General features: G+C 34.2%; 1 protein-coding gene and 1 long non-coding RNA gene across 2 annotated transcripts; both read right to left on the minus strand.

Annotated features, from left to right (window-relative positions):
* Positions 1–15,931: 15,931 nt before the first annotated feature.
* LOC128243011 (uncharacterized) lies at positions 15,932–21,200 on the minus strand. The gene is made up of 3 exons (XR_008262752.1): positions 21,098–21,200; positions 18,683–18,811; positions 15,932–15,987 (listed from the first exon to the last, which is right to left on the minus strand). It is a non-coding gene; the product is annotated as an uncharacterized LOC128243011 (long non-coding RNA).
* A 30,799-nt stretch (positions 21,201–51,999) lies between these two features.
* LOC128244329 (fibroin heavy chain-like) lies at positions 52,000–104,443 on the minus strand. The gene is made up of 54 exons (XM_052962344.1): positions 104,335–104,443; positions 103,803–103,826; positions 103,363–103,474; positions 102,754–102,896; positions 102,325–102,444; positions 102,022–102,039; positions 101,138–101,188; positions 99,439–99,558; positions 98,806–98,814; positions 98,177–98,251; positions 97,307–97,366; positions 96,410–96,445; positions 95,491–95,613; positions 94,808–94,816; positions 94,173–94,247; positions 93,529–93,579; positions 92,351–92,470; positions 91,931–91,939; positions 91,324–91,380; positions 90,823–90,882; positions 89,914–89,949; positions 89,023–89,148; positions 88,388–88,396; positions 87,748–87,822; positions 85,566–85,616; positions 84,443–84,562; positions 84,019–84,027; positions 83,412–83,468; positions 82,916–82,975; positions 82,010–82,045; positions 81,122–81,247; positions 80,513–80,521; positions 79,876–79,950; positions 79,311–79,370; positions 77,852–77,899; positions 74,882–74,941; positions 73,636–73,752; positions 72,692–72,709; positions 72,303–72,416; positions 71,724–71,837; positions 71,210–71,263; positions 69,916–69,963; positions 68,301–68,348; positions 64,638–64,667; positions 64,103–64,216; positions 63,214–63,243; positions 62,389–62,415; positions 61,949–62,074; positions 58,922–59,077; positions 57,067–57,252; positions 56,034–56,153; positions 54,823–54,918; positions 53,293–53,404; positions 52,000–52,182 (listed from the first exon to the last, which is right to left on the minus strand). Exons 1-54 carry the CDS (start codon positions 104,390–104,392, stop codon positions 52,056–52,058), a joined length of 3,924 nt encoding a protein of 1,307 aa, XP_052818304.1. The 5' UTR covers positions 104,393–104,443; the 3' UTR covers positions 52,000–52,055.
* Positions 104,444–105,373: the final 930 nt, after the last annotated feature.

A 105,373-nucleotide genomic window follows, 5' to 3' on the forward strand; every position in this document is an offset into this window, starting at 1 on the left:
ATGTGTATTTTGTTTTAAGTACGTATTTTTCTCCATGTTACATATATATACAAACATGTACCAAATGTCTTTAATTCATCAAATTTTGTCACGAATTAAGTGTATTTTATATGTTGGATAATTTCATATTAGTACATTCATATTCCATCATTTATATATCGTATCTACGAGCTTTGACTAAACTGTAGTGATTCAAGCAACAAATAACCTTTTTTATGTTTGGGGAAATAACTTTTCCTTGTAAATGATTAATAGCACATTATTAATTATCACGAAACAGTCTGCCCACATCAAAGTTGCTATTGGTTATTGTTACGTATAGAATAGATTAAAAAAGCATGTATCTATGTATTAGTTGCCGACCAGTATTGTTATATATCTTTAGAACTGTAGTGTTAATATGTGCTAAACATGATACATAAACTATACTAAAATGTATTGCCAAGTCCTCTTGTTTATAAATTTGTATATGCTACTATATTGTTCTTTAACTGTTTATTTTAATTTGAATATCAACTCGATTTTTATATACACAGTGAAAACACAACGTACATACATCTTCATCATATTTTTAAAAACCTTAGTCTTACCATTAGAAAAACAACCGTGTCATTCCATTTCTTAAATGATTAAAAATGTTTTTCTTCAACATAATAAATTATTGAATGTTTTACCCCCAACGCCCCGCATATAGTGCGTAGGAAATAACGCATAGGAAGTACAAGTTGGCGTGTGTGCGTGCATCAAGGCAATCTTGTACGAAGCATTGCTTACAAAGTCTTTGAGGTACTGACATCAAACTCACATATATCTCATTGAGGAGAAGTGCATTGCACTCAAGCTATAAGTCTGGAGCTGACTTTCTATTTGTTATGGCCCTATGTTAATTTTCATCCATCTTGAGCGTAAGTCTTTTAGGTACAGTTTTAATCTTCATATACAGATATATCTCATTAATGTAGAAAGCAGTTCACAGGAACGAATTCAACTTGGGCAGTATTTTTTGTTAATTTTCATACGTTTTTTTCGTGTAACTTAAAAAGCCTTTATGGTATTGGCTTCAAACATCATATACAGATACATTTCATGAAAGAAAAGTGCAGTACACGTGACTAATATCTCTGGGGCAGTAGTTTAGTCATTGTCTTTTGTTAATCTAAATGCATATTTTTGTCCTGAGCAGAACTTAAAAGGCTTTTGAGGTATAGACTTTAAACTCCATATACGGATAAATTTTATTCAGGATGAGTGCAGTTCACATGAACCATGAACTCTGGATGCAGTTTATTTTGAATTATTGCGGGTTTTTTTCAATTTTCGATGTAGATGTAATCCTTTGTAGTTAAGCGGAGTTGACACTGTTCTTTTTTATGTTGGATATGGCGGACTGTGACTGCTTGTATATTCCCATTTTTGTATATAAGTCGGTGCACACCTGATTTTGCTGTTTCACTTCATCACAGTTAAATCATAATGTTACTCAAAAAATGTCTGTTGTCAATAGTGACCGATATATTTTACATTTCTCTTTTGTATGTTTTATCCAAGACTGAGCTAACTGTCGTGCAACTTGAAAACCATTCTAAAATACTAAATGACACTTGTCAAACATGGACAGTCACGATAACTTTATGTAAAGTAAGGCCATGCACCTGTATTAAACATTTCCCTTATATAAAAACATAGCGTTGCTATTCTCGGCCTTTCTCTCTCTCATTAAGAGTGTATGTTTCAGCATTTTTACAAACTTTTGTTTCAATACAATATGATGACTGCTTCTAAAACTACCACCAGTTCCGTACTACAGCACTTTCAGTGCTTGATTTGTCTTCTGTCATTTTGAGTTCAACGGACACGAAGTGCTCAAGGTGAGCTTTTAGGACCGGTCTTCGTCCGGCGCCCATTCGTACATCGGTTGCTTGAAAGATATATCAGGCCAACTTTACAGGAAGCTTCCTAGGTCGACCTTATACAAAAAACTTTGCAATATAACAACAACAAAAACAAGAAAATGTTGCTTTTAACACATCTCTGAAGGCGCCTCGATTGACCTACAATAACAACAAAAATTGGCCGACTATCTCGTTTACATTAACAAATCTATCTTTAATATCCGTTTACTCTAGCTATATATGATATAGCAAAACCATTAATAACTGCTTTACTTAAAATAATTCTGAGCAAATATTCAGAGCGAAAATTCCATATTGTTTACATCTCATTTTCAAGTTATACAGCATATGGAGCAAATCTGGCTACAATTTGTTTCAATGTAATAATTTAAATCTATTGTCGGCTACGTAAATTTGAACCATTGCATAAAAAGATCATATTTGACAACTGTTGTTTTGAAATATCAATTTTATCAGAAAATAAATGTTTAATCAGAAATAAAATGACTCTTCTTTTCATTATGAAAACGTTCCCCCTCTAAAATATTTAAACTGCACTTTTATGATTTGGTAATAGCACTTGATAAAAGACTTAAAATAAAATGTGACCCAAATAATAAATTCAGATGCTGTTGTTGTCCTAAAAAGCTAATACTACCTAACTTATATCACACCATGCATTTTTAAAATGCATATTTATAATGTTATAAAGGAACCTGGTTGCTAGCAAAATTAAAACAAGATAACACACCTCTTTGATTGATTATGGCGATTTAATCAAAATGCCAATAAATAACATCAAAGTCAACAATAATTGATAAGTATTACGTTATGTTTCCCGTAATACAATATCCTGGTAATATGTAAACCGCCCCAGTACATGTAACAATGCCCTGTAAAACTGAGATCAAATGATACAATATAGAATTGTGTGTCACCCTAAACAGTAAATTTCCTTTTCCCAACATGAAAAAGAGATGAAGGAGATGGAAGTGATTGTGAGTTTAAAAAAGTTCTAGACAATTTGCCGAACGTTTCTTTGTTGCCAATGAAAAAAGAAAAGGCATTCGGATTGGTTAACAGAGGTAATATATCAAAAGGGAAATCAAAAGAAGAATATGTTCAATATATTGTATCATCTCCATTATAAGAGCAATAATCACTTATGAAAATGAAAGAAATTAGTCCCATTATTTATTTACTTTCAATATCACCATAAATAGTTTAACAATAATTAGTTCCCTTTTCAAACGAAAACGTAAAAAATGATAAAAACTTCATTCATCAGTTACGGTAAATATATACAACTTCGTTTCTTTAAAAGAAGTTGTTGACATTTAGTTTTCTCCTAAATGAAAAACTGGTGAACACTAAACATGCTACTTTTGACCTGGTGCAGCAAAATCAAACACATATTTTATATTTGTCTTTTGTTTTCTAACTGCAGGTATCTCAATCTATTGAATATAGGCAAACAATGACAGGACGTTTTTCCCGTGTATCCCTGCATACATTGGCAGTGGAAGGTGCTACCGCCCGAATAACATGACCCGTGCCTACACAAATTCGGCTTACATTGATCCGGTTATATTGCAGCTTTAGCAGTTAATGGATATGTGTGCACAAAATGCAATGATGTACACAAGGGAAAAAATCAAATAATCAGCGGAATGAAAGCAACCGTATTTGAAACCTTAAAATCTTGTTAATTTATTTTATTCATGCGATTATTTGAGTACGAAACGATACCTATTCCATAGGTAAATATAGTGATAACACACTTTATTTCGGACGTGAGTATCAGTGGATGGCTGCATACTGCTTTTAAAGAGCGTCAACAGATTATCAAGTCGGAAGAAATGTGTATTTTCCATGTAAACATTATATTGTATGTATACGTTTGCAAAAGGATTATAATTTATTTCAAACACGAAATGTTATCAAAAAGATTCAGGGCTTCTTCAACATCGCAGATAGAGAGTGCAAACCAAAGATAGTTATTATTTTTAGATATGAGTTCAATCAGTTATATGTTCGTTTACATTTACTTCTCATCAAATGCACTGTTTATTCTTGGTAAAAAGTGTTAACAACACTATGAAAGAATCATGCGAACACCACTTTCGGCTTCTTATGAAATTCACAGTGTTAATTGTCTTGCTTTTACAGCAAATGTCAAAGGTAACATTTTGCATGGAATCTGGGTTCGAACTATGCATTTGGTAGGAACACCTGGAAAAATGGAAATAATTGCCAAAAGTAGTGAAACCCCCTTCTTATTTCAAATTGCTGGAAAGTGTAAGTAGATCTTATATAAGACTTGAAAATGAAGAGTTTATGATTAAAACGATGCTAAACGATACGCACACGCGACCTTTACATTGAACATGTGTAGAGAATATTAATTTATTTATGTTGTATTACATTTCTATTTTACTTTTTGTAACCAGGACTTCAATTATGAAAATTGTTAAGACTCTTTCTCATTACACAGATTGGTGTGGGAAGCAAAACACCGTTTTTTATTCTCTGTTGTAAAATTTCACTAATTTTCCTTAGCTACTTTTTAAGCAGCATAAATACGTAATTATCGTCACAATGAACGTACTTATACAGACAAGTCTAGTGGCATAAATGGTATAGTGTGTACTGTATTCTAACTACATGAGGTTACGGTTTCTCGTCAAAACAGTTCGCCAAAACGGCAGCAATTGTTCGTGGGTAAATTAACTTATCCATTATGGATTATGCATTGTCATCGTAAAATGTGATTAACAAACTAATTTTTTTATGATATAATCAATTTCATTTATCATAAGCTCATCGACTATATCAATGTCATCTCAATTTGAGGGCGTAAGGAAGAAAACTTCATAATACTATTTTATTCAACGGTCGCAAGAGTCCTTTTATCTTTATTTTCTAAATACGTATGCGGTATTTAAACCTAAAAAACTCTCAAAGGTTCGATTTTAATTTTTGTTTCTTAAATATAAGTTTAGCTACAACTATACTCTAAAATTTCGCTTGAGATGGTAAAAACACTAGCTTAAATGCACTATTGGCATTATTCCAATGGTAAATGAACAATGTTCCCCATATCACGTTTATTATACGTGGGGAAATAGACTGATATGAATAAAACATCTCAACACTTTTCCACGATCATATCAGGCTGCACTGAATCGTTGTACAATTGCGTATGATGTGCAAATAACCTGTCACATCTTTGTTCATTTATCTTTGTGAAAGTATTTTAGTTTAATAACAAAGTAGCTTTAACATTTAAAAGTTACCATTCCTTATTATGTTGTTGCATCATTTTGAAACTGTGTATATTCGTGTTCGTTAATCTTTTCATCAGTTTATTTACTTCAATACTTATGTGAAAAACTACAGAAAAAAGCTCAGTAGTAAAACGTTTAAACATAAACCCGTTTTGATGGCACTGGGTAAACGCTAAAGACATAGAACACAAAAACATAAAATCACAAACAAGAAACATGGAAGAACAGCTCAAAACTCTACAAACAGCATAGTGCATACATACTATATCTAAAAAGGTATGTTTATCAAGGATTGTTAGGTACCGCCTTGGAACGGTCAGTAAAATGTAAATTTACTGTGGGTTTAAACCAGTTTGTGTGCACCACCTCACTCTTATCCCAACAATCCTGAATAAAGTAAAAACGTAAAAGGTAAATCTGATCAAAATTTGCATAAACTTGAGGAAACATATCATAAAATCCGTTTAATTGCACATGGTAAACGCCAAAGACAAAGAACATTAAAACAAGCAATCACAAACCCGAAACATGGACCAACAGCACAAAACCCCACAAACAACTCAGTACATTTATATACTAGGGGTGTTTACCAAGGATTGTTAGGTACCGCCTTGGAACGGTCAGTAAAATGTATATTTACTGAGGGCTTAAACCAGTTTAAGTGCACAAACCTCACTCTTATCCCAATAATCCTAAATCAAGAAGAAACGTAAAAGGTAAAACTTATCAAAGTATGCATTAACTTGATGAAACTTAATAATAAAACAAATAATGATAAACTTATAGGTAAACCCTAAGTACTTCTATGATTAGAGATCCCAACGCTATCTGCAGACGGAGGAATACAATTCAGAGCATCAAATGCTAACACATTTCAAAGATAAGATGCAGTCATTGTTTGAAACTATGAGCATTACACACAGTCTGCCTTATAAAATAAAAGGTTTAAAACTGTGTGATCATAGAGTTTCATAATAAAAAGCATTATTGTACTAAAACTGAGATCAAATAAAGAAACATTATTAAAAATAAAAGCAACATATATTAGCTAGTCTTTTCTTCCAAATAATTGCCTATGTAAAATATTTGAAGAAAATGACGTCACATGTCAAACCAAATCTACATTATAAACGAGCACATTACGAACCGATGCCAACTACGCCATTTAATACACAAATGCCATGTACTTTATTCATATCCATTTTTAAATGGCATTATTAAAACAACAACCTCATAGGCATTTAAAGTATACGTATATATATATATAGAACAATGTAATTAACAAGACAGGTTAAGTTGTACACTGCGATGTTCTGCCTCTTATCCTAGAAGGTTCAAATCCCTCAATATTTATGTTCTCTAGGCCATATATAATGGACACCATACTGAATTACTTACTTATGTCACAAGTCCCCGTGTATCCTCGTGTACACTGACATAAGAAGTTTGCACCACTTGAAAAACATGAGCCGTGCATACATGGATTTGGCGTACATGGACCTGACACTGAACTTGTGATGTAAAGCCATGTACAAGACATTAAGCATCATACATGTACAACACGTTTTTATGAAATTGAATAGACTATTTCGACGAAATTGTCATAATAATAATTAATGCAGTCTCTTTTTCCAAACGATTTTAAAGCTTAAGATGTTGAGCTGATAAATTCAGATCATGTTGTTTTCTTTAGAAGCTAACTCTGCCTAACTGATATAACTCCATGCATTATCAACCACCACACATACATTCCTGTCCTCAAATATATAATAGCTGTGGTCTTACTTACCACATATTATCAAGCCCTAAAACTCCATCAGAAAGTAATGGATTCGATTCATGTCCAGACTGGTTACAGTCACCATATTATGTATTATTAAGATATATTACAAAGTCATTCGCCTCGTACGATTTCATGTCCAAAAGCTGTTAGTATTTTGCAATGATTGCACTGGTTGTATAGCAACTGTCACTCCTTTAAGACTGATGTATGCAAATTAAGATGAAAAGATAGTCCGACAACACCTGTAATGGACACGTCACTTCGGCGTTCTACCAAAGAAATGTTTATAAGAAGTTTTTTCTTCTTTTGTTTCGGCCATTGCATACCGATTGTAAACTAGATATTTTTCCAGTCAAATTATAGCTTGTTTTTGTAATTTCGGGGAATTATCGACGACAAATAGTATCGATAACCAATCAAATGGAAGCCCATTTGTCTAGTTTAGAGCATTTCACAAATCAATGTCAAACTAGAGAAACAAGCAGAAGAAGTTGATGAAACTATAGAAAACAGCAATGTTACTCATATAAGTATTTTTTGGAAATGTGTTATAACGAACTATTTTAGTTTAACTAAATCCACCCATTCTCATCGGTGTTACCTTCAAACAGACAATAAATACCATTTTATCAAAAGGAAATACTAGAATTATTTTCAATATATGGTATCATCCTCATAATAAGAGCAATAATCACTTATTAAAATGAAAAAGTAGTTAAATTATCTTTAAAAAAAAATAACTATAAATAGTTCACACGATAAACAATAATTAGTTCCCCCTAATAGTATATGAACCTTTTCAAACTATAAAGTGAAAACATGGTAACAAATTTATTCATCAGTTACAGTAAATACGTACAACTTCGTTTCAAAGTAAATTATGGCTTTTATATGAACACTATTTGAATGGAAAAAAAACCATTGTCTCAAGTTCTACCAGGTCGTTTGATTATCGTATAATTTGTCCATTATAAAATAGTTTTCACAAAAAGAAGTTATTCACATTTATTTTGACTTTAAAGGAAAAGCTGGTGAACACTATATATACTGCCAGTTATATTACCTGGTGCATCAAATCAAAGATATAATTTATATTTGTCTTTTGTTTTCTGACTGCAGTAATCTCAATCCTGGCCACCCAGTGTCAGAATTTGACTGAGTAATAAATGTGTTGGGTGTTAATTTGAACTTTATGGTTTTTATCAAAATAGACTACATGTATAACACCACCTTAAGTAGCATGGCGTTAACAAGACAGACCAAACGTTATTTAGTTATCATTTACCACCTCTCATTAAAGAGAGGTTTCGAATACCATAAGCTGAGTGATATTTCATTGCCTCAAAGAATGGACCCCATTACTCATTTACTCACTTATGTCACAATGTGTCCCCGTGTATCCTCGTGTACACTGACATAAGAAACTTGCGCCACTGGAAAAACATGAGCCGTGCAAACATGGATCTGGCTGACATGGGTCTGACACTGAAATTATGATGTACAGATATTTGCAATACCTTTTATTTTGCAGCATACATGTAGAGTCAAATGATAGCTTCTTCATGCAGTTAAGAGCATTCCACATCTATGGCAAACTAGATATATATCCAATCACTTTATAGATGTTCTTGAAGTTGAGAACATTTGAAATCTATGGCAAGAGAAATGGAGAGCATTGAAAATCTATGGCAAGTGAGATCGGTAGTAAATCAAATTAAGGATTTTTTTGTAGTTAAAACGATTTTACATCAATGGCAAATGGAACATATAACAATGTCAGTTTATTCTTGTTTGAAGAGTTGTATTTTAATTGTTTGAGAACAATATCATATTTTTAAGGGAGTGTTATCCTTGATAGCTTTCTTTAACCTAAAACTTGTCCACCGTTTTTTATTCGGCGCTTTGTTGAATCATAATTTATCCTCGTGTTTTGCTTCTATTTTGCTTCATTTTTTTTGCTTTCATATGGCTTATCCAACTTAAAGGTATTGCTGAAACTTGTTTTCGAAAGTGTTCTATCTTTACACTGAGCATGATAGTTGTTTGTTTTTTTCATCTGGACTAATTGTATGTTTGTATTACTTTAATTTCATTGATGGTCCTCACAGTAATGGAGTTGTTTTAAAGCGAAGGATGCTGATTATGTCGTAACATCTTAATGCTTTTTAATATATTCATTGTGTTATAATGTAGTTGCTTTAGCAATACATTTCAACCTATTGTGGGAAATGTTTTGAAGGTGTTGTTGGATTAATATAGTGCTCATATAGTGTGTTCAATATTTAAGGTGGATTTAAATATGTTAGAAATTTAATTCTGAGGTAAACAAACACACCCATTAAGTCCTGACGGAACTTCTTTTAATGGTCACCACATTGTAATTACCTCTTGTTGAAGACTGTCGTCTGTAGCGCATCATGGGAACCTTGTCTTGTGGCAATACTTAGAACGCGAGTTAATTATTTCTCGCTTCAAATGTCACCAGAAAACAGTTTTCACGCACCTTTCAAGAAATAATGCTTCACTCTTCTTAAACTATTTAAAGACCGATCAGACCATTTACATACTCTGAATCACTGCGTGAATATCCATGACAACCACGAATTATTGCATATCCGTACGCAATTATTTTCATTAAGTACAAAAGAGTTCCGGCAAAAAATTACATTATTACTTAATTTTGTTTAACTGAGGTGGGAGAAAAGGCATCTACCATCGCCGCTCGTGTAAGATATGTTCATCCCGACCCTCGCGCAGGGTATTTTGCAGAAACTCGGTAAACCTCGATTCCGCAAAACACCCTACGCTCGGGTCGGAATGAACCTATCTTACACTCTCGGCCATGGAAGATACTTATAATCCTAGATGCATAATTTAATTCACAAGGAATGTAATAACGCAGACAGGCACGTATTAAATATGGCGGTCATCTATTGGCCATACACATAGTTCAGTTCAATGACCTGAGATTGCAACTTTGTTTTGAAAGGGCTTGATGCGAAATTCAAACTTGGCGACAATCCAGTATCCCCGCTAAAAATGTTTGGACCTTAAACCACCAAATTATGGCCCCAAAGTAAGGTTTGCCGGGAAACACTTAGTTAAGGCAATAAACCATCGATGTCATGTCATGTCAGGTTTTAATGAGAGTAATCTTAAGATACTTATTCATTTTCATTGGATTGGCCTCAAAGCAGATGTTTTAAGGTTCTGCAAATCATACAAAACATGTCAGATGGTAGGAAACACTAACCAAACAATGACTAAAGTTTATTTAAAGACTATTTAAAGCCTATTCCTGCATGTAAACCTTTAAATCGGTTCATTTTATACAATGATGTTAATTTGCCATAAACTTATTAAGGTTCTAGTGACCGTTAGACAGTCATGTGTACTTCCCCGAAGTTATTCCTTTAACAAATGTTATGTGTGACATTTTCCAACAGATAATGCACAAGTTACGGAGCAAATAATATTTTTCATCAGCATATCATTTTGAAAGACCAGCTGCACTTAAAATATTTTACCAGACATTGAATACTATGATACGGACATACTGTTTAGTTATTGAATAATACTCAGGCGAATGCTAATATTTATATTTATTTGCAGTACGATAGTCTGTACAAGAGTATCTTGGTTTCAGCCGTTTTTGGCAATACTATACATGTACCATCAATACTGTTTCAATAGACGTTCCTGTCAGACAATTAAACTTCAATAAATTTGCTTAAGAATGTTACTGAATTATAAATGGAGGCATTATATTGTATTCATACGTTAAATAATGTGAGCATATTCTTTGGCAATATTTTTGCATAGTTTTATGCAATGGTTTATTAATAAATTTGATCACAATAAACACTCTCCAATAATATGTCACAATAAAAAGGTATGTACATATCGCCTCTTACATATGATACTGCGATTAATATTTAAAAGAATGTATTCTTGTTTATTTTAACCGGTTTTATGTTTTCATAATCGATATTTATGCTAAAAACTAACTTTTCATACGCAATAGCCCATACCTTGATTGCAGTTAGAACCCGTATAACCGCTTTGACAGGCGCATGTGACATGTGTGCCCTGACTCGTGCACGTGCCATGTAAGCAAGGGTTTGGCAAACAAGGATTGGGAGAAGTCGTTGTTGAAACAGCTGAATAAAAATAAACAAAGGGAAATGCTAACCCAAAGTAGTGATAACCTCTTCTTATTTCAAATAGCTGGAAATATAAGTAGATCTTATATAAGACTTGAAAATGAGTTGATGATTAAAACGATGCTTAGCGATACGCACACGCGACATTTACAACAATCATATGTAGTGAATATAAAATTACTTGTGTTGTCTTACAATTTCTGTTTCACTTTTTGTATCCAGAAACACGACTTTGATTATGAAAATTGTTAAGACTCTTCCTCATTGCACAGATTGGTGTGGGAGGCAAAACTTTGTATTTAATAATCTGTTGTAAAAGTTCACTTATTTTCCTTAGCTACATTTTAAGCAGCATAAATACGTAATTATAGTCAAAATGAACGTTCTAACACAGACATGTCTAGTGACATATAAAGTTTAGTGTGCACTGTATTCCCATTACTTGAGGTAACGGTTTCTCGCCAAAACAGTTCGCCAAAAAAGGCAGCAATTGATCGTAGGTAAACTAGATATTTATCCAGTCAAATGGTAGCTTGTTTTTGTAATTACGGGCATTATCAACGACAAATAGTATCGATAACCTGACAAATGAAAGCTTATTCTTCTAATTTAGAGCATTTCACAAATCAATGTCAACCTAGAGGAACAAGCAGCAGAAGTTGCTGAAACTAGAGAAAACATTCCATGTGATTTATATAAGTATTCCTCGGAAATGTTTTAGGACGAACTATTTTAGTTGAAGTAAATACACATATACTCATCTTTTTTACCTTCAAGCAGACAATAAATACTGTAACGTGCCGGGGCTAACTTTCAAATGGTTATATATAAGATTTTCCTCTTTGGCTACTTTGCCAAATAATTTGCACTAATGATTATTTAAAATGATTGGATCGTGAAAATAATTATCGTTCAATCACTGATAAATCAACAAAGATTGGGATATTTACAGTTTTCATAGACGCACATATTAAATTATCTAACTTTTCCTATATCCCTAGCTTTTCACTTAAAAACTGTACTTAATAGTATTATGTCAATGTATGGTAAGGACTTTTGAGTTTACTGTCATTACTTCTATTGTTAAGGAGGCGCTTTTCTATTTAATACTCTCTGGTTCACAGTTTATACCATACTTATATCTATATTATTATAGATAGTTCGGTATAAACCCCTACGGAATTAACATGTATATTTGCCGCTAGGACAAATAGTGTTTAACCCCTATTAGAGACAATAAATATAGTACACCTTGTCTTATTAAGTTGTTGCTCTCGCAGAAGCCAGCACAAGAATGAATAAAACTCGCTGGTTTGCTGTATTTATACTCACGATATCACGTGACCACATTGTACGGTCCTAACCAGTTGGAATAGTACATTTTCAACGTTAAGTCTTTTTCGCCTTATATTTTCATATTTTCAGAAAAAAACATTATTATTATAAATCGCTGTGCACTTTCATAAAATCAAGTCCTAGTACGACATCAACATCCATGTCTACTACTACAACTGTAATCGGACAACTTTTTTTACCAAGCTGTATTACAAGCTCCGTGCTACCGATTATAACCATGTTACTTCCAGAAGCCGTAATAATTGGAGATTCAAAAGTCGAAAGGATGTGGTAACCTTTAATCATTTCCCATATTTTACTGGAAATTAATGTTAGCGTAGCTCCTGTATCTATAATGCAGGCGACGTCTATACTCCCTATTTTAGCTGACACATATAAACCAGCCAGAGTTTGAATATGAGCTTGTTTTAAGCTTTGCTGTTGTTGTTGCTAATTATTTTCATTCTTTCCATCATATGGTTTACTTTTAATATTTGGACAATCCCACCTTAAATGTTGTTCTGATCCACACTCAAAACATGCTTTCTTTTTGTCAAATTGTCTTCCATTCGACTGTTTACCAAATGGTCTGTTTTCAGTATAAAACTGTTTCTTGTACGGTGTTTGCTGATAACTTCTACTACCACTCTCATTTTTACTGAACGATTTCGATTGTTTTTGAGCGTTCAGCTTTGCTCGAAGATGTCGAATTTCTTCCCTCATTTGAGACATGGACTCCCGTGAGTGTTTGTCTTCATCATGGGTGGTAGCCCGTACCATTACTTTTTGCCGTTTCTCTGCACGGTAAAATGACTCTAGTCCAACAGCATGCCGAACAGCATCATTTAAATCAACAGGCCTAGCCTGTTTTACTTTTAGTCGCATATCTCCATTTATCAATGAATCGATAAATTGCTCTTTTGCGAGCGTTTCTCGCACGTCATTTGGTGCGCTTGGATATGCCAAATTTGTGAGACGGCGAATATCCTGGCCTAGCTCTGACATTGTCTCAGTAGCTCTTTGTTGCCGGTCCCTTAACTGTACCCGGTACAATTCAGTTTGATTTGGAGGTGCAAATCGATCCTCCAAAGCACTCACCAACTTCTTGTAGTCGGTAGTGTTATTTGCAAGGTTTCCGAATACACCTTGCGCCTGTCCCCTCAATGAAACAGACAGATACAGGCCTTTTTGATGGTTATCCCAACCATTCAATGAAGCACATGCTTTAAAATGGGCTTTATAGTCCGCCCAGGCACTAGTCCCATCATAAGTCGCGGGCTTCATAGTTAAACCCCGACCAACTGTGCCCCCACTATTGCATATTTGCTTCGTATCTTCTAATGGCACAGTTTCTGAACAACGTGCATTCTTCCTTCGTGCTGTAACGAATTTATCTGGCCTGTCATTATCCATGCACTCCGTCTGGCATGCTATGTTCGTAAAGGAAACACTTGATTTATTTGGCGTTTCAGGCAACAACCGTCTTGGTCTTGTCAATTTTGAATGAAAAGCTGGGGTTGTTTCTACCAGTTCTCTTTTACCAAATGAACTAGGCATATCCATCCTACCACGCGGTATATTTTCTCTGACTGGTGTAGAAGCATTTATTTTATATGAAGTTATGTCAATCTCTCGTTGCATTGCGTCAATTTCTTGTTGTAACTTCATTATATGGAGCTGTCGCCTTAAATCATCTATCTCTTGCTCCATATGACGTTCACGATCACTTTTTCCGGCCATTGTCGTAGGTTTGTGAATATATATGAAAATTCAAATAGTCCCTCGTTGGGCGCCAAATTTTGTAACGTGCCGGGGCTAACTTTCAAATGATTATATATAAGATTTTCCTCTTTGGCTACTTTGCCAAATAATTTGCACTAATGATTATTTAAAATGATTGGATCGTGAAAATAATTATCGTTCAATCACTGATAAATCAACAAAGATTGGAATATTTACAGTTTTCATAGACGCACATATTAAATTATCTAACTTTTCCTATATCCCTAGCTTTTCACTTAAAAACTGTACTTAATAGTATTATGTCAATGTATGGTAAGGACTTTTGAGTTTACTTTCATTACTTCTATTGTTAAGGAGGCGCTTTTCTATTTAATACTCTCTGGTTCACAGTTTATACCAGACTTATATCTATATTAATATAGATAGTTCGGTATAAACCCCTAGGGAATTAACATGTATATTTGCCGCTAGGACAAATAGTGTTTAATCCCTATTAGAGACAATAAATATAATACACCTTGTCTTATCAAGTTGTTGCTCTCGCAGAAGCCAGCACAAGAATGAATAAAATCCGCTGGTTTGCTGTATTTATACTCACGATATCACGTGACCACATTGGACGGTCCTAACCGGTTGGAATAGTACATTTTCAACGTTAAGTCTTTTTCCGTAGGGGTTTCGCCTTATATTTTCATATTTTCAGAAAACAACATTATTATTATAAATCGCTGTTTGCATCATGATTATTATTATTCAACCATCTTATTTTAATTTACATTCATGTTGTATCATTAACTGTTGTTTTTATTGAGAAATTCACTCTCTACACTAATTTCATACCCCATATTAAAAGTTAAGCATTAAGTGCAGACAACAGTTTAACAACGTATCGCTCGGCCCAAATTTGCTACAATACCATAAGTAAATTTAATACTAGATTTTTTTCAATATATGGTATCATCCTCAAAATAAGAGCTTTAATCACTTATCTTATTAAAATGAAAAAGAAGTAAAATTATTTTTGAAAAACGAAATCACTGTAAATAGCTCTAACGATAAACAATCATTAGTTTCCCCTTATCGTCTATTAACCTGTTGAAACTAAAAAGTGAAAACATAATAACAACTTTATGCATCAGTTACAGTAAATACGTTCAACTTCGTTTCAAAGTAAACTATGGCTTTTATATGAACACTATTTAATTTAAAAAAAAACACTTATTATTTCCAGTTCGACCAAGTCGTTTGATTATCGTAAAATATATACATTATAAATTCGCTTTCTGAAAAAAAGAATTTGTTCACATTTAGTTTTCTCTTAAATGAAAAGCTGGTGAACACTCAATATACTGCCGGTTGACCTGGTGCAGCCAAATCAAACATATCATTTATATTTGTCTTTTGTTTTCTGACTGCAGTAATCTCAATCTAGGCCACCCAGTGTCAGAATTTGACTGAGTAATAAATGTGTTGGGTGTTAATTTGAACTTTATGGGAGGTTTTATAATAAAGTACACGTATAACACCACCTTAAGTATCATGGTGTTAACAAGACAGACCAAACGTTATTTAGTTATCGTTTACCGCCTCTCATTAAAGAGAGGTTTCGAACACCATAAGCTGAATGATATATCTTTGCCTCAAAGAATGGACCCCATTACTCATTTACTCACTTATGTCACAATGTGTCCCCGTGTATCCTCGTGTACACTGACATAAGAAACTTGCGCCACTGGAAAAACATGAGCCGTGCAAACATGGATCTGGCTGACATGGGTCTGACACTGAAATTATGATGTAAAGATATTTGCAGTACCTTTTATTTTGCAGCATACATGTAGAGTCAAATGATAGCTTCTTCTTGTAGTTAAGAGCATTTCACATCTATGGCAAACTAAATATGTATCCAATCACTTTATAGATTGTTCTTGAAGTTGAGAACATTTGAAATCTATAGCAAGAGAAATGGAAAGCATTGACAATCTATGGCAAGTGAGATCTGTAGTAAATCAAATAAAGGCTTTTTGTAGTTAAAATATTTTACATCGATGGCAAATGGAATATCACAATATGTCACTTAATCCTGGTTTGAAGAGTTGTATTTTATAATTTTTGAGAACAATATCATATTTTTTAAGGGAGTGTTATCCTTGATAGCTTTCTTTAACTTTAAAATTGTCTGCCTTCTATTATTCGGCGCTTTGTGGAATCATTATTTAACCTCGTGTTTGGCTTCTATTTTGCTTCATTTTTATTTTGCTTCTTTATGGCTTATCCAACTTATATGTATTGCTGAAACCTGTTTTCGAAAGTGTTCTATCTTTACACTGAGCATGATGGCTGTTTTTTTCATGTTGACTTATTGTATGTTTGTATAACTTTATTTTCATTGATTGGCCTCACAATAATGGAATCTGAATCTCGCGCATGCGCTGTTGTTTTAAAGCGAAATATGCTGATTATGTTGTTAAATGTTAATTCTTTTCGAATTCATATATTCATTGTGTTATAATGTAGTTGCTTTAGCAATACATTTCAACCTATTGTGGGAAATGTTTTAAAGGTGTTGCTGGATTATTATAGTGCTTATATAGTGTGTTCAATATTTAAGGTGAATTTAAATATGTTAGTATTTTTATTCTGAGGTAAACAAACACACCCATTAATTCTTGACTGCCTGACACCCAAACTGACTTATAAACACATTATCCTAGATATATAATTTAAGTCACAAGGAATGTTTTAACGCACACAGGCACGTATTAAACATGGCGGTCATCTATTGACCATGCACATAGTTCAGATCAAATGACCTGAGATTGCAACTTTGTTTGAAAGGGCTTTATACGAAGTTCAAACTTGGCGACAATCCAGTGTCCCCGCTGGAAATGTATGGACCTTAAACCAACAAATTATGGTCCCAAAGTCAGGTTTGCCGGGAAACACTTAGTTAAGGCAATGAAACATCAATGTCATGTCATGTCAGGTTTTGATGAGAGTTATCTTAAGATACTTAATCATTTTCATTGGCCTGGCCTCAAAGCAGATGTTTCTAGGTACTGCAAATCATACCAAACGAGTCAGATGGGTGGAAACACTAACCAAACAATGACAACAGTTTATTTAATATCAAGTTATATTGATAATTTTCCTGAGGACATCTTATTGGATAGTAATACCAACGATATGATTAATATTTTAATTATATATCTATTAAATTTCCTTTTCCATATTCAACAGCAAAAATACAGCTACCCGCATTGAAAAATCCGTATCAGCATACCGTCGTTTTCTGATTCCGTATCATTCTAGTACCATGTGCAGTCTAGGAACTACTTTTGCGTCGCTAAAATAACGTGACAAAAATAACTTGGAAAACCTGTCTTATTTAAAATACATAACATAACCTAATGTTACTCACGCCACCAGCAGCAGTGAAATATCCAGGAACATGATTTCCGATTCATCTATTATCTAGTCAACTGTTTGCAAATTCGAAGATGATGAATTGTAACATTACCGCGCACCAAAACAAAACAATAATGCAAATTCGCATCATATATAGTGATAGCGATTGAACTTCCCCCATTAATGATCGTTAAAATATCCTACGGAAGTTCACTTTCGGCCATGTTGTTAAAATGGCCGCATGTGAACTAGAAAGACGATTTGTTTATACCGAAATACCGTTTATGTTTTCTATTCTTGTGCTGTCACATTTAATTATAAGCCTATTTAAAGCCTATTCCTGCATTTTAACCTTTTAATAGGTTCATTATAAACTGTAAAGTTCCTTTACCATAAACTTATTTAGGTTCTCAATACAGTTAGACAGTCATGTGTACTTCCCCGAAGTTATTCCTTTAACAAATGTTATGTGTGATTTTTTCCAACAAACACTGCACAAGTTACCGATCAACTAATATATTTGATCAGCCAATCATTATGAACGTCAAGCTGCACGAACATAGTTTACCAGACATTGAATAATATGATACGGTCAATCTGTTTAGTTACTGAATAATAAGCGTGTTAATATGTATACAATGTATTTAATTGCAGTACGATAGTCTGTACAAGAGTCTCTAGGTTTCAGCCGTCTTTCGCAATACTAAACATGTACCGTCAATACTGTTTCAATAGACGTTCCTGCCAGACAATAAACTTTTGATAAATTTGCTTAAGAATGTTAGTGCATTATAAACGGAGGCATTTTATTGTATTCATATAAATAATGTGAGCATAATCTTTGGCAATATTTTTGCACAGTTTTATGCAACTGTTTATTAATACATTGGATCAAAGTAAACACTCTCCAATAATATGTCACAATAAAAAAGGTGTGTACATAACGCCTCTTATATATGACCATGCGAATAATATTTAAAAGAAGGTGTTCTTGCTTATTTTAACCGGTTTAATTTTTTTATAATCCATACCTAATCATTGTCTAACTTTTCATACGCAAAAAGCCCATACCTTGATTGCAGTTGGAACCCGTATAACCACTTTGACAGGCGCATGTGACATGGGTGCCCTGACTCGTGCACGTGCCATGTATGCAAGGGTTTGGCAAACAAGGATCGGGAGCAGTCGTTGTTGAGATAGCTGAATAAAACAAACTAAGGTACATTCTTACTCATTCATATTAACGTACTGAAAACCTCTATCGTCTCCTCCAATAACTGGACAGTACATGTTGAAATAATAAAAGACTAATTACAATATTATCTCTATCCAAACTTGATGCTTCTTACTGAAAAGGTGAATTCAATTTGACGAAATGGCTGAATAATACCTATTTTTAACCTGGTACTTGTTGTGTGTTTTAGCAGATTTCAGCAAATTCAATTAGTTTTATTCAAATCTCTCTCAGATATACACGGTTTGAAAGACAACTGGTTCAGAAGTTCTCCATTTGCAGTTAGAACTTCTTAATATGTACCTTTGCTGGTGTAGGTACAGACGGGAAGGTCGTTTCCCATTTTAAGCTTTCATCCTTATAGTGCTCATATACTCTGTTATAATTGCTTGTGGATTTAATTATGTGGATAATTAGATATTATTTTAACAAAATGAAAATGTTTTCACATTACTTATTATCAATGACTTTGATAAAACTATTAGTAAATCCAAGTTCTTTTTGCTTTTGTTTAAATGCGTTGTTGTATTTCTCTGTTGCGTTTGGTGGTCATGCAATATCGATAATGTGAGGTAGACCATGGTTTGTATAAACACTGACCCACACGTATTTCCGGGAGTATCCCGGGGTGCATTGGCAGTAGATGGTGCTACCGCTCGAAAAACATGACCCATGTATATAGCGATCTGGCTTACAGCTGTGGCAGCTGCAGCAGTCAATGATTTTATGTGCACAAAATGTTATTGTGAACACAATGGAAATACAAATAGAAAGCGTGAAAGAAATTATATTTGAAACGTTCCGTTGAGAGTTGGTCGACTTATTTACCACACCCTCAATTAATGTTGAAACGTGCTGAAACAATGTACTGTTTGATTTTAATTTTCTTACAATAGATGTTAAGAGGAACATTTACCATAAAATCGGGGTCCGAAATAAAAAAAATATGCATTTAGATAAAATACCTTACCGTCTGAAACGGCACCAGAAAATTCTTGTTTATACTTTTTGACATCCCGTTTCAGACTTCTTTGTGCATTTTTTGCACCCCTTTATGCAATAAATCATTAATGGGCTTAAATTTGAAAAAAGATAACTCTCTCCAATTCGTCACAATAAACAGGTGTGACCATATCGTCTCTAACATATGATAATGTAATTCATATAAAAAAGGGTTTGTTGCCTTTCAAAATCTTTGTTTGTATAATCTATACGTTATGTCGAAATCAGTCTATATTTTTTGAGGATATGGAAAACAAGGATTGGGAGAACTCGTAGTTGAAACAGCTGTATAAAAAATGTATATTATTTCCCGTTCGCAAACATGTTACAGTTCGCAAGCATGTCGAATAGAGGTGGCGTCCATAATTATTTTAACTCACGACTCATGTTATAATGTATCTTGTACTGCATGCTTTATTTTTAGAAATTCCTAAAGTATAACCGTAGAAAAAGTATGCATACATGTTGCAGATACTAGTATTTGCGTATTTTCAAAAAAGAGTGACTTCGTCAACTGTGATGCCGATGGAGCATTTAAAAAAATAATGGCATTCAATTATTAAACTTTGTTATTGTCATAATCTTATATGGATAAGAAAATCATGTATATTATGGCTATTTTATATGTGTTCGTTTTTCTTATTTGTATCTATCATTACCGTATAAATCGTCAGACAAATTAATTGCACACTCTTGGTCATGCAATCTAATTTGTCTGAAGGATTTAGACCAAGCAGAAAATGAAGATTCAAATAGTTCGAGTTGTTGGGGAAGCAATTACCAGAGTACACGAAATATTACACTTTTATCCATTGGCTGAATTCGAGTTTTTAAATTTGTTTTTTTGTTTATTATTAATAATAAATACCATTGAACAAAGTGAAAAAAACAGGTAAATCTATTCATTATTTTCATGAATATGTTTTAAAAATACATGGTATCAATTCTTCGAAATAATTTGAGATTAAAGTAAACTAAGTTAATTTGAACATTTTGTAATCATAAAAAACAATTTATTCCTTCCCTTCAATAATTCAAATTTTAAATGCCCAAGACCCCAATATCACCAAAAACAATCAATGCTCAGTCTCAACTAGTCTTTGTTTTAGATGTATAGCTTTAATTCAATTTTTACTGAAGGATTTTGCTTATGCTTTATACATTTCATATCAAACTAGTGATGTTGCATTGATGGGAGCAATACTAGTTTAAAAATGGCAAAAGCTGGTGCTGGACGCCTTTAAACATACCGCTTTGATCACAGTCAACACCTGCCCATCCCTGGTTACAGACACACTTGTACAGACCATTAGGGCCCGAATAACATAACCCGTGCAGGCAGGGGCTTGGGCTGCAGGGGTGTGAAAAAGAAAGTGTCTGCACCAATAAGGTAAATAGGGTAGTGAATACATTTCCTCTGAATAAGTCCAGTATTCACTGGAGCGGATATATAATGACAGTTCAATATGGTGTGGCAATAGTGTGTCAAAATTAGTCCGGTAACAATATGCTAGATACAAATAAGTGTCTGAATAATGGGTTTTAGAACAAAGAGGCCTAATTATTCAGGTTATTACGGGTCTTAAAATAGTGTCTAAATAGGCCAGGTAAGCAGAGTGTCTGAACCAGTCAGGTAATCAGGGATGTAACAACACAGACGGGTAATTAGGGTCTGAAAACACAGTGTCTGAACAAGTCAGGTAGTCAGAGGTATAACAACATTGTCAGGTAATACGGGGCTGGAAACAGATTATCTAAACAAGTCGGATAATCAGGGGTGTGACAACACAGACCGATAATCAGGGTCTGTATACAGAGTGTCTAAACCAGTCGTGTAATCAGGGGTGTAATCTTAGTTTAAATACATTATATTCATCGTATAATAATATCAAGCAGCATATTATAAACTTAATCTACTGTACAGGATTTAAAAACACTAGAGGAAAGATCTGGTCATTTCAGTGTGGTTCACGGTCGGATAATGAGGGTCAAACAAGAGAGCCCGAATTGTTTCTACATACCCAATCTGGTTATCAGACGTATGAAACAGAGTGTAGAAAATGGCAGTGTTATCAGATTGATCAGGGCTTGAACACATCAGGAAGGTTATCCGAGGTGTCACAGAAGACTGCATAATTCCGTTCATAAAGTTCAGGTGCATTTGAACAGGGATATTTATATGGGTCAGCCAATTGTATTCAGAAAAACAGAAAAGTATTATCAAGATGGGCCAGGTAATTAGTAATCTACAAATAAGTGCCAAATTTGGACATGTCAATCCTAGAATAAAATCAGACAAGCCATCAAATGTACCGGTTAATATGTCAAACGGGTCAGGTAATCAGGAATCAACAGAATAGTTTTTGTCTTAATAAGTCTGGTATTCAATGTAGTGGACACAGAATGTATGAATCAGTAACAGAGGTAAGTTTGGTGTGAAATTAGTGTGTCAAAAGTAGTCCGGTAGCAATGAGCTGGATTCAAGGAAGTGTCTGAATAATGGGTGTTGGAACAAAGAGGCGAAAAGGGGTCTTATCATAGTGTTTGAATAGACCAGGTAATCAGAGAGTCTAAACAAGTCGGGTACTCTGGGGTGTAAAACACAGTGGGGCAATAAGGGTCTGAAAACAAGGTATGAAATATGTGTAGAAAATGGCATTGTAAACAGATTGACCAGGGCTTGAACACATTAGGAAGGTTATCCGAGGTGTAACAGAAGACTGCATAATTCCGTTCATAATCTGCAGGTGCATTTGATCAGGACTCCATATGTGTCAGGCAATTGTATTCAGAAAAACAGAAAAGTATTATCAAGATTGGCCAGGTAATTAGAAATCTACAAAGGAGTGCCCAATTTTGACATGTCAGCCCAAGAGGAGAATGAGATCACACCAGTTGTCATGTGTTGTCAACATTGACTTTGAAGGAGAAACCTTTTAGAAGACAGTTTCATACCTGCGACTAATGCTGTTGAGGTTGCAGGTGACAATACCGCCAAGGCTGTATACAGAATTACAGGAAAGGAGGCACCTCCCAAAGCCATTCTCACATAAAAGACAACTATAATTCCCTCACTATTTAGCTAACTTGAAGTTTTGGTGATATTGACCTGAAGGCTTATTTTGCCATAATTTGGTCATTGGAATGCACCTTATCTTATCATTCTTCTGTACTTAAATACAATTTGAACGCAGCACATTACACGATTTAACGACAAGTTCAAGGTTCAAGTTAACTAGGGGATCACTATTTATTTTGCTCGTTTAAGTCATAAGCCATTACGAGATAAAGCCTTTCTGTTAATGGAAATTGTATCTAACTGACTTAGAATACAACCTAATTGGCTGACACATAGTCGTAGCAAACTCTGACGCAGGGTGTGTGTATCGGATGAATGACAGTAGGCGGACCTTTAAAAAACCGCGAAACTGATAACATATAACATTCAATTTAGATGATATATGACTATTTACATCACAGAAATCGTATGAGTAATTTGTCTTAACGTACCTCAAAACATTTTATGTACCTTGATTTTTTCTTGATGTAGTAATACTTGAGATTCTATTCATAACATAACTTAATTACGGTCGAAATCAAATTCTCGAGTCTAGTGCGAAGAATTCACCAAAATGTTTCCTAGAAAATAGTGATATTAGATGTGGAATCAGTGACTGTATGAACTGGAACATTGCTGGCAAACTGCATAGACTGAGCATTTTGCTTGGTTCTAAGTAGACGGGGTATTATCACAGAATGTTGGATATGTCCTCGTGTTGATTTGGATTTGGCTAAAGTTGTTTATGTATGTAATGTTTTTGTGTCTTGATACATGTTTTATTGGCTGGCCCCATTAGAGCATTAAGGTTTGGTTCTGAGCCTTTTCGATTCATTATTGATTATTATATTTACATTATACTATTTATACACAAGTGTATACAGTGACAAAGCATTTAGCATTCTACGCATGTATATATCTTACATCGTGTTACATAAACAAAAAAAAGTAATGCACAGTCCCATTCTATACCGTGTTGCCAACTTAATTGTTTCTTGATTAATCAAAAATCAAAATACCATCAATCGCATCTGCTGCGTTTTGTTAATATTTCTCTTGTTTTAGTAAAAAATATATAAGTTTATATAGAGATATCACCATAGCAATTATGCGAAAACATCATTTTTAAAAGGTATATAGTACTCCCACGTATCTTTTTAACCGCCTTCGTAAATATGGAATATTATGATAGCACGTTTCTTTTTCGTTTTGTATGCTGTCGATTTCAGTGAGTAAACACGTAGTAGCAGTTAGGTTTCTTAAGTAATACTGAAAAAGTGTGTCAGAACGGATCAGATTACGAGAATTATACACAAAAGTAACCAATCTGGACAGGAATATAAGGGGTTTTTTACTCAATTTTGTTTTCTCATAATCTAAAGTACACAAAAGTGTGCATATTGCATTATCATACGAACAGAAAACGACAACAGTGGCTTAAGGGTTTTTCAATACAGCGTACTGTATTTATACTGTTGGATATATAGAAAATTAAGTAAAAATTATGTTATTCGACCCACAAATGAACAATTTTTTAATAGCTCTATATAACTTGATGCTTAATTTTGAAGTCTGGTTACCCATATAATGCTTTTGTTTGGAAGAGTAGCTATAGCTATAAATATCAAGCTCACAAATATTTAAATTAAGCGCTATATCTACAAGTCATTGCAGTTTATGTATTGTTCTTTAGTTCAACCAGAATTGGAGGTGAAATGAAGTTTTTGCAATCTTTGAATCAAACTTTTAACACATTCGTTCTCTATATAAAACGCTCTTTTGAATGATACTTAGATAGTATGAGGTCAACAGGTACCAACATTTGACATCATTCGGAACTCCCGGCCATTTTTCTCGAAAACAACCTCGGATGTATGCCGGTACATCAGTACAAGTAGTTCGTAAAAATTTGAATTATATCATTAATTAAATGTAGTGTTTTAGCTTGTTTATGTTGATCTTAGGTTAAATTGATTGCCAGTGAAGTGTATTATTGCAAACATAGTTAAGATTTCCAAGGGTTAAGTCATTAAGTTTAACTGCTTAATTAAATTACTACGCAATCTGCTTGCAGCGGACTTAAAAAGACTCGATTTCTGACATTGTAAAATATATTCGAGGTTGTTTTCAATGAAAATTGCCGAGGAGCTCCGAATGCATTTGACATATTTGTGGGTCGGAAAACTTAAACAGATATTTAGATATCCAATGAAATCTATATTTAGTGAAAAATATATATTATAACTGTATGTTTGAATTTCAAAATTAATTATCAGCTTGGTTATTAAAGTACTATGTGAGTAAAAATATATCACCAGCATGAAATATATAAATAAATCGCTTCAAAAGCGTTTAAAATAGCTCTAAAATTTTGTTTGCATTGACAATGCTTTAAAGATCCAGGAATTGTCGTTGGAGGGGGCATAACTTAGGGGCGCAATCTTTTGACAAGAAACTCTCCATCAGAACTGAAATTTATATTGTTAAAAATGAAAGCAGGAGTGTTCGATTACACCCTATTTTTTTTAAAAAACTTGTTAGTCCGAAATAATTCATTTTCAGCTGTTTCATTACTTCTTCTTCGATAGTGACATAAGAAGTAAGCTATGGCGTTTTTGAGTAATGCCTCAAGAGATCAAAGTGAGTGGGTTGTTGCTAACTTTGTACCAAGAGTACACTCAAGCTGGCAAATGTTGTGAATACTGTAAACACAATTTACAACGTGCTTTGAATTAATCAAGATTGTATTGATTAACAATACTTATCACTGAATTTTGGCCTTATGCTTTAAACCTCAAACTGATGTTTTATACATTTTTAAAATGAAGTGTTTTATGGAGGATTGAAAGGGCCAACATCGGGATAGTTGGTGCGGAAATCATTGGTTTGTCGACAAAGTCATACGCCTGCCGGTCAACGAAATAACAAGCCTTGGAGCCGCCGGAACGTTTCAACATATTGCTGAGCTGGTATCTGCTGGTAGTAGACCCTGACACCGTTACATAAGTTAATTTTTTACCTCAGTATTTTATTGATTGTAAAACAAGAAATCACGTTATCAAAATATTCATTAATCACTCTATTTGTTACAGTCTTAAGTGAGATTGTGGCAATGTGCTAATCGGGAACCTGAAGAACACGAAGGAAAACTCGCATTTCTTGGCGGCCACCTACAAAAACTTTTATGTGCCCAGGCGGGAAATTAAAGCTTAAATTATCTTATTGTTCGGAGCAAGATACAAAGGAAATCCCCCGAATTTTGACACAAGAACACAGACCCACAAGTTGCCATTTTCTAATTAACGACAAAAACGTTTGTACATATCTTGAGGCCGATTCAAAGTTTTAACTAACGCGACATAAGTCCAGACTTTTCGTTAGGTTTTCAGTCTCTTTAAATGAAAATATGTTTTGGCACATGTTATGAGTTTTCATAATAACAATTTTATTGCAATAAGTAAATAAGTATGCCGTAGGCACGTTATTGTTGCGGGTTAAAACTACACTGAAATGTGTTCTATCATAAGAATTCCGAATTTCCACACTTATCGGAACAGCTTCCGGTATAAGTTTGCAAATCCGGTTTACTTGCAAACTTAGTTTTTTTATTGTCTTAGATATCAACTTCAAAAGCGACACATAGAAAGTTTGCCCATTAAATAAGAAATATTTTAAGTAAAATAAAAAAAAAAGTTTTAAGAAATATGAAAATTTTAATTCCAAAATTGATTTCTCCCGTTAGCCACCAATTGGATTTTAGGTCCCCCCGCGGGATTTTGGCAAACTCCAATTGGAAAATTTTCCATATGAGCTGAAACGGGGGAAAAAATCAGCAATTTGAAAAAAAATCAAATATTACAATTTGGAACAGAAAATTACATTTCTATGTATGTCTGTAGTACTAGATTCATAAACATAATTAAAATCTAATAAATAATCAAAAATTATGGTTTTGTAAAAACGGCTCTCCAATTGGGGAAAACTCCAATTGGAGAATTCCACAGTCAATTTCTATTAAGCCACCAATTGGAGATCACAGAAGTTGGTGATCACAGAAGTTGGAGGAATCACCAGTTGGAGATTTCCACCGTATAACATCTGCTGGGGTGAAATAAAGTTGGGATATATACATGTCATGATATTATTGCTCATTATTACATTAATTTAATATTGTACATTATTCAAGAAAATAACATTGCAAGATGTTACCTTATTTCGGGTATTACATCGGTGTTTTCACTTGTGACGTTGTGTGCAATCTAAAACAGTGATCTTATATACAACTGCGTCAGATTTGCGAATTATTTATCCTTTTCTGAAGCCTTGTGGTCCTAGATGCTCGAAAATATTAAATACTTTTAAAAAATACCTTACTAATTTTCATTTCCTGGTGGGCTCAATTTGTGTCTTTCATTTAATCGAATAGGTTAGAGAACACCATCTTATATTGTCAGTAGGTACATTAAACTATGTTGACTTAGTGACAAACTTAATTTGATCACTCCAATTTAAAGAAAAAAACCTTTCGATGTGTATCTTTTATCCTATGCAAAGTGGCTTCTTTTTATTATTTCGTTTCCATCACTCACGGTATGTTATTTTTCTTGCCATATGAAATGGTTACATATATGTATGATAGCACTATCACGAACCTATTATAGGTTAAACAATTATTTATAAGTCAGTGATATTATTTATAAATGTTCTATAATATTGTGTATTGACATAATACTTCGTAAAAAATAAGCTCAACAATAATTCTTTGTTTCAGAATTCATCCTTTTCAAATGATTCTTTGAAAAGGAGCCATTTTCTCGGTTCACTTATTGTCAGGGTTTAGGAGCTGTAGCTAACAGCAGTGACGAAATTCGTTTACACTCTTAAATTGTGCTCAGTTACATTGAACACCTGCCGTAACTGAATGATAGCTTTACATTGATAAATAAGAAGTAAATATATCCAAATACTATTGCAAGGGTTTTTTTTTCTGCAAAAGTGTATAGCCCTTCACGCAATTCATGATAGTTTAAAAACTCATGTCTTGAATGTCATTATCTTTGATCAAGTATACGTTCTAAGCATTAGGAATGATATTGTTCATATTGTTTCATCCTACTACCTGTTTGCATGTTTTTGTTCGTTTATCAAATATACGCATGTACTTTGCTTATCATGTCCACGTGTTTGTGAATGGAGGATAAAGATACTGTAATAATGTTTCAAAGATGAATGCTAGATCGTTAAACACGTTGATTAAATATTAACATATTTTTAAATCACATTTATGAGAGTTAGGCGAAGATTTTGTTATGGATTTTATATTTGCTTGCTACTGTACAATAGGGGAGGTTACTGCGTAGGAGACGAACATTTTCTTAAACCGGTTTAGCATCGATTCAAGTAGGACTTACTCCGGTGACCTCAGACGAACATTCGTGTAAAAAATGGATTGAAATGGACAATCATAAAATTTTGGGCTATGGACTTATTGAAGACAATTGTATGGCAAGTCTAAATGCCGTTTGTTTTCATGATGGTTTAAATGATAAGAATTGTTTGTTATTTTTGATCACGCACAGGTATGCGCCCCCCACTATATATATATCTATATATATTTTATATACAGGCCATTTTTTTAAAAAATCCAAAATATATAGTATTATATATCATTGGAAAGGTATTTTCAAATGTAAAACAATGCTTTTTATTTGAAGTGTCTATCTCTTTTGGTTAAAATTTTACAACCATCTGAATTATCCTTACTTCACAATCACGTGATGCCATAATTTGGACAAAAAAGTTTGTAAAAATGTTTATCATTTACATGACACCATAATTCTGAAAAACAGTATATCTTTATAACATTTATTACACATACCAATCACTGCACCAGAACTTTAAGGTCCCCTGTTCTGTAATCTTCCAGGAGCCTGTAGACATAAACGGACGTGTCACCATCGTATGTGATGTTAAAATACTCCGGGTAACCAGGCACCTGAAATTATGTTAAAACAAATTATTGTTTTGTAATTGTACCCTACTTTGGCACTACATTAAGTTGAATAGGTGAATGTACAGCAAGTAAATTATTTAAAATACTTTCTAAATAATGATTTAATCTGTTACACTTATAGTCTATTATAAAAATATACATTTATCTTTGAAAAAGAGTAAACAATAAGCAGACTGAATGTTAACTTAAAATACATATTAAAATTTAGTCGGCGTACAAGAAGAGTTAGTAATGGAGTTATTAGTTAGTAGTTTTATTTTAGCACTGAGTAAAGGTTTAAGTAAATAGAGAACACCAGTTATTAAAAGAATACACTTGTTTAAATGCCCTTGAATAGTTTTACGCTACACAGATATTGGGGAATATATTGATTACTGTACGCTTCCTGTGTTGTTGACAGCTTTAACACTGAAAATTACCTGTGAGATAACTTTACCCTTCCACCATCTGCTTTCACCATCTTCAATAAAGCGATGGCTAACGGTTTTGCTGGTAAGAATGGGCAGATCAGGGTTGGGATCGTGGCATTTATCAATGGAGAAGGCGTGTCTTACAAGCTTTTTTATATTAGATGCTAATTCATCAACAGTCAACATGCACTTGACGTTATCTACTTTCTTTGAAAGTAGATACAAGTTCTCTTTGTTCTTTGGGTCTTGTTTCAAAACATGCTTTCTAAAGTTTAATTGAGCTTTTAGAGCTTCCATTGTTTCCTTTTTGGTACTTATCTCTTTCAGGGCACTATCAACTTCATCCTCAGTTTGCCACAGACCGTAATAAATCATCTTCTGCGTGTAACCTTCCAGCCGATTCAGTCGCCTATACTCAATTGCCTCTGCCTCACGAATAGACTCTTCAACCTTTCTCCTATGATTCGCTTCAATTTCTTCTTTCCTTCTTTTGTAATTTGCCCTCACTAAAGAAACATTCTTCATTGCATCTTGTATAAGCGAGTTCTTATCAAAGTCGGTTTTTCTTTCCAGCCATTGTTTGGTTTTATTTGCCGAGAACATAACGAAAGCTTCTGAAGCTAATGCTGATACGTTTGGCTTCATCCTAAGTAAAGTGTCCAGATAACCAAATATTGATTCCGCAAATTTGTTGTGTTTGGCAGCTCCAGATGTTCTTTGTCGCATTTCATCAGTAACATTTTCCCAGCAACCACCAGGCAAGTGGTCAGCAAAAATCCTTTTGCTTAACTGACTGAGTGCTGACAGCATGACATTCAAACACACTGCAACCTTGTCATCATATTCCCAATCTGCCAATAGAGATTCCATCAATGGATCTTGTTTTACAACCGTCTTCTCACCAAATGGAAGAATTGTTCCTTTCATGAAGCTAGGTATATCATTCAATGCTTCGTCAAAGAAGTTCACAAGTTCTAGGTAATGTTTGTTCATGTCCAAAATGTGAACAGTTTTATCTTCAAGGAGGCACCACAATGGCACAGTGATGAGTTTACTTATTAACCCAAGAGCTTTCACTTCACTCAAATACCATGGCACTTTGATGTCATGAAGCACTGCTTTCAGCAGCTTGTTAGTCTGATTTCCATTGAGAAATTCCTGAATCTTGTCTTTCATAAAGAACACACCAGTAGCGCTCTCAAATAGGATATTAAAACGGTTCCCGTGAAATTCTTCAAGAGGAATGCTTTTCATGTCATTTTCCTTCAAAACCTGCTTCATATATAGATTAAAGTCATTGAACTTGCCAGATTTTTCATCTGCTCCCCTTGCCAAAGCTTTGCAGGCTGTTCTTATTAATCTTGCTGCACCTGACTCCGATTTTTTAAAAAATGATTTGTCAAATATTGGAGCTTCATTATTAAAGTTTGCATTTTTAAGTTCAATCAAGCTAGCATTACAGGTTTCAGCAAAATGAACAAGGCTGTGGAGCCCACAGAAAAAATTCAGAAGGGTACTAACACTTGTTTGCTCAGCTGGGCTAAGCTCATTCCAGTTTTCCACCAATTCAGGAAGCACCTCTGACCGTAGCTCTTCTAAGAGTTTGTTAAAAAAAAATTCTGTGCTAGCTCGATCACTCATAGTAGCTAAAATCTTCAACAAAATGTTCTTAGCTGTATGGTTTGCCTCTTCACTTCTCTCTTCTATATCCGCTAAAATGTTTTGAAAGACATTCAGGGTATATTGTGCAGACTTAGTCTCCAATTGTCTCATCCCAAGTACAAACATAGTACCTTCCTCATCAGAGACGTGGTATCCCGAGTATTTAACACCAAACTTAGAAGTTTCATCAGTGTATAATGTTAAGTTTGACTTATTTGGAATAACTTCACTCAATTGTTTTTGTGATAGAACAAGCCTCTCTACATTCATGTTTAGAATAGTAGACCTAGCAGACAGTTTTTCACATTTTTTTCCTACTAGCTTAAGCACAGATTCAATGGCAGGTGTAACATTCTGAGCACTAATATTTAAAGAAAGAAGTGTGTAAATACATTCTCGTAGTTCATAATTATACTTGCCCTCAAACTTTCAAAAAAGGTTACAGTGTCCGACTCATTAACAATGTCAGCAAGCCAATCACGTTCTTCAATGGTATTTGACAGCTCTGTTCTACTGGTATCTAGTTCAATCTCCTTTTCAAGTTCTTGGCGTGTAAGCTCACTTCGCAAGTCTTTAATTTGCCCAGACATTTGTGCAACAGCATTATTTAATTTATTATTTTTTTTTCAAGTAGCGAGTATTTTGAAGTCTTATTCTTTTCAATTGCTGATTTTTATTTCTTAATCTGCTTTGAAGAACATTTTTCTCCAATTTCTGTGCTTTAATTGCACTTTTAAGTTTCAAAACAGTTTTCTTAGGTATTTTACTCTTTCTAAGTTCTGTAACTGTTTCGATTAATTCCTGTTTATCCTTTTTTTGTTTCAAGAGCCAAGTCAAAACTAACAGTTCTGTATGAACATTCATGATGATGATCATTTGAGGAGCATGGCAATTCACCTTGTTTTGGATTACCGGTAGGTTCTTGAGCTCTAGTTTGAGGAAATGGTATTTTTGACCTTAAAAAGATTTCAAAGGCGTCTTTACCCTTTTGTGACTTTTTGCTTTTTTCAAGTTTTCTATATGTTTCTTGGCATTTCTTTATACATTTTCTATATGCAGCTTCTGAAGCTTTAAAAGATGTAGGGTGTTGATCACATAACCATTTGGCAATTTCAGTTTGAGTTTTGTTTTTAAGTTTCAATTCATTAATTAAATCAAGGTTTGTCGCTGCCATCTTGAATATTTCTCCTCTTTCGTTTGAAAACTGGTGAGGATGAGGGCTATTAAAGCAAGTTAAAGCGAGTGTTAGTATAAAACCACAACCAGTCAGTAAAACCTCTCTTATTTGATCACTTTTAAATTCCTAAATGAAAACCATTTAATTAACACAATCTCTGTCATACAGGTTATTAAGAAGATAAAAGAAGATATTCGAGTTTGTGATGTACATCATCAGTCAGTTATTGTTTAAACCATGAGAGATTAAGTGAGATGTGCAATATTTGGACAAAAAGTGATTCTAGAGAGGCATTACTTTATCTAGTGTTACAATTTAGTAAGAAGATAGCAAATATATGCAAGCTTTCACCATGATTACAACAATAATATAAGAAAATCAGTTTCAGGCAGGAATATATAGCTATACACTAATAGAAGCTACGTATACTGTATAATATCAGATTAGCACATCCAGTTCATATCAAACAAGCAATTTCATGAATTTTCAGGATCAAGTACTTCCATGCAAATGCAGATTACATGTAATGTAGGCATGCATATATCCTAATGCATACACAACAGGAAATTGTCTGTTATTTAAATGTCAAAGAAGGGTCATAACTAAAACATAAGTTATTTTAGTCTTTGGCAAGCTGTGTACCAAGTTTCAATGAGAACATATATTGGGTTATTTCCAAGGCTGAAATAAAAAATGCTAAGATGATGCCAAATATATCACATGTATTTTTTGAAAAGCAGGTAAGCTAAATATAGGGATGCTAATATAAGTTCACAACATATAATACACTAATGTTAGTGAACTACAAGCTCTGATACACTGTACATGTAAGCAAACACTGACAAACCTTATTGAGTGCAATATTCAAATGGGTGATCTCCTCTTTCAACAGCTGATCTCCTCCCGGAGACGCGTTGCAGTCGGGCAGTTTCCATCGCACTTCCTGGCCTTATCATCTGTGTCCTAAGTTTAATAAAAATATTGTATTGAAAAGACAAGTAACTGGGAATATCATTTCCAGCAACATACTCTAATATATATAGAGCAAAATGCCAAACATTAGATGGAAAATATTTGTTTGAAATCTATTAAATTATATATATAAAGACAGGACAGAGATATTCATTAAGTTTTTATCAAAGATTTGTACCAAATTTTGTAATCATTTATAAATTATTAAAAATTACATTGACTTCCTCAACTAGCGATGGAGGTAGTCTAGAAATACCCCAAGAACTGGTAGAACTGATAGAACTGGTAGTAGATCTAGAATCATCATCTGACTGCAATCATAACAAATGTTCATGCAATATTCATTTTATTTTAAGTTAACAAAATTTTTCCTCAAAAAATCAAATATTAACTTTTGATTTTTTTCAATATCAGCATTCTCATTTTATGTTGTTAACAGTGATGATCTTTTGTAATATTATTATTATTTATGCCAATTATTTCTTTGAAAATTATAATCTGGCTACATACCTGGTTAGGATGGAGGATGTCACTAAATAGTGGGACTGATGTTGTAGGGTTTGGTGGAACACACTGAATTGTGGGCGCCCACTGTTGGCCGTCTGGGTTACCGCAATAACACCACTTGACAATTTCCTGACAACAATGTTAATGCAAAATTTCAATAAAAATGTCAACAAAAGTTTACCTATAATGCACCAGTCAATTGTAACCACGGCCCCCAGGTCCGGGGGTATACCGGGGATAGCCGGGGAAATGGGCGGTGTTTTTACCTTTCACGTGGCCCCGCAGTGCCGGTGAATGCGGTGGTTTTGTCTTCGCTTCAAATAGAGCGGGGAATGGGCCATACCTAGGGTCTCTGGGGTGCAAGGGCATTTGGCCAGGATGTTACCATCTGTTCGTCCCCGCAGGGCGAGGATTTTAGCCGGGCTTGGCTGAACCGAAAGTCAAAGTCCCCGCTATTCCCCGGACCTGGAGGGGGGGGGCGTGGTTACAATTGACTGGTGCATAAGTATAATGTTGGAAAACTTTCAGTTTGTTTTAAAACAGTTTGTTTTTATAGATCAGGAAAGATATTTTAATACTAGAAGTGCATCTTGAAGATTTGTGCTATCATGAACAAAGTTTTTGAATTACTAGGCCACATACCTGGTCGGACTGGTCACTGGCCTGACCCTCTGTTTCTCTTTCAGTTTCAGTTTCAGGTATGGACTGTGACTGTGAGGTCAATTCACTATAAATTAGAATATAAGGTTTAAGCATTGAGACAAAAAGTATCCAGTTAATTCATATTCATATACAGCATAAATATGAAAATAGGGCAAGGCAAGTGATTAAAGTTTAAGTTTAAATCAGTTGGGATTTTTTTTTCTTTCAAGAAAGTCATAAATTGTGAAATCTTTCTCATTTTCAATACTAATTCTATGAAAACAGAATCATTGAATTTTAAAATGTATAATTTATTGCAGTCACCTGTGCAATATGTTTAAACAACTCTAACAATACATTATATCAATGAGATAAATCATATCCGATTCCATGCAGTATCCGAATTACGGCCACTTTCCTTAAAATAATAACTTCCGGTTTATACGATGCACTTTGAATCAATAGCGGCATTTGGCGGCAATGAATACTGCCACAAAAATGGGCTAAATGTGTTTCAAAAGCATTGTTTTATCCACCAAACACTGTGCATATCAGTGCAACGACCTTTAAACATAGATACCTTACCATGATAATAAGCCTTCATTTATTTCGATCGTAAAAAATAATCAGATAAAAAATAATGAAAATCAAAATTCACCTACCGATCATCAGACATATTTTCTTCACGAAAATAATGACGTTTACACATAAATAACTACGTTTTGAGGGTATTTACACAACTTTTTGACACGAGGTTTTCCAAAGCCTCGCTTACATTCCTGCAAAATGACGTACATGTCAAGGCCGATCGTTATTTTCAAGGGACAAATAAGACATCTCAGTTATACTCTCAGAGTAAAAAAACTATTTTCATAAGCACATGAGGTATTTATCTTCCTATTTCAAACATAAAATAATAAAATATTACATTTAAAGTGTTAATTATACCCGAAGAAAATTCATTGTTTACAATGGTGACACATAGGGGGCGCCTCGCTCTAAAACTGTGCTGACGTCGTTTAGTGACATTACTCCGCAAAGCTTTGTTTGCTTTTTCCCCGCAAAATTTCCCCGGGAATGGGCGTAACCTAGGTTCCCTTTGGTGCGAGGACATTTTACCATCAGTTCATCCCTGCAGGGAAGGAATTTAAGTGGGGGTTAGTCCACCTAAATGGCCTTCAACGAGTTTTTTGAAGATTTTTAGACTATGGCTGACTCGAGACAGGGATACATAATGTAGTTAGTGTCGGTTAGAACCAGCCGCCTGGGTAGCCCAGTTGGTTAGAGCGCCGTGCTAGTGTTCCGGCGGTCGTGGGTTTGAGCCCCACACCGGGCTCACTTTTCCTTCCAGCTTTACTTTAATAACAAATTTCAAAATAATAAAAAAGTATCCCTGATCGCTAATTATTGTAGCTTTATAAAGCCGGGGTTGGCTGGACCGAAAATCCCCACTATTCCCCGGACCTGGGGAGGCCATGGTTACAATTGACTGGTGCAATAGTTAGCAATAGACTTGGCGTCAATTGAATTTAGTTTGAAGGATAAACAATAACACTTTTTTACCTTTTTTTTCAAAAAAATGATTGCAGACATAGAAACAGTGATTCGTCACAATCGTGAGCTTATGCAGACATAGAAACAGTGATTCGTCACAATCATGAGCTTATTTGTTTGTCATACTGTACCAAATTATTTGGGAATATTGTAAGCACATGTTTCAATAATACCATTTTACCTCAGGACAATTTTTCAATAAGAACTCAAGTATGAAATATTTCCATTTTGGAAGAATGCTGTAGATCTTTTACATTTGAAGATTTGGAAATTATTATTGGTTATTCTTTAAAAAGTGTCAAAATTTGAGTAGATCTATGGTAATGCAATTATTAGCTCAAAATTTTAATCCTTTAATTGTTTTTTTTACTTAATGATAAAGGAAATTTATTCATTTTATTAAACAGATGTGCACAGGAAGGTATGCAATTCTAATTTTGTTAATTTTATCCAAAATTGAAAACTTATGGCTAAGTATCTGTAGATGTTGATATATATTATATATACAATTGACTGTTTTTATTGCTTATTAGTGTTGGGAATCGGACTGAAATATTACTATAGATAATCGGTTTATGAAAACAATCAATGATCGATTATTAATTGCTTTAATCATTATTTAACTATCTCTGGTCATCATATATAAGGCATATAGATAAACTACATGAACCAGTTTAAGAAAAAATGTTCCCTTACAATATTATTTGTATATTTATTTGTATAAATTACATTATTTATTCAGAACGCAACTATACTTTAGTGTTTACAAGTTACTATTACAGATCATGAGACCGCAGGCTCTAAATTTTGTGTACGGTATTGAATACATGACTTGTGTAAAGTAAACACAAAGAAAAATATCAATTTCATTTTGATAATCAGTCAGTAACAAGTAAAACAAGCAGTTGAATATTCTGTTTGTTTTACAAGAACATTTTCTTTCAGAAAACTGGGAAAACTAAATTCTTACATGATATAAGAAGTAAACAATAACATTTTAAAACCACAAAAGTGTGATGTTGAGAACCAATCCTTTTGCAGTTAAATTACAAAGAAAATTTGTAATAAGGTACTGTAGTGAGCTACTGACATGATAATATGACTAGATAACACAACATAGTACCACATGAACATTTCAACATTAACATGTATTGACCAGAAACAAAATATATTTTCCAGACAATCTTTTAACTGGTAGTCGGTAGTGGTTAATGTCTCTTGTTTCTATAATTGATTGTTCAAATTTCACTATCGATTGTCGCCGATGAAGGCCTTTCCGATCAATTGTCGATTATAACTGATCATCAGCACAACACTATTGCTTATACTTCAGTGTTTTGAGATTTCATTAAGTTTCAAGTAATTTGTTTCATATACACATATCAATATAATTTCCATGTTCTTTTTTTGATAATGATATAGATAGACTATACTAATTAGTGATGTTCTGATGATCAATTATAATGAAAAAATAACTGGTATGTTCCTGAAATCAGTTTTTCTTCTTTCAATTTTGTTCAGTTGTAATCATTAACAATATGGCTAAAGCAACAACAACATTAATAGTGTTTTTGTGTCGCCTGAAAAGACGACATATAGGGGTTACTTTTGTCGGCGGCGTCGGCGGCGGCGGCGTCCGCGTCCCATTTTCGCTTGTCCGGGGTATATCTCCTAATCTATTCGTGGTATCAACTTGAAACTTCATATGTACATAGATCTAATTGAGGGCAAGTGCAGTGCACAAGAACTGTTGCTCTTGCTTCCATATTTTTTAGAGTTATTGCCCTTTGTTATTTTTCATGCTTAAAGTTTTGTCCGGGGCATTTCTTGTACAATATAAGAGTTATCAACTTGAAACTTCATATGTATATAGATCTCATGGAGGGCAAGTGCAGTGCACAATAACAGTAACTCTTGCTTTCTTAGTTTTAAAATTATTGCCCTTTGTTAATTTTCATGCTTAAAGTTTTGTCCGGGGCATATCTTAAAGAATATAAGAGGTATCAACTTGAAACTTCATAGCTAGATAGATCTCATTGAGGGCAAGTGCAGTGCACAATAACAGTAACTCTTGCTTTCTTAGTTTTAAAGTTATTGCCCTTTGTTAATTTTCATGCTTAAAGTTTTGTCCGGGGCATATCTTGAAGAATATAAGAGGTATCAACTTGAAACTTCATAGCTAGATAGATCTCATTGAGGGCATGTGCAGTGCACAATAACAGTAACTCTTGCTTTCTTAGTTTTAAAGTTATTGCCCTTTGTTAATTTTTATGCTTAAAGTTTTGTCTGTGGCATATCTTGAAGAATATAAGAGGTATCAACTTGAAACTTCATAGCTAGATAGATCTCATTGAGGGCAAGTGCAGTGCACAAGAACCGTTACTCTTGCTGCCATATTTTTAGAGTTATTGCCCTTTGTTAATTTTCTTGCTTAGGTTTTGTCCGTGGCATATCTCGTAAACTATAGGAGGTTTCAACCTGAAACTTATTCCGTAGGTATATCTGATTGAGGGTTCAAATGCCACCTACACTTGAAAGTTAAATGGCAACATCATTGTCTATAAATGAATAAAATGCCAATTTAACAGCTATAATGTCGACAGTAAATAATTCGTCAGGCGACACTCGCGGATTTCTAGTTTTTTGGTGAAATTTACTGCCTTCTTCCCTAGTGAAAACTTGTCCATTTTTCACCATATTTTATGTTTTCCAAATTTGATAAGTGGAGATTTCATAACATTAATGAATAAAAAATCTTGACAACACTTACTATAAATTAACAAAATAATATATGCATAAAAATCTTTAAAACATGTAGTATATCGAATTAGCACAAGCCCGCAACCCTGCACAGGTGAAAATTATGTCATCCGGGCTTGTTCTAATTCTGAATTTAATATAGCAGGGCTTGTTAAAAAAAATATGCCAAGCAATAGAGTAATAATTCAGGCTTGTTCATCCCGAACTCTTATTTCGATGATATATTTTGCCATTAAAATCTAAATTAGATATTTAAGCCTGATTTTGTATTTTTCCCAATGTCAACTTTTTTTCCCAAATTGTATTGTACAGGTGATAAAAATAATTCCATAAAATACACTAACTAGATATTTTCAATCCTTTACCTAACATAAGTAGAGTAAAGGATGATGAGTTTTTGTACAAGAATAAAATTACAAGTACGGTACCAGGTATTGTCAAAAAACATTTCTTCTATTGATAAACAGCAACATGAGTGGAACAGATTACCAATAGTCAAACCAGTGTGTGTATACCACGTGATAAATTACGTCATATATGCTACGTCGGAAGGCAACATTTTGCTTAAAATGAACACTTAAATTAAAGATACCTTTTCTTTCACACCACCATTTTAAATGAAACAAAGGGCAGTCTATGCCGCTTAAAGACCCCCGCATTTGTTTTATTACCGACATTTGATAAAGTCATTAGTTTCATCAAACACTTCGACAAACCCGTTTTCAAAATCATGTTTTGACAGTGCTCTGTCAGACGGCCGTATTGTGAAAAGGTTTGTCGAAGTGTTTAAAGAAATTAAACTCGCAATCAAACTCTGGTAAATGGCCGAAAGCAAGGCTCCATAGGTGGCGTAGACTGCGCTTTGTTTCATTTAAAATGGTGAAGAAATAGTAAAGTTATCTTTGTTTAAAGTCTTTTTTCAAATCAAAATATTGCCTTATGACGCAATTTATCACGTGGTATACACACACTGCAAACAGGAACTGATTCCCAACACTTTAGTTCTTTAAGCATTCTGTGCAACTCTCCAAACTTGCCCCATGGTCTGAAGTAAAAAAAAAATGACCTAATAAATATTCTGCTTTGTGGCATGTTATTAAATGCTTGATCAACACATATCCACTGAATATTATATATCTTAAAATGTCTGACCTCATCAAATGCATCAAATGCAAAAGAATCAGTTACTACAATCAAAAAAAGATTTTGGTATTAATTTTCTGTCACATAGCTTAGACTTTAAAATTCTAATTAGCTCTTAAAACATGATTTAACTTAAGTCATATATGCACTTGCCAGTAGACCATTACAAGTTAAAAGGCCATAAATCACTGATTGTGTAAATCACTGATGGTGCAATCAATTGGAAACAAATGGAAATATTACTAGATTTTGATTGGATGCCTCCATTCAGAGTTTATTATATTGGTCAGGATTTTGATCCAATCAGATTGTTTGTTATACCTAATCTGATGACAAAACAATTTTTAGGCGGAGCTAAATTAGTCCCACCCAATCAAGAAAGGAACATTACTTTGAATTTGTGTCATTAAGAAACAAAACTATCTTCCATATTTCTGTCCGCCCGGTTAGTTCAGTCGGTAGAGCGTTGGACTGTTAATCGGACAACCCGGGTTCGATTCCCGGGCGGACCAGGTCACTTCTGTTGTGATTGGTTATGAAATCCTTTCTACGACCATTTGCACTGTACCACTGCTCCTGGCATGTACAGAAGTTGTCAGTTCCTTGCAGAAGTGAAGGCACCTAGTACAGGTTCACCGCCCAGGATAGGTGTGCGGTGGTTGAACTGTCACTCTGGGACCCTTCAATGTGCTCACGCCGGGACCCGGAGTATAAACTACTAACACCACCACCACCACCATATTTCTGTATATTTTCTTAGCATTCTCATTCATTTAGAATGTCAAGTCTCATCTTCGATCCCATTTCTAAATGTAAATACAATCTTGTATTGCTGTTTCTTATTACATCATCATATCATTTTATGTTTAAATAATTGCTTTGCTAAGTTGATTTTTCATTTTGCGAGTTGCTTCAAAAAGCACTCGCAAAATTTTGCGAGTGCTCCTCAAAGTTAAATTCGAACCCTGTATATATGGTACTCTTTATTATAGGAGATTTTACTTAATCATACCCTTATTGAATAATTTGTTATAATATAAGAGAATGGTTTCTGGAGGAAAAATAATTAAAGTAATAGATTTTATAGTATCAAAAAGGCTATTGATTGAAAGTATTAAATTAAATCTTTATCAAACTCTTCACTTTGATAATAATTTAAAAATTGAATGATTCTAAAAATATCGAGCTATATGTAATAATTAAGACAAATTTGAAGAGCTTGAGAACCAGAAACTTACAACTTTTAATATTTAGTGTAGCATCTTTTCTGTACTAGGTAGTGTCAAGGTTTTTCCTGCAGTCCTACTGTGGGGACATTTAAAAGTGTCTGACAAGTTTATGATATACACAGAATGGTGTCACTGTTTCCCACAAGGATCATAAAAACAATGAAAAGGCCTTTTTCAAAGAACGAAGTCATTCAATACATAGGAAAAGTAATGAATAAGGCCATTTCATAGTAACTTAAATTTAGACTTAGAAAAAGAAAACTTACAAGTATGGTGGTGCCTAGAATTATGCTATTTAAATGACTTATTAGTATGTGGAAAATTCAGCTATTATAATTTCAACAACTTTAAGGTTTTAATGACAGTATATTAATTATAAATTATTATTCACAAGTAGTTTTAAGGTCAATATGTTTTAAATTTTATTGGGACTTTCCTTAGTGGCGGTGGAGTGTGAGTGTTCTTCAGGGTTGAAGCTGTGGAGGATGGTATATTAACGTTGACACACTTTAATAATTGTTGACAGTCATAGGATTATCAAATATATATTTTGATATTTAAAATATCCAATCAAGTTCCATTTCTTGAAACATATATATGATATGTAAACGTGAATTAATCGCCAAATAATAATAAATTAAAGCTGCACTCTCACAGATAACTTTTTTATTTTTGTCTTGGAAAAAGCAAATTTTTGGTAAATATCTACAAACCAATGATTGAAGATTGCTGACAAAAGCTAACATCAAAGATTGGCATATTTCGTTTGGAAATTAATGATTCATGGCTTAAGCCTTACTAACGATTTGAGAAAACTGCATAAAACATTAATATATATGTGTGGCATGTTAGTATTAAAAGTTTAGCAACTAATAAAGAACACAAGTCATGCATTCAGTGACATAAAACAATAAAAATTGTATTGTTGAGAATTTAAGATATAAAGAAGAATATAGTAAAATTAATGTACATTTTTATTTATTTTTAATTCAATATACATAAATCACGGACCTATAAACCATAGTTTATAGGTCCATGACATAATATATCATTGAAGGCTACTGACCCTGATCAAATTTTGATAAGAATTTTTTCAGTAGCAACTCTCTGACTGTTATCTTTGCCTTCATCTAAAAGCACCAAGTATTGTCATGGTAACTGTCTTTACTGTGTATAATTAAGATCTTAGTTGGTCATTTTCCCACTGATATTTATTAAATATAGTCAACAAAAGGGTGGTTATTGCCCGCTAATAGTTTAAATGATCGTATTGACAAAATAAATTGGAATGGTTGAAAAAAGCATATCATTATAATTTGCTGTTGGAATATATTTTGTGGAATAAATATTTTAATAATAGAATTATATAGATATATATATAGTTAACTTAAATAAATTTTGTTTTTAACTAAATTACATAAAAAAAATGAATTGAACTGTTGTTTTTTCACACAAAAAATATTTGTTCATTCCTGGATCTTTTGACGAAAAAAATATGTTTTAGATCACCTGCATCATTGACATAAAAAACATTAGCCTATTCAGATCACTAAAACTCAAAACATGTTCAAGAAATGAAAGCCCAAAATTGGCAAATACTGAGACAAATGAACTTGGTTTTGTTATATATATCAGTGTGTGTATACCACATGATATGTGCAGTCACAAATGCTGCAACAGTAGGCAGTATTCCTTTGAATGACTTAAAAGTTAAAACAGAAGACAACTTTTATTTTTCTTCACCATTTTGAATTAACTAAAGGACAGACTATACAGCTGCAAAGAGCCCTGTATTTGTTTTCTTACCGGTGTTGATAAGGTGATTACTTTTCTCAAACACTTTAAAGCTGCACTCTCACAGATTTACCATTTTGACAAATCTTTTTTTTTTTTTTTGAATGAGCCAATTTTTGCCAAAATATCTGCAAAGAAGTGATATAGGACTGCTGACATAAGATCTAAATAAACTAATTTTAATGGCATAAAGCATTACTAACAGTTTAAGAAAAATGCACAAGTATCCATTTTTTAAATTGAAAATTAAAATCAGTGATCTGATTTTTTTGTCAGCACTCTTATATCACTGGTTTCCATTCATTTTCGCATAAATTGGCTCATTCCAAGATAAAAAAAAAATAACATTTTACAAAACGATCAATCTGTGAGAGTGCAGCTTTAATAGACCTGTAAAGACTTGTCATAGTGTGCCAAGAAACTAAACTCTCAATCAAACTTTGGTAAAAGATCAAATGCGGGGCTCTGTGTGTGCGGCATAGACTGTGCTAATTTTTATTTAATATGATGAAGAGCTAGTTAAGTTATCTTCATATGAAGCAAAAAAATGTTTCAATACCCTGTATGAATTTTCTTCACCGGATATTGATTCATGAAAAAACTTGCTGTAGGGTGCGGAGCTACTTTTCCCTATATGTCTAAATGGAAAAATCTTCTCCTCAGATCCTGCTGGCCTGTTTTCAAAATAATGTCACAGAAATGTTCCTAAGGTTACCATCTGTCAAATTCCTTTACCATATGTTGATCCATAAAAAATATGGTTTCAGAAGGGGGGATTAGTGGGTGTGGTAGTGGATCTTCACCAAAAGTGTTCAAATGTCCCTAAAGTGAAAGCCCTGAGTTATTTACACCCCATAAAGCAGTAGTCTTACACATTTATTTGTTCATGTTCTGTCAACAACTATGCCTTGTTATTTCAATTTTTCTATAAATTATATTGTATTATGAAATATCATTGATAATATAATTATGTAGGATTTGAAAAAAAAGCAACAACTGCATACTGTTATAAATAAAATATGTATATTTTACCAATATATTATCGATGTTGGCCTGAATTTGTATTTTTCCGAAAGTCAATTTTGTTCCCCAATGTGCAAGGCACAAGCCGTGAAAATAATTCCAATAAAAGTCACTAATTATTATTATTGTTATTGTTATTAATAAACTTATTACTGTTTCAGGAGATAAACAGAAACACAGAGGTGCTATACATTCTGATGGAAAAGACAACAAAAGCGTCTCCCATCATTTTGGCGTGGCTCAGATCAAGAGGAGAAATTTAAAAAAAGGTAATAACTGAGCAACTAAGAACATGCAAGTTGCACTGGTTAGAGTGTAAGACCCATCTCGCTCATAAGAATTGATAATCATCAATGTATTAAATCAAGAAATTGAAATGTAAGTGTCTTGTCTTTTGCAGTGTTTTTGAAATAGAATTTATTGAAGAAAAAAAAACTAAATTATTTTTTAATATGATTGTGAATGTGTGATGTTTTCTTCTGATCATTCTCTCTCAAAACCAGATATAGCAAACATATTTCAAGTTGCAGATTTTTTTTTGTTTTACTTGTAAATATAGTTTTGAGTATGTATTTAAGGCAAAGCCTTTTTATTCTGCTCAATACAAACTTATTTTGTAAGAATTATGGCCCTTTGTAATTTTTAAACAAATACATTTTTTTTTATGTTTTTGTAAGCCCATTATAAAGGGACATTTAATATTTTCACCAGCTGCATTATAAAGTCAGACCAAAAGTGTCCAGTAAGTGTTCAAACAATAACTAATTTATAATCCTTTCTCAAATCTGGTGAGCAATATATATAGGGCCATCTCTGTGTTTGTCTGACAAAAAAAAACAATAATCAATATTTGTGTTAAATTGACAAATATTGTTGTAAAATGTTTTGTGAAGATATACAATTGGATTACTTTTGGGTTAATAGGATTAAGGTTTCTGCACATAAAAATATTTAGAATAATATTTGGGTCAGTCGGTTCATGTTCAATATTACTGATAGTATAAGTGGAAGCAGTGACTTAAAATAAATTACCAAACAGTTTATGCTCAATTGCTTTGAGTTAACATACAAGATATGACACTTGGAATACTAGATCTTGGTGGCATTAATAAAAGACCAGACAACGCGAAAACTTTTTCTTCTTCACAGGACATTGCGACAGGTAAACACCTTAAGTTTACCTGTCGCAACAAATTTTTACCTGTCGCAATGTTACAAACAGTATTCGGTTACATCAGCCTAAACCTTGATTTTAAGCCTCTTTTTAAAATAAGTTTTGTAAATCCCCATTATAACAGGTTTAGATCTTTTTGGTTAGATTTGTCTTACAGTTCTATAATAAATTACAAAAAAAGCTAAATATCATGTAAAAAAAATCAATATTCGGATCTTATGTCATCTTTTTTTCTTCCCTTTCCTCCAAAAAAACTCATATCTGGTTCGTCTACCCATGGAACAGCTAGATCTTACTCTTTTAATTCATCTTTAAATTATACAGAACGGTTATAAAATGTAACGAATTGTACTACAAGTCAAACTCAGGCACAACATTTATGCAAAAACGAAAGTACATTTCTTGTTTATTGGCAAAGTTAAACAGAGCAGAAAGAAAGTCAGCTGGTATATTAATCATCATATCTAAATTAAAACGATTGCCGAGAACCACTTTGCCAAAAATAAATACATACGGAATTTTGTAATTTCCGAAAATTTCCGTAAAATAAAAAGCTGAAATCGGAACCTTACGCGTTTTATCGGCTTTTACGGAAACATGTCGAAACGGGGTTTACAAATAGTGATACACGGATTAACACGCTGAATAGTCATGATATAATAGTTAAAATAACTGAACATTTATTTAGAAACTCAAAGTAAATTTTCCGAAAATTATACGGTGCTGACTGTAATTTTTCGACGGACATTCGCATTGTCTTTAAGACCTTGTTTTGTCACATTAACTTGTAATCAAGCACTAACTAAATCCTCTAAATTCTCTTCAGGTGATGGTTGGGCACACACAAGAAGACATAGATCACATTCATCTAGCCATATGAGTAGACAGGAGTTTCACACACTGCCAGACTTACTTCCTCAGACGAGCAGATTTAGGCTTCTCAAGATCACGCACTGCACATCAATTCTGTGCTGCGTCATTTCTTCATTCTGGAGGTTGATGGACATGATTTATGGCATCAAGTGTGCAGTTTGTCAACTAACTATCAACACAGCAGTCTTGTTCACCAGCTGTGCAACTTGAGCTTTTAGCTTTATTGCTTGAAGCCACTGCATAAGAGGAGGGAAGGTGCAGGCTCATCAAACAGTCCCAAAGTTGAAACTAGGAAAAGAAGTTTGTCAAGAGTGTGAATATTTGCTTTGAAAACAATTGTTACAATGATTTGGAAGGTGCAGGCTCATCAAAAAGTCTCAAAGTTGAAACTAGGAAAAGAAGTTTGTCAAGAGTGTGAATATTTGCTTTGAAAACAATTGTTACAATGATTTGGTTTCCTTTGAAACTTGATACATACTATGTGTATGTTGAATGAATTGAGATGCTTAAATAAAGAACCGCTATTCAAATATCAGGAAACTGCATTTTTCATACTAAAGGGTAAATGATGTCGCCATTTCCTGTATGTATTTAAATAAGATATGTTTCCACAATTAATATTTTTAGGGACTATTTCTCAACGTAATGAAATAGATTAAATTTGTACAGTGTTATATGAGCTTAAATGTGTTTTCTGTTTCCTTAAAATTGATGAAAAATTGTCAGAAGGTAATGAGACCAGTATCCATTACTGCAATCATACAATAAAAAATACAGGGACAAGCCCACTGCTCATATAATATGATTAAACCTTGTTTAGGGGCATGAGGCAAACAGAGTTACTTTCAAATGTTAAAGATGCACTCTCACACTTTGGATGTTTTGACAACTTTTTTCATTTTTAGCTCTACTGGCCAAAGGCAAGATGAGCTTATGCGATGGTAATGTGTACGTAGTATGTGCGTCTGTAAACAATCCTCGTTAACATGATACAGCCTTCAGTTTTGATTGTATCTTGATGAAACCTGTACAGTATCTACATATCCATTAGAGCTCGGTTCCTTTCGAAAACCAGCCAGATCCGCCCATGCATGCCGAGATTATGGGCATTGATAATAAAACAAAATAGTGTGTCAGTAAACAGTTGCTCGTTAACACGATACAGTCTTCAGTTTTGATTGTATCTTGATGAAACTTGTCCAGTATATCCATTAGAGCTCATTTCTTTTCAAAAACCTGATCTGCTCATGTTTCCTGGATTATTGGCCTTGAAATTATTAGATGATGGGCCTTGATAGTATAAAAAAAATGCTATTTTGTAATAAATGCTTGCAAATATGATACAGTCTTCAGTTTTGAGTATTCAGATACCCATAAGGGGTTGGTTCTTTTCGAAAACAGTGATGTTGACCACACAAACCCAGCCAGTAGAGCATAGGCCCTTTTGGGCCTCTTGTTTGTTTTGGATTGGTACCATCCAATCTTTGCGAAAAATGCATGGAAACCAGTAACATAAGACTACTGACAAAAAATTCAATCGCAGACTTTTCTATTTAAGTTAAAACATTGATATTTTATGCACTTTTCTTAAACCGTTAGTAACATTAATCTTCGAAGGAAATATGAAATCTGGGATTTGATGTTTTGTCAGCAATCTTTTACCATTGGTTTGCTGATATTTACGCAAAAATTTGCTCATTCCGAGACAAAACAAAAGTTGTTAAAATGGTATATCTGTGAGAATGCAGCTCTAAATGTTTTGGCACACATGTTTTTGATTTGGCAGCACAACCAATCTTGAAAATTGCTTGATTTTACTGCTGTATTAGAAATTACAGGGGTAATGGGGATTTTTTTAGTGTTTTTATTGCTTTTTGTGATTCATACAGTCATACTTCATTCCTCAGGGCACAACTTACAAATAGACAGAACAGGAAAATGGTCATTTTAAAAGGTCAAGGACAATGCAAGTTTAACAATCATATTGTTCATGGCTTGTATTTTTGGTATATTTTGTTGCATATATGCTATAAAAAAGTTGAAAGTTAACAATAACTTCATAGTTGAAATGATGGCTTTGAGTTTGTCAGTTGAGAAACAGCACTATTAAGAAATATGTTAATGGTACTTTATTATTTTAATCAATTTTAGATATTTGTATGAAAATTATTATCTTATTTTGTACATGAGACCTTTTAAACAGTTATTGACAATATAACAATGTGAAAATGAAGCTTTAGATCAAAACTTAAAGCTGCACTTTCACAGATTGTCATTTAAGACACTTTAAAAATTTTGTCTCAAAAGCTGATTTGGTTATCATTCCTTTAATTCAGTCATATTAGATAATTCACAATAGAACCAATCAGAAATGTTTGGTAAGACTGCCGAAAAGTTCAGTTACATTAAATTGTTCGTAATGCTACTATACCCATAAATCATCATTTTAGCCATAAATATGACAAAATGCAATCTGATCTTATTTCAGCAGTCTTATATCACTTAAAAGTGGGTCTATGCAAAAAATGGTCTATTTATAGACCAACATTAAAAGAGTGCCGGTAGTCAAAACGATCAATTAGTGAGATTGCAGCTTTAAATACACCTTTTTAAGACCGCTGTAAAATAATTCCAATGGTTTGCCTCAATCTTTAAAGCTAGCATACTGTTTAATTGACAACCATACTTTTTGTTTAAAAGTGTCATGGTATGTTTGTACAATGTGTTTATATAATTCATTAAAGAAGTCAAAACAAATTTGTTTATCATGTAATTTGTTTTCTATCATTTAAATGACCCAGACGAAAATTGGGAACTCAGTGCTCGTTCTTTTACTGCTAATATCCAATGAAGTTTCTATTGGTGTAGCAGCAAGGAGGTGTTACATTAAGGATGCATCATATAAACCAAATTATACATTCATATGCACAACATACAGGCGTGTAGCCGCCTATACGTGAATACGCGGCTGAAAAAACATGATTCTGAAAAAAAAACACCGAAGTAGCAGTATGCGAACTTGACTACATGATCCAAAAACTGGTTATTTTCCAGTACAAAATAATGCACATCGAAACGCCCAGAATGCACTAGATTGCACCATGGTTTTCAAAATTTTCTGAGGGGGGCATGCCCCCGAACCCCCCAGCACATTAATGAATCCACATGAATAGAGGGGTAGCTACGCCCCTGACATTATTGAAACCACAGTGTGGCTAAACAACACTTGAATGTTTATCCTACGCAGTGATCTCCCATGGAAAATGCAATCGTCAAAGAATCTAAAGGGGATGTTTATATGGACTAGATTTGAAATACACCAAGTGTTTAAAAAAGTTGATTTCAGTCACGAAGAGAATCAACCATACTCCTCACTTGTTGGAGTAAGATGAAAATTCCACTTACCGCGGGAAAGAAAGTACATTGAAAATATTCATTTGATTCAATTGACTTTATCTTTTTATAAATATGTTGCAATACATAAAAAACGTTATTTTTTATAATTGTTTACCCATGTTGAATTTTATTTGGCAAATTTATTAGAGATTTATATATTAAGAAACTCAGTTCTTTAGTATGTGAATGGTTTGGGCCGGCTTCCTCAGCCGTTAAAGTGGATATGTTTATGACATACTTTTTTTTAAATCTTTCCAACTTGAGTTTTTGAGTGAATTTAAGCAAAGCGTACAGGATTTTGAAAATGCATCTTTTACTTGGATTTTATAGATTGTTATTATGAAATAAAGTATTGTGAATCAAACTAAGTGTTAAAGCTAAGCTATTGATGGCTGGAACCCTAAATGTTGATATGTGCTAAAATATATAGTCTTTAAAGTCCAAAATTTTGAAATGCGTTACAAACACGATTCAACAAAAGGCTGTTGCACAATCAGTTGATTGACATAATCTTCGAGTATGTGTTATCTGCATCGGCATGGGCTTGCTCCCATCTTTTTTTAAAATGCAATTGAAGTATAAAAGAAAATCAACCTGGTTACTATTATTTCTGCAAATTCAATACCAAGGAGTAAAATAAATATAAGTGTTCAGATGCATTACGAGAAAAAAATATGTCTGGTGTCAAAACATGAGAGAGTTTTGGCAGATACTCAGTCAGTCAGATGATCATTATTCCTGTTCATCAGAGGTCGGATGATAAATATAATGCATAGCATCATCGCACTGGAGTACGAGAACGTTGTATACAGAGTATGTTTAAACTGAACATGCGTCTGTTTATTTCTATGTCCTAAAACGTTTAAACTGTTTAAAGGAACTATAACATTATGAAACAACAATTCTGATTACAGAAACTCATTGGCTCAATCTTTTCACATCCGCCCCTCCTTCGGAACAGAAATTAAATGGCTTAAAATGTTGGGCCGGGGTAGGTGTACTCCTCTAATTTATAGTCCGAAATAGGGCATTTTTATCCTAATATTGTATTTTCCCCGATATTGCCTGAGAATGTATAAACGGACGATTCAAAGGGGTGGAGGGACCGACCCCCCCCCCTGAATCTGCAATTGAGTACATGCATTAATACCGTCTCCGTAGCCTATTGGTTAAGGCGTAGCCTATTGAAGTCGTAGTCGTGGGTTCATTCCATGGTACATTTAGCTCGATCCCTTTGCCGAGTGATGCCTGCCTCTCGGTACTTTAAGGATGAAAGTGGTTTAGTGGTGTAGGTTTCTGCTTCTGACCCACAACTATGTGGGTTCGATCCCAACCAGGGGTACTATCTCATGGATGGCCTCTCAAAAATGACACAGTAACAGTTTCTAGCCAGGAAACGGACTCGAGAGTGATTTTATCAGCTAATCACCTTTAGCAAAATCGAGCTTGTTTATTTTAGTTAGATTTAACCAATGAAAGTTGTACTCCTTCATCGGTGCTTTGAAAAATAATTAAAGGACCCTGTTTGACGCAAGTGCTTGCGCTTTCACGGGTAATCCTTGACCGAGTGGTCTTACGGAATACATTCAGTGTTCTCTAACCTTAAAGTCGATTAAAAGTTCAATATTATAACCAAGTACCACCAGGAAGTAGCTTTGGAAAATGCAAAATTAAGCAAACAGTTTGATTTTTTAGATTTATTAGTGAAATATGCATTTTGATAAAACAGTTTTCTGAAAAGGAATAATAAAACTACACATCTGACGCAGTTGTATGTAATAAAACTGCTTTAGATTGCACACAAGTTGAAAATGCCGATGGTATACGCGAAATCAGGTAACAACTAACATCTTGCATTGTTATTTTCTTGAATATTCTATCAATATTAAATTAATTAGCAATTATATGATGACATATATATATCCCAACTTTTTTTAACCCAGCAGCTGTAATACTGTGGAAATCTCCAACTGGTGATTTCTCCAACTTCTGTGTTCTCCAACTTCTGTATTCTCCAATTGGTGAATTTTATCAATAGAAATTGACTGTGGAATTCTCCAATTGGAAATTTCTCCAATTGGAGAACCGTTTTTTACAAAATCATAATTTTTGATTTTTTTTTAGATTTTAATAAAGTTAATAACTCTAGTACTCAAAACATAAATAGAAATGTAATTTTCTGTTCCAAATTGTAATATTTGATTTTTTTCAAATTGCTGATTTTTTCCCCCGTTTCAGCTCATATGGAAAATTCTCCAATTGGAGTTTGCCAAAATCCCGCGGGGGACCTAAAATCCAATTGGTGGCCAACGGAAGAAATCAATTTTGGAATTAAAATTTTCATATTTCTTAAAACTTTTTTTTAAATTTTACTTAAACTATTTCTTATTTAATGGGCAAACTTTCTATGTGTCGCTTTTGAAGTTGATATCTAAGATAATAAAAAAACTAAGTTTGCAAGTAAACCGGATTTGCAAACTTATACCGGATTCGATGAACAACAGCTATCCCGACCATGCATCATCGAAAAGGCTGTTCTAATGCTTATTACATATGGCGAGATCATTGATTGACAATATCGCTGGTTTCGTTAAAAAACAAGAACAACACGTCTATGTGTTCAACCTCCCTATTCATTACAATTCCCATCAAAATGGTCGGACGTGTCTAACTCTCCACTGATATATATTGTATAGTTGCGAGCTTAAATCAATTGTTATATACAATTGACTAATAATGTGTAATAAGCATAAAAAGACAAAGACTTATCATTTGTTTTTATTGGAATAATAATGTACATATGAAGCAAAATTGTATCTATTTATTGGACAACGTATCCGGCTGGGTACTGGATATTGAAGCCTGCTGGGCAGTTGGGGGTGGGGCAGCACATCCCTGCGGCCGGGGGATTTGTGTGACACTGAGCGGGCAAGTCCCAGTTTACACACCTGGTAATGAAATAGGAAGTGAACGTTGGTATAGTCTAAGAATGTGCTATAATAAAAATAGCCTTCTTTTGATTAGTCATGACACCATCTCTTGTATTGATAACCGGGATAAAGTCATATTAAGAGAGTCGCATTACTAGTCAGCATGTGTTTTATTATATGATAATTTCCTTTCAACCTGCGAATATTTATTAAGATGTCCTCCCTCGTTTTAGCCTGATGTTCTTTGTAGAAATGTTTGTCATCGTTCAACAATTCCCATTTTAAAGAAATAACTTGTTAAGCGTTCAAACCCTTTTCTTCAACAGAAACTGTCAACATATTGGTTCCCATTTTCATTTGCAAAATTATAAGATTGTGAAGAAGAAACTAGTAATCAAAGAAGAAAAATCAATTTAGATAATTGCGAATAATAGTTAAAAATTGTGGTTGATAATGATTCATCGTAGGCAATCAATCTGATTCGTACACGCATCACTGTAATCCTGTTGTGGAGCAATCAGCAATATTCGTATCCATGTTTAAATTCAGCCGTCAGCACTCGTACAGAAAATAAAACTATGCCATGTAGTCCCAATTCATCGCAATTAAGGCTGCACTCTCACATATTGGATGTATTGACATTTCATTTGTCTTGGAACGAACCAATTCATGCGAAGATGCATGGAAACCAGTCAAACAAGACTTCTGACAAAAATAGATCGCAGATTTTCATATTTAAGTTCAAAAATTGATGTCGTATGCATTTTTCTTAAACCGTCTGTAACGCTTTTAGCCATAAAACATTAATTTTCGAACGGAAATATAATAATCTGGGATCTGATCTTTTGTCAGCAGTCTTTTATCACTGGTTTGCAGATATTTACCTAAAAATTGGCTCCGTCCGAAATAAAATAAAATTATTCAAAACGGTGAATCTGTGCGAGTGCAGTTTAATGCCAATAAGATTAGTAAATATGGTGATCGGCGTTGTCATAGTGACTGTCCGAGCCATGCTTTAAAAGTAAAACGTTATAAACTGACGTCCAAAGCATTGTGTTTTCCTAGAATTTGCATGTGTATTTTTACATGTATATCAAAAAGAAAATGACACTAAACGATTATACGTACAGCGCTTCACAACGGTACTGGCCGGTCGATGCATCCACACACGTACAACTGAACTTACAGCCATCTTTCCAGGTATCTCCTTGACGGTAAGTTTGGCCCTGGTACAGGCAGCCTACAAACAGTGTGAAAAGGCCATGTTCAACAATGGGCCGATTGTTTAGAACTTTGTTAAAGTTAACAACGTTGTTAACTGTATCGATATAAACTTTTTAAGGGGAAACATTTTATGATGTGCTGATGTATTTAAGATAAACAAGCATAGCTGAATCAATTGTCTCAATATTTGTGAATTGTATCACAGATCACGTGTGTTTCCTTAAAACTTTACAAGTATTTCAAAGTTAACTTAGATCCAACGTTGCTAAATTTACCAATGTTCTGAACCTATGAACCTATATAGGCTATGTACCTTCCTTATTTTTTTTCTTTTAAAACTTTGTTGTTATGAATTTTGTTTTGATATTTTACAAGGCTCACAGATGTCTGTATATTAGTTTCCATTGTCTTAAAGCGGATTTATTAAAACACCTTCTTTGTGTATGGGTGACTTCCACGGTTTTGTATTATATTTGTTATATTTGCTGTGGTCTTTCGGTAACATTGGATATGACAAAATGGGACACGGCTTCAACCGACGGTAGTGGTCGTTGGCAGTGTTGCACTTTCATATTCAGTCTTAATATAATCCAGTAGCGGACACATGCGGGGCTTACTATAAGACTCGGTGTAGGGTAAGGGTCTAAAAACAAAGTGGCCGCCTTATTTAAAAATTTATATTAGTAGGAGTGCCGTTTTTGCCTTCAACTGGGATTTTGTATGGACACCATACATTTTTTCATTGCTGCCAATAAACAGTTATAATCAAACTGAAACGTTATATTATAACTTGGAATGTATTTTGTTCTTCCGAAGATTCCCCATTCCAAAATGTATTAAACTAAGCAAAACATAGTTATCACAACAATACCATAGAAGCCACAATAATGTATGCTAGAGGAAGTCTTTTAACATTCTGGCCACAAGTACGCCGATTTATATCAATGTAAACTTGTATACATTTTTCGACTCTTAGTTGACGAAAACACTAAACTGTTCAATACACAAACAGAGCATACATATAAACGATATATTGACCTAAACCTTTTGTAAATAAGACTAGTTTTCCTTGGAAAACTGATGTAGTTCGGCTTCTGTCAACTTTGCATCGCCTGTTTTGTTGACCTTTGTGAACATCGGCTAACCACGACTATTTTTAGCAGGTGCGCTATCTTCTCCGTAAGATATTCTCAGCGCTACGACTTTGGCGAGGAAAGGAGAAAGTGGACTATAGACGTGTAGAGTCGCCATAAAAACAACGTCAAAAGACTCTAAAGCAGCTGATGTGACCAAATAGTTTAAGTTGCACGACACGTACATATTTTGTTCTCCGGGATTTCAGTTTCAAATATAAGCTGTAACCACAATGGTTTTATCTTCTTTTAAGTTCAATATGACTTGGTTCTTTCTTTCTTAAACTCTTTACACACTTACCTGAGCTCCCTGACGTTCCACTGACAACTCCAGTTCCGGTAATTGATCCACTGGAGCCGCCACTCGTGTACGTCACAGATCCACCGGAAGTCGATGCTATGAAATGCAAAACATCAATCGCCATGATGGTTAAAACGCATGTTGCTTTACAGGAACTACTTTTGTATCGCTTTGTTCCGTTGTTTTATTATTCAAACTTAATGTTATGTATGTCATTGTCACATGCATATCATATACACTAACTAATTGGAATAAATTCGATATCTTAAGAGTTATCATACATTTTACTAATTCTTTTAATTAAAATTAACCATATAACCAAGGTCAAAAAGTTGTTGTGTTGTAATTGATAATTCCGTATTAAAACTGAAATAAAATATCTTTCACATAACTTTGACGTATTTCATACACTTTGAATATGTATTGAAATATAGTCTAAAATAAGAATAAACGATGATGAAAACCTCAGACTTGTCTCCCTTTCTCACTCAAATTATGAATTCTGTCTAATATGGCGATTGCTAAATCGCCTCTCAGTTTAAAAACTGCAATGTGTCTCAATGTACGGGTATTATGCAAGACAAATTCAAGGAAAATCAAAATCACATGCTATTTTTGTGATGCAGTGACCATTTATTTGTCCATATTTGAAAGCCGCACTCTCAAAGATTCATCATTTTTGCAACCTGTTTATGTTTTTCTTGCATAAATATCTGCAAACCAATGATATAAGATTGCTGAACAAAACATCAGATCGTAGATTATCATACTTCCGTTCGAAAATTAATGTTTTATGGCTTAAACCGTTACCTACGGTTTAAGAAAAATACATTACACATCAATTTTTGAACTTAAATATAAAAGTCTGCGATCCAATGTTTTTTCAGCAGTCTTATTTAACTGGTTTCCATAGTGTTCTCTGCAGAGCATGATTTTATTAAATCCGAATCATTGACTTAACGAGGAAATGCAAAATGATAAACTAACTATATTACAAACTAACGATAAGCGCCTATTATTGTCAAAATCTTAGATTCATTGTACTGTGGCTTTATATTGTAAATAACCTTGTGCTTAATATGTGTCTTTAATGTTTTTTGTATGTCTATACATTTTATGTAATATATTTGTAAAACTATACTTCTCTTCACATATGGAGGATAAACAGAATTAACCTAGTCTATACGTGTAAGCTTAGAAAAGATACTTACAGCACTTGTTGCAGAAGTAGGGGCAGTTTTGGACGGCCCACTGGGCGAAGGACGAGTCTGTGCAGACAGATGCTCCGTAATCCTTACAGTTTGGAATGTGGTCAACACAGCCTGCAAACAAATATATAGAGGATAATTGTTTGTTTCAGTGAAAGATCGTAATTCATTTCTCCGAGTGGGCACCAAAAGGTATATTTCATAAATGACGTAAAATGACACTTAATTGAAGTTTTTCAGAAAACAACGCGCCAAATTGTATGCGAACGTAAAGTCATTTCGGGAATGACGTGTATGTTACGTTTCCCAACCGGGTGCGCGCAGACGTTTGATTTGGAATTAAGAGCGGGCTTAAATTTCAAAACAGAGAAAAATATCGAAATTTTGTTTCACTGTATCAAACTGTGAACTATCATTTTTATTTCACTGATAAATCTCTATAGATCACCGAAAAGCATATGATAGAATAGTTTCATCATCACCTTAATTATTACTAAAATATTTAATTGAAAATTACCTCAAAAAGCTATATTGGACTTATAATGAACTTATTATCATTCGTTGGTAGCCTCTGACAAACTATTGTGAGTTTCAAAATTGGCATTCGGCCCTTTATCATCAAATATTTAAAAAGGAAAATTGGAGGAAAAATGAATTTCTTGATCGCTCAATAGATTCTTAAAAATTGTGTATAACGTTTTCAATCAGATTCTTATTTCATTAAAAAAAGTTAAAACATAAACACCCAACAATTATTACAACTTTAAAACCGAAACTTATTGTAAAATCTTGTCTTCTTGTCAGAACAAATTAGCTTGAGACGTTTTTGAGATTGCTATCCAATTGGAGCATGTATATAGTTCTTATTTTAGAGAGGTTTTGCTAGGAAAAGTAGCGTAAGTTTTTAAACAGTTTAAAAATAATGAATCAATGAATTTAATTACCCTAGCATGAAAAAATGTGTCAACCTTGGTTTTGTATTTTAAGAAGAACAAAAACTGATAAAACACTTAGATTTTATATTTAAGGAACATACTTCCAGTCGTAAAAGTTCCGCCTCCCGTAGCAGTGCCACCGTTCATGGTCCCCCCCGCACCGGCTCCACACAGGTTGCAGCTATAAGCGCAGTTTGTCGTGGCATATGGACGGACGTTCATGTCCATACAGATGTTAGCTGACCTTTGGAGATCGGCACAGTTGGTGATTGCGTCAGCGCATGCAGCTATAAAGCAGATATATTGTTTGCACATCGACTTTAAAGGCGCACAATATAGGTTGATGCAAGCATATATTTTTTTAATTTAATGCATTTCCATATTTAACTCATTTAACTGTAATGATAAAAACCAAAAAAAAACATTTGAATTAGGCACAGATAACACAATATAAGCGATATTTTGTCGCACTTTTAATTAGGGAATTTTAGCCACGTAGATTTATTTTTATTTTTATCTTTTATAAAGGGCATTTTTTATCTGTACCTAAATCATATGCGTTTTTGTTTTGATCCTTATAGTCAGATGTGTTAAACATGATAATGCATCAACATTAAACAAAGAAATATATATATACTAATAATCTTAAAATTTTAGTGGTCTTCATAACATTGAATAAATTACCAACTAACTGGGCCAGTCACTGTTTCATATATAAAGCTTCACCTGATTAATATAAATAACGACAGACTGCCGATTTAATGAAATAAATGTATTGTCAATTTGCCTCCGTCTTATTGGACAAAATTTAATGTTGACCACTAAATTCTGACAATGCAAAAAGTACTAGGGACAAACCCATTGGGCAATACTTTTAAATGATTTTGCAAATATTAAAAGGTAAAATACTAAACTTTTGTAACGTGCAATAAATGCCAGCTAATCAATTCGTATTTACGATAATTACTCTTGGAACGGTTGCTTAAACACAACTTATAAATAATTCATATCAAACCACAATGAATAGTCTTGCATACCGGGCATGTTTCCCGGTAATGTGATTAGTCCTGGAAACTCACCGATATTTCAACCCATAAAGATTGGTCACGCGCAACAAGGCGCCAATTGAATATTTAAAGGCAGTGCGGCCTACCAACTTTAGGACCGCAATCGTCAGATCTACTTCTTGTCACGACTTGTTTAAAGTAATGCAAATTAAAAGACCACTTTATCTAAAAACGTTCGTAATGTGATTTCGAAAGACGCTGTCTTACTTCTATTTCAACAAATAATCAAAAGTCCTCAGCAAATATCGGGTTTCAGTTAATTAACTTTACACTAGCAAGAAACTTGCGAGATGAAAACAATGTTCGTATACCCTCGAACATATATGTGTATCAATAACTGTGTTTAGACTAGCTTATTGTATTAAAAGCAATTTCCATAACATGTTCTTGGGTTAAGAAAGGCACTTCTCGGTTACAGTTTGTGACCACTGAAAAGCTTTTTTGGACTTGATTTTTACTGCCTCTGAACATAACTGTAAAATAAGTGAGGTCACGCTTGTAACGTGATCTCCCCTGACAAACAGATTTTAGCCGAAAAACCTTTCAAAATCAAAGATAATAAAAAAAACAATATCTATGAATGACAATATATCTGTCCATTGTCATTTGATTTGCATGGTGGCAGTGATGAATAAACTGTAAGGGAAGTAACACCGCATGGAGTTTGTTCAAAGTTTCAAACCACACCGGCAACACACAAATGGTACTCAAACTCACATGTTTCCAATATAGTCTATTGGAACACGGACACTTAAACATTGAAATCATTGATATCATTAAATAAAACGCATCAATAGCAACGTTGAAACACGCATTTAAGCAATTCATTGCGGTTTCAGACAACGACTTACATGCACCTTTTTGTTCACATAATTGTCTACAAACCTACCTCCGGTCATCGTGCCTCCTGTACCGGTACCAGTTCCTGTTCCGCCGGTTCCCGTTCCGGTTATCGTGCCTCCTGTACCGGTACCGGTTCCTGTTCCGCCGGTTCCCGTTCCGATTATAGTGCCTCCTGTACCGGTACCGGTGCCTGTCCCAGTTCCTATTCACAGAACAGAGAAATAACATTGGAGTTGTTTGATGGTATACAATGGATGGTAGACAATGATATATTCTTAAATGACATTGCAGTGGTTTGATAGGCACACAGTGATATATTCCTAAATGACATAGCAGTGATTGGATAGGTAGTAATGATCATATTCTTAATTGATATTAAAATGTTTGAATGGCAGACAAAGATGTTCTTAAATGAAATTAAAGTGGTTGGATATATTCCTCAATGAAATTTTGGTTGGATAGGCAGACAATGTTATATTCTTAAACGAGATTGCAGTAGTCGGATAGGCAGACAGTGATAAATTCCTAAATGACATTGCAGTGGTTGGAAAAGGCAGACAGTGATAAATTCCTAAATGAAATTGCAGTGGTCGGATAGGCAGACAGTGATATGTTCTTAAATGGCATTGCAGTGGTCGGATAGGCAGACAGTGATATGTTCTTAAATAACATTGCATTGGTTGGATAGGCAGACAGTGATGTGTTCTTAAATGACATTGCAGTGGTATGAAAGGTAGACAGTGATATATTCTGAAATGGCATTGCAGTGGTTGGATAGGCAGACAGTTTTATATGCTTAAATGGAATTGCAGTGGTCGGATATGCAGACAGTAATATGTTCCTAAATGACATTGAAATTCCTAAATGACATTGCACAGGTTGGATATGCAGACAGTGATAAATTCCTAAATGACATTGTAGTGGTTGGAAAGGCAGACAGTGATAAATTCCTAAATGACATTGCGTTGGTTTGATAGGCAGACAGTGATAAATTCCTTAATGCCGTTGCAGTGGTCGGATAGACGGAGAGTGATATATTCCTAAATGACATTGCAGTGATCGGATAGGTCATTTTCTCAAGTGACATTGACATTTTTTTGCATTAAAGACAGTGATAAATTCATAAATGGCACTAGAGTGGTTGGATGGCAAACGTCGGTATATTCTAGGGTGTGCTTCTGATAAGTGTATCCAATTTTTTTTGCTGTTTTCAAAAAAAAAGCAAGCATGATTTTAAAGTGAAAAAAATGGTTCTAGTGGCCGTCCCATCGAAGGCTTTGAGTCGTAATTTTAATTAGCCTAAGTCTGTTTTAAACATCACAAATGGAAATACTATGACCTTGTTATATACCCTAAACATCGTTTTCAATTTTGATGCTGGCTTAAGTTTAATTTACACAACTGTGAAGTTAATGAAACTCTGTAAATAAGATTTTTCAATTTATGACTAAACTGGATTAAAAGCTTTATCAAAACGGCCCATAGCAATTGTTATTGATACCGCACAACTCTGATGTAAGCATTAATAATTGTTAAACCGATGGCTAGTTTTACGAGTCCATGAATACCCTGGACACTCAATTGCCAGGCGTATGAAGTACCAGAGTTGGTTTGATAAAGCAAGTATCTTATTCTACATGGCATGAATTTGTTGCTCAAAACGTTTAATGCCAGTTTGGTTGACAGCAACACTAGTCCCTTAACTGTCTGGATTGAAATACTGGTGCGGTGCTGATTTACCGGTTGTCTAAGGACATGTCGGTAACTTTATCAAATAACAAATACACCATAAAACCAACGTATTTTCATTTGCCTGAGACAGACTGTTAACATTTAAACCAATAAATTTAAGAACAATACAAAAAAATCAATCCAGCATAATACACAAGTTATAAAACTGGCCTAGTTGATCATTAGACTTGCAAGGGTATGCTTTTGGTACGGTTATATTGTCATAGCGCTAGTAAGAATTGCATCAAACAGCGACAGTTGGAGTGCATGTGACATATTTCAGTCATGCCGAATATGACCACACACAATATACCCGATTTAAGACTGCCTATACAACTTTTGTACGAAAACGACCTCCTAAAGGCAAGAGGTGCGACCATTTCTGTGCCCAAATCGAATTGGTGGAGGAGGAGTGAGGTGATGATTGGGCTCTGCGATGGTGCAACTTAAATATCGCTTTGTGTATCAGATGCAATATGCTGATTCCCCAAAAGGTACACAAAACATTTACACGGTGGAAAATGGTGAGACGTTAATGTACGAATAGATCACAGACGAGTTGCTTAAACCGTTAAACGGCCTGTTGATAAAAAAAGAAGATTTTCATCAATGGGTTTCTCAAATAGAACTGCTTTTGCTTTGCTGAATATGAAATAGACCCGTTTTGAACTGGGTTGAAAATGGAAAGTTTATTGTAAATATCTTCAAATAAGAATATCCATCTGACTGGCAAGTTTGTAAATATTCATAGGCACAACGGTCATCGTCAATGTAAACAGGCATTTTTAAACGTTTTGAGCAACCCTTGCCTCGAAATATTGTACGGGCCAATATTCACTAACAATACCATAATACAAAGTACCAGTTTTAGACTCAAATGACGGAAATTTTTGTTTTTGCTTATTTTGTTACTATTTAAAATTGTTGCTGATACAACGCCGACAGTGAAACTGGTTGTATTTTGTACACATAACAAAGTATACTTTATTACTCATTTTTGTTAAAAGTAAATGCAATAAAACTGTTTCTCTAATATAATGAATGGGCTATCTTTCGGAATTCCAAAAGATGCGAAAATATCTCTATAAAATTTATTCGCTGATTAGTGCAACACTGTCAAAAGCTGTGATTGTACACTCTTTGCAATAATAAGGGAAATATAAATGATTTGTAACATTTCAAGGCGTGAATGCGTAAAGGTTCTAAGACACATTAGATAAAAAAGATAGAACCTTTTCGCTTTCAACCATGGTTTTCGATATTCAATTCTCTGTGTCTGAGTCTAAAACTCTGATTCTCAGATTGAAAACGTTAGTGTATATGGGCCCTGGTTCTCGCCTACCGCAATAATGACAAAACTTGGGACAGTTGTCGATAGACCATTGGGCGTATGAGGAGTTCGTACAGATGGCTGGTTCAAACGTCGAGCAGTCAACCTTGTCTGCGCACAATCGCGTACCAGGAGCCACTGGCAGGAATTAATATTAAAATAAATAATGTTTAAAGCATTGGTTAGAAAGCTGAGGAGAAAATAAAAAAGCGTTCAAATGTGTTGTTTTTTCATGTGATTCTGGATAAAAAATCATATTTGTCAACTCTTTAAGTGCAGTGTGTTGATTTATGTTGATATATTATTCTATTTACTCTTAAAACACTTACTTTTACCAAAGTCTGCGAAAATACGGATCCAAATTCGTAGGTTAACTCCTTTCCATTAATTTAGACAACTGACAGAAGTTATATCCAAAATAGTAAAATGTTTGTGATACTAGATATTCCTACCTGTTATGACACCAGTGCCTCCCATTCCTGAAACATACCAATTTTAATGTTTCCTTTGTACAATTTAACTTGATAATTTCCATCGAGTCTAAGCCTTTTTAATAAAAAATGTTTTTATTAAATCCAAAAAAAAACATATTCAAGAAATTAGGTCACTAACATTTATTCCATTTCGAGTCGTTTATTTTATCGTGCCTTTAGCTTAAAACGTTAATGACATCACATCAAATTACACCGCGAGTTTGTTTACGAAACTTTCCTTTTGCCGGTGAATACTTTAATTCAGTATGGATTGTAAAATGTGAGCTCCTCGATCAAAAGGGCGATTACAGATTAAGGAAAAACTAATAAAGCAATTGCAGTTTATATTTTGTGTTTACTTTATCTCAACTGAGATCGGGAAAAAGGACTACAATCTTGCTAGCCATAAAAGCTTATTTTTTGCAATATAATATTAACATTTTTCTTTTTTTTTGAAACTCGTATTTTAAATTAATATACCAAAATAATAGGGGTTTACCAGGCATCTAAAATTCACATACTTATATAGTGTAAGAAGTGTAACATTCAGGAGGAATATGTGAAAATAATATCACTTCATGAACATGACGAAGAGGGACACAATTGTGATTTTAAAAGACTATCTAAGTAATACATGTATATCAAATTAGCAAACAAAAGATAAACACCAATAGGATCTGTATTTACTGTTCCGGTTGCATTTCTTTTTTCAAAATATTGATAGCAATATGCCTTCTTTACATATAGTTGGCGTAGAGTTCCAGGAACTTTTAATTATACACATATATTATGATGATATCTTACCTGTTCCGCTTGTACCACCAGTCATCGTTCCTGCAGATGATACAGAGATGGTACGTTTTCATTGTAATATATAGGTGACACATGCATGATTTTTGTTTAATCTCGTTAAAGGTTCTAACGAAATATGTAATATATCTATACGAGAAACTAAGCCGTTTAAAGGTGATACGGAAAACGTTTTAACGTTATACGCAATTTGTTTTAACGATATACTAAGCCGTTTAAACGAGATAATAAGTTGTTTTAACGAGAAACCAAAGTCGTTTACACGAGTTACTAATTCATTTTAACGAGATACGCAAGTCGTTTAAACGCGCTTCTTAGATTGAAAAATCGTTTTCACGGAATATATAAGTCGATTTAACGAGTTACTTAGTCCTTTAATCGAGATACGTAAAAATAAATGAGTTACCTATTAATTTTAACATGATACGTAAGTTGTTTGAACGAGATACGTTGATAGATTTAACGGGTACCAAGTCGTTTAAACGAGATAGGTAAGTCGATTTAATGATTTCTAAATCGTTTAAACGAGATATTATAGTCGATTTACCGAGATAAAGAAATAACAGGTATGTAACACCTATGCCACCGTAGATTTTGCTTAGATTTTTTTTAGCAAAAAGCTACAAAGGCGCGAGTATGCTTGAGTGTTTTGCTCGAACAAGTAATATAGTTAAAGTAGAATTTTGATTTCAAATTATAAATTTGTAGGAGCGTTGCGCTTGCGAGCCCCTTAAATTAAATTCCACTCAGCAATTTCTCAAAGGGTATACTGGCCTAATTTCAATTCTACGTAACTGTACGGAAAATATAAACGAGGCTCAACTTACAATTAAGAGTAGCAGATTTTTATGTTATAAGTGCAAAGGAGGGGTATGTATCTTACCACAGAGATTGCAATGGCTTGCGCAGTTCTGCTGGGCCCACTGTTTATAGTCGGGGCTGGTACATACGTCAGCAGCGTATGTCGCACAATTGGTAAGAACGTCGTGACAGGTGCCTTTATTGATATATATATGGTATCCCGTTATACGTATCAATTTAGCTTTATCGCAAAAGAAAGCAATACCTTAATAAGAAACCGTTCGAAATTTGATAAAAGCTCGCATTCGATAGCGTTCTTATTATTATCCTCAGTGATTCTTTCAGTCCATTTGCCAGTTATTTTTACAGACCAAACATAACAAATGTATTACTGTCTTATGGGTACCATTTGAAAGATTTTTGTACCCTTCTAAAGATATGTAAGCAATCAAGTTCATTCACAAAAAAACGAAAATATTAAACCGTCAAGGAATTAGAGTCATATACAGTGTATAAGAATAACATTACATTGACAAAATTTAGACAAGCATATTCATTGACAAAAAAGTTTTGATGATTTCAAAAGCTGTCATCAAACTATAGAATTATGCATTTACCTGTATGTGTGACGGTACCACCGCTTGTTCCTGTTAAGAAAACACATCGACGATTAATCAAAGAAGAACATATTCAGTCGAACCCCGTTGGCTCGAACTCCCATGGACCGGCGAAAATACTTCGAGCGTCGAAAAATTCGAGCCAAGCGGGAATAGAAACCTTCAGTATGAAAATATCGGTCCTCTGAATCAAGTTCGAGCCAACGAGGAATTCGAGCCAAGCGAGTTCGAGCCAACGGATGTCGACTGTATCTTAAAATTGATCTATGATACGCGTTTTAATTTTGGGATTCCTCACCCGCTTTTGTATTGCGGAAAGCCGTCACTACGAAAACAGGTTTAATCCTATAGTTTTGTAATACCCGCGTTCTTTAAAATGGATAAATCAAAACCTGTTTAACCAAGCTTGTGCGGTCTTACTCATTCATGTTCATCTTGTGCGTTGCTATCAAACATGTCGAAACGTAATATTGACGTATCTGTCTATGATAATGTAACTCGAAATTTGGAATAAGCGACATTTTAAGGGGTATTAAAATTAATTGTTAGTGAATGGAATGTATACCTTAATCATGTGACAACTCTAAACGAAAAAGATAAAGCCATTTAGTAAGGAAGTGAGATATTAAATCATAGTGATTCATCTTAGTTCTAATAAAATGACAGTGGTAAGCTCTTGAGTTCGTTTCCTGGATAGAAACCAGAAAACGTCCCTCTGACGAGGCCAAGAATACTGGCCCCTGGTTATACTCGAACACACGACCTGTTATGTGAAAGGCGGACAGCCATACAACTAGACCAGTCCACCTTCCCACAAATAGCTTAGTTTATATAGGATACACGTATCTAGGTATTAATATTGGATACAGGTATCCAGATATTGATGAAGGATACTCGTATTCAAGTATTGATATAAGATACAAATATCGAAGTACAATTTTTATATTGATTTTTTTACAATCTATTTTTTATAGATTTTTGATACGCGTTTCTTATTATTGATATGGGGTACAGGTGTCCAAGTATTGAAAAAGGACACACATGTCAAAGTATTGATATAGGATATAACAATCCAAGTATCGATAAAGGATACACGCATCCAAGTATTGATAAAAGATACACGTATCCAAGTATTGAATGAGGATAACACTATCCAAGTATTGATAAATGATAATACTATCCAAGTATTGATACAGGATGACACAATTCAAGTATTGATAAAGGAAAACACTACCCAAGTATCGATAAAGGATAACACTATCCAAGTATCGATAAAGGATAACACTGTCCAATTGTTAATATAGGATACACGTATCCAAGTATTGATAAAAGATAACACTATCCAAGTATTGATAAAGGATAACACTATCTATGTATTGATGTAGGATAACACTATCCAAGTATCGATAAAGGATAACACTATCCAAGTATTGATATAGGATACACGTATCCAAGTATTGATAAAAGATAACACTATCCAAGTATTGATAAAGGATAACACTATCCAAGTATTGATAAAGGATACACGTATCCAAGTATTGATAAAGGCTACACGCATACATGTATTGATAAAGGATAACACTGTACAATAATTGATATAGGATACACGTAACCAAGTATTGATAAAAATATAACACTATCCAACTATTGATAAAGGATAACACTATCCAAGAATCGATAAAGGATACACGTTACCAAGTTTTGATATCGGATTCACGTATCCAAGTATTGAATAAGGAAACCACTATCCAAGTATTGATAAATGATAACACTATCCAAGTATCGATAAAGGATAACACTATCTAAGTATTGATGTAGGATAACACTATCCAAGTATCGATAAAGTATAACACTATCCAAGTATTGATATAGGATACACGTATCCAAGTATTGATAGAGGAAAACACTATCCAAGTATTGATAAAGGATAATACTATCCAAGTATCGATAAAGGATAACACTATCCAAGTATCGATATAGGATACACGAATCCAAGTATTGATAAAGGCTACACGTTTACATGTATTGATAAAGGATACACGTATCCATGTTTCGATATATGATACTATTGTTCAAGTATTGATAAAGGATAACCCTATACTAGTATCGATATAGGATAACACTATCTAAGTATTGATGTAGGATAACACTATCGAAGAATAGATGTAGGATAACACAATACAAGTATTGATAAAGGATTGCCCTATACAAGCATCGATATAGGATACACGTATCCAAGTTTTGATATCGGAAAACGTTGCTAGAGTTGGACATCAACATTAAGATTATATAAACATTGTATAAATGTAAAGGCTAAAATTATTTTTTATCAATACACAAATTATATATTTTGTTTGAAATTTACCAATAAAGTCAAATGAGTCAAACTTTATAATGCATTTAAACTTACAGGTTTTAAAAAAAACATGCAACAAGATATATTGTGTGCCGTTAATCGTTTATAAAAGGCCATACTTCCAAGACTGATCATTCGGACGTGCGAACAGGCTAAATCACATGCAGAATATGAAAATCATCGTAGCTGTTCAATCAAGTTAAAGGTAAACACAACGTCTAACAGCACCGGTTTTAGCAGTATTCATTTCTAAGTACATCACCTATATCTAAGTAACTTAAAAAATGCACGAAGCTTAAATGTAATGTACAATGGCACACTATCAAATAAAACATTTACACAAAAAATTGACAATGATCCGCGTAATTTACAGATGGAAACATATTAAACATATTTAAATAATTATGCGTATGTGTTAAATGTTCAAATTTTAAACACAGAAAACAAAGACGAAAACCTAAACACGCTCCGATGCTATATTCAATGACTATCCTTTGGAAAAAATGTGAAAGATGCCCAAACTTTTAGATGCATTTTGCAATTGAGACCCAATTAATAAAAGACACTCAAAATATACCAAGCTTCGAGAAAATCCACAATGGAAGAATCGTTGAAAGAAAAATGCGAAAGCAACCCAAGGAGGAAGAACAATTGAAAAATAAAAAAGGACGCGAAAGCTGTGCAATGTCCAATGGTAGACACATTTGCTATACAAAAGAAAAGAAAGCTACTCAAGCGTAAAGTCAACAGCCAATGGCAATGGAAAGAAAAAGAACGGATACAAAACTTTTTTTCCCTTTAACACCAACTTTTGCCAGTTCCTGTCCCAGTCCCTATTACCTCCGATAATGGTACCTGTTCCTCACACACAAATGATTCATTTCTATTAATACAATGACAACTGTTGGGAGAAGCCCGGTATTCGAAAATTAAAAAAGACCTATTCAAAACCAAAATATAATGCTTTCTTTTGAAAAAAAACAAATGTGATAGCCCACCTAGCTTTTGGATGTATTTTGAAATTGAGGACTAATATATAAAAGACACTCAAAATATACCAAGCTTCGAAATAATATACAATCGAAAATCCGTTAAAAGAAATCCGTTAAAAGAAAAATGCAAAGCAAACCAAGCAGGAACAACAATTGAAAAATAAAAAGGGCGCGAAAGCTGACCAAGAGTTGATTAAATGTCCATTGGTAGACACATTTGCTGAAGCAACAAAGAGAAAGCTACTCAAACGTTAAGTCAATAGCCAATGGCAACGGCTAGGAAACAAGATGTTAATGCCAAGCTTAAACACTAACCTGTGCCAGTGCCTGTTCCGGTACCACCTCCGATAATTGTACCTGTACCTTACATACAAATGATCAAGTTTTATTAATACAATGAACACTGTTGGGGCAAGCCCAGTAGTCGAATTTCCAATGCAACATATTGAGTAAAAATACTATTTAATGAAATGTTATCTATTCAATGTGTAAGTTTTGTTTAAAAACCGATAATGCCCACCAAAAAAGGTGCGGAAAACGGATCATCCGTCAGCTAAGCGTTCTTCACATTTACCAGAAAAACAACACATCGACGTTTAAACAGAAGTAGAAGCCGACGATGTAAGAGATGTGATACTTTAGAGAGTAAGATTATGTGCGTTATACACAACGATATCAATTTTATATCAGTTTTTGGCAATTTTCTATTCTTTTTGCAATTGTATCATGTGGTGTCTAGCTCATTTAATACTAAAAACATAGGTGACTTACAAAATGCACTAAGCTTAGAGTTAATGTACAATGAAAGATTTTTACATTAAACATATTCACACAGTATAAATACATGTAGTCAATTGACGACAATGTGTGCATATGAAAACATCTGAAATTGTTAATACATAAAACAGTCGAAAAGCTAAGCTAGCTCCGGAAACCTTTCTCTTTTTTTTAAAAAAAATGTAAAAGCTTCCCAAGCTTTTAGATGCTTTTTGTAATTGAGGACGAATAAATAAACGACACGCAAAATATAATATGCTTCCAGAAATTCTACAATGGTAGATATAAAGAATGAAAAATGAAAAATCAAACCAAGCAGGATAAACAATTGAAAAAATAAAAAGGACGCGAAAGCTGATCAAGACTTGATGAAAAGTCAAATGGTAGACACATTTGATAATGAAAAAAGAGAAAGCTACTCAAGCGTGAAGTAAAAATGTATTCATCTGGAAGACAGATAATTCAGTCGTGAAAACAGATTGAACTCACATCCAGAAAATGAAAATCACCGTTGCTGTTCAATCAAGCTTAAGCTTACCACAAAGCCACACAGCACCGATTTCAGCTGTATTATTTTCATAAGTGTATCACCTGTACCTTAGATAAGTTACTTGGAAAATGCCTGAAGCTTAGTGGTTATGTACAATGGAATATTATCAAGTAAAAAATATACAAAAGATGCATAGAAAATGTTCCACGTAAAGAACAGATGAAAACACATTTCACACATTAAACTATTATGCGAAAGGTTTAAGGTTAATTTTTTAAACAGAAAAAACAAAGACGAAAAGCTAAACAAGCTCTGATGCTATCTCCAATGACTATCTTTTGAAATAGAAATGCGAAAGTTCACCAAGCCTTAGATGCATTTTGAAATTGAGGACCAATGAATAAAAGACACTATTAATATACCAAGCTTCGAGAAAACCTACAATTGAAAATCCGTTAAAAAATGCGAAAGCAATCCAAGCAGGAAGAACAATTGAAAAATAATGGACACGAAAGCTGACCAAGAGTTGATGCACTGTCCAATGGTAGACACATTTGCTGAAGCAATAAAAAGAAAGCTACTCAAACGTGAAGTCAATAGCCAATGGCAATGGCTATTTGCAAAAAAGCCAATGCCAAGCTGTTTTTCCCTTTAAACACTAACCTGTGCCAGTGCCTGTTCCGGTACCACCTCCGATAATTGTACCTGTACCTTACACATAAATGATCCAGATCTATTAATACAATGAACACTGCTTGGGCAAGCCTAGTAGTCGAAAATTCCAATCTAACATTTTGAGCGAAACTACACATTCATGAAACGTGATCTATTCAAGATGAAAGTTTGTTTAAAAACCGATTGTGACGACATAAGGCTGCGTAAAGCGAGCCACTCGTCAGATTAGCGTTCTACACATTTACGCGAAAAACACATCGACGATTAAACAGAAGTAAAACATATATTTAGAATATGATACGCGTTTTATTTTTTAGACTTCCTCATCCACTTTTGTATTGTGAAAAGCCTTAAAAGGGGCTAGACACGGCATCGGCATATGCAGTATTTCCTCAAAACATGCTTAGAATTATTAATGCGAGCAGGTACGAGCCCGATAAGACATCACATTACATTGTTGAAATATTAAACTTAATAATCATGTTCATTTTCGCCGTTTAAAATAGCGCATAATGGTTTCCCATTTTCCATTATATATGTGTATTAGAACAGATACATATACCGACGCTATTTTTTTTAACTTGCTGGGGTTTACGTGGTAGACAACCTAGTACATTTCAAATCGGAAAAATTAGCATTTACTGCGAAAGATGGATGTGTCGGAAGCGTGTCGGAAGCGATGTGATACATCAGTAAGTGAGATTGGGTGCGTTGTACAGAACGGAATCAATTTTTAAAAAAGATAAGTACTTGAAAGATGCACGAAGCTAATGTACAATGAAAGTTTATCAAATAAAACTTTTGCACAAAAGATACAGTGCGAACTTTCGACGTAACATTGATATGAAAACATAGTAAACATATTAAAATAATTATACGAAAATGCTTAATGTTCAAATTTTAAGTACAGAAAACAAGCACGAAATGCTTCACAAGCTCTGACGCTATATTCCATGATTAAAAGTTTAAAATAGAAATGTGAAAGCTCCCCAATCTTTTAGATGCATTTTGCAATTGAGGATCAAAAAATAAACGACATTCAAAATATACCAAGTTTTGATAAAATCAACAATGGAAGATTCAATGAAAGAAAAATGCGAAAACAAACCAAGCAGGAATATCAATTGAAGAATAAAAAGGACGCGAAAGCTGACCAAGAGTTGATGTTATGTCTTATGGTAGACACAAAGAGAGAGCTTCTAAAACGTGAAGTCAATAGCAAATGGCAATGGCTAGGGAGAAAAAGACGCAAATGCCAAGCTGTTTTCCTTTAAACACTAACCTGTGCCTGTTCCAGTTCCTGTAACGGTACCACCTCCGATAATGGTACCTGTACCTTACACACAAATGATTCAGATGTGTTAATACAATGAACTCTGCTTGGGAAAGCCGAGTAGTCGGAAACTCAAAACTAAACCTTGTTTAGAGGCAAAATATAACAGGTTTTGCCGAGTTTCCGACATCGCAGCGTGTCTGGATGGAATTCTGTATCCGTGATGGAAACACATTATTCTTGCATAGCTTAATTTTTGAATTTGTTGTAAAAGTGAAGTGATGAAGAAAAAGCATTTTTGAAAATCTAATTAAATATCGCTTGACCTTGTTTACTTACGTCAGGGTGGATGATTATGTTAATGGAATGGAATATTAATCTTGGTTTATAAAATGTACACGTTTATCATGTGACCACTCTTAACGAATGGTATAGCGCCATTTACGTAGGAAATGAGATATAAAATCATTCTAATTCATTCTATTTTAAATACAATTACTTTTCTTAATAAAGAAATCCTTACCACAACGCCCGCAGTATTTCAGACAATTCCTGTTCACCCAGTCGTTGTAGTTGGCGTTCGAGCACACAGCGGTGGTGTAGGAGGCGCAGTCGGCCGTCATATCAGCGCACGCTCCTAACAAAAGCAGTTTTAAATTGATGGTGTTACTGAAAGGCCTAGTTTAAAGAATGTTTGGCATGATGATACCCTGCTGTGCATCCCCTGTTAATGCACTGGTGTCGCAGTAGGGACCAATTTCCAGTGTATTTGTTTATTGGCTCAAGGCCATAAAGGGTTGACTATTTGTAAAATAAAACTTGAACTGCACAGCAGGATACTCAGATCCGAGATCTGATAGACAGCACAAAGCAATCAAAATTAAGATCAATACACAGAACTTGTGTACTATACACAGTTTTAGGGGGGGAGGGTCACTTATAGAAGGCTTAAACTAGGCCTTTAAGAGCTGCAAATGGTTCTTAAAATTTGATGAAGCAATTATAAATTATCGTCTTGATGAATGTACTAAGGTAACTGTTTCTATGTATCAATGTCTATTTTCTACATATATTTTAATGGCTGCTAAAATTCAATATATACCTGTCATAGTGCCACTACCACCCGGCACAGTTCCTGTGCCAGTACCTGTCACGACTCCGGTACCCCCCGGCACAGTTCCCGTACCAGTTCCAGTTCCCCCGGTCATTGGATGGCCTGACAAAAAATTCTCACATAATTCAGTTAGATAGATTATTTCTTGCTTCCATCCATGCTCTTCACCGACTGTAACTGTGGACTAACCCATCGGTTTAACTGTTAGGTAAGCTTCATTTTCCAACAGACGCCGCCGTTTTAATGAATAAAACAAGCATTCTTGTAAAATAATTAGATATGCAAAAGATACAGATATTCCAAAATAAACATTTTACATTAAAACAATTAATTATTATCTTAATACTACACGATGAGATGCTTTTAGACATATTTACCAACAACAGGAGAGCCACCTACAAGAAAGAGTATAATAAAGCATTGGAAGGACAGTGTTATTGATTTAGTATATGGCTTTTCATGCATAAGATGAGTTTCATAAATCCCTTGATAAAATTATTGTTAACACGAAAGAAAAAAATCGCGCTTGATAGTGTTCTGCTATTTCGTTCTTTCCCATGGTTGCAAGTCTCAATTTCAGTAAATCTATTTTCATCCAAGGCTTACTTGTTGTCAATTGCCAAAGAAAGCATATACTTGCTATGTGAATTTTGTGTTGGCCACTAACATTATAGGATTTTTTCTGTGCATTAATTTTATGTAGATCGATTCTGATAAATGCACAAAAGGTTTCATGGAGTAAGTTTAAGTCAGTCTGTTTTTTTCCACCAAGACTTACTTTTTAACTAGTGTTAATAGTAAAAGGTAGCATATTCAAGTTTGCATTTTTGTGTGGGCCAAGAAAAATTTAAGATTTTTTCAAATTTCGTGTACATTAATTCTACGTAGATCGCTTCTGGCGAATGCACCAACAAATACCAAATCAGTTTATGTTCAATTTAGGGGATCTACAGAATAAAGACAGCTAAATCGGTCTAAAAAATTAACGCCAAAATGGTCTGAAACCATTCATTATTTTTGCCCAAGGTTACCAGTCTATCTTTATAATTGCCGCCTCGACGACCTAAGCTATTCTTTTTTGATATGGTTGCAAGTCTTGATCAGAAATTGTCGTCTTTGCGGCGTACACCATTTTTCTGATGGTTTCAAGTTTAAATAAAAAAATGGAGCCTGGTTGCTCTTCCGTAATTCCTATGGTTGTCATTCTAATTAAGTAACTGGCGCTTGGACGGTTTCGCGCCATTCCTTATTTTAGCACGTGTATGACTAAAACAGTGTTTTGCGCCTTGTTAAAGCACCATGGATTGTACCATATACTTACAGAAGGCACAGCAATGGTCTTGCACCCACTTCGTGAAGTCCGGCTTGGAGCAAACAGCAGTTGTGTAATCAGCACAGTTACTGATAGTGTCTCCCATGCAGGAAAATGTTGTCGTTCCTGGAATATAGGATTAATTATGTACATATAATTTTTATATTCCGTTTGGTGATACCATATGTGTGATCTTGCTAAAACAGATATAAGGTGTCTCTTCCAGATATTGTCCCTGTATATTATTGATTATACAAACGTTAATAATAAGTAGAGGCACAAATATACTTTTCAATGAATAAAACACAAAGAGCATGGACAACAAAACTCCTGCAAGAAGCAAAGACAAGATGTAAAATATATACCAGCGAAAAGGTTAAGTTGCATGATGCAAGTAAGAATTTCGAGAAAAATATAATTAAGGCTGAAATCCATAGTTTTCGAACTTTAAAAAAAAAATCACTAGAAAGGGACACTCAAAATTGTTCCAGTGTCATGTACGCATTGTCTCTTTGTGCCAACTTCGGAAGTCGTTCCTGTTTCAAAAATCATGTTAATCGAAAGATCTGTTAGATTTTGTATGTTTAGGGCAAATGATAAGTGTTTGTCCGTCTACGTAAAAAATGAATATGGTAGTTTTCCTTGCTTTCCTATCTAAGGATGCTGATTAGTCCAGGGCCTACGGTGTAGAAAGATTAATATCTCCTATATCTTAGAAACTTAACTTGAAAATGAACGAAGCTTAGAGGTAAATCACAATGCACGATACTCAAATAAAACATTTACAAAAATGATACATAACCAATGTTCGACGTTATGAACAGATGGAAACATATTAAAGGAAATACGCGAAAATGTTCAATCGAAGACCCGTCAAACACAGAAAACAATGTCGAAAAGCTAAGCAAGCTCCGAAGCAATTTTCAAAAGAAATTTGAAGGTTAACAATACTTTTAAATGCATTTTGAAATTGAGGACCAATGAATAAAACACACACAAAATATACCAAGCTTCGGGAAATTCCAAAATGGAAGATACGTTGAAAGAAAAATTGAGACAGCAAACCAAAGAAGCTGAATAATGGAAAAATAAAAAGGACGCGAAAGCTGAACAAGCGATGATGCAATGTCCGATGGTAGACGCATTTGCTGAAGAAACAAAAAGAACGCTACACAAGCGTAGAGTCAATGGATAATGGCAATGAAAAGGAACGAAGACGTCAATTCTAAGCTGTTATTGACCTTTAAACACTAACCTGTACCAGTGCCTGTCCCCGTTCCTGTACCGGTACCACCTCCGATAATTGTACCTGTACCTTACATACAAATGATCAACTTATAGTTATACAACAACATAGCTTAAATTAATTTTCAATTTGTATAAAAAATGACATTTTTTCACTGACGTCATGGTTGGTATGTTTGTTTATTCAATGGTTATGTTAAATAATACCTCTTAAACAGCGTGTTTTTTAAGATACTTAATTTCATTTTGTAATGGATTTTTTTTGTAATAATATGCTTGTTTGGTAAAAATTTGCTTTTGTTTGACTTCTATAAGAAAGTCATAATCCATCTTTCATAAATTATCTTCATTCAACCCAAAAATGCCACGATGTTATAGATGGCACGTGGGGTGTAGATAGATTTTCCATACCTAGTTTGTAGATGTAATTTAAAAGAAACAAAAATATATATGAAAAAAGTGCAAATTGGATTCTCTACTATAATATTGTAGTAAGCGAACCGTCCACCATAAAAAAAATCAAATTTAAGAAAAATCCAATCAAAACAGACGAAAGCAAAAGAAAAGTTGCTCAATTATATATCTATTTGATATACAGATGTAATCTAGAATGACCAAGACTATAATTGGAAATGTGGTATGCTTCTCGACAAGGTACAAGGAAAGGAAGCGCAATTATTATAATAATAATAATAATAATAATAATAATAATAATAATAATAATAATAATAATAATAAATAATACTTTTCATTTTTTAAACTACAGGTTATTCATGTGGCAAAGAAGAAGCACGATCATTAACTTGCCCTTACAATGTTGAGTGCATTTGTTTCAAATGATTCTAAAATTATTAATACCAATTGCCGAATAAAGGTGCAGACACTGGAAGTTAAATGAAAATTGGAAAATTTATATAAAATTGATGGTTGAAGGTAACCAGTGTTTTGTTATGCGTGCCAGCTTATTTGGCAATTATTCTAGAAGTTAACCGATGTCTTTTTAACTTGGACCCCTTAGTGTGACCTTGATCTGGAAGTAAGGTGACTGAAAGATACAAATTGTAAGTCAGCTGAATGTTTGGAAGATTTAAGCCAGGTAGTTTTGAAATCCTTCTCTCGTGGATTTACGAAGCGGACACAACAATTAATATCTAACCTTTGACCGTTATTTCTGACACTGATCAAGGTGGCTGTACCCTGCACGTTGGCTTAAAATGGTTTGTTATTTATAGTGTCAACTCTGTCTAGAAAGGACCGTCCCTCTGGCCTAGATAAGCAATCTTGATTGATGGACATCTGAACTCCCGGTCCTATTTATCGATACAGAGTTATAGATCAGACACAAACAAATGGCTTTTTTCTGACCTTTTACGCGAAGTGTGATATTTAACTACAAGAAACGTTGCTGTAACATGCGCTTTACACTTCAAATCTTCAAGCACAGAAGAATATAATGCGGGGAAAATGAAACTCCTTATATAGGTTTTTGATTCAGACAAAGGCATTAGTAATAAAAAGGGCAAGTTTTGTTAAAATATAAAAACAGTATTATGGTACTTGTGCTTATCATGCTTACTCAATAGTATCTATATGTGCATGTAATTTGAAATCCATACCTCAAATGCTCTTGGAGGTACTGTCCGAAAAAATAAGCACAAAAAAAGCAATTTTTCTAAAACTTTCAATATCAGACTAACAATACCTATGCTATCCTTAGTGGGAGATTATTCGGCAATGACTGAATATATTGTAATTGTTCCGCACTTGCTATTATTGTCCTCTGTCGATTTCGTTTAAAGTTTCAAAGAAATCCCATCAGTTGTTTCCGGACATGAGTGTGAAGGACTGACGTAAGTCGCGGGCGGCAGGACTAAATTATCATTGGTGAACAAGCGTTGAGACAACATGTCCAGAAAAAAAGTAATTTAAGAAATAATGTCTTTCAAAGCACAACCGTAAAACATTTGGCCGGAGAAACAACAACACCAAAACAAAGATTACAGTTAACCTCATGAAAAAGTTTAAAGCCGAAGGTCTCAAATTATAATATAAGTGACACATAACTCGAGTCAACGTGCCACCTCCCTGTATTTTTCCTGTCCCTGAATCATTTATTGTCATGTAAACATTTTTTTTTAAATAATAAGATTAACATTTATTTTAAGAATTTGGCGCTTACACATCATCAATTCAAGCACAGGAGTATAAGGATAACCATGTTAGTCTCGTTTTAAAATTCACTTCAGCAAATCATGTAAACAAACCAAGTATGGATATATCACGATCTGTTTTAAACGGTTGTATCAGATTAATGGTAAAAAACAACGCCAAACGCCAAAAAGCTGCAATTTAAGCAGAATTCTATTTTTGTACAAAACACCTGTTTTTCAGATATGTGATTTGAAAATTGCACAAATCGTAGGGGTAATGTTTCGTGAAAATCCATGAAAAAATCATGAATTATATGTATATAATCTATTTTCGAGCGATGAACTGAGGAAGCCTTTTTAAAAGGAAACGCAAATTATAACCAAAGGAATCTACATAGGAATGCACATTGAAATTTGCAAAAGCAGGCGAAGATTTGATGCCTGTACAGTGGAAGTTTTTATAAAGAGGGAAAATAGACACGAGATATTTAACATTGAAGCATTGATGGAATGCTCATTGAATACCTTTTGATGACAAAACACTACAAAGCTCACACATCTTGTATTCGCAATGTTCATCGCTAATCAAAGTTCCAGGCATTCCAAAGAAAGGAGCATATAAAGACAAATATGGAAGCAAACCAAGCTTTAAGAGATAATGCGGACTGATGGGCACTTAAGAATAGGCACTTAAGCTCACTTTAGTCGACCAAATGTTAAATGGTAGATTCCCATTGGAAGAACACAAAATTCGAAAGATTCCCAAGCCTGAAGGTAATACCCAATGGTAGACGCACTGCAAAGCAACACATGCTCCTTTTCACACTTACCTGTGCCAGTTCCTGTTCCAGTGCCCGTGATGGTACCTCCTCCGGTACCTTACAGACAAATTATCCAGTTTCATTACAATCCCTTATTGTAAGGGGGCGATATAAATTGTGGTAAATTCACATGTTAATTGTCGGGCATAGAGGTTATGTTTCAGAAACGACATCATTATTTAAAGAACATATTGGACAACGAAAATGTTCTGGATCAAATAAGAATCATTTTTCTTTATTAAAGAATGCCAAGACCGATTCCGAATCTAATATTGTGGACGTCATTACAGGTGCATCACTAAAGTCTAACCATTGGTTACAGCTGTTACAATTTTGCAATACAAAATTCAATGTGAAATTCTTTCAATTAAACGCCATTAGAATGTAAATATATTTAACGTCACAAATATTTTCTCATTTCATATCAACTTCTTAAAACTAAGTTAGTGTTTTAAAGTTTAAATAATATATAAAATCACCTATCGATGGCCTCACTTCCAAATGTCGACGCTACAAAATCCTATGTTTTCAGTAGCAACGTTTTTAGTTTTTAATCTTGGTAATTTGATCACAATTTTTTTTACAAAATGCGATAGTTACAATTTTTGTTGTAACAATATCTGAAGGTTCGGCAAATTTCCTTCTCTTTGAGATGACCAAAGAGAAGGAAATTGCTCGACATTTTGATCATATGATACAACACCATTTTCTCAAATTGCATGAGACGTACGACTATAACAGATATTTATTATTTGAGTATGTTCAATCATAGTAATAGACAATGCAACACTCCCAACGCCATAAAGCAGTGGTTCAAGCAGTATTTATTTTGTACAAAACGCCTGTATTCAAATATGTCATTTGAAACAATGCATAAACCGTAGAGATTATGAATAATGGATGACCATTGAATAAAATCACACACTCTACATTGGACAACGCTTGGAGACAATGTATTATGGAAGACCTATTATTGGAAAAGCAAAATGTAGCCAAAGAAATATAAAAAGGAAGAAAATGCGGAAGCAGACTAAGCTTCAATGCGTGTACAATGGACGTTCCAGTGACGACAAAAATGAAGCAAAGTTAACCAAGCTTCGATACAAAGCTTTAATAAATAACTTTTTAAAGAAAAAACACGCAAAGCTAAAACAGGTTCTTATTTGCAAAGGAAGACAGGTGAATACACACACGCAAAACATACGGAGCCAAGCTTCGAAGTTCCTATGGTATCCGAGGTAACTTATATTCTAGGCAATATTCAATGGAAGCTTTACCCAAAAAGAAATACATAAGCACACCAGACTTCAGAAAGGAATGGTGACCCATATGTGAAAGTCGCAAAAGCTAAGCAGCATTCGACTAAATGTTAAATTGGAAGAAGATAAATATCAAATGCATTCAAGCTTTAAGGAAATGCACAATGGTAGACGCACTGCTAAGCAACACTTGTTCTTTCAACACTAACCTGTGCCAGTGCCTGTTCCAGTGCCCGTGATAGTACCACCTCCGGTACCTGTACCTGTACCTTACACACAATTGATCCAGTTTCATGACAATCACTCATAGCATGGGTGCGAAATAAATGTGGCAAATCCACTTAGTATTTGCTGGTCACAGAGGTCATATATGAGAAATGATACAAATATTTAAAAAAAGAACCTACAAGACCATGAAAATGTTCTATACCAGATATGACTGATTTCTCATTATAAAACAATGTCGAAAACGATAAGGAATATAATAATATAGATGACATTACTATTTCATAATTAAAATCTAACCCACTTTTAGTTACAGCGAATACAATCTTCAATAATTTCAATTAGGCATTCTTTTGATAGAACGCCTAAATATGCAAATAAACTTTAAGTTATAACACATCTTATGGGTTGTCCTCAATGCTCACATCAATTCATTTTTTTAATTTGATGTTCTTCTAAGCAGTTAAATCAAAAATAAAAATAAAACAATAATAAGATTGTTTTTTTCAAAACAGAGTATATCATCGGGGTTTAAGCATTAATTCTCACCTGTGTCAGTACCTCCTGTAACAGTTCCTCCAGTTCCACTTGTTCCCCCGGGAACTTGAATGACTGTCCCCATGCCTGGAAAAATGATAATCAGGTTACTCGTATTGTGTGTATAATAGTCGTCGAATATGAGCCCTGTGTGGGCAGGTTTGTTATAGAAAAGAAACGAGATTTATCTAATTGATTGGTTCCCAAAAATGATAACATGTGCAGTATTGAATTCGAGATATTTTCAGAAGGTATTTAAAGATAGCCTCGATTGCCTTCACTTTGCGAATGTAAAATGACACTCTCTTCAACATGACTGTTTTTTGCTAAAGACGTCACATATGTAAAACCGATGTCAAAAATTGACGTATGATCATAATATGCTGCACTTAAAATTCGAAACATTACTTTTAAGCATTTAATGATTGAAAATATTTTATTGATACACAGTGTTCATATTTTTGAAATGGAAGTGCCGTGTTTTATTGGAAATTAAGTTGCTTTGGCAAGAAAAGAAAATAAGCTTTCAATAATATTTCAAAAGTCCAATTGTGTATCTAAAATTTCCTTTCTGATCAATGACTTTAATTCTACTTTTAATATGATGAAATTGAAAAATATAAAGATAGAATAATAAAAGAATACTCACCATATCCACCTAAAAAGTACAAATGGCGTGGGTTAATTGATTACATTTGTTCACACAGTTATAAAAAGAGAGTCAAAATAACATCAACAATTTCATTGAAGTGTAAACATTCCCTATAACTACCATAATTGTATTTATATTTTTGTAAAACAACCAATCAGTGTTGGTTACGGTATCATTTGCGATATAATTAAAAACTGCTTAATGCAATTCATTGGTATTTGGATTATAGGTTGGACCACAAAGTGTTTTTGCATGTGCCTGTCCGTGCGCGTGCGAGATCGCGTGCATGTGCGTATGCGCGTGTGCGTGTGTGTCCGTGTACCAATACTTACACGTATAGATGTGTTTCATGGTCATTTACAAAGTCAAATTTGAAACTTGTACTTGTACAATACCAGATACCCGCATAAATCACTACCTCGTGCTATCGTACATGTCATTCTCACTTGTACAATACACATATACCTGGATGACGTAGTGAAAAAGATTAGGTCACACGTAGAGATACCCGTAGAAGAATCGTATTGAAATCTATTTCGTAAAAGGACTTTCCAAGCATAGTAAAAATATCTAATTACATATAGTTTAATAAGTTCAGCTACTCACAGTATACACAGCAGTTGATCCGAGACCACTGGGCGTAGTTTGGATCGGTGCACGTGGCTTGGCCGTAGGAGGCGCAGTTGGATATTTTGTCACCGTTACATGTCATTGTGGTGGTGGTGGTGGTACCTGTAGAAGACAGTTTTGTTAATTTGTGATTACTCGTTGCACCTCTTCGTAATAGCATTCTTGTGATTATAGCGAAAGTGCGCCAATCGAACTTAGCCATATGAGGGGTAACCTCTCTAGTGTTTGGAATACCAGTATGAAAGAATTGAAAAACAATTTAAAAGTTGAGAAAAGACGTTGTTGATTCATTTTTCTGTTGAGAACGATGAGTTCCATCTATATGTCATGTTATTCATGTATTAAGATACTACACATTATATATGGAGTGAATTTAAAAACGCAAATATTCATAATGCATTATTCAGGGATTGTTCAAAGATGATAGGCAAAAGTTATATAAGGTCAGTGTTTACATTTGTTATTGATCTTACGCAATGTTAAGTTTGCAGATGTCGATAAGAAGTTGTAAACACTTATGAAGGCAAAATCAATTATATTTTTTATTAAAACATAAATACAGATCAGACACATGGAACGTGTTGCATTTAAACATATCATTGACCGTAGAGAGACCGACTCAAATAAGATGTAATTTTATGCCGGTTGAGTTTTCCGACACATCGAGCCGAAAATATCAGTCTCCTTTCTAAACTAATCTTTGGAGTGCGTGACGCAGTGTAATCTCGACGTCAATTCATAAAGATATAATGTGAGAAGGCCAATGTCCGATTATCTTTGTTGCGAGTATTCGTAATGTGGTAAGAAGTTAAAGGAAAGTACACAAACAACTGTTCTTCAAATTATAATTGCAGTGAGACATACCTCCAGGCATTGTGCCACCTCCCGGTACCATTCCCCCTAAATCATTAAATAAAAAGTAGTATTAAAAACACATAAACTCTTACAACTTACGTAAAGCACATACATAGATCGTTTATGGTCAAATGATGTTGCTACATATTTTGTTTTTGATAATTGAAGAAAAAATAGACAAAACATGAAATTCGTTGTTTTTTTCAACAAAATCATGACTCATACGTTCGTAAAATGCAAACAAAATCAAGAGCAGGAAAAACGCAGTGTTTAAGAATATTCAATCAATTCCCATGACAAATGCAACACTATCAACGCCAAAAAGCTGCGGTTTAATCAGTAAGGTTTTGGATAGAATCTCCTGTACTTAAGACATATCATTTAAAAAAACAACACATCTTTGAGAAAATATTTAATGCAATACAATTGCATAAAACCACGCGAAATATACGTAACATAGTTTCAACTGAGTATTGTTTAAAGCAAAACGCGAAATATTTCCGAACGGATCTTAAATCGACAGCACATTGAAATAAATAAGCGAAAGCAAACCAAGCATCGATGTCTTTACAATAGAAGATCCAGTGAAACCAAATGGAATAGAAACCTCAAAAGCTTGCCAAGCTTCTATGGGCAATGCGCAATTTAATACCATAACAGCTAAGATTCGATGCAAATTATCGAGGGAATTCATATCTTAAGAAAGCCAGAAAAGCTTCGAGGCAAACTGCAATGGAAGGAACATAAAAAAACGAAACAAAGCTTTAAAAACTGAAGGAAACAGACGTCCACTGAAGATTCCCTTACAAGGGTGGAACAATTGTAGAAGATAAAAAGCGAAAGCTCATTTAGCTTAGAAGCATCACCCACTATAAGACGCAAATGTTTAGCAATACTTTTCCTTTCTACACAAACCTGTGCCAGTGCCAGTGCCTGTTCCAGTTCCAGTGATAGTACCACCTCCGGTAATGGTGCCTGTACATTACACACAAATTGTCCAGGTCCATGTTATTTATTCTTAGCAATTGTGTGACGTACTATAGGTCCATATAGTTTTTGGAACTTAGTGGGCATGTCATATGTATATGAACAAGTTCAAAGAAGAAAGACCCCGATCAAATATGGCAGATTATTCCCCCATGATGGAATGTCAAATCCTATACATAGGATATCTATTTCAATTAGATAACAACTTCTGGAATCTAAGCCAACACTGGTTACAGCGTATACAACTATAAAAATGCTTTACTGATGTCATTCCGGTATAACTTCTATTTATTTTTTCTTGGAACGTTTTTTAATATAAACCGTCGGTTTATTAGTGCTTACATGAAATAAATAATGAAATGAAAATAGTTTTGAATCTCAAACTATATTCAAAGTACGGACGACATTTTACATCAATCCTCACCTCCAGGCACGACTCCGGTACCAGATCCTCCGGTCACTGTCATGGGGGTCCCCATGCCTGGAGAAGTTAGAAATAAACCACTATGATTGTATAATCGTCGTCAGGGAAAAATAAGCCCAGTGAAGGCACGCACGTTATCGATTAAACGATATAAGTCGATTGATTTCTAAGCAAAACTGATTCATATGTATACAATTACATTCGATTGAAGTTCTGAATTATAAACTTCTTCGAATGCCTGCGCTTTTCGGCAATGATTTCACGTATTCCTCCACATGACTTATTTTATCTGATAACGTCACATATGTAAACTGGCAAAGACTCAAAACATGCAACATTTAAATTTGAAACAATATATATTGACTGGAATAAGTTTGTTTGCTACACACTTTATACACTATTTAATGAAATGATAGTGCCGTGTTTCATTTTAAAGTATATGGCATACTTTGAAAGGTTACACCCTCAACGGGTTTCAAAAGGTACAATTATCATGCAACGTTTTGATTAATAAGATTATTTATTTCCATTTCATTTTAAAGCTGCTTTAACCTGCTCTGCTTGAAAATATGAATTTAAAATAATAAGCATGTGCACAATGACTTACCATATCCACCTGTAAAATACAAAATGAAACTGTATTTTGTTATTTGTTAAAGTGATATTGTTAAGAAACGATATATCATAAACTGGTTCAAATATTCTAGAAGAAAAAAACTATTTTGCTTCCAGGCAATTGCGTCATTCTATGGTATTATTTTGGACTATATTTAGAACTCCTTTAGAGTCCTGATTTAAAAAAAAAACTCAATATATACAACACATACAATATATCTGACACTTAATTCATACTCAAAAAATAAACTTAGAAAAGTAATTTATTGAACTCGTCCTGCAACAGTGTTGGCGTTATTGAACGTAATATAATAATGAATCTACAGAAAAAAATTCATTGGTATTTTAAAAATAACATTGGAAACATTAATATGACGTCAAAAACTATTTCATGGATAAGTATTTAAGCAACTCACAGTATACACAACAGTGCTCTTTAGACCACTGGGCGTAGTCTGGGTTGGTACACATGGCCTTCCCGTAGGAGTCGCAGTTGGCCATTGTGTCACCATTACAGGTTATTGTGGTGGTGGTGCCTGTAGGAATGAATTCAAAAAAATGTTGCTCAAATTGAGGTGACTGGTTGCACTTCTATGTTATTGCTTTCTGGTGGTTATAGTTATATTGTGTTTTGCAGCCATGACATTAATTAAACGAATAGTAGCCTCTTATGTCTTGGAATACACACCAGCTGATTTGTATTTAGTGTCCAACAATATTAACCTGATCCTGACTATAATGTATGAATACTTTATATAGTCAATAAGGTGAATCAGACGATTGTTTAAGGCAACACGCTCAACGCCACAGATATCACACGTTCTGATTTAGACTGTTGAATCAGACGATTGGTAAAAGCAACCCTCTCGACGCCAAAGATATCGCACGTTCTGATTTAGACTGTGGATTCAGACGAATGGTTATAGCAACCCTCTCAACGCCACAAATATCGAATGTTCTTATTTAGACTGTTGAATCAAACAAATAGAAAAAAGGAATAATCTCAACACCACAAAGCTGCAATTTAAGCAGTATTATTGTATGTGCAAAACACGTTAGATATGTCATATAAAAATTACACAAATCGTAGAGAGTTAATGTATAAAGGAAGACCACTAAATAAAACATGCAATACATGTTTACAATCCGACGAAGATTCGATGCCTGTACAATGGAAGTTCTATAAAAAATGATAAATAAAGACGAGAAAATTAACCTTGTAGCATCGATGAATGATCAAATAAATGCTTTTTGAAGGACAAATATGCGAAAGCTCACAAAGCTTGTATGGGGGAAATGTGCGACGCTAACCAAGGTCTTATGCGTTCCAGCGAAAAGTACATTTAAAGACAAATTCGAAAGCAAAGGCAATGTGAAGTGATGGACTCAATAGAAAAGACGAACAAGCTAACTAAAATTCGAGAAAATGTTCAATGATAGACCCATTGGAAGAAGGTACAATCGAAAGCATTCAAGCATGAAGGACATCCTCAATGGTAAAAGCAAATACTAAGCAACACTTGTTCTTTAAACACTGACCTGTGCCAGTGCCTGTTCCAGTGCCTGTGATAGTACCTCCGGTACCTGTACCTTACATATAAATGATCCAGGTTCATGCCATGCATTCATAACAATAATATGACAAATTCGTGGCCAATATGCTTAATCATTGTTGGACATAGAGGTCAAATACAGGAACCAACATAATTATTTGAAAGAACGTTGTCCAAAACGAACATATCTGGTCAAATACTACTAACTATTCCTTACGATGGACTGTCAAAACCGATTAATAAGATTATATACTACTCAAAATTTGATAAGGATCACTTGATTAGTTATTTGTAAAAACTTAACCAAATAAGCATGCTTATTCAATTTCAAAGCATTAGTTTTATCCCTTCGTAGGCCTCTAGAATGTTCTATGATTTTGATTGTATTGCTAACAGCGCGTGCACGGGCGGCACGGAAAACTGCATACCCTCGAAATTAGGCGTTTTGGCATACATGTAACAACCTAAACATGTGGCCATTTTTTGTTTTTCGCTTCTTGTATTCGATTTTTACTCCGACCATCTATCACATTGTGTTCAAAATGCAAAACAGAAGATGTTTAACTCCTGATGGCAGGGTTGTCTCAGAGGACTGTGGCAGAACACCTGAATGTGTCACAAAGTGTAGCTTGCAGGATTTGGAATCGTTATCAAACAAATGGAAATGCTCAACATCGACATGGTGGTGGTCGTGCAATGGCTACATCTGACGTTCAGGATCATTACATTGCGGTTTTAGCCAGACGTAACCGCTTTCGTAACGCCACTTCGCAACGTAATGACTTCCAGGACGCCACAAACGTAAGAGTTTTAATGCAAACCATCAGAAATCGTTTGCATAGTGCTGGCTTGATGGCACGACGACCGGCAATTCGCATCCCATTGACCTGATAACACATCCAGGAGCGCTTGGACTGGGCACTTCAACACGTTGGATGAACGTTAAACGAATGGACCACAGTGCTTTTTACAGACGAGTCAAAGTTTTGTATTGACTTTACAGATCGACGTTCCAGAGTGTGGAGGGGACGTAATGAACGTTTTGCTCCAGTTTGTGTCGCCGAACATGACCGTTATGGCAAGGGCTCAGTCATGGTATGGGCCGGAATCAGATTGCACGGGAAAACAGTCTTACACGTAATTGAAAACGGTACGTTGACGGCTGTTCGTTATTGTAACGTGATTCTGGACGTTTATGTTCGACCGTATGCAGGTGCAATCGGTCTTGATTTCATGCTCATGGGTGATAATGCGCGCCCACACAGAGCAAACATCACAAACCAATTTCTGGAAAATGCTACCATCGAGAGAATGGACTGGCCAGCTCGTTCCCCCGACATGAACCCAATCGAGCATGCCTGGGATATGCTTCAGAAAGCTGTTTCTGTTCGTCCGGTCCAGCCAACAACGGTTCCTCAGCTCAGAAGGAATGAGCCAGACTCCCTCAGCAACAGCTCCGGAGGCTTATCAGCAACATGCGGAGCCGATGTCAAGCTGTTATTGACGCTCGTGGACATCACACACGTTACATACATTGGTTTAAGAAAAGTTCAAAGATATTCTGTTGACTTTCCAAATTTGTTGACAACCTGATATACGCCTGCTTTTGACCCCTATCATGTTTAGGAGTCCGTCACGCTTGAACGGAATTGGTTTAGTGCTGATATCTTATGACATTTAAAACCTGAAACAATGCCATTTGATAACATTTAGTGTTGATATATCGTTTTCTTGAAATACGTATGTACTTTATATTAAAAACCATGATCCCTATCAAATTTTGAGTAGTATATTTAAGATGACATCACAATTTAACCAACTTCTTATTCAATATTTCAGCGGATAAAATTTTAACAGTGTTTTACTAGTTTCAGTGTGGCATTTATTCATTAAAACGCCAATAGAGTGCGGGTAAACATAAAGTCAAAAATGCTTATCCCACGCGTTATGGGTTCTTCTCAATGTTAATATCAAATTTAGACCTTTTCAAGAGTGATGTTCTGTAAAGCAGTCAAATCACAAATCATAAAAACAAGAGCAGTTTATTTTAAAACAGAGTATATCAAAAACAATTAAGCCAAAATGTAATAAGTGCTACTTTGTTAAAATTCACTTAGATCCTTTTCGGGTTCAATCCTCGATTAATTTATGATTACATTAATTCTCACCTGTGCCAGTACCTCCTGTAACAGTTCCTCCAGTTCCACTTGTTCCCCCGGGCACTTGAATGACGGTCCCCATGCCTGGAAAAATGATAATCAGGTTACTCGTATTGTGTATATAATAGTCGTCGAATATGAGCCCTGTGTGGGCAGGTTTGTTATAGAAAAGAAACGAGATTAATCTAATTGATTGGTTCCCAAAAATGATAACATGTGCAGTATTGAATTCGAGATATTTTCAGAAGGTATTTAAAGATAGCCTCGATTGCCTTTACTTTGCAAATGTAAAATGACACTATCTTCAACATGACTGTGTTTTGCTAAAGACGTCACATATGTAAAAGCGATGTCAAAAATTGACGTATGATCATAATATGCTGCACTTAAAATTCGAAACATTACTTTTAAGCATTTAATGATTGAAAATATTTTATTGCTACACAGTTTTCATATTTTTGAAATGGAAGTGCCGTGTTTTATTGGAAATTAAGTTGCTTTGTCATAAAGAAAAGAAAATAAGCTTTCAATAATATTTCAAAAGTCCAATTGTGTATCTAAAATTTCCTTTCTGATCAATGACTTTAATTTTACTTTTACTATGATGAAATTGAAAAATATAAAGATAGAACAATAAAAGAATACTCACCATATCCACCTAAAAAGTACAAATGGCGTGGGTTAATTGATTACATTTGTTCACACAGTTATAAAAAGAGAGTCAAAATAACATCAACAATTTCATTGAAGTGTAAACATTCCCTATAACTACCATAATTGTATTTGTATTTAGTTACGGTATTATTTACCATATAATTAAAGTGTTAATTGTGAAATTATTTACGATATAATTAAAAACTGCTTAATGCAATTCATTGGTATTTGGATTATAGGTTGGACCACAAAGTGTTTTTGCGTGTGCCTGTCCGTGCGCGTGCGAGATCGCGTGCATGTGCATATGCGCGCGTGTGTGTGTGTGCCCGTGTACCCATACTAACACGTACGTGTAATAGTTGCAGATGTGTTTCATGGTCATTTACAAATCAAATTTGAAACTTGTACTTGTACAATACCAGATATCCGCATAAATCACTACCTCTTGCTATCGTACATGTCATTCTCACTTGTACAATACACATATACCTGGATGACGTAGTGAAAAAGATTAGGTCACACGTAGAGATACCCGTAGAAGAATCGTATTGAAATATATTTCGTGAAAGGACTTTCCAAGCATAGTAAAAATATCTAATTACATATAGTTTAATAAGTTCAGCTACTCACAGTATACACAGCAGTTGATCCGAGACCACTGGGCGTAGTTTGGATCGGTGCACGTGGCTTGGCCGTAGGAGGCGCAGTTGGATATTTTGTCACCGTTACATGTCATTGTGGTGGTGGTGGTGGTACCTGTAGAAGACAGTTTTGTTAATTTGTGATTACTCGTTGCACCTCTTCGTAATAGCATTCTTGTGATTATAGCGAAAGTGCGCCAATCGAACCTAGCCATTTGAGGGGTAACCTCTTTAGTGTTTGGAATACCAGTATGAAAGAATTGAAAAACAATTTAAAAGTTGAGGAAAGACGTTGTTGATTCATTTTTCTGTTGAGAACGATGAGTTCCATCTATATGTCATGTTATTCATGTATTAAGATACTACACATTATATACTGAGTGAATTTAAAAACGCAAATATTCATAATGCATTATTCAGGGATTGTTCAAAGATGATAGGCAAAAGTTATATAAAGGTCAGTGTTTACATTTGTTATTGATCTTACGCAACGTTAAGTTTGCAGATATCGATAAGAAGTTGTAAACACTTATGAAGGCAAAATCAATCATATTTTTTAATAAAACATGAATGCAGATCAGACACATGGAACGTGTTGCATTTAAACATATCATTGACCGTAGAGAGACCGACTCAAATAAGATGTAATTTTATGCCGGTTGAGTTTTCCGACACATCGAGCCGAAAAATATCAGTCTCCTTTCTAAACTAATCTTTGGAGTGCGTGACGCAGTGTAATCTCGACGTCAATTCATAAAGATATAATGTGAGGAAGGCCAATGTCCGATTATCTTTGTTGTGAGTATTCGTAATGTGGTAAGAAGTTAAAGGAATGTACACAAACAACTGTTCTTCAAATTATAATTGCAGTGAGACATACCTCCAGGCATTGTGCCACCTCCCGGTACCATTCCCCCTAAATCATTAAATAAAAAGTAGTATTAAAAACACATAAACTCTTACAACTTACGTAAAGCACATACATAGATCGTTTATGGTAAAATGATGTTGCTACATATTTTGTTTTTGATAATTGAAGAAAAAATAGACAAAACATGAAATTCGTTGTGTTTTTTTCAACAAAATCATGACTCATACGTTCGTAAAATGCAAACAAAATCAAGAGCAGGAAAAACGCAGTGTTTAAGACTATTCAATCAATTCCCATGACAAATGCAACACTATCAACGCCAAAAAGCTGCGGTTTAATCAGTAAGGTTTTGGATAGAATCTCCTGTACTTAAGACATATCATTTGAAAAAAACAACACATCTTTGAGAAAATATTTAATGCAATACAATTGCATAAAACCACGCGAAATATACGTGACATAGTTTCAACTGAGTATTGTTTAAAGCAAAACGCGAAATTATTCCGAACGGATCTTAAATCGACAGCACATTGAAATAAATAAGCGAAAGCAAACCAAGCATCGATGTCTTTACAATGGAAGATCCAGTGAAACCAAATGGAAGAGAAACCTCAAAAGCTTGCCAAGCTTCTATGGGTAATGCGCAATTTAATACCATAACAGCTAAGATTCGGTGCAAATTAACGAGGGAATTCATATCTTAAGAAAGCCAGAAAAGCTTCGAGGCAAACTGCAATGGAAGGAACATAGAAAAACGAAACAAAGCTTTAAAAACTGAAGGAAACAGACGTCCACTGAATATTCCCTTACAAGGGTGGAACAATTGTAGAAGATAAAAAGCGAAAGCTCATTAAGCTTAGAAGCATCACCCACTATAAGACGCAAATGTTTAGCAATACTTTTCCTTTCTACACAAACCTGTGCCAGTGCCAGTGCCTGTTCCAGTTCCAGTGATAGTACCACCTCCGGTAATGGTGCCTGTACATTACACACAAATTGTCCAGGTCCATGTTATTTATTCTTAGCAATTGTGTGACGTACTATAGGTCCATATAGTTTTTGGAACTTAGTGGGCATGTCATATGTATATGAACAAGTTCAAAGAAGAAAGACCCCGATCAAATATGGCAGATTATTCCCCCATGATGGAATGTCAAATCCTATACATAGGATATCTATTTCAATTAGATAACAACTTCTGGAATCTAAGCCAACACTGGTTACAGCGTATACAACTATAAAAATGCTTTACTTTACTGATGTCATTCCGGTATAACTTCTATTTATTTTTTCTTGGAACGTTTTTTAATATAAACCGTCGGTTTATTAGTGCTTACATGAAATAAATAATGAAATGAAAATGGTTTTGAATCTCAAACTATATTCAAAGTACGGACGACATTTTACATTAATCCTCACCTCCAGGCACGACTCCGGTACCAGATCCTCCGGTCACTGTCATGGGGGTCCCCATGCCTGGGGAAGTTAGAAATAGACCACTATGATTGTATAATCGTCGTCAGGGAAAAATAAGCCCAGTGAAGGCACGCACGTTATCGATTAAACGATATAAGTCGATTGATTTCTAAGCAAAACTGATTCATATGTATACAATTACATTCGATTGAAGTTCTGAATTATAAACTTCTTCGAATGCCTGCGCTTTGCGGCAATGATTTCACGTATTCCTCCACATGACTTATTTTATCTGATAACGTCACATATGTAAACTGGCAAAGACTCAAAACATGCAACATTTAAATTTGAAACAATATATATTGACTGGAATAAGTTTGTTTGCTACACACTTTATACACTATTTAATGAAATGATAGTGCCGTGTTTCATTTTAAAGTATATGGCATACTTTGAAAGGTTACACCCTCAACGGGTTTCAAAAGGTACAATTATCATACAACGTTTTGATTAATAAGATTATTTATTTCCATTTCATTTTAAAGCTGCTTTAACCTGCTCTGCTTGAAAATATGAATTTAAAATAATAAGCATGTACACAAGGACTTACCATATCCACCTGTAAAATACAAAATGAAACTGTATTTTGTTATGTGTTAAAGTGATATTGTTAAGAAACGATATATCATAAACTGGTTCAAATATTCTAGAAGAAAATAACTATTTTGCTTCCAGGCAATCGCGTCATTCTATGGTATTATTTTGTACTATATTTAGAACTCCTTTAGAGTCATGATTTAAAAAACTCAATATATACAACACATACAATATATCTGACACTTAATTCATACTCAAAAAATAAACTTAGAAAAGTAATTTATTGAACTCGTCCTGCAACAGTGTTGGCGTTATTGAACGTAATATAATAATGAATCTACAGAAAAAAGTTCATTGGTATTTTAAAAATAACATTGGAAACATTAATATGACGTCAAAAACTATTTCATGGATAAGTATTTAAGCAACTCACAGTATACACAACAGTGCTCTTTAGACCACTGGGCGTAGTCTGGGTTGGTACACATGGCCTTCCCGTAGGAGTCGCAGTTGGCCATTGTGTCACCATTACAGGTTATTGTGGTGGTGGTGCCTGTAGGAATGTTGCTCAAATTGAGGTGACTGGTTGCACTTCTATGTTATTGCTTTCTGGTGGTTATACTTATATTGTGTTTTGCAGCCATGACATTAATAAACGAATAGTAGCTTCTTATGTCTTGGAATACACACCAGCAGATTTGTATTTAGTGTCCAACAATATTAACCTGATCCTGACTATAATGTATGAATACTTTATATAGTCAATAAGGTGAATCAGACGATTGTTGAAGGCAACACGCTCAACGCCACAGATATCACACGTTCTGATTTAGACTGTTGAATCAGACGATTGGTAAAAGCAACCCTCTCGACGCCAAAGATATCGCACGTTCTGATTTAGACTGTGGATTTAGACGAATGGTTATACTCTGTTGACTGACTGTTGAATCAAACAAATAGAAAAAAGGACTAATCTCAACACCACAAAGCTGCAATTTAAGCAGTATTATTGTATGTGCAAAACACGTTAGATATGTCATATAAAAATTACACAAATCGTAGAGAGTTAATGTATAAAGGAAGACCACTAAATCAAACATGCAATACATGTTTACAATCTATATTCGATGCAATGAACTATGGAATACTATTTAAAGGAAAACACAAAATCCAGCCATAGGAATCTACACATGAGGGCACATTGAAAATGGCAAAATCCGACGAAAATTCGATGCCTGTACAATGGAAGTTCTATAAAAAAAAGATGAATAAAGACGAGAAAATTAACCTTGTAGCATCGATGAATGATCAAATAAATGCTTTTTGAGGGACAAATAAGCGAAAGCTCACAAAGCTTGTATGGGGGAAATGTGCGACGCTAACCAAGGTCTTATGCGTTCCAGCGAAAAGTACATTTAAAGACAAATTCGAAAGCAAAGGCAATGTGAAGTGATGGACTCAATAGAAAAGACGAACAAGCTAACTAAAAATCGAGAAAATGTTCAATGATAGACCCATTGGAAGAAGGTACAATCGAAAGCATTCAAGCATGAAGGACATCCTCAATGGTAAAAGCAAATACTAAGCAACACTTGTTCTTTAAACACTGACCTGTGCCAGTGCCTGTTCCAGTGCCTGTGATAGTACCTCCGGTACCTGTACCTAACATATAAATGATCCAGGTTCATGCCATGCATTCATAACAATAATATGACATATTCGTGGCCAATATACTTAATCATTGTTGGACATAGAGGTCAAATACAGGAACCAACATAATTATTTGAAAGAACGTTGTCAAAAACGAACATATCTGGTCAAATACTACTAACTATTCCTTACGATGGACTGTCAAAACCGATTAATTAGATTATATTTAAGATGACATCACAATTTAACCAACTTCTAATTCAATATTGATTTCAGCGGATAAAATTTTAACAGTGTTTTATTAGTTTCAGTGTGGCATTTATTCATTAAAACACCAATAGAGTGCGGGTAAACATAAAGTCAAAAATGCTTATCCCACGCGTTATGGGTTCTTCTCAATGTTAATATCAAATTTAGACCTTTTCAAGAGTGATGTTCTGTAAAGCAGTCAAATCACAAATCATAAAAACAAGAGCAGTTTATTTTAAAACAGAGTATATCAAAAACAATTAAGCCAAAATGTAATAAGTGCTCCTTTGTTAAAATTCACTTAGATCCTTTTCGGGTTCAATCCTCGATTAATTTATGATTACATTAATTCTCACCTGTGCCAGTACCTCCTGTAACAGTTCCTCCAGTTCCACTTGTTCCCCCGGGCACTTGAATGACGGTCCCCATGCCTGGAAAAATGATAATCAGGTTACTCGTATTGTGTGTATAATAGTCGTCGAATATGAGCCCTGTGTGGGCAGGTTTGTTATTGAAAAGAAACGAGATTTATCTAATTGATTGGTTCCCAAAAATGATAACATGTGCAGTATTGAATTCGAGATATTTTCAGAAGGTATTTAAAGATAGCCTCGATTGCCTTCACTTTGCAAATGTAAAATGACACTATCTTCAACATGACTGTTTTTTGCTAAAGACGTCACATATGTAAAAGCGATGTCAAAAATTGACGTATGATCATAATATGCTGCACTTAAAATTCGAAACATTACTTTTAAGCATTTAATGATTGAAAATATTTTATTGCTACACAGTTTTCATATTTTTGAAATGGAAGTGCCGTGTTTTATTGGAAATTAAGTTGCTTTGGCATAAAGAAAAGAAAATAAGCTTTCAATAATATTTCAAAAGTCCAATTGTGTATCTAAAATTTCCTTTCTGATCAATGACTTTAATTTTACTTTTACTATGATGACAAAATATAAAGATAGAACAATAAAAGAATACTCACCATATCCACCTAAAAAGTACAAATGGCGTGGGTTAATTGATTACATTTGTTCACACAGTTATAAAAAGAGAGTCAAAATAACATCAACAATCTCATTGAAGTGTAAACATTCCCTTTAACTACCATAATTGTATTTGTATTTTTATAAAAAATCCAATTAGTGTTAGTTATGGGATTATTTACGATATTATTAAAGTGTTACTTATGAAATTATTTTCGATATAATTAAAAACTGCTAAATGCAATTCATTGGTATTTGGATTATAGCTTGGACCACAAAGTGTGTGTGTGTGTGTGTGTGTGTGTGTGTGCGTGTGCGTGTGCCTGCCCGTGCGCATGCGAGATCGCATGCGTGTTCGTATGCGCGCGTGTGTGTGTACGTGTACCCATACTTACACGTACGTGTAATAGTTGCAGATGAGTTTCATGGTCATTAACAAAGTAAAATTTGAAACTTGTACTTGTACAATACCAGATACCCGCATAAATCACTACCTCGTGCTATCGTACATGTCATTCTCACTTGTACAATACACATATACCTGGATGATGTAGTGAAAAAGATTAGGTCACACGTAGAGATACCCGTAGAAGAATCGTATTGAAATCTATTTCGTAAAAGGACTTTCCAAGCATAGTAAAAATATCTAATTACATATAGTTAAATAAGTTCAGCTACTCACAGTATACACAGCAGTTGATCCGAGACCACTGGGCGTAGTTTGGATCGGTGCACGTGGCTTGGCCGTAGGAGGCGCAGTTCGATATTTTGTCACCGTTACATGTCATTGTGGTGGTGGTGGTACCTGTAGAAGACAATTTTGTTAATTTGTGATTACTCGTTGCACCTCTTCGTAATAGCATTCTTGTGATTATAGCGAAAGTGCGCCAATCGAACCTAGCCATTTGAGGGGTAACCTCTTAAATCTAAAAGACGGTGTTGATTCATTTTTCTGTTGAGAACGATGAGTTCAATCTCTATTTCATGTTATTCATGTATTAAGATACTACACATTATATACTGAGTGAATTTAAAAAAACGCAAATATTCATAATGCATTATTCAGGGATTGTTCAAAGATGATAGGCAAAAGTTATATAATGTCAGTGTTTACATTTGTTATTGATCTTACACAATTTTAAGTTTACAGATGTCGATAACAAGTTTTATACACTTATGAAGGCAAAATCAATTGTAATTTGTAATAAAACATGAATACAGATCAGACTAATTGAACGTGTTACATTTAAACATTTCAAGGACCGTAGAAAGACCGAACCAAATTAGATGTAAGGCCCGACCAACTAGATGGAATGCGTTCAAGACTTCAACAATTTATGGCATTTGTGCTTTCCGATTTATCGAATCGTAAAATATCAGTTTCCTTTCTAAACTAATCTAAAGTCCAGAGCACACAGTGCATACATGGAATTACGCCTAAGCGTGACGATGTGTAATGTTGACGTCATTTAGAAGTGTTTCGAAGAAATAAATGTGAGAAGACCCATGCCCGATAGTTAGATGTATGCGTAATATGGCACGAAGTTTAAAGAAAGTACACAAAATGCCTTTCTTCAAATTATGATTCAAGTAATACATACCTCCATTCATTGTGCCACCTCCCGGTACCATTCCCCCTAAATCGTTAAATAAAAAGTAGTATTGAGAATACATAAAATTTTACAGATAACGCTAACGTTAAACACATTCAGAGATCGCATAAGGTAAAATGATTCTGCTTCACATGTTTTTATTGATAGTTGTAGATGAAAATAGACAAAACATAAAGAACGTTGTTCTAACAAAAGCATAACGCATGCGTGCGTAAGATTCACAAAAACCACAGCAGGAAAGTGTTTCATACTATTCAATCAATTCCAATGACAAATGCAACACTATCAACGCCAAAAAGCTGCGGTTTAATGAGTAAGGACTTTGGATGGAATCACACATTTTTGATAAAATATTGCATAAAGTCACACGAAATATAAGCAACATAGTTTCGAGGAAGTACAGTATAACACCTATATAAACAAAACGCGAAATTATTCCGAAGGAATCTTAAATCGAAATCAAAATGAAAGAAATATGCGAAAGCAAACCAAGCACCGATGTCTGCCCAATGGAAGATCCAGTGAAACCAAATAGAAGAAAATCTCAAAAGCTTAATAAACTTCTATTGACAATGTGCAATCAAAGACCATTAAATATAACACGCAAAAGATACAAAGCCAAGATTCGATGCAAATTGACGATGGAATGCATATGTTCAGAAAGCCGACAAAGCTAAGAGGCAATCTACAATGGAAGGAACATTGAAAAAAAAACGAAATAAAGCTTTAAAACAAAATAAGGACTGAAGAAAACAGAAGATGAAGATTCCCGTACAAGGGTGGACCAATTGTAGAAGATAAAAAGCGAAAGCTCATTAAGCTAAGAAGCAACGCGCCCACTTTTAGACGCAAATGTTTAGAAATACTTTTCCTTTCCACACAAACCTGTACCAGTTCCTGTTCCAGTTCCAGTTCCAGTGATAGTTCCACCTCCGGTAATGGTGCCTGTACATTACACATAAATTGTCCAGGTCCATGTTATTCATTCTTAGCAATGGTGTGACATAATGTAAGTCCATATAGTTAAAATTTTTGGAACTAAGGGGTCATGTCATATGTAAATAAACAAATTCGAAGAAGAAAGATCCAGATCAAATATGGCAGATTATTCCCCAATGATGGAATGTCAAATCCTATACAAAGGATATCTATTTGAATTTGACTTCTGAAATCTAAGCCAACACTGGTTACAGCATATACAACTATAAAAATGCTTTACTTGTGTCATTCTCGGTATTATTTCTATTCAAATGTCAGTAGAATGCGAGTTTATTTAAAGTCAAACAAAGGTTAATCACGCAGGTAATAAACTGTTCTAGCCTTTGATAACTTTTAAAAAATAATATCACCTTTGCAAATAAACGAAGAATATTTCAGCACACTTCCATTTTAAACACAATATATCAAAGGATTGAGATCGGAAAGGATCCAAGTCCATTTATGTTACATTTTTCTTGGAACGTTTTCTTCATATAAAACCTCGATATATTTATGCTTACATTAAATAAACTATGAAATGGAAATCGTTCTGAATCTCAAATTACATTCAGCAATGTTAATTCAGGTTTTGTTTGAATGAAATATTTCATTGTAATCAAAGAAAGGTTTAGCATTGTCAACATCCACAAGCACCGTTTTCAAAGCGGTTTTCTGCTTTCAAGTGCCATTTAGACATATTCTATTATCCGAAGGATAAAACGATAAATTACTACATCGTGGACAAAGTATAGGACGACATTTTATATCAATCCTCACCTCCAGGCATGACTCCGGTACCGCCTGTTACAGTTCCTCCACTTCCTCCGGTCACTGTCATGACGGTCCCCATACCTGGAGAAGTTAGAAATAGACCACTATTATTGTTTGTATAATCGTCGTCATTGAAAATAAGCCCACTGGAGGCACGCAAGTTAACGATTAAATGAGTTGAGTCGATTGATTGCCTTAAGCAAAACTGATCCAAATGTATATAATAACATTCGATTGAAGTTCTGAATTATTGTTTTATTTATTTTTGATTGCCTGCTTTTTGGGGTAATGATGTCACGTTTTCCTCTACATGACTTATTTTATCTGATAACGTCACATATGTAAACTGGCATAGACTCACAACATGCTGCATTTAAATTTGAAACAATATATATTGATAAGTTTGTTTGCTACACACTTTGCATATTTTTAATGTTATGCTAGTGCCGTGTTTCATTTTAAATTATCTGGCATACTTGGAAAGGATACACCCTCAGCATGTTTCAAAAGGTATAATTATCATACCACTTTCTGATTAATAAGTTTATTTAGTTCAATTTCAATTTTTAGCTACTTTAACCTGCTCTGCTTGAAAATATGAATTTAAAATAGTAAGCATGTAAACAAAGACTTACCATATCCACCTGAAAGATACAAAATGAAACTGTAAACCATTTTCTATTTGTTTAAGTATATAATGTATAGATATTTATATATAATAAGAAGCGATACATTATATACTGGTTCAAATATTCTAGAACAAAATAAATAATTTAATACCGGGCAATCGTGTCATTTTATGTTATTATTTAAGAACTATATTTAGAACTCCTCAAAGACCTGAATTTCAAATTTCAAAGAAACTCAGTATATACAGCACAAACTATACATCTGTGGCCACCAAGCCGGACAAGTGGTTTTTCTCCGGGTACTCCGGCTTCCCCCCACACAACAAGAACACACTCTCGCGCAACATCGTGCCAACGAGAGTGACTTATTATAAACTATCATAGCTGTCTACACAATCGTTGTTAAATATATAATGTTTAAACTAAATAAACTTTACATCTACACTTAACTCATCCTCAAAAAATAAAACTCTAAGAAAAGTAATCTATTGAACTCGTCCTGCAACAGTGTTGGCGTTATTGAAAGTAATACGGTAATTTAATATACCGAAAAAATGTCATTGGTATTTTGAAAATAACATTGGAAACATTAATATGACATCAAAAACTATATCATGGATAAGTATTTAAGCAACTTACAGTATACACAACAGTGTTCTTTAGACCACTGGGCGTAGTCTGTGTTGGTACACATGTCCTTGCCGTAGGAGTCGCAGTTGGCCATTGTGTCACCATTACAGGTCATTGTGGTGGTGGTGCCTGTAGGATACGAATTAAAAAGTGTTGCTAAAGTTGAGAGAACTGGTTGCACTTGTATGTTATTGCTTTCTGGTGGTTATAATAATAGTGTGATTTTAAAGCCAAGACATTTATATACGGATAGTAGCCCCATATGTTTTGGAATGAATACCGGTAACAACGATTTAAAAATGAATAAATTAGTTAAGTTCATAGTGTCCGACAATATTTACCTTATTCTGACGGTTATGAATGAATATTTTATAATGTGATGGACATAGGGTGTATCAGTTTCCATGAGCGATTCGTGTAATCTATCTTACATTCGTTCATTCTAAAGCAGGTATAATTGCATATTAATCGGAAGCTAAATGGTATGACCATTTATATTGTGTCTCTGTTCATGTCCTGACTACATTATAGTTTACATCTTTCTATATATAATATGTATATAAAGGGCTTCTAAAAGTTTGACATCTCAATCCACATTATAGATGTCATCTTTCTATATATAAGATGTTTATAAAGGGCTTATAAAAGTTTGACATCTCAATCCACATTATAGTTTACATCTTTTTATGTATAAGATGTAAATAAAGGGCTTCTAAAAGTTTGACATCTCAATCCACATTATAGATGTCATCTTTCTATATATAAGATGTTTATAAAGAGCTTCTAGAAGTTTGACATCTCAATCCACATTATAGATATCATCTTTCTTTATATAAGATGTTTATAAAGAGCTTCTAAAAGTTTGACATCTCAATCCGCATTAAACTTTCTATCTTTTTATATATAAGATGTATATAAAGGGCTTCATAAAGTTTTTGACATCTCAATCCACATTACAGTTTACATCTTTTTATGTATCAGATGTAGATTAAGGGTCTTCTTAAAGTTTGATACCTTAATCGCTCCGAACCCATCGACCTCGAATTAGGGCACGACTTGGTTAAGTAATTCGGAATGTTATGGCTTTCGCGGATTGATATTGTCATCCTTTAATGATAATGGCTCTTTGGTTCTCAAAGCGCATTTGGTCTAATTCATATTGTATATACAGTATATATAATATTGACTAAGACCAAATGTGCTTTGCAAACACAGTCAATCATGATTCCCATTGTTCGTGCACATGAAGCGCTTAATCGATATTTATAAATTAACATTTCCCTTATCTATAAAGTAGAGAGAACTTGACGTTCTTTTTGTATGAGTCACTACTGGAAACGGCTTCGAAGTATATATAGATATAACCCACTGAATTTGATAATTCCGATGCCATTTATTCACTGGTATAGCGACGTAACATTTATTGGTTATACTATAAAGCAGGCGTTTTTATGAGATACCGTGTTTAAGATTTTGAATAAGCTGTAAATTAACTTTTTACTAATCTATTAGCTGAATCAAGATGATTAGAAATGTACATCTACGTATCGATTTTTTTTTTCGTGTGTTCATGTTGTAAGAGCGTAGGACAACACGCCTGCAAATAAATGAGTAAATGCAGTCTGAGATATTGTCCTTCACATTTTGTGCAACATGTACACGTAACAAAATGCGGCTACTGTTTTAAATAAGCATTACAAACACTTACCACCAGTTCCTCCGCCAGTTATAGTTCCACCGCCTATGGTCCCACCACTGCCTATTATTATTATTATTATTATTATTATTATTATTATTATTATTATTATTATTATTATTTTATTTAATCATCATCATCATCATCATCATCATCATCATCATCATCATCATCATCATCATCACCACCACCACCACCATCATCATCATCATCATCATCATCATCATCATCATCATCATCCATCATCATCATCATCATCCATCATCATCATCATCATCATCATCATCCATCATATCATCATCAGCAGCAGCAGCAGCATTATCATTAGCAGCAGCAGGAGAAGGAGCAGTAGTAATAGCAGAAAATAATACATCATTGAAAACTAGGTATACCATATGATAGCCTGTTTATATTTAGCTACTAGTGTCCAATGGAAAACGATAATTCCGTTAACCCGACCGCCTCCGTTATGACAAAACAACACATGATAAATACAGCTTGGTATAGCATCTAGAAATAACCGGCTGTGACAAACAAACATATTATACGCATACGATTAAAGTTAATACTTTGTTACATAGATACTCTAAAACACTTTGCCAAGACTTGGACCTTAAGGAAAAATTAAAAAAAATGTAAACTAGCCTGGTCTAATTCCTAACACTGAATGACTTCCACACGGACTTTACCGTCAAAATTCTACTACATGCACGAATTACCACGACACTTTTCAGAGACTATGGAAAGCCTAAGGAAATCAAGTTTCCTCTAATTCTCTAAGTCAAACTAGGAAAACTATATTTCGTTTTTGATTATCATCGTTTACAGGAGTATGTAGGTCCAAGAATTCCGCTTTTGTATCCTATGTGTGGCTTTGTGATTGGTTGGATACTTACCACTGTAGTAACTCGCACCTGAAACAGACAGTTTAAATGCAATATTATTTTCTAATGTAGTCATGTTCCTTTACCAATATGCCATTTAAGATATAAACTATGGCTTAAGAATACATCATAAGCTTTTGGATTATTTGATCACGTCAGATTCCATCGGTGTTATTAAAACTGAGCGAAATCTTATTTTATTCTAATTAAATCACAACTGCTTTTAACTTTATTCACTGTAAATGACATCAACTATACTATCTTATTTGCCTTAATTATGTTACTTTGAATCAATATCGACCAATATAAACATACAGAAGGCGCAGCAGTTTGTCTGGACCCAGTCTTTGTATGAAGCATCCGTGCATACGGCGGTGGTGTAAGACTGACAGTTGCTCAAAGCATCTCCATGACATGTGGACGTAGTTCCTGATCCTAGAAGTGAAAGAAAACAAGTATAGCCTAGATTAACATAATGTTCAAAGACGGAGCAGTAGTGTTTTATTTGATAATATAATACAATCTACCGGAAAAGTAGTAAGTAGTTCAGCCCAATATTAGATGCTAGCGTCCATACAAACGGCAGTTGTGTGCCACTAATAGTTCTAGATCATGTCACCGCTCCATAGGGACGTAGAGCTTAGGTGCAAGAAGCGTGTCAGATATAAATCAACATTCTACAAAAAGGCTCGACTCGGCGCATTTTTAATTGGCAATTACAACACATAACATATACTGCGTTACCAGTCGAGGTTCCAGTAATAGTGCCACCTCCGGACGAGGTTCCACCACTGGTTGGCTGGAAGTTACATTGTGGTGTCCCACAACACTCGCCCGGCTTGGTCACAAGTGTGCATGCAGAAGGCAGCGACTGGTATGACGGACACCTGGTGGTAAGGACATTATTAACAAGCTTTTAATAATATACTAGCATATACATCATTTAAAATAAGTTTAAATATATTGTTATTTGGGGTGCATTCATCTGTCTTCTCATATGCAAGAATATACTAGTATATATTTTGTGTTCTACGTAATAACTGAAGTTATATTATTGTCACATAATTGTCAGCAAACACAAAATTGTATGAACGTGTACATGTTTATTCAAATATGGGTTTGTGATAAGTTTTTAGAAGTCATGGAGCATGTTCCCATGATATTATCGTCAGATCATTCCATGACCTACTTCTCTGTCGGTACATACTGATAATGAGGAGTGATACTTGCATGCTAATTCGCCATTAAGAATACGCAATAATGAAGTAACTACATATTCTGAACTAAAGGAGTTGCCACAGTATTTCAAGATATCCCTTCCTTAAATCACAAGCAGCAATAGCGTTTACTCACAGGTCAGTACATTTGTAAGAGCCAACGGCCCCATTTTCACACACGCAGCTGTAATCACATCCATCTGTCCACTTGGCCCCTGTCTGGTAAGTTTGACCCTTGTATACGCACCCTGTAATGTATGGCAATCTTTAAATTAAACTTTTTTTAAAATTTTAATCAGTTTCCAAATCAAAATAGCGCGTCCTCACTTTATTGTTTATAACGTGTCACTACAAAGGCTTAATGTGGATTTCGTCGGCATTGAACACACTTAATTGCAAACGTAAGAACTGGTGTTTGCTTTGAAATTATTAAACTTTGATGTCAGTGTATCTTACTCCATCAAAAAAGTTTATATCATAGTTGTTGGTTTTTATTGTGTTTTTTTTTTCAATTATGTCTTTGTATTAAATGATGCGTAACTTAAAAAAAAATAACATATGCAAACTTCAACATACCCATGGCCTGTCTTTTCTTGTCATCTGAAAATAGAAAAAAGTGCAACATTTACTCATCGTAGAAACAAAAAACACTTGATAAAAAGAGGTGCTTGTTTTACCACGGCTATAATAGTATTCACTTTTTCTTCTACAGACTGTTTCCTGGATATCTTCTTTATCTTGCCGTGCTTCGTTCCTGAAAATGCCACAATAAATCCCCAAATGTTAACAATTGCATAATAGTATGACAATCAACTGATACTTTATATGTCGTGCAATATGCTAATTAATTATACCTTACTTCTATAGAACATATAGCAAAAACGCCAGGGCAATATTTTCGACTATCACCCCGCACTATCACCTTCAGCCGTACTGTTACCCTCTGACGTCATGAAAGTTTTTGTTCGCCTCGGTCGACAGTATTTACCTCAGGTTGACAATTTGCACTGTCATCCTCAAGGCAGTCAATATTTTATAGTGCTAAACGCGCAAGAAATAAAAGTTGGAAAACACAATGTATGCAACATGTAACAAAATTCTTTCTTACTTTTGATGTGTTTGGCAGCAACGAGGCCAATGACCAGCAAAGCTATTACAATCCGCATGTTTTTTGCCCAGTCCTATCGAAACGGTCGAAACTATAGAACTGTCGAAACAGAATGCGACGAAGAGCTTTTTGAGGATAACTATATAAGGTTAACCTTTGTGTCTCACCTTGTCGGGACAAAGATAAGACTTTGTGCAGAGGAAAGGGGATTGCTATAACATTTAATACAGCTAAACGAAAGGTTCGGTTAATCAATGAAGTAAAGAGTGTGTTATAAACACTCTTCAAATATTTGTTTAAATGCTGATTTAACGCGCAAAGGGTCAACTTCAATTCCATTAAGCCGTTGTATCTATAATATATTAAAATCCTTGACTTGTTATTGTTTAATCAAAAGAAGAAAGTAAAGTTAATTTTCTGATTAGGTTACCTTTCGCTATTTGCATTGTCTAGACATTGAAAAAGGTGCGCCCTCACGCGTTCATAGTGTTTTTTAGTGGCCAATATGAACATCTGCAAACAAATTTTCAGCATAGAAAATGACATACCTGTAATAAAATTAATTAGATTCACACAAATATATCTGAATAAAAAGACACTATGCATATACTTAGAACTAAAGCATATACTAAGGTACTGAGAATATGTGACAATAAAGTTACACTGTTCTATAAACAAATTACACTGCAACACTTTTACAAACTTTCTGATGACATATGGCGATACATAGCGAGGTAAAATCTCGCCATTAAATGTTTCAAACGATCACAAGTTTGAAGAGAAAATAAAACTATTAAAGTGTAATCATTTTTCACTATATACCTATGAAAGTTAATTGGGATTTTTCGACTCGCTCTGGTTTCTCGACAGTTTTTTGTGTGTTTCCATTACTTATATTTTAGTTGCTATTATATTTGTCATAGAATGCGACCTTTGAACGAGTTATTACTTGCAAGTTCGTGCGATTGAAGAAATGAGTTGGTATGATATTGAAATAAACATTGCGAAATTACTGCAGTATGACTTATTATGATACAAT

Source organism: Mya arenaria, chromosome 8 (genome assembly GCF_026914265.1).
Source record: "Mya arenaria isolate MELC-2E11 chromosome 8, ASM2691426v1".
NCBI lineage: Eukaryota > Metazoa > Mollusca > Bivalvia > Myida > Myidae > Mya > Mya arenaria.

Coding starts and splice junctions, on each gene's coding strand:
- LOC128244329 (XM_052962344.1), bottom strand. CDS start 104,392: ATGCGGATTGTAATAGCTTTGCTGGTCATTGGCCTCGTTGCTGCCAAA. Junction 102,897..103,362: donor TCTTACAAATGTACTGACCT/GTGAGTAAACGC, acceptor CCTTACCACCAG/GTGTCCGTCATACCAGTCGC. Junction 92,471..93,528: donor TGGAACAGGCACTGGCACAG/GTCAGTGTTTAA, acceptor ACATTCCTACAG/GCACCACCACCACAATAACC.